At 46.0% G+C, this 144,179-nt stretch overlaps 1 protein-coding gene across 1 annotated transcript; it reads right to left on the bottom strand.

The window, feature by feature from the left end:
• Positions 1-11,445: 11,445 nt before the first annotated feature.
• On the bottom strand, positions 11,446-81,775 carry RAB11FIP1 (RAB11 family interacting protein 1). Its single transcript, XM_086944034.1, has 6 exons — positions 81,410-81,775; positions 40,128-40,567; positions 37,518-38,337; positions 24,623-26,461; positions 16,915-17,011; positions 11,446-15,821 (listed from the first exon to the last, which is right to left on the bottom strand). The coding sequence occupies exons 1-6, from the start codon at positions 81,766-81,768 to the stop codon at positions 15,606-15,608; spliced, it is 3,771 nt and encodes a 1,256-aa protein (XP_086800160.1). The 5' UTR covers positions 81,769-81,775; the 3' UTR covers positions 11,446-15,605.
• Positions 81,776-144,179: the final 62,404 nt, after the last annotated feature.

Raw genomic sequence — 144,179 nt, forward strand, 5'->3', positions numbered from 1 at the left:
AGATGCGGATGGGTTTTTCCAACGGTTGGTCCAGCTACGGGATGAGGCGTCAAGATTACGGGAAGCAAGAAAAGCATCAGAGGCGCCTCCGCCGGGATCGACTGAGCAATCCAAAGAGTGTTCTATCTTTGGAGCAGATAAGAGTTCTACGGTTCATGTTATGCCTATGCGTGAAGCTGCACCTTTGTATGTCCCTCCTAAAGGGCAAGGTACAAGTGACAAAAAATTGTCTTGGGATGCAAAGGGTTATTTTGTATATAATTGGGTTTATACACCTTGGAATAGAGCAGATGTTATGGCACTGAAAAATGCTTTGCCTGACCCCCGTAAGAATCCGGCAGCTTTCTATGAAGGAGTGGAAGGGGCTATTTCTTCGTGTGTTATGACGTTAGTTGATATTGACCTTTTCTTTGGGTTAATCTTGCCCCCTGATATGTGGAGGGCAATTCGTAAGTTCGATGATGGAGCGGTCCTGGGGGCGGATTGGAAAGCTTTATCACAAGCTGATTTAGACAGGGAGCCTGCATGTAAGCCATGTCAATTAATTCTAGATCTCCCGACGGCTATTTTGAACAAATTAAAAACGCTCGTCCCCCCTAAAAAGATTGATTGGACTATGCTAGCCTCTTGCAAACAGAAGGCGGATGAGTCGGTGTCTGACTTCTTCTCACGTTTTGAAGAAGCATTTCATGACTACAGTGGGCAATTGTTAACAGATGATACGGGTAGGCATTTGTTCGTTGACAAGTATGTAGCGAATCTCCTACCGGAGATTGCAAAGCGTTTAAAGACTAGTGAAAGTTCCTGGACCACGGCGGCCCCTGCTTCTTTATTGACTATGGCTCAGTATTATGAACGACAGGAATTAGAGGCCAAAGAAAGTACTGATAAGAAAGCGAAGGAATTGAAGACGAAAGTGATGTTGGCTCAGGTTTATGCTACACAGCCGAGAGGGAATGATAGAGGTAGGCGTGGATCGTATGGTGAGTCTTCTGGTCGTACCGACATTGCTGAGGATCAGTGTGCTTACTGACAAGAGTTTGGACATTGGGCCTCAGATTGTCCGGTGCTTCGTGAACAACGTATTCAGCGTAGTCGAGGAGGTGGAAGGACACGGAATAGTTATTCAGGAGCGAGGGGTGGAGCAAGTGATCGCGGTAGGTTTGAAGTGAGGGGTCGTGGTCAGGCTGATAATAATACTTTTGATCGACGGAATAAGTATCAGATATCGGAAGGTGAGAATGTGGAGTCTCAGGACTATGTACATGCATAGGATTGCGTAGGATGGGGTGTGGAATCGGTTGAAGTACCAGTAGATCAAAGAGGTCCATATGTATCAGCGGGCGTTTTGGGTTCTACTGATCAGTTCCTGGTTGATACAGGAGCTACTCGTAGTGCTCGGTCTAAAAACTTGGTTCCAAGGGCTCCCCTGTCTGGCGAAACGATTACATCCATAGGGTTCGATGGAACACCCTCTCTTAGCCCATTGTCACAACCCCTTACATTTTACATTGACAGATTCTTTGGTCCGTGCCCGTTTTTATTGTCACCGAATACTCCAGACAATATTATGGGAATAGATTTGCTCAAATACTTTCGAGCAACAATACGCTGCGCTCCTGAAGGAGTGCAGGTTATTTTGAATGATAATTACCCAGATGTAGAGAGATTGTGTACTATGCAAGAAATTGAAGCGCTGGCCTCTCCCACAAATGCTATGGGCTACTTCAGACACGGATGTGGGACAGATGCTTATTCCCCCAATTCGAATAACAGTCAAGGAGGGAGTGCCTCTGCCTCGTGTATCGCAGTACAAAATTTCCAGGGAAGGTGAAGTTGCCCTAACTCATATTGTACATGATTTGATTATTGCAGGCGTTGTGGAAGAAGTTCCCTATAATGTCTGTAATAGCCCTATTCTTCCGATCTTAAAGAAAGATACTGATGACAAAATCTATCGATTTCTTATTGATTTGAGGGAAATTAATAAGATTGTAGTGCCCCAGTACCCGGTGGTGTCCGATATTACCACCTTACTCTTATTCCGCCCACTGCCACCTCGTTCACCGTGATTGACCTAAAAAATGCCTTCTTTTCCATTCCCATCCATCCCGATAGCAGATATCTATTTGGCTTCACATTGAATAATAAATCGTATAGATTTTGTAGAGTTCCTCAAGGCTATACAGAAAGTCCTAGCATTTATAGCCAGGCTTTAAAAAGACAACTTGATTCTTTTGATTTACAGTCTGGAGTGGCTCTCATTCAGTATGTCGATGACATTCTACTTGCAGCAGATACGCAAGAGTACTCTTGCTTTGCTCTCCTTTCTTGCTCAGAATAATCACAAGGTATCTAGGAAAAAACTTCTATATTGTAGACCAAAGGTGACCTACCTCGGTCATCTTTTGTCTAAGGAGGGACGTGCATTAACATCTGTTCGAATTCAAGCGATTTTAGATACACCAGTCCCCCGCACTCAATGTACGCGCTTTTATAGGCTTACGTCTTTTTGTAGGCAGTGGATAATGGGCTTTTCACACATTATAAAACCTTTGTTAGCGTTATTGTCCAAAACTACACCAATGCCCCTTGAATGGACAGATGAATGCCAGAATGCGTTCGAACAATTGAGACAAGCCCTTTGTTCCGCACCAGTGTTAGGTACACCAGATTACACGAAGATTTTCACTTTGTATGTACACGAGAAGGATGGGTGTGCATTGTCAGTCCTAGTGCAGACGCACGGGGATAAACAGAGACCATGCGTGTATTTTTCAGCAATACTTGACCCCGTAGCACGAGGATTACCTGGGTGTTTGAGCAGTTGCAGCAACAGCAGTGGCTATACGGCAGAGTGAGGGAATAGTTTTGTCACATAAATTGCTGGTGTTAGTTCCCCATGCGGTAGATGCCCTGTTAAATCAAACAAAGACCCAGTACCTCACGAGTGCACGTTTAACAGGACATGAGCTCACACTGTTGGCGCCATACATCACACTAAAGAGATGTGCTACCCTGAACCCTGCTACTTTATTACCGTATCCAGTTGCTGAGGGCCAGGAGGAAGAACACCATGATTGTGTTTTCCTGACTGAAGAACAAACAAAGGGTCGTGTCGACTTACAGGATACGCCACTTCCAGATGTGGATGGGGAACTGTGGGTTGATGGATCGTGTTTAAGGCTGCCAGATGGTACAACTTCCGCAGCATATGCGATCACGACACTTAAGACAGTGGTAGAAGCAGCACGAATACCACAGAAATCGGCCCAAGCAGCAGAATTGATAGCCTTAACAAGAGCATGTGAATTGAGTGCTGGCTTGTGTGTGAACATCTACACTGATAGCCGGTATGCCTTTGGAGTAGCTCATGATTTTGGCCTACTCTGGAGAGAGCGAGGGTTTTTGACTTCACACGGAGTGCACATCATGCACGGAGAACTAGTGCGTAATCTTCTGAATGCGCTACTTTGTCCAAAGAAAGTGGCGATAAATGCAGTGCACACAAGAAAGTGAGAGACAAAGTAGGACAAGGAAACGCCTTTGCAGATTGCATAGCGAGGGAAACTGCTATGTTACGAAATGCTTCGCCAATGTATGCAGTGAAATCACAGGCGGAGCGATGGCACGATGCTAGAGAAGAAATATTAGACATTCAGAAATCAGCATCTGAAACAGAACTCGCAACCTGGGCAGCGGAGGGAGTGCTAGATGATGAGGGTTGTTGGAGAAGCAAAGATATGGAAAGATGGAAATTGCCTGCAGCTTACTTGCAGACAATGGTCCAATGACACATGGATTGGCACATGTTGGAGCTCTCGCAATTACTAGATTGCTTACGCGAGTCTGGGAGCATCCTGAGATTGCCAATACGGCCAAAAGAGTAGTGCAGACCTGTCTGATATGCTTGCAGCACAATCCTGCTAAAGGGACGTATACTCCGAAAGGAGGGTTTGTGCCACCTACTGCACCATTCGAAGTGCTACAAATGGATTACATCCAGCTTGAGCGTTGCAATAACCTTAAGTATGTCTTAGTGGTGGTGTGTGCTTTCAGTAAATGGATTGAGGCCTTCCCCACGAAGGATAATACAGCGCTGAAAACAGCTAAGGTTTTGCTCAAGGAGTACTTCCCACGCTATGGTGTTTGTAAATTTTTGTGGAGCGATAATGGTCCTCATTTTGTTGGGAAAATTGTGGAATACGTGATGAAGGGAGTGGGAATTCAGCAGAAATTTCATGCTGTATTCCATCCGCAGTCAGCAGGTCTTGTGGAAAGGTATAATGCTACTCTGAAATTGAAGCTAGCAAAGATCGTGGCATCCACGTCTTTGAAATGGCCGGATGCTCTGCCTCTGGCATTGCTATCTATCAGATCAGTGCCCCATTCCCGAACTGGCCTCACACCTTATGAAGTGGTGTTTGGAAGGCCTATGAATATATGGGGAGTTCCTAAGCCTCGATTGTTACATGATGTGCCTTGTATAATGAACGAACGATTATTTGGCACGATTAACAAATGATTTACTTTCCATTCATCAACAGGTTCGAGAAGCGTTCCCCGACAATTCCATTGGAGAGGCTCACAATCTTCGTCCTGGCGACTTTGTTATAGTCAGATCCTTCGAGAGAACAAGCAGCTTGGAGCCGAGGTGGCGTGGACCCGAGCAGGTGCTACTGGCAACTCGTACGGCTGTGCGAGTTACGAATAAGAAACGGTGGGTGCATTCCACTCATTGTCGCCGTGTCTCTCCGGATCTGGTGAATCCAACTGTGCTGTCTGATTATCGAGACATCTTGGACGAGGAGAAGAGCCCAGCTATTGAGTCTACTGAATCGGAGGGAGCCTTCCCGGACCACACCGTTCTTGGAAAAGAAAAATACAATCTACGACCAAGAAAAGCAGTTGTTTTGTGCGAGACTGGTTGAGTTACCGCTCCAGGTTTGTGAAACGGAAGCTGGGAATATCAAGGGGGGGGGGTCTGTTCTGCCAAGTGTAGCGACACCCGACCCGTCTTGAATCTCAGAGAAGAAACCAACGGCTACCTCGGAGCTCAGCACTCATATTTTTATTTTTTAGTTACTTTTTGAGACATTTTGAACTTTGAACTATGGCATCTTCTACGATGCGAAATAAGAGAATTTCTGGTGCAGTACTCTTTGTTATGACAATTGTGGTGATAGCTGTGATAGCTTGGGTAGTAGAACTCCTGGTGCCGGCAAGAGAACATTTATTGCCAACTACCCCAATTCCATCTGAACATTTTCATTTTACTCTGCCTTATCATGAAGAACGACACAGACAGACTTATCTGAATAATAGTTTCATCCAGATTCTGCATCACATCCATAATATGACGAACACTTCGAACTGTTGGGTATGTGGGATGTTGCCTGGACATCTAAAGAAAGGAGGCACTACGCTTATCCCACTCCCATTTTCTCAATGGTTCTTGCAATGCTTGGTATACTCTTTTATTCACTTTGCGATGGCCGACAAAAGGTGGACTGCTTTTCCGACTCAACAAGGTCTGTTTTAATGACCGAGATGGTTATCCACAAGCTGAAGGAACTAAATTTGAATGGGAAGAATATCGACCCGATAATGTATCCTCGCCTCGAATTTATAGTCACCAACGAAATATAAATATGTCTAGTCTGCATGTAATTACCGTCATTGATACGAAAGCCGACTTGTGTGTCCGAAATAAAGGTACAATCCCAGTAGGAAGAAGTGAATGTAACACCACTCTCACCTTTGACACTCCAAATGGTATTACCTTTGTGGCTTCACGAAACACATACTTTATTTGTGGAAATAAAGGTTATCACCGTCTCCCTATAGGATGGTTAGGAACAGGCTATATATCCTTTGTATTACCCCCTGTGTTTATTGCCCCACCTATGTACCATGACTTCATCTTGTACCATGATTTTATACTGAATAGAGTGAGGAGAGCATTAGCTCTTGATGAAATCGATCAAACTGACACTTCTCTGCAACAGTATGTTGATTTTAATTTAGGTCTTTTTTCATTTGTTGGGGCTGCCTTGAATAGCCGAAAAATAAGACGACTGACACGTGTTGTAGAAGCTGTTGCTAATGAGACAGTTTTTGCTTTAGGAAACTTGACTGAGGAACTTCAAATTCCCAGAATTGTAACGCTCCAGAACAGAATGGTTCTAGATGTAGTATTAGCTGACCGTGGGGGTGCATGTCGCATTATCAGAAGTAGTTGCTGTGTATACGTGCCAGATAATTCACCTTCTGTATATGATGCAATATCTAAGTTACACAAGATAGCTGCTGAGATACATCCTGATAATGGTACTTTGACACTTTCGGGGTGGTTTTGGACGTTACTTAGTACTTGGGGTTGGAAGTTGCTGACAATCTTATGTGTAATAATTGGGATATTATTCTTCCTATGTCTCTGTATTCAATGTGGCCCTCTGTTATGTTCCATGTGCCTTTATGCTTGTATCCCGTCCAAGCGAGCTATTGTCAAAAATGAACAAATGATTCATAGAGAAGTAGCGAAAATTATGACCATTGTTATTGAGGATGAATACCCTGATTATGTCCACTATGAGGTAGCTTCAGCTAAACGTTAAAAGGGTCGTCTGTCGTAATTTGACAGTGATCGGGTTAGCGTTAAGCTTTGCTACACGCATTTTCCCTTAACTTGACTATGGTGTTTGGAAGCCATTTCAAACACACTGGCGGCCATTTTATATGAATGCGTCGCCTCGTGGCCAGCATACCCTTTGTCCTTTCTTTGTACCACTGACCACTTGAATTTGCCCAGCAACAGGCTATTTTTAGTATTGGTCAAGCACGCACATGCGCAGTTAAACCCTCTGTACTAGTGGACAGTCATCACTTAGGAATGTCCCTCCAAACTGATCTGTGGTGTTGTAACTCCTCCCATGAGTTGGCTGTGTTCCAAAAATGACCATATATGTACCTAAACTGAGCAAATGTGTTCCGCCTACTCTTTTTATTACTGTAAAACTGTATAAAAGATGTCTTGCACCGATGTTCGGTGTGATACTTCTTGCATTGCCGAAGGGTGCTGTAGGAATGTACCACCACCCCATGGGGTCTTAATAAACTTGTCTTTTGCATTTTCCAGTTTCCGTGCCAACATCTATTTTATGGTGTAGCGGGTTTTGCAGAATATGTAGGCCTGGCGAACCCAATACCACATTATCTCTGCCCCTTTCCACGAGGGAGGGACCGCTGCTCCATGTGCAATAGCATTAGACAGGATAACAATATACTGGTGCCAAATTGTCTTTTCTTTAAAAGAAAACATCTGCTGGGATACAATCCATTCCTGGTGCTCTGCCCTCTGTAACGCCATCCAATGCTATCAACTTCCTCTGGAGTGAAAACCTCCCCACACCAGAATAAAATGTGAGGAAATATACTGTTTACCATTACGTCAGCACTACTAGCGTACTGTGGTTTGAAATAATCATCCCATTGATTCTGGGCTACGTTATTCTGTGGAGGATCAGGACATCCCCCCTATCCCATTTAAAGATGTCCCAAAATAATTTCGGATTTTTGGCCTCACATGCTTGTCTCAGTTCCTGCTATCTGCATTGATCCCATTGCTTTTTAGCCTCATTCTGTTTTCCTGTAACAATCCTGTGCCTCTCTTACTTTTTCAGGGTCCCTTTCACTTAATACTTCACTCAACTTAGCTCCGGCTTTTCGGCAGGTCCCATTGTACCACCCACAAGGTTTCTTATTTTTTACACTCTTATCTATTCCCGGTTTATAAAAATACGTTTTAACCTGGAGAACAGCTTAACGTGGGTTTCGGTCATAATCAAATGAAAATCCAATTGATCATGGCAATCACCTAACCCACCCTCCAAGGAGGATTGGATGGTCACAATGATCCAGATGACATCACATGAATGTTTAACATAAGTTACAGGTCCAAGAAGAAATATTTCAAAAAGTATGGACCCCCTTTCTCCGAGATTTTTGATTTTTTTTTTAACTTATTGTCTTCCTTTCCTTCTTTCTCCTTCCTCCTCTTTTCCCCTCTCTCCCTTGCCTTTTCTCTTCTTTACTTTTTCACACCCTATACCTTTTATTTCAGAGTAAGGAGATGGTTTGTTTTTCCTCTCTTCTCATTTCACTATTTATTCTTCCGTTTCTTGGCTCATCTTTTTGCTCATCAATCTCCCCAATTATTTATTTATTCATATATCTAACTATTCACCCATTTACTTATTAATTTATTTTCATTACCTTGCACAATTCTCAGACACATTATAACATAGTCATACATGCATTAATTTTCCGGTTCTAAATGCATATTTTTGTTAATAATTTATACTAATTCTTTTCATGAATATAATCAATCTGATTCTGAAGCTCCTAGTATATTATGCACAATTCTCTTATTTCCATTATTAGCTTTCTGTCATTCATTCAATGCCTAGTTTCCCCTTCCTCTCTTTTCTTATTTATATTTTCTTCCTTTATCCACTATTCTATTATGTTTAACGTTTATTTTGCTAGACCTATGTTGGTTTATAATGTTATATTATCCTTCTATGAAATTATATACCTTTTATTATCCAATAAAGAATTATGATCGACAAACACAACAACAAAAAAAACCCTACCACCAGTGTGGAGGGTACAACTGGGGGTTAATGATACCCCTTACGGAGGGTACCTGGGAACTTAAGACTTTGCAAGACGGATTAGGAAGCCAGACAAATTGGGACGCAAGACCCATACCCTTCTCCAGAAAGGAGACATAAGCATGGTTCCAACCATGCATCTAACGCCCAAAACTACTTCATAAACTGGGAAAAGCCTGGTAATAAAGCACCTCAAGAAGTTTTCGAACAGGAATAGTGTATGCTACTGTGATGGTTAACTGGTGGGAAGGTAACAGTGGTCCCCCTTATATATGATACTTCTGACACTTGTGTATAGTTTTATGTATAGTTTTATATCATGTGTGATTTGTAGTAAAGTTAGAAACTGAATTTCCAACCAATGTGGAGTCTTTTGAAAAAAAAGTAAATTACTTTAAAAGACTCAGTACTGGCTGGAAATTACGTCACCAACTCAGGATAGAGCTTTGTTGAGTTCTGAGACTAACTCCACACCACCTCCCAATGTTAACTCTGCTCAGCTTGCCTGTGGTACCCCGAGGCACATGCCAAAGAGTTGTACCTGGCTCTCAGTTTTGGCCCGACGATAAGGTTAAGCCCCGGGACACCAGTGGTTGACTGCTCTGATAAATACAACCATAGTCTAGTAACCCCAGGCAGCCCTAAAACCCCTGAAAAGTCTCACAACAGTGCTCATACTCTTCCAAAATCTGAGGCACCCCAAGTCCTGTAAACAGTGCCACTGGCATAAAGTGCTATTACCTGTGCTATAACTACATCACTGAAGCAATTTAAACCACATCCAAATTAAAATGTATTCTTGGGTTGCCTGCGCTTGGTGTAAACGCCGCCATTGGCATAAAGAGTAACCTACACTACAGCTAGGACTGAGGGTCTTCTGTCAGCCCACCCAAGCCATGCCCACTCCCTCTCGAGCACGGTTCATGGGTCACGCCAGCCACAACCCCCACTAACACGATTCGTACAGTGTCCGTTGCTACAGGGCAATCTGACACATGGGTGGATGTACCAAAGCCAACCTACAGAAATATTCCGGATATGCATAGGTTTACAGATACCCTATGGTGTAAAGTGTGATATCTCTATTCCTACATTTAATCCGTTAGAAATGTCAGAAATGAAGTGTTCATAAACACATTTCGTTCAAGCACACCCCCCTTCAGAGTGAAGCTTGGATGGTGCCATTACCATGTCCTCCTTGCGTGCCCTGGCCACGCTTCCTGAAGAAGTGCCAATTCCCTCCAGTTACATCTCAGAATTGTCCATCTTCTGTTCCAGGGCTACTCCTAATAGAGGTTTACTGCTCAGGATGTGCAGGCCAGCCTTCACTGCACCAAGGAATCAAATAGGCATGCTTGGGTTGAGCCATGGTGATGTGATGGGTCATTTCAAGACGGACATCAGCACATCTGATAGAGGTTCAGCTGATTCACATTTTACATTGTTACCTCTGCTCTAGAACCGGATTACTCCGGATCTTATCCGAAGGCTGATGACCCAAGGCCGTTAAATATAGTGTGAATATTTTTCAATAAGAAGCGTACTGGGAAGCATATCCTACAATGAATCTTTCCTGCATCTCAAAGGGTACAGTACCCAACTGAAACTAGATGCCAGGTATCTCCAGATATGATGGGTACCGATCATTGTCCAAGAATACTATGCTCCAGTGCTCCACTCTGTGTTGTGCGTAGATGTGGAGTTAAAAATACTAAATCTATACTTCCGTATTTGCACTTTCCTTCCTGATATTTTGGTCCTCACTATTTTTGACGCAATATTTTGACTGATGTTCTGTAAAACAACCACCCTGCTTATAATGAATGTCATTTTTTGGAATTAAATGAAGTTTCAAAGTTGTGTGCATTAGGACGAGAGACATGGATTAAAGAAGAACTTTATTTGCAATTAGCTACGTCATAGTTATCAACTAGAAATATCTTGTGTAAATAAGTCTGTTAGACTCAAATTCAGAAAATGGTCTTAACAGGAGATGGGCTTTTCTGGTTATTTTGTATTAAAGGTGGTGAGAAGCATATTTGTTCGTGCTGTCTCCGCTTGACCACTATGAGATATTGTTCTCTGTCTCATTCAGTAAGAGAACTTCTACTAGTCTTCACTATTTGAAATGTCACTAGTAAGGATTTGCCCAGTCATTATGCACCTTCCGCAGATACTGTCTGAAGCTGCAAGTCAGTCTACGGCAATACATTACGTTAAGAAAATGTTGTGCTAGCCGATTCACAAGATTGCACCCACTAACTGCGTAGTCTTCAAGTACGTCACTGGTACCAATGTAGACTCCCAGGTACTCCTTTAAAGGTGGAGGGTCTATGCTTTTCTGGAACTTTTTGCATCTCTTTCATAACCAAACCATGCAGATCTAGGAGCACCAAGGTTGTAAACCACCGACAGTACTCCCACTGCTGCCATCTATGGTTGGTGGCATTGCACAACTGTAGGACAAGGTCTCAATTATCAGAAGAAAGCAAAGCTCAGTGAATAGAAGACTAGATTGTCCCAGACTTTTCTAGAACTGTACATCTTCATTGGATGAGTTTGGAGGGAAAACAAATGCTCAAAAGAGCTGAAGTTTCCAATGTAGTTACTCTACACCAATGAGGTCTCAAAACATTATCACCAAGCCCACTGGTTGGGTAGCCCGAAACCACCAAACTAAATGACGAAAGTATGGCATTAACAGAGGCAGGGTTTTAGAAAGAACTGGCACATCATGCAAAGTGAAGTCCAATGACTAAAAAGCAACAGGTATTAAAATAGTTTCTTTATTTTGTTTGTTCAGTAAATGATACATCTTTTCGTACAAAAAAAACGTATTTCTAGCATCCTCAGTCAGTCCATGAAAACAGATTTCTGGCAAAATGTTGCTCGATAATTCTCTATATAAATATATTATCTGAATAGTTGAAAGATATACAGACATTTTAAAAGAACAAATAAAAAAACAAACAAGTATATTAACACAAAAGCAAAACAAATTTTGATTGTACATAACATTCAGACAAGGCCACAAAAAATGGTGCCGTGCTTCAGCAGGTACACCGGACAGTGTTCACACTATGTGCCGTGCCCGCCCACAGAGTCATTACTGAGAGAGGCATTATTGCTTAACTACAGACCAGTGTGTGGATTTTAAAGAAACATCCACTGGTAAATTGTGCATTTCGGGGAGGTAAAAAACAAAACACAAAAAAGGGGGGTGGGGGGAGATTAAAGAATTAAAATACATACACAACAAATCTTTTATCAAACCGAATACATTGTCTAGTTGATTAAATCTGGTTACAAATGTTAGCTAGAAATAGTTTACACTCATAGAAAATGATAAGAAGGTCCCCTTGTAAAAGTATGGCATTCGAGTTGAGCTTTACAAGTGTTATATGAATCCCTTGCCACTCAAAACCAAACACGAAATCACCAAAGGAGCAGTCTGGTCCCACAGTGTACTCAAGCAAGAGATGGTATATCGTTTATGTCCCATCCTACAGTTCCGGGACAGAAAACTCTGTGCAAAGGGATTGTTACTTTTGGAATGGACTAACCCTCATGAACAAACATCGCCCTTTAAAATCAAGACAACAGAAAAAAGTTCTAGAGGTACACTGATACACCTGATTTTCATGCACGTAAAAGACAATGGAATATTCCTAGGCATTGGATCTTATCTGTCCTGATCCAGCTTACGTTGACAAACGTGTCCACCATTTTGTTCATCAGCCACAGTTTGCAGAGTCACACAGAACAATATATCACCTATCCGCAGGCACCAGAGTCTCACCTCCCATCTGCTTCTAGCTGGTCAGTGCGAAATAGATTTACTCCTCCGGTCAGTAAAAAAGCCTTTCCTGCGTGTCCAAAACATCAAGGCAAACTTATGGATATATTGGAATAAAACAATCACCCTTAATCCAAAACTCTCAGACGTACAGTTACCAAATTCTTGACTTAGGAAACACTTTTTGGGGGTGAAGTGGTGTACCAATTTGTGAACATCCTCCATTGAGCTGCAACATTCACATACCGATAGAAGGAAACAGTGGTCCATTCGCCCTGTGAAAAACGCAGCAAAGACCGGAGAAATGACTATAAAGAGGATGAAAGACCAGATCCCTCCAATACTGCTCTCTTGCGCTCTATACAAAACAAATCACTTCTAGGTGCACACTCCTCTACATAAACTAATCAGTCATAACAGCAGAAAGACAGCATGACGGGTCTCTTGGGCTGACCAAAACATAAAGGGGGTAGTCCTTTAACAGTTTCATAAAGTAATAAAGTGCAATTTCATAGTAAATAACCCCCCTCTGCATCTCCCCAAACATCACAGAGATGCATGCTGACTGGATTCCTCTCCCAGATATCCAACATACATGCATTTAAATTACCATGGTCAAAACAAGAATCCCAGTGGAGGCCGGATGCCAAAGAACAGTATTAGTTTACCCTTGCGTAAAAACAGGCAGAAGAACCATTTTATGCATCAATAAAGTTATTGCTTTTCACACAAGTACTTACATCAAAAAGATGTTCTTGATGTGTTGTAAAACTGAACATCTCCTTCCTCAGGAGAATGCAAAGGTTGTTAATACCCTCACTCAACCTCAAACCCAAAAAGCACCTTTTCGAAAATGTAGGACTGAGCACAATCCCTCAAATGCCAACAGTCCTTCAAAAATGGCCAACTACAGGACAGAAACAGACACTAAGGGTCTACTTATGAAAGTTGCCTCTTCCAAGGAGACAAGCATTTAGCAAGCAGTTTCTGGTAGTTTAGGCTACATCTCAATGGTTGTCATTGCAAGGTGCGACTTCCACAGCGCAATAAAGGCACATGTTGGTATACGTGGAAAGGGAATACTTCCCGTCCACAATTTTATAGCAGGCAATGATGTACGATGGTTTTTAATTTAAAGTAAAACACATTTGCCCCGAAGAGGAGAAAAGCCACAGGGGAAAGGGCAGATGTTTGAGTTCTGGCACAGTGGAAGGACAGTGTCTGCTGACAACTAAGTCAAAAAAAAAAAGTTAGATATTCCTCATGTGTACCTAGACTGCGCAGTACCAGCATAAAGTGGCGGATTTAGAATCAATAGTTGCCCATCGGCAGGAAGTTACCCTGAGAAGTGTCTTTTCGTGCACCACTGTCTTCCAGCATTTACACGTGTTACTCTGTCAGTCACAAACGCACTGCACACATGGTGCTATTTGGTTACTAGAACTTGTTTCGACCTAGCAGCATACAGGGCATGTGCACTACAGGCTTAGAAGTTACACTCCAATTTTACACACTAATATATATATCTGCTGTAAAATGTAGATTTAATGTGACAAAAATAAAGGTTTTTCCTAAAGCAGTTTGTTTTTAAGTTAATACTTCTCTAACCTAGAGTCCTATTTTTGCAGCATAAAAACGTGCTCACCATTGTAGCAGTACTTACGTTTTCAGAGTGAAATAAAAAAAAATTGGTCAATGCTCAGCACGCTTGGGCGGCCCACCAGAGTCAGCCCAATTAGGTCAGTGTTTACAAGTCAGCACCCTGACAAAATACGTAAGACACTGGGACTAGAGCACGGGTAGGTTAACCCATACTCCGCCTTCATCTTCCGCAAGCAGCGAATTGCATTATGTAATAGAAAAAAAGTCCTCCTGCAAATACTACAATAACAGAACATTCTTTGGTGTGGGACTAGCTTTTTGTGTGAGTTTTAAGGCAATCTGATTGCATTATGCCTACTGTCGAGAGGCTGCAGCGGATGCACACCACATAACACGTATTGTAAAGTGCACGTTAGGATACAGTTTATAGACAGATGAGTGGACTGCTCACTGAAGCTCTGAAGGTAGTGTGGTGCTCTCCATACAGCAAGAGGCATATTTACAATGTAAGGTCACATTCTTGGTACTCCAGTGCCTACAAAGTCTTGAAAAATAAAACCCTTGGTGCATGATCATGGGAACCCACAGACATCAGGGATGGAAACATTGTGTCCCTTTGCTTATGAGGGAACTCATTTTGAACGGAACTCTACCCGCAGGTCAGAACAACCCCCTCCCCCCTACAGGATCTCCATTACATGCAGTGCCTGTTCCTCTGTAGTGTAGAACCATTTGCTTGTGAGAGGTGGTGGTGGGGAAAAGCAATCGGTGAGCGTAATGTTGGGGAGAGATATTAGGCAAGTGAGGTGTTTGTAATTAGAGATCATTCCTGGAGTGTCAGATTCCCATTTTAGCCTCTAGTCAAGGTGTCTCTGAAAATCACCAGCAGAAAGAATGTGGCCCACCTATCGAAAAGACCAGCATTTATGGACAAATAACTGATATTTTGCAGGTAAAAAGGCCACCTGCACTCACACTACCTCAACAAGCTCATAGTTAATGGTAGCATTTCAGGATGATGTGTAGAAAGACCAAAATCTAAATGGGAAATTAAACAGAACCTCCTTATGAAATAGAGATGAATTGCTAAATGCAAATTTCTTGCAAGACTTTTATAGACTGAATCGGTATCAGCTCAATCCTTTCTTGCAAAAACAAACCATGAGAAGCATCAGTAATGAATAAGTCAACCATTTTTCAGCAAGTGAACATGCTCAATCGCAAAGTCACTGTACAGAGGTGATAAAGATCTTGTCCCCATGCCTTCCAGCTCTTGAAATATTTAAAGTGTACACAGAGGCCTAGGGCACAAAACACTAATGCACGAAATGTCTACAAAGAAAGGTAATTATTAACCTGCTTCCAATGACCTGCAGAGTACACATAGCCTAAAGTGTTCCCACGCACACTGCAGAGGTCATGAGGACAATGTTGGTGCACACAGCTCCCGCATTTCCAGAGTCTAAAGGGACACTGCTGTTGGATCGACTTTGCCCACTGGGGGTGAAGGAGTGGGGTTGGGGCTAGGACTGCTACACTTTCCCTGCTTTGCCAAACAGCGTTAAATTGGCCAGGATGCTGGGGGTCTCCTCCATCACGCGCACCAACAGGTTGTCGATGTACTCCTCCAGCTCCTGCACTTGCGACTCTTTCTTGCTGATGGTGTCCTTCTGCTTTAAGACCAGCTGGATCAGTTCGTCGTGTGTGAGCTGCCCGTAGGGTGCCGCTGGGTCCGACGGATTATATTTCTGCAGGGAAGACAGGGCACAGATTAAAAGCCTAAAACGATCAAGGGTACATTTACTACAACGCAGCAGGCATCACACCTGGAGAAGCCACAACAGCAAGTTCGAAGGATATCAGTGGCCAGTCAACCATCCCAACTTGAATGTGTTCAGATCGTGGGCTAGCGAGGGCTCAGGTGTTCATAAATTGGAGTCTTACCCCACATAGCATTTGAGAACGAGTCTAGTATATCTAGCGTTTTTTTCATTCCTTTGTTTTAATGGTGATTCATAATTTTTTGTCCTAGAAGATTTGTCGAATGCAAAAAAATGTGCCCCCTCATAAAAAGGCTTGGACAGAGAAATTACCTTTTTTGGGGCATAGTACACTGAAAGACTAGAGCAGAGAGGGACACATGCCAAGCAAAGCGGTCATTTATTCTTATGACCAGAAGGAAAGTAATTCTGGGAGTGAATGTTTAAAGACTAACCCAAAGAAGCAGTCACTTGAAGAGGGTTTAAAGTCTCACAAGCTCAGAAAAAACTCTTTATCTCCAAGTGAGTTTAACCGGTGCAAAGTCTCCTTGATAGTGAAGGGATAGATAATATACATACACACTATATATATATATATATATATATATATATATATATATATATATATATATACACACACATATATACATATATATATACATATACATACATATACACACACACATTCAACACAAAGGGAAACAGAGTACAAGGTGGTATAGTAAGAATTAATCTACAATATGTACACAGTTGCAGACACTTTACAGCAACGTATGTGATGCCAATGTATTGCATGTCTTATGTGCTCACTCCCAGCAGTGCGGCAGAGAAACAGTTGGCAGAGATTTAGATCCCCTGCACCTTCCCGCCAATTCCTTCAGTGCCAGAAACTGGCTAGGGACGACAAAGTCCAGATTGTTTCCGAGTTGAGATGCTCCCAATGTTCCCATCTAGTTTTATTCAACAAACACCTACATTCAGGTGTGGTCCATGCTTTTGCTGACCCTCCCCCTTTCCACAGGAAAAGGGTCAGTTTGCTGACTAGCTCAGCTGCTGCTCTACAGACAGGCCACCAACTTACCTTGACTTCATGGAATATTGGATCTTGGTTTTTCATGGGCGTCCCAAAGTTCTGAGCTTTCACCTGGTTGGAGCTCATGGGTTTCACTGGATGCGTTCTGAAACGCAAGAGAAAACAATATAAGCCTCATAAAAATCAGACAACCATTGCTCCCACAAAAAAGTACAGTACACATGGCAGGGGGCCCATACTCTAGATCAGAGATGCGTAGCATCCGGTTGTAAAGGGAGGTAGCAGCAAAACATTTGACTCATTAGGGAAAATTAAGCATAGCCTTCCCATACTTTGCATGCCTTGGGGTAATCGGACAGCCGTTTGCAGGTGAAATCATATTTGACTTGTTCTACTATTGATTTGGAGTGCCGACACTGGGCATGGGAGTTTGGTTTGCACCAGAGCAGCAGCCTTCCAGAATTAAGACTCGGCTAACTTTTCATATTCGGGATATTCAACCTCCCAGTGACACGTCTGTGCAATACAATAAAAAGCATTATGTGCTATGGAAACGGTCTTGCAAAAAGTGAATCAATGAAGCAATCCAAGGCACAAGAATTACTCACTCTTAACCGTAATAGTGCAACCTGTGAATGTTTTTATTAAGAACTTCAAAAACGTTAAATTAACTGAAACAAAGCCAGTGTATATGGAACACTGAAAGGAAACGGACTAGTGGAAATTTTCGAAAAGGGGACGCAGCATCCTGGTCAGCCAAAAGAGATTAGAGCGCGGGTTTGAATTTTACAAAGAACAAGATCAGAATTAATACTGCCAACACCCCCCTCCCCCCCCCCCCCCCGGCTAATGCCCTCCTTCCTAACCTGCCCCCCTAAGGAGGATAGCAGGCAGTGGCGGAGGCTGGCAATCAGCAGCCTAACTGGGCAAGTGGTCTTGAAGGGAAAGACTGGCAGAATTATAAAGATCAGATCCTGCTAAGCCTAGTTGATGCGAGTCGATCTAGAGTATTCAAGTGTGGATTAGTTTAGTTAATGTATAAAGCAATTTAAGATAATGTGAAGAAGCAGAGTTTTTTTGTACTAAAGCATTTTTTTTAAAGCCTGCTGCAGTGAAGGGAAAATAGTGTAATGTGAGAATATTCAGTGTACATTTGGGATGTAAAATATTCCCTCCTGCATTGTTATGCAGTCAAGTCAAGTCAAGAGATTTATATAGCGCGCTACATACCCATAGGGTCTCAAGGCGCTAGAGGAAGGGTGGGGAACTACTTGTCGAATATCCAAGTTTTAAGTTGCTTTCTGAATGCTAAGTGGTTCTGAGTAAGGCGAAGGTGAGTGGGAAGTGAGTTCCAGGTTTTAGCTGCCAGGTAGGAGAAGGATCTACCTCCCAAGGTGGTTTTGTTGATGCGAGGTACAGTGGCAAGGGCTTGGTTGGAGGATCGTAGCTGACGGGAGGGGGTGTAGAAGGACAATCGTGTGTTGAAGCATTCGGGTCCGAGTTCGTAAAGTGCTTTGTGTGCGTGGGTTAGGAGGCGGAAAGTAATCCTCTTATTTACGGGGAGCCAGTGGAGGTTTTTCAGGTGACCAGAGATGTGTTCTTTACGCGGGATGTCTAGTATGAGCCTGGCTGAAGCGTTCTGGATTCGTTGGAGTTTTTTCTGGAGTTTTGCGGTGGTACCGGCGTATAGTGTGTTTCCGTAGTCCAGGCGGCTCGTGACCAGTGCGTGGGTGACCGTTTTTCTAGTTTCGGTGGGGAACCAGCGAAATGTTTTTTTGAGCATGCGAAGAATGTTGAAGCACGCCGATGAAACGGCGTTGACTTGTCTGGTCATCGAGAGTGAGGAGTCCAGGATGACGCCCAGGTTCCGTGCGTGGTCCGTCGGGATGGGTGCTTTTCCAAGGGCTTCTGGCCACCAAGAGTCATCCCAGGCGGAGGGGGAGGTGCCTAAGATGAGGACTTCTGTTTTGTCTGAGTTCAGTTTCAGACGGCTGTGCTTCATCCACTCGGCTACTTCTTTCATTCCTTCGTGTAAGTTGGTTTTGGCGGTGTTAGGGTCTTTGGTGAGTGATAGGATCAGTTGTGTGTCATCCGCGTAGGAGATGATGTTGAGATTGTGTTGGCGAGCGATGGCCGCAAGGGGGCTCATGTATACGTTGAAGAGGGTGGGGCTGAGTGACGATCCTTGTGGCACGCCGCAGATGACTTCAGAGGCCTCTGACTTGAATGGTGGGAGGCGGACTCTGTGTTCTTCCGGTGAGGAACGAGGTGATCCATTCCAGTGCTTTTCCTTGGATTCCTACGTCCCCGAGGCGCTGTAGAAGGGTGCTATGACAGACTGTGTCGAAGGCAGCGGAGAGGTCGAGGAGGATGAGGGCGACTGTGTCTCCATTGTCCAGTAGAGTTCGAATGTCGTCTGTTGCTGCAATAAGTGCGGTCTCAGTGCTGTGTTTGGCTCGGAAGCCGGACTGTGAGGGGTCGAGGGATTTGTTGGTTTCGAGGAAGGTGGCGAGCTGGTTGTTGACAGCTTTCTCGATGACTTTGGCCGGGCATAACCAGAGTCGGAGACTCCTCTGCGGTAAGCCAAGGCCTGCTCTCTGTAAATTTTAAATAATTGGAAGCAAAAGATCAGCAAACTGGACCTTAAAACCGGACCAAACCACCCACATAAAACCATTAGAATGTCAAGAAATCAAAGATCGCATGTACTCCAAGTATGAAAATGACAGAAAAAAAATCAAAATGGAAAAACGAGGGTACAGAGGAAATTTAAAAAAAAATAAAAAAAATTTTAAAAAAAATATATAGATGAGATGCGCCTGCACTATTTTCCAGGACCACCTTTTACTCCTGACCACCTAAGGCGGTTAAAGTTTGTGAAATTAGTACTTTCTACCAACAGTTGCAGTAACAAAAGCCAGTTCTATTGGAGAGGCTCCATACATCTCGCGTTCATGGACCTCTCCTCTGCATTTGATTTGGTCAATAGAGAAAATTGTGGGACTGTATGACCAGGATGCAGATTGAACCAGGTTTCATTGGGCTCCTACAAAGAACGCAATGGGACACCAACATCCAAGTCAGATTTGGTAGTAATGGGCAACATACAGAAGCAGGTAACCCTTGGGGGTGAGACAAGGGTGTGTCTTGGTCCCTATCTTCTGTTCCTTATCTATATCAAGGACGTAGAATCCCACCCGACTAGGATAGGGAAGGATCTACCCAGAACTAAGGCAAGAGCCCTGCCCGGGCTGCTGTGAGCTGACAACGTTGTATTAAAGGAAGGGACCGCTAATGGTCTCCAGATTCTTTTACATGCATTTTATAATTTTATGGGAGGCCTCAATCTTAAAACAAACGTACAAAAATATTTTGTAATTAGCTTAGCTTCTAGAAATTTGAAAACGACTCTTCTTGGGGGTATCTGGGGCTTTCTTTTGATCAAAACCTAACCTGACAGAGCTTACATCAATCCAGGGCTGATCATACTCCAAGAGCTATGAAGGAGATGTTCTCATTTGCGAAAAGGCTGGGCCAAAAACTGATCAAAAGAACTGATGGAGATTTATTGGAGTAAATGTATTTCTGCCGCGACTGATGGGAGAGGGGTCTGGGGATATAAAGGTCCTGGACCAATTCAGCAGTAAGAAACTAAGATTGTTTGTAGGCTACTGGCCGTCCCCCCAATCATGCCCAGTCTTTATGTGCCTAGTTGAGTTGGGCTTAACACCCGTAGGTGGCCGGAGAAGGCTGGCACCACTACTCTTGAGGCTGAGGATATGGGGGGAACCCTGATGCCCAAGTACTGAAGGATGGTCTTTCTCTGGACAATGCTCTCAATATACCCTGAATCGGATTTATTTAAATAAGAATTCTTAGAGTTGGGCCTGCAGGAGTATACCGAAAACCCAGCAAGCCTGGACTACTGGGCTATCTCCAGGGTAAAGAAGGCATTTTGGTATAAGCAAGGCAGAGCCCACTAGGAGGCCTTTGATAATCTGCTTGCAAGCCGCACTTTTTTTTTTTTTGATTTATAAATTTTTTTTTATTGAAAAATAAAAGTGGCATATACATTGGTAATTGTACACAGTACATTTGTGTTATCTATATTTCTTGGCTTGTTGCAGAAGAGAAGAAAGGAGAAAAAAGGGGGGGGGGGGGGAGTGTTCACTGTGCCTTCTTTAAGTGTTCGTCTAGTGGCAAAAGAATTGACACAGGGGTGTGAGCCTCATCTCTCTTGGTTTCTGAATGGGAACCTCAGGTTTTATTTAACAACAATACGATTTAGTCTTTTGCACCCGATAGTTGATCCAACTAATATAGTCTTGGGAGAACCACTGCCTAGATGTCAGTGCAATAACACCGCACATTGCACTTTATTGTATTTTCCACTCAGTATGCTCATGCTAGGAAGCGATTTCTGTGCTATTTTTCTCCTTTAATATGAACTCCCATAAGGAGGCTTTTGAGTGATCACAAAGGCTGGAGAATGAAAATAATTGCAGGGCAGTGGGAAATTTTATCCGCTTTTCACTGGAGGTTAGAAACAAATATGGCTCAACATAACTACCCCACCCTCATCATATTTGCATGCTAGGATCGGATCTCATTTTTTACTTTTCAATCTGTAGTCTGAAACCCATCGCCCCTTTTAATATGTTTTATGCATCTCATCATTGGTATGTACCCTATGTAGTGTCTTCCTTGAAACTAACTGTATTATTCCCGGATGTGTCCTGAACCTTGATACGCTACTCTATTTATGATTTTTTATCATCTGTACTTTTATGGCTGCAATTGGCCGAATAAAGTTTTTGTGACCGTTCTATTGAATGAAGGAGACCTCAAGTTGCACGAGAGTACAGGCTCAAATTGAGTTGCCAAAAACTAAACGTCAAGGTAGAGTACCACAACGAACAGAAGTACATTCCATCCTAAGCCTAAATAGAGATTCTGAATTAGTGGTTCTAAGACAAGAAAAGCCAAAATTGGTCTAAAGTAACTGGATTCAAGAGCCACAAATGAAAAATTCGGTGGACTGTTCCAAGTAGATGATTCTAAAAGACAGAGCAAAGGCAACTAATTTGCACCAAAATATATGCACAAACTTTTTAGAATCAAATAAATGCGCTAGAGGGCACATTACTGGTTATGATTATTATTATGATAATTGCCTGGAAAGGGGGCAGGTCTGAGAAAGGGACAGTTCAGAAAGACCAAATGAGTCAGAAGAATGGTTAAAATACTTGACGGCAAAGAAAAAACGGTTCTTGAATGAAACAATTAGCTTCACCTTTAGCAGATAAATGTGCAACGGGCCAGAGGGGAAAAAGTCATGAAACTTAAATGAGCACTGATACCTTACATAAATAATGATAAAATGAACAAAAAAGTGAAAATGAGGCCTAACAAAAAGCAGAAGAAAATAAATATATAAAAAAAACTCTGCAGAACTTCCTTGTGAAAACTACGTGCTCTGTGAGGTGCCTTTTAGAGCCTTCAAGGACAATATACATAGAAGGTACAAAGGCTCAGGAAAAGTTATTATCAAAACTGGAGAACAAAGGAATAAAAGCACAGAACTCTTTCTGTTGGGATTACTTAAAATCCAACCACTATCCACATAACCTCCATAATTTCGGCCCTCAAGAACTCGGTTGAATATATATATATATTTTAAATTTCAACATGTTTTATTAACAACATTTTTTAAAACAAACATAGTACAGTGATAGCGCCGATAGTGCCTCGCGGGCGCCCCTAGGGTTACAACAGGCTTGGCGGGCTTCATATATATCACATATCCGATAGTAAGGGCTCTTTGTTGAATCTTGTTGCACCCTTGTCCAAGAAAAAGGAGAGTGAAAGGTGAAGAGAAGAGGGTGAAAAGAAAAGAGGAAGATAGAGACTAGATAGCACACCTCCCATTTATACAAACTATTAAGTCCAACAAAGTCAAAACTCAACACTAAAACACTGGGGTTCTGGGAGGAGCTGCTAGGCAGACAACTGAGTGAGAAAGAAAAAGGCCGCCTGTGGATATCTGCCTCCCATAATAAAGTTTCCCCGCAAGTGGCACAGACAAAATACTGGCTGCGGTTGGTATATTTCAACCACCAACAGGCCCTTACATTCCTTTTCCAGCTTTCTATAGAACTACCTCATCCCATAAAGCCAACCTTCTATAGACCCTTCAACATAACACATTTACAGGATACCATTTGTTTTAATAACATTTTAATTAGCAGTGCTGTTGGTAGTAGAGCTGTTTGGTGTGAGCAGTTGTGAGGCACTTTCTTGGGACCATCGGGAGAGCAGTTTCCATGATGGGAGTTTGCCACTGACGTCCAAGAAAGGTTGGTACTATTTTGCGCGGACTAGACAACAATGGCCCATATAGGACTCTCTACAGGTGGCAAGGCTGAGCAGCCCAGGTTTACTCCAGCACCCATTGGTTGAGAAACAGGTGGCTGGGAGCCGGCCAAAATTTGCAGAAACCCACTTTCCACAGCACCCACGACCGCTCCCTCCAGAAAATACACCCAAGAGTGACCTGAAATTAGTAGGCCACTGGGAAACGGTCTCTGTTTGGTAAACGAGAACCTAGTTGAAAGTCCTACAAAAATCAAGGTTTTAAATTTCCAATGGTCTAGGTGTTAATTATGAGGAAGACCCCAATTAAGTCATGGCGGAAAACAGTTACTTATGCAACTGGTTAATATAGCAACTGTTCTTTATAATGGTTGGGGTTAAGCTATGGTCATATCTCACACTCAGTGGAGCAGTGTTCTCTGATGCTAGGACAATTAATAAACGGGGAACCCAGATTGGTTTACAGTGCATGTAGCAGGCCGCAGAAAGTCGAATAGGCACAGAATGGCATAGCTTGTTGTGCCGATTTGTATCCTTAACCAAGTTAACGGTCTCGAATCTTGTATCATTGCTCTCACAAACCTCAACAAGTCAGAGACATTGAACAAATCATTAATGGTTTACAGCGGCCCAGCCTCTTCCAGGATGGCAAACGGAGAATCCTCCCCTCCTTTCTCCATAGTTTTGTATGCCAGAATATCAATAACAAAGATTTGACAAATACTGTGACCCAAATATGGTTTGCGATAATTTTGCAACACTGTTTCGATTTTCTATTATTAACTCCACAAGGATGATTTATTTATAAAATGTATTTAGGGAACGATATTTTTGCTAGATAATACTTAGGACACGATATTCTGGGCCCATACTGTTGCTTTATTCGGACAGAACTAGGCAAAAAAGGAAAGGGAAAACTAAATTAATTCTGCACAAGTTCTTGTTGCAATGGGGGTCAGGAAGCACATTAATCATCACACCATTAAAGATGCTTTAATGTGGAACTATGTTTTCATGCAAGGACACTGAATTGCAAATATGACAAGGCACAGGGACTTTCTATTGTGGAATGACATACCCATAGTCTTTCACACAGTAAGTTTCCCCAAGACAGATGGTATTGCTAGTCGCCAGCATGCCTCACTTAAGTCTCCAACATCCACACTACTACCATATGTAAATCAAACTTGTACTGGAGAGCACAACTTTTTCAAATGCAGGGAAGTCTTGATTACTATAGCGCCAAGAAACTGCTCAGTGAATGTGCGCTTTATAAATAACTAAAAATTCAAATTCAAATTAAAAAGGTGCTCTTCTGCCGTATGCAATCATGCTGGAAAAGAAGGCAAGATCCGTAGTGACAGTAGCTTGCAAGATCTCTCACCTGAGCTTGGCTGGCACACTTGCACTCGGAGGAGTCTGAATTGGAGGTGTCTCAGAGGGTGAAACCCAGGCCCGTAGAAGCTTCTTCTTGCCAGTGCTTTCGGCTCTATCAAAGCCATCTGTTGGTGGACGTGTCGGAGAGTCTGTCTCCTTAGCACTGGAGGGATTAAATGGCAGGGAGATGGAAGAGTGAGATGCAAGAATAGGAGGAGACAGGGAGCCATTAGGATTAGAGAAGTCTGCAATCTGGGGAGAATTCTTAATTTCTCTATCACGTACACCATGGCGCCTGCTACCTTCCTGCATGGGATCATACCCATGTTCTTCCTTGTTTGGAAAATCTACCTCTTTACTACTTTCCACATATAAATCTGAACTCTGGGGTTTATAGGCATTTACAGAATCTTTATGCATTTCCAGTTCATGTTCAAGAGTATCCTCTTGCAGCTGTGGAGTCAGTCTCTCTTCAATAGCTGGTTGAGCAGAAAAAAAATCCTTTTGGTCTCCACTTTCATAAGTTCTGGCCCTGTGTTTAACTTTGGTAGGATCTGGGACAGAGGACTTGACCTGCCTATGTGGAGATTCCTCATCAGACATAATTTCTGGATTCTCAGGGATAACAGGCAACTCATCAAGCCTGAACTTCAAATCCCCTAACACTGGAGAAGCCATTTTAATTTCTGAACTAGACAAATCCTCTACGAAGCTCAACACCTCTGTAACTGTGTTTTCATGATTTTTTTGCGATGACTGGGTAGTACTTGGGTTGGGCACCCAATATGTTGAAGTAGACTCCAGATTATTTTTGTTCTGTTTCGCAGCGCTTCTTGGTGCAGGCTTTGGTGGGGCACTTGCGGGAGGTAGGTCAACATTAAAGCTTTCCCGATGAGCTACTTTTGGTAGCATGGTTTGTGCTCTTGGCTTTGGCCTTGGGACAATGTCACCTAGGTCTTCGTTTCTCACTGACTGTTCATGCGTTAGTGTTACAGACAGCCCATTCTTTGTATCCTTCAAGGTCATGTCTTCTGCAAGAGGGATCGGTTTCAGGATTTCTCTCAGTGGAGCTTGATGCGAATCCATGTAACTTTGAACATGTGTGGGAACGTCAGTCTTTGATTCATTTGTGGCCATGCCGTTACCAACATTTCTAGCCTTTAAATGCATCTCCCTTTCCCTGTCAAACACATTCTCTCTGACTTCACCACCTACCAGTGCTTCCTCTAAATTGTCCTGTTGTACACTTTCCTTTAATGAAGCAGTATGCGGGCTGTTTGTCCTATCACTAACAAAGATAAATTCCTGCCTTTCTTCTTGCAGTGCATTTGTTTTTGAGGCAGATACCTCAATTTCAAGGCGCCCTGTACTCTCCAACTGATCAGCCATGCTTCCTGTCTTTTTGCCTTTAAGTTGATCGAGAAGGGACTTGACAGAGTTCTTATTGCTAGCTGTTTTATCGTTTAGAGGAGCAACTCCCTGTATCTCCTTTGCCTCAAAGACCCTTCTTGGTGAAGTTATGAACTGCTCAGAATTCGGTATGAATTCACCATCAGATGCTGGTCTGGGTAAATGAGATCTAGTCTCTGGTGTCATCAAGGACTCTGGTGGGGAAGGCGAGCTTGAGGCAGAAGGAAGTGAAAGCAAAGCGTTTGGAACAGTGAGAGGAGAATTCAGATTATGTGTCTCAGTATTAGGTGAACTATGTCGTGCCGACACCACAGGGACAGAAGCAAAAGGATGCTCTTGGTCAATCGAAAGTAGTGCAGAAGGAGAGCGAGAGGGAACAGTCACAAAGGAAGAATTAAGGATGGCTTTGGTTTCAGCCCCCAAAGACACGTCCAGTCTGTGGAAAAAGGACAAAATAAAAGATCTGCAGATCAGTCACCTGGCAGACGTGATAAAATGCCTTCACATACAGAACGCAGTCGGTGGCAGGGCGTGTCCAAAGTTCACTGTATTCATGTACATATGAGCAGCGAGTCACAAGGCTACAACCCAAGAATGATAATGAGACTAGCTACTTCCCACAGAAAAAACAGGAACATAAACTACGTCATAGTGCTTTATTCTCTTCCTGGTGTCCACTGCCAAGATAGACACATCACAAGCTAATCACACTACAGGAGAAGGCAAACACTGCAACAATACCGTCTAAAAATACACATGCCTGCAGCCTTTTTTTCCTATTAGACACAACAGGACAGACATATTAATCAAGTAACCTCTCGAAACACAAATAAATGACTTATTATGGTCATACTAACTAAGGTGGCTTCTATAGAAGGTAGAAAAATACAATAAATTGGAGCTGGAGAAGTTGATTTTGTCGAGAAGCCCGTGGAACAGCCTTTTCTGAATTGTGGAGAACACAAGACGATTGAGGATAATGTCTAATGAGAAAATGCATATGTATATTATAAACATATGCCATCAAATTGCCAAAAGGAAGGGTATTTCAATACACTTGCACATTTAGGTGGCCCAATTTTAATAACCACCAGTGCCTCTGATCCCAACCGATGAAACTAAAGAAAAAGTGTACCAGTACAATAAAGCAGTAAATGGATGGCACAGTTAATATAAAGCTGCATTATTCAGTATAGTATAACGCTACAATGGCACCACAGCCCATTGGAGCACCAAAAATAAAAAATAAAAATATATCTATTGCTTCAAAAAGGACTTCAGGATTCCGTGAAAAGAGAAAATAACCACAACAGACTAGTTTAATATACTGAGACTCTATATAGTCACCGGATGGTTGTAAGGAAAAAGTACATTATTCAAGGAAGAGAAACCAAGATTTATAATAAATTCTATGCGTCTGGGGGCTTTTATTGCACAAGTTACCTAGTCTAAAGGAGTAAAAACCTATATTTCGCAGGGATCCATGAAATACCGAAAATATTTCACAATTCCCTGTTATTTATCGGTTTCATCTTAAAGACTGGTCCCAAACCACTCTTCAGAGCTTTACTATGGTTTTTGCTTCTGGGGTTGTGCGGCAAGGTTATCTAAATTATGCATCAAAAACCTCAAATAATTCGGCATATTCTCTGCAAGTATTATTTTTCTTTCGAGCTAGATTAAAAACAATATTTACTGAAATCTTCAACTATCCCTAATTGTGCAGTAAACACTACGACCACAGTTCCAATCCATTGGCCCCTTACCGTTTTCCATTAATTTATCAAGAATGTATTCCTAAAAAAGGTTATTAGAAGAAAAAAAAAACTGAAACATTCTAGTTTTGCTCCGGGCCCACTGTTCGTGGCACTTCAAATAAAAATGGTTTATTCACAGTAAAACCCCAATGTAAACAAGTAATATAAAAATACGTAATATGGTCTTCTATTGCCATCCTGGCACTCTGGTGACATTCACCAAATAGTCTGTCGGCTTCAAGGTTAAGAAATTCACCTGATCTTCTCTCTGACAATATTATACCATATGGAGGTGCGGTGGTGAATCATATTTTATCAATTTAATTTATATCAACATATAGCAAAAACATATAAATAAAACTGCAGATCCTGAGAATGCTGTGGCTCATTTACTGCTAGGGATTCCCAAGCATCAATGAGCCTCACAGGTCCTTAAGGATTTACATCGATTGCCTTTTAGGAGATTCATTGAATTCAAGCCCCTTTTGCATTTTTTTTTTTAAAGTATTTCACGACTCTGAATATCTTAAACACAACTCTTCCTCGTATATCCCGTTCAGGTCGCAGGTTGACAGCCAAAAACAGAATTGTTCCCAAGTTTACAAAAACCCATTGGGGTCAGCAGCTTTGTAATCTGCACTGCCAAACTCTGGAACACTGTTCCTCTCAGTCGGATGGAAATGACAGGTCTCTCATTTAGGAAAGCATTAATCACATGGCTGTTTAGTCAATAAACTGTGCTTTCTCCACCTCCCCCCATAACTCTTGCTTGCTCCCCTTCGCAATAACGGCTCTCTCATTCTTATGTAGTAGCAGGGCCAAGACAACTCTGGACATTCGAGCGCTTTATAAATATGATATGAATTTCATAAGGAAGTTTTTGGGTTGTAGATCCCGGATAGACCCATGTAGCTCATGGCGATAAACACATTTACCAAAAACAAAGCAAGGCCAAAACCATATCCGCATTTCAATTTATTTTGTTGGACAAAGACCTAAATTTTGAGTGGTAATTGAATAAAGCAATCCCTCACTGAAACCAGTTTTAGCTTCTGGCTTTGGTGCTCCACTTCTTTTCTCCGATCATTCTCAAAAATATTTCTTACGTTCCATTTAGATCTAAGTAAGAAACTATTTCATAAAAACACTAAATTACTGTCGTTCGCACTGAACAAGTACTGGCTAAAAAGACATGCGGATCAACTTTTTCTTCTTCAAAAACCCTCCAGCCTGAGAAAGCTCATTAATTGGTGTGGGGAGGGTAGAAAGCTGCGAGGTGGGGGACATTGTAGGATGCTGTAGAATAAATAGTGCCTTTAAAGTACCTGTAACCTTGAGATATGGCAAGGCGCAGGTGCAAGACTGTGGTGCTTTAAATGCATTAAACAAACCAGGAGCAAGTAACTGGATGGTTTGCAACACCTGTACCATCCTTCTCCACAAATGAGAGCCTTTTGTAAAGGTTTGGAGAACACTGTGCTGGTTTCAAGTGCCCTGGGAGAAAGGGAACCTTTTCCGCTTGGTGTGTGGAGGATGTATCCCTTGATTAGAAAGATAAAGAGCAATGACCTCCTCACTGAAGCCTGGACGAGGTCACCTCGAGTCAGTGAGCCACCCAGGACAAACCTTATAACACAAGAGATGGTACCAACCTATAGAGATCCGCTTTGCAAGACAGAAGAAAAGCCGCAGAGGATATTCCAGGGCTGCATGCATGGTGAGCCTGCATTATGCTGATCCGCCTTGTACCATACACTTTTGTGGGAGCAACAATCCCTTCATTTCCATCAAAGTGTCTTTCCTCCTTTCATCTCAGGTCTTTCATCTCGACCCATGGTCGAGCTTGGGTCCAAACTTTCCAAAAACAGTTTGTAAACTTTACACTTTCAGACACTATAATTCTCTATGTCTCCACCACCTGGAAATGTGCCATCAGATGCTCAAGCTATGGCCCAAGTGACCTCCAGAAGGCTCTGGCCCATTTCCAGCATCAGCAGCTCCAGTCTATTACTTTAGAAACCAGTTGGAGCATGATCGAGCATTGTTACCATTCCCAGAGCGCTTCTATCCACTGACCATAATGGCCCTAATCACCTTCTGTGGGTGGGAATCCCAATTCTCTAAGAGTTGGTGTGCCTATAAAGGGTTTTTGTGACATGTCCAGCTAGCTAGACTAATAATCTACTCTGTTGTCTCCTGCACCTAGGACCACTCAGACAAAAGGTCCGAACTTACCAATTGCTCATTGATCAAACAGACCACAGTAACAGTCCAGACCTTCCAAGGACAAAGAACAGACCAACTTGTCCCCAGAGCATAAACATTTCCATCAACACCCACGTTATGCAAAGAGTAGTGCTACAAAACTGGCCCAATCAAGGCTCCAGAATATGCCAAGACTTCTGGGTGTTTGTGGTGTCCTTTACTGTAATGACCTACACTTCCGAAACACAAAATACCCATTCTTGTTCAAATATACAGCTCAGACTAAAAAAATGTATGTGTGTTATTGTGTCATATTGTATTCAGGTTTCGACCCTATTGCACTTTCCTAGGAGTCTCGACTGCTCAACTTAGCTCTAATGAAGTGAGCAAATGGAGGAAGATTGTAATCCATGAGAGTGCACTCCAAGTACAGTGCCCAATAACCATCGACCCTCCAAATCTATCTGATGGACTTGGCCCGTCTGGCAGGTACGCCCGTGAAGTTTTTATGGTATATGTAACCTGGGGATGGTGATTCCCCCTCTGAGTGCGTGTGAAGAGAGAGAGAGAGAGAGAGAGAGAGACCTACCCTTCCATAGGAATGCATGGGGAATGTATGTGTCCTCTGTAGTTCCCGATGCGTAGGGTGTGCAGGGTCAAGTCTGGTATGTATGAACTCGTGAGATGGAATGCTGCGTAACGGTATATGTGGTATGGGTGTGTCTAGTATAGAAGTCCCCCTTTTAGAAGTTGGCATATTTGTGGAATGTGTGCCTGACGTATGATTGGCCGAGGCTGGCTGGTGAGCCTAGCTCACAGGATCTGGGAGGGTCTGCCCCGGTGGTGAATGGAGTGTTTAGCATGCTGATGTGAGGGGAGGAGTGAGCCTGGGTCTGCTTGTGGATTGACTGTCTGGTTTGAGTGTCATGAATGAGGCTGGGTTTTCCCCAGACAATGCTGGCTCCACCCCCTGGGGTGCGGCTGATGTTCCTAGCCTGGCCATTGTAAAGAATCCCCCCATAACCAGTTCCAGCTGGTTCTCTCCCTGCCTGCCCCTTTAGACCAAGAATGTGTGTATAAAAAGGGTGCTGGGACACTCTGGACTTGTTCTTGTTCTCAACTTGAATCTACCAGGGGCTGCTGCTGCTTGGGCTCAGGGTTGGCTTGCCTCCCTGGGCCCTGCCCTACTCCTGGACTGCTGATGGCCTTTTCCCTGCCAGGAGCTGCTGTGCTCCCCCTGAGTTCCTGAACTCTTTGCTGGACTTTGCTGTTTCTCTGACCTGTAGCGCTTGAGAGCGCTGTATTCCTGCTACCTGCGCTGGGAGCACTGGTTCTGACCTGCTAGCGCGTGTGAGTGCGTCATCTTTGACCTAGCGCTTGGGTAGCGCTTCATTCTTCCTTCCGCGACGGCCCAAGCCGCTGCTTGCCGATCGTACACCCCCTGACAGGTGCCTACCCTGCATGGGGACTCTGCGCTGTTCCCATCGAGTGCCCACCTCGATTTCTGTCTCTTCTACCCAACCGGTGCCCACCCGGCATTGCCCTGAGATCGTCACCGCCGCTGCCTGATTCCGCCTGTGAGGTGCGGCGCCCGCCTCCCTATCCAGGGCCGCGCTGTCATTGGCGGCCCTGGAGAAAGCAGGACGCATGCTCATTGGCCCCGGCCGCCGGGACTCCGGCGACGTCATTGCTGGGCCGCGCAGGGATTGGCCCGACCCTGAGGGCTTCCCCACGCGCACCCGGAAGTCCTGTGATTTCCCCGAGGAGGGAGCGCCGCCATCGCCGCGCCGAGGAGCCCAGAAGAGAGGAGCTGAGGCCCTGTGGAGCCGCCGCCTCTAACAGCCGGTGAGTGCGGGCGGGCTACGGGTCGCTCCTCTGCCCTGGGGAGTGCTGTGGATCTGCGAGGCCCCCTCCCTTGGTCCTAGAGTCCGGGAAGGACTCCAACGATGCTCCACATTTGGCTCCTTCGTTCCTTGAGCCCTGAGAGGCTCCACCTTGGGCCCCTTCGTTTCTCGAGCCCGGCGAGGCTCCACCTTTGGCCCCTCAATTTCCTGAGCCCCGAGAGGCCCCACCATTGTCTCTTGCCCTTGCGAACCTGCGAGGCTCAGCCCCAGCACCTCTGTCCCCGAGCCCGTGAGGCTCCCCCCTGCTGCCTAAATTATTCCGAGCCTGCGAGGCTCCAACGTGATGCCCCCATCATCTACAGCTGCCCAGCACTTCGTGGGCAGCTGCCACGTTTAGGTTTATGGTAGGCTACCTGCAGCCTACCCTGACATTGAGACCTTGGGCGTCCTAGCCCCCGAAGGCCAGTGGCCTGTTGAGTACTAGCTAAATGTTAACTGTGCTCCTTGAGAGTTATTCTAGGTTTCCTTCCTACAGGTACCTCTGTTGTGTTATGTACTTTGTCCCTTCCCTCCTGAATACCCGATGTCCCCTGTATGTGATTCCTGGTCAGAGTGAGTTCTACTGCTAGTTCTAGGAAGCTCCCAGTTGATGTGTTCTAATGCCAGATCCAACATGTGCATACCCCTAGCAGGAGGCCCCTTGGCCCTGCCCTGTACCTTTTTCCTTGTAACCCCTGCCCGTGCCTCTGGCACCCTGTAAAGTGTAAGTTCCTATGTGTCCTTCCTAATACAAAGACTATTTTCATATATACTTGGTGTGGAGTTCCTTTTGTGGGAGACCCGGGATGTTGTTGTTGGTGGGTGCGTGCGCAAATGCTTCACACATGTCCTCCGAGATAGGCCTGACTGCCCACGCCGCGTTACCTAGAGGGTGAGCAGGGGTCGACTTTACATAGGAGTGGCGGTCTCTGACTGGCTGTGGCGCAAGCCCTGGCCGGCGGGGGGTCCCATTTCCTACACTGGTGGCTAGCGGTGGGATCCGGACTTGTGTTTGCGCAGTACCACAACGATAACTGGCCTCCCTACAAAACTCTGTATTGTAAATGGTCGCAAAGAAAGGAGATTATTGTTTTTAAGAGGTTACTTAAATGTCCGTTCTGTGAAAGATGTGTTCTGGTTAGGTGGCCCTAGCTAGGGAGGGTAGATCAACTCCCTAGTACAATGTGTTTTCTGGATTCACCATAAGGGTGGGATCCAGTGGTGGCAGCGTAATAGTGTTCAATGTGTATGGTCCCTGTCCCTTCCCTGGAGTAATGGTACCTGTGCCACATGGGGTCAGGTCAGGTTGCTAAAAATGTCTGTTCTGTGGAAATGTTTTAGATTAATAGAAATACCCGTTCTGTGGAAAGTTTTAAAGGTTACTTAAATGTCCGTTCTGTGGAAAAATGTGTGGATATACACTGAGTTAGGTGTCCCTAGCTTGGGAGGGTAAATAATCTCCCTAGTACAATATGGTTTCCTGGATTCACCAGAAGGGTGGGATCCAGTAGTGGTTGCGTAATTTTGTTCAAATGTGTATGGTCCTTGTCCCTTCCCTAGAGTAATGGTGCCTGTGCCACAAGGGTCAGGTTGAGGAATCAGGGGCGGTGAAAAACTGTCTTACCAGTCATGGGGACGGTGTGTGGATGAATGTTGAGGTGTGCTGAGTAATGGAGTGTAAGTTCTCTGGGATGGGGAGCTTGCTGAATCAACGATAATCCTGTCCTTCCTTACCCCGCTGAATGTGTTGGATGCATCATGTGTTCCGTACACCGCTGAATGTGTTTGATGCGTCAGGTGGCCCCCCCTTTTCCCCGCTAAATGTGTTTGACGCATCCTGTATTCCGTACCCCGCTGAATGTGTTTTAGGCATCAGGTGTCGCCCTGGCTGAATTTATGTTAAGTTGTATCCCGGACAAGGAAGACCTGCTGGCGCTGCCGCGGCCTGCCTTGGGGAGAGCTGAACCTTGAGACCTGCTGGCGCTGCCGCGGCTCATCTTGTTGAATTTAGGTTAGGTTGTATCCCGGACAAGGAAGACCTGCTGGCGCTGCCGCGGCTTGCCTTGGGGAGAGCTGAACCTTGAGACCTGCTGGCGCTGCCGCGGCTCATCTTGTTGAATTTATGTTAAGTTGTATCCCGGACAAGGAAGACCTGCTGGCTCGGCCGCGGCTTGCCTTGGGGAGAGCTGAACGTTTAGTTCCCAGGTGGAAGACCAGTGGAGGGAGGAAGTTCCAAGACTGGTAGGAAGGTGTGTTCTGAAGGTGTTTCTCCTGGGAGAACGCGGAACCTCAGAAGTAGAGGTAGGGTGGGGCATTCTTGCCCGTGACCACTGGCAAGCCTGAGGGTGCGGACCCTAGGTGGAAGGAACAGTGGTAGTCGTGGCTACACTGAGAAAGGGAGTGGAGAATGGCTATTGTGGGCCAGGGGTACCGCCCCCCAATTCGGATTAGCAGGGACCAGTGGTATCTGGATGGCTTAGGGCCTGGTCCTAGTCATGGACAACCAAGGAGTACCAGGTGGGTAGCCTGGTTGGGCCTATGTCTTCATTTTTTTTATTTTTTTTGTTGTTTTTTTATTTTTATTATTTTTAGTCTGTGTATGTCTATCGGTCCATGTGGCGTAGAACTGGAGGGTGTCCGGCAGTGCGGGCCGCGTCCATCTTTTATCGCCCTGCAGCAGGGAAGTCCATCACGGTAGTGATTGGTCTGCCCTGCGTTTGGGCTGGGAGGGGCATGTGTTGGACTTGGCCCGTCTGGCAGGTCCGCCCCTGAAGTTTTTATGGTATATGTAACCTGGGGATGGTGATTCCCCCTCTGAGTGCATGTGAAGAGAGAGACCTACCCTTCCATAGGAATGCATGGGGAATGTATGTGTCCTCGGTAGTTCCCGATGCGTAGGGTGTGCAGGGTCAAGTCTGGTATGTATGAACTTGTGAGATGGAATGCTGCGCAACGGTATATGTGGTATGGGTGTGTCTAGTATAGAAGTCCCCCTTTTAGAAGTTGGCATATTTGTGGAATGTGTGCCTGGCGTATGATTGGCCGAGGCTGGCTGGTGAGCCTGGCTCACAGGATCTGGGAGGGTCTGCCCCGGTGGTGAATGGAGTGTTTAGCATGCTGATGTGAGGGGAGGAGTGAGCCTGGGTCTGCTTGTGGATTGACTGTCTGGTTTGAGTGTCATGAATGAGGCTGGGTTTTCCCCAGACAATGCTGGCTCCACCCCCTGGGGTGCGGCTGATGTTCCTAGCCTGGCCATTGTAAAGAATCCCCCCATAACCAGTTCCAGCTGGTTCTCTCCCTGCCTGCCCCTTTAGACCAAGAATGTGTGTATAGAAAGGGTGCTGGGACACTCTGGACTTGTTCTTGTTCTCAACTTGAATCTACCAGGGGCTGCTGCTGCTTGGGCTCAGGGTTGGCTTGCCTCCCTGGGCCCTGCCCTACTCCTGGACTGCTGATGGCCTTTTCCCTGCCAGGAGCTGCTGTGCTCCCCCTGAGTTCCTGGACTCTTTGCTGGACTTTGCTGTTTCTCTGACCTGTAGCGCTTGAGAGCGCTGTATTCCTGCTACCTGATCTGGGAGCACTGGTTCTGACCTGCTAGCGCGTGGGAGTGAGTCATCTTTGACCTAGCGCTTGGGTAGCGCTTCATTCTTCCTTCCGCGACGGCCCAAGCCGCTGCTTGCCGATCGTACACCCCCTGACAGGTGCCTACCCTGCATGGGGACTCTGCGCTGTTCCCATCGAGTGCCCACCTCGATTTCTGTCTCTTCTACCCAACCGGTGCCCACCCGGCATTGCCCTGAGATCGTCACCGCCGCTGCCTGATTCCGCCTGTGAGGTGCGGCGCCCGCCTCCCTATCCAGGGCCGCGCTGTCATTGGCGGCCCCGGAGAAAGCAGGCCGCATGCTCATTGGCCCCGGCCGCCGGGACTCCGGCGACGTCATTGCAGGGATTGGCCCGACCCTGAGGGCTTCCCCACGCGCACCCGGAAGTCCTGTGATTTCCCCGAGGAGGGAGCGCCGCCATCGCCGCGCCGAGGAGCCCAGAAGAGAGGAGCTGAGGCCCCGTGGAGCCGCCGCCTCTAACAGCCGGTGAGTGCGGGCGGGCTACGGGTCGCTCCTCTGCCCTGGGGAGTGCTGTGGATCTGCGAGGCCCCCTCCCTTGGTCCTAGAGTCCGGGAAGGACTCCAACGATGCTCCACATTTGGCTCCTTCGTTCCTTGAGCCCTGAGAGGCTCCACCTTGGGCCCCTTCGTTTCTCGAGCCCGGCGAGGCTCCACCTTTGGCCCCTCAATTTCCTGAGCCCCGAGAGGCCCCACCATTGTCTCTTGCCCCTGCGAGCCTGCGAGGCTCAGCCCCAGCACCTCTGTCCTCGAGCGTGTGAGGCTCACCCCTGCTGCCTAAATTATTCCGAGCCTGCGAGGCTCCAACGTGATGCCCCCATCATCTACAGCTAGCCAGCACTTCGTGGGCAGCTGCCACGTTTAGGTTTATGGTAGGCTACCTGCAGCCTACCCTGACATTGAGACCTTGGGCGTCCTAGCCCCCGAAGGCCAGTGGCCTGTTGAGAGTACTAGCTAAATGTTAACTGTGCTCCTTGAGAGTTATTCTATGTTTCCTTCCTACAGGTACCTCTGTTGTGTTATGTACTTTGTCCCTTCCCTCCTGAATACCCGATGTCCCCTGTATGTGATTCCTGGTCAGAGTGAGTTCTACTGCTAGTTCTAGGAAGCTCCCAGTTGATATGTGCTCTAATGCCAGATCCAACATGTGCATACCCCTGGCAGGAGGCCCCTTGGCCCTGCCCTGTACCTTTTTCCTTGTAACCCCTGCCCGTGCCTCTGGCACCCTGTAAAGTTTATGTTCCTATGTGTCCTTCCTAATACAAAGACTATTTTCATATATACTTGGTGTGGAGTTCCTTTTGTGGGAGACCCGGGATGTTGTTGTTGGTGGGTGCGTGCGCAAATGCTTCACACATGTCCTCCGAGATAGGCCTGACTGCCCACGCCGCGTTACCTAGAGGGTGAGCAGGGGTCGACTTTACATAGGAGTGGCGGTCTCTGACTGGCTGTGGCGCAAGCCCTGGCCGGCCGGGGGTCCCATTTCCTACACTATCGAAACTAACTATTCTGTGAAGTATAGACCAACAAAGACAACCAGGCCTTTGAACAGTAAAAAAAAAAAAAGACTGCAGTTCCAACCAAATATTTATTCAGGCATATCAGATTTTCAGGCTACGTCATTGAGAAATTCCAAAAATAACTGGCTTGTGTGATAACAGGATATTAAACAAAACGTCAGCGGTAGCTAGTAAATAGTTTGACAACCTCAGATTCCAATAAGTAGTTCCATAAAACATTACCCATATCATCAAGTGAATATACGAGATCCTTGTTTAACTTTGCAAAAATCTAAATAATAGACCAATAAGGCTGATAGGAGTGCTACAAAAGGTTAACTTTATGAACACTGAACTCCAGTGTTCACACTTCAATCCCAACAAACTGTAATTGTCTAACAGGGGTTTTGCTAAAGACTAAACCAAACAGACATTAATTACAATGAAGTCGTTTAAGCAGAATCTAGCAGCAAAAAAGCCAAAATTTGAGCAGAGGATTTAAGCACATCCTAAAACCCAACACACTTACCTGGGTTTAACAGCGGTCGTTTTTGGTGTCCTTGTGTATGGTGGAAAAGGCTCCAGCTTCTTCTCCTCCTCTTTCAATTCTTCTTCAAAGGGATTAAGGGACTCTTTCGTGCTAGGGACCTCAGATGATGGCATGACTGGGGAGTGCTGCAGAGGAATCTCTGCAGGTTTTGCCTGATCTTCCTTCGCATGGACTTTCGTTATAGATTCCACCTCACCACCTTTAGAGCTCTCCTTTTTCCCAGTGACAAGGGAAAGCAGCGAGGACTTGAGGCTGTCTGGCTTTTTAGTCTCTTTGATTTCTTTGGATGGGTCTGAGCTACCTGCAAGGCTAGCCTCCCGAGATTCCTCACCAGCAGATGGCTTGTAGGATGGAAGGGTCATAGACTTCAGGGAATCTTTTGATTGAGACCAAGACGAACGCTTGTCAGGAAGCACATGCACAGGTTCAGCTGGCTCTTTACTAGTTTTGGAAGACAGGCTTTCTGAAGAAGAGGATTTGATGGACAAGTTCTCGATCGAAGAATACAAGGGGGTTTTCCGAATGACTTTCGGCGTAAAGGTTAAAGTGCTATCCTTTGTTGTGGCTTCTGGCTTTGGCTCTTTTTCTTCATCATAAACGTGATTACCATTAATACACAGATTGGATCTCGTAACTGGATCATTCTTCGGCCTCAGGCCGCTGAAGAATGAAAGTCCTTCTTTCTTGGAGTTACCAGGAACAATTTGGTTGATCTGTGTTGGGTCAGCACTCACTGTTCTCTTGTGAGTCATTACTGGAAAATGAGGTGGTTTTCCTTCGATTTTGGTAGATTCTGGATCTGTGGTCAAAAACAAAAATGAGGGATTTTGTTTACAAAAAACATTACACAAATAAAAAGAGACAACAAAAGTAACAGACATGTCCGAAGGGAAAGCAAATACATATTATATGCGATCAAAATGAAAGGCATAAGAAATAATAGAAACATACAGCATTGATCTCATCAGTTGCTATTGTACAAGGCTTGTTCAGAAGCTACCATCTGGAAGCTTCTAGTGGGAGAACTTGAACGATCGAACCAGAAGACATTTGTAAGCAAGCAGGAATGAGGAAGAGATGTTTTGTGAATAGATTATTTCCCCAAAAATACTAGTGCATCACTAGCAATAAGAGCCAGTGCATTACAGGCATCCCTCCTTAGTTGTCTGGAAGGCGTGAGCAGAAGAGGCATGTCGGGACACAATGAGCGATGGGATTGAGAGATGGTATACAATGGATTCCTGCGAGAGGAATGGAGCCCGTTTGTGAGATTTGGAAATGGTGGGAAGAGTGTGAACAACAGTGAAGTAGAGAACCTGTGTGGGGGAAGCGTAAGAGTGTGTGTCTGTGGGGAGTGGGTGGTTGTGTGTGGGTTTGGGAACAGTGGATGAGAAAGTGTGCACGTGTGTGGGAGAGTCGGCAAGTGTGAGAAATCTGGCTTGTAAGAAGGGTGGAAATAGTCTGTACAGAAATATTTAGCTTCATGGAGAAGTAGCCTCCCAGCTTCCTCAAACACACTTTCTCCTGACTCTCTCTAGGCACTCTTAGCACTACTTTTACTTGCTGGCTAACAAAGCGAAGGGGTTGGAGTGAATTAGAACTGCCATTTAATCTGCTCACGGTTTCCCCATTTCCCTGTGTGCTTTAAATTCAGGGCAGCAGGGGTCCCAGGGTTCAAGAAGGCTATGTATACAGGGTGCTCAGCATGGACACTTACCTAGTCTAAGTGAGTATGAACTTGGTTTCCAGCACCTGAGACCTCACGCTTCGTTGGATTATTTAACCAACTTCGACTTTGTCTGTATCCTAAAACAGCATTGCTTTCTAGACCTTCAACCGCCACCCAAAGATGATTTTGAATTTTGTGCTAAATATAGACTTTGCAATAGGAGACTAAATAAAAAAAATGTATGACAACATTAATTCGTTTTTGCCCCACCCAAATGCTCGGACTCTTCCAACCAGGGCATAAAGCGCTATAGGCATCTTTAACAGGTATGCCTCAATATCATTACACCAGGTTTTCAGTTGGTGAATTCCATATCGAAGTCCAGAGTATGGTCGGTTTCTACAACTAAAATTCATGCCTGGAAATTGTGACCAGGTGAGATGCACTCACGTGGATCACTCTAAACTGAAGTGACAAATATATTTCCATTTCAGCAAGCCAAATACGCAAATAGCTTCAATCTAAATACTAAAAGCAACTACAATCCTCTTCGCTCAGCACTTTATGGACTAGTTAGTTGGCATGCTCATAGTGAAACTAGGTTGCTAAACACTATCTACAGCAAGGCTTTACCCTGATGCCCAAGAGAACTGTCACCCCCTCCCCTTCAAATTACTGATGTCAAAAGACATTTTGCTCAAATTCGCTCAACTATCTCCCCCTTTATCATTTGTTGTTGGGACACGCCTACAAAGAAAGCACAATGTCAAATTGCACACTTCTGAGCACTTACCTCTTGCAGCAGGCAAGCAAAGGTGGTACTTAAGACGAACTAAACTTTACAAGTAGCAAGCCCACTGATGGTTCACATTATGCAAACACCCAAAAGATCTCCACATTTCCTGACTGGTTTGACTCACCATCAGAAGACAAAGGCACATCATTAAAATCAGAAGAGAAGTCCCTGGGCTTGAGGACAGTTCTCTCAGATGGCGGTGCTGGCTGGAAGGAAGGCAAAACAGACATGGATTGTGACAGTGGGGACTTTTGCAGCCCAGGCTTGGAGAACAAATTCTTCAGTTTGGATTTCTTCTTGGTCACTTTCTCAGGAGCCTCCTCATCACTGTCTGCCCCAGGCTGAGTGAAGCTTGGCACTATGGCAGAGGCTGTATCGGGGAAGCCATCGTGGCGCTTGCCTTTAATTTTGTCCTTCAGTTTCCCAAATGGTGAGCGGGACTTTTCCTTCATGGACAGGTCGAACATGCTGGCAGTCATATTGTTTCTCATGAACTGGACATCAATTTCAAGCTCACCGCGTTCCTTCTCTTTCTTGCCAGGTTTGGATTGCAGCTTATACCACCTACAAGCAGAAAGAAATAATGGATTAGGGAAAACAAAAAACCTTACCAATCTCTAAAAGATCCATGTTGAAAGAAAAGCTATTAACCAGATCTCCTAATCCAAACAATGTTATGTGTGGTCAAACTGGTGTTTAATGGCTTTAAAATCTCCTGAAACCAAGGACCCTGTATGTGCAACCCTCCGTCCCATGTATCTCTTTACCATGTCTCACCGCATGTGCCAGTACAACAATAGTTTGGAATAATGTAGAGAAAACCACCTGCTGCACTAATACCCTGAATTTGGTGTATGTGCCAAGAAACTTATTAGCACCAGCTTTATTTATTTCTAAGTAAGCGAGAAATCAGGACTACACCATCTTAATGGAGCACCAACGCTGCAAGCGACAAAACAGGACAAGGAGACCGCCTTCAAGTGGTTACTGCAGAGCCAGAGCTCTTCCTGCACCCAGATTTCGAAGAATTCCTTCATTAAAGCCTTACACTGTGCAGCAAAGGGGGGGGGTCATTATTTCCTAGCTAAAGTTACCTCAGAGAGGAAGGGCGGGTGCGAGAAAGATACTTTCTAAAATAAAAGGTGCACAAAGTTTCAGTTCAATTTTCAGAATGTAATTTGCAAGGATGGCATTGATATATTGGTGTTCCCATCATCCATCATATTGGCGAGTCGAGCACTACATGGACGTCACCTTGACTTCAGTTAATCACATATTTTTCTGGCACCTACACTACTGCCACCATTACCCCCTCTGGAGCTAACCCTATTGGATATGCATATATGGAACTAGGAGATATTTTCTTCAAGGACTTTGCAATCTGGTGATCATGTCCTTCTGAATATTCCCTCATCCGATCCACAGGACTCAGATGCCCAGGCCCTTATATCCACAATAAGTCTGGCTGGAGACAGCACTGATATATGGTATCCATGAAGAAAGTCACCCAGGAAAATCTGCAAATGGACTGTATCAGACTTACTGGACGACCAGCACCAGTAGGACTTTAACCAATTGGTTGATAACAGCTGTGTATTGTTTATTCTAGCTGTTTATAGCAAACTAGCCATACCCCTTTCTTTTGTGTGATGTAATAAGGGTTTTGCAGATCAAACCAACAAGTTCAGTCTATGTTGCTGAACACCAAGATGTGGGTCTTAGCACCAGTGAAGGCTTCCTTCATTAGATTATTTGCTGGAGCACCCTGTAGCGAAGGACGTCAAAACGAGTCTTTGGTAATCATACAGCTACAGAGGAAAGGTTGGGTTTAAAACACTATCAAGCCAAGTTTGTAGGCTGTGGGATGCCAGATACTATGGGAAGTAATGTGGGCAGTTCATCAAATCTTAGTCGAGGCAATGGAAGAATCTTTGGTGTATAAAAGTTACATTGTTGGCTCCGAAACAAGTACACCAACACTGGTTCATTATCAGATGAATCTAGTGCCCTCACTTGGCTACCGAGATCGGCATAGTGAACTTCTGGAAGGAATAGGCCAAGCTAGACACTTTTCATGATGTGGGGAGCTCAGTTATAGGTTTGCTGTAGACCAGAGCGTGCTTACAAGGCCTCAAACTATATTGTGTTTGAGATTTTTGCAATCTTGCTCACTCAAGATGTAAAAGCCTTTGAGGCGGGCAAGGAAAATGTCTAATAAAGCAAAAGATTGAATCTACCACTCAGCAAGCCCTATGTAGCAAAGCAGTCACCAAACTCAAAAGAACCAGCCACTGCAACAAGCCAGTGTAAAGCTGGAAACCTTTTAGAATGCACGAAAAGATCAGTGTCCCTAATCAGCTGCATTTACCCAAGTTTGTGCCAATGTAACAATCTCTACAGATCATTCTATGTATCAAGAGACAAACTGGAGGAGACCGGATGATCCAGTATTGTAGATTACAGGATCCAGTAATACAGGTACTCACTGATCTTTTACACGTGTGACACAGCAGCATTATTGCTACCGGTCAAACTCGTGCCATTTTTAGATGCAGACTTTGACTTTTACAGACCTGGGTTTGTAAATGTTACACGTAACAGAACTTCAGGGGCTGGGACAATTACAATGATGGCACAAACTGAAAACGTGCACTTCAAAACATAATGGGTATGCAGCCAAACTGCCTTCAGCTCAGAGGATGTAGTGAAAGCACTTAAGCCCCCATTACTGGAATATCACCATTATGACTCGAAGAACTGAGTTACAGACTACAAATGCAGAACACAGTCACATCACATTATCCCCAGCGAAACTCTGTAATGACGCTGCAATAGGGGTATGTATACAGCTTACAGATCACAAATTTTAAGTAGGCGAGGCTGTAGGGGACTCGGATTTTTCTTTAAATAAAGGTCGATTAACTAAAGAACCATCGAATCGGATGGTGGATTAAGATCGTGACATTTATGCAGGTCTTCATACACAAAACGCAGCATCTGTATTCAGAAACGCTATCAAAAAGTGCAATATTGTGGCGGAAAGCGCTATTGGAAGGTCTGGCAGGCACATGAAAGGACACCCAGCATGAGCATGAAGGCTGCCATACCCTACTGCAGCCTTTGAGTTTGTCAAGTGAGCGGGGCTTCCACAAAACTACAACTTCCTCGCACTGTTACTCCAGTGCGCGCACACTGCACGTGGGCCCCCACAGGCACTCCTAGGAATAAGCCACAGGGCAGCTACGTGGCACTGCATACCTACCAACAGCTAAGAGGCGCTCGCAATCTTCAGTGATAGACCGGATGCTTTCAAGGCCTAACTCGAGTGCAAAGAGTGTTCTTGAAAACTGCTCACTTGCTAACATTTACCCAAATTGCGTGTCAAACATTAGGAGGCATTTGGTTTTAAACGATAAGCGCATTAATCTAATCATTTTTAATTTTGAGAGTTATGTGTAACACGAGCTCAAGCCGAAGGTATTGGGAGCGCTTTGCACAAGCGCCAGCTCCATTATACTGGGTCACGTTTAGTTTTCTTTTTAGGTACAGTGAGATTATGTGACGTGCCTAGAATCACATGATGTGGAGCTGAAGCCGAGACTCTACCGTAGTGCCCCAGTTCCGAAACCGGCATCTCTGTCCTAAAGTGACATCTTCTCCCCCGACTTATTTATCTCTTCCTAGCCAATGAACGTTAAACTCCCCAGGTTGGAGTTCATATTGGACTAACCCGTATGGAGGAATTGTTGCATCGCTCTCCCACGGCCCTGATAGTTTCGGCCGGGGCAGGAGGGGCGGGGTGAACATCTGACCCCGGTCACGGTGCTGTTCTAGGGCCAGGGCTCAGGGAATGTCAGACTTTATCTTAACGATAACAGCCGTTTAGTGAAGGCAAACATTGGCGCTGGCCCAACCCTGCCACAGGAACCAAGTGACCAGATCTTAGCATTCAGGGGCGTTCACCGAAACCCAAGGAGGAAGTGGAACCGTGAGCCCCCAGCCCTCCCCCGGTCTCCCCATGACTACAAAGCACATGGTGACTGCAGTGGATCACCAGGTTAGGTAACTCCATGACATCCGCACGTGGCCAGGTACACGGAAGAAGGACCCACATGAAATGGAAGGAAGCCGTGTGTGGTAACCAGGCTCTGCAGCTTAGGCCCTTCAAGAACATTACAATAGAACGTATGTCGGAGGAATAATGTTATAGGAAGATTTGTCCAGCACATTCCCACAATCAATCTGTATGGTCCCAAAGCGCTTTTTTGTATCCGCACGCATTTTACGCAGTATTTGTACCCCATGGTTTTATATGAGGCTGCAGACAGTAATAAACACTTTGTGCAGAAGCAACGTCAATAACAGATGAATAACTTTTTCTTCTGGTAAATATTTGTCACGTTTATTACACAAGTTGGCTTAAGTTATTCAGGGTGATGTGGGTGTCAGAGGAGAGGTATGTAACGCAGCTCACACCCTTCTTGAGAAAGCAGGAGCTGTCCACGCCACTATGGATCTGGGTGAACATTATCCGCATGAAAGGGTGGAACGAAGGACACAGTGCCCATTTTGTTCTTTTAATTGCGGTAGTCGATTGGTTATGCTGTACTTACAGTGAGGAATGTCAGTGCCTCTCAGGCCTGCTCCTCTCCATGGTGGAAACCAGTGACCTCTCCAACAGGCCTAGAGACGCATCTACTGACCTATAAAGTCCAGGCCTTTCCAGCCTAAACACAGTACCTACCGATCAGGCCTGCGTAGGGTACGATCCTAAGAGGATGGATGATTAGCGATATAGCGCCCAACAGCTCTGACCATATTATGGAGGAGCCCAGCGACTGTGGGCCTCGGTCTCAATCCCTCAATACGGAGGAGCACAATTAAAAATACAGAAAACAACAACCTCCAGCAAAGAGAGGGTCCATTGTAAAGAACACAATCCCAAAGGACAAGATGTCCTTCTGGAGTGCAAACAAAGAGTTTGCTTCAACTAGATCTGTCGGAGCTTGGAGGAGAAAAGTGAATGTATGAAACCAACAGCGCTGTTTCTGAATAATGATATTTAATTTGATAAAAATACCGAAACATATTATTCTCAAGCTCACCAAAACACTGCTTCTTGTCGCAGTCAACGAGAACACAGACGCCTAACTCAGTAAGGGACACAATATTGCTCCGACGTGTACCACAGGACAGAAACAGTACGGCCCAGGGCTTTCGGGTCCCATGCATCAGAGACTGTACATGGGGTCAAACTACCTAAAGCAATGCGAAAGACATCCTGGAATCCTAAATTCTCACCGGAGATGTGATCCCAGAGGAGTGCACAACTTTCCAATGGTAATGTATTCTTAAGCCAACTGGACATGGTCAGTTAGTGTCAGAGGAACATCGGACAGTAATCCTTTAAGGATAGTCATTACCCACTCTGGGGTGCAAAGTCCCCTCCATCATACCTCTAGTGTGGCGCTTTCCTTGTGAACGCTGATATATAGCCTGCCTGGCCCACTATACTTGGGGTAAAAAAAAAAAAAGCAGAGTTTCACGTTACCTAAATAACTCCTCAAAATTTAGGTTGGGAAATGCATAGCTGCGCCAGGCAAGAACTTAAGGTTTTAGTTTGAAGTAAACAAGTGAGCCAGGTGACATTGGTATGCACTGAAAGAAAACGGTGTGGAATAAAAAAAAAAAAAAAACCACACACACACACACACACACACAGGATGCTGGAAAAAGTCACAATGGAATGTGGTTAAGGTGTAAAGCCAACGAGCAGGTCCCTCATGGAAAGATGTGCAGAGGCATCCACGAGCTGCCCGGGCACTCTAGAGAACAGCACATAATGTGGCACATGTTTGCCATCAGAGTTGTTTCCAGAACAGACCTTATAGCCTTAACACAACCTTTGTGTTCTACATACAGACACTGACAAAACACTTCAGAGCCATTTCATCTGAGCACGTCCACACTGGTGTGATACTGCATCCACGCACGTAGATGAAACCTCCACCCAGCAGTTTATAGGACAATGAAATATCAGGTGACTGCAGCTAGCACAGGGAAAACAATCGGGTCCACTCCCTACAGATTCACCCTAGCCTTAATGAACTCAGAACATCTTGAAACTGGTGTCCCGTTGCCTAATTTACCAGAGGATTAGGGCAATACTATCTATGCTGTAAATAATGGGATCCCACCATGTTCCGTAATGCTTGCGGCTGGCGGGCAACTAGGCAAGTAAAGTGTGATCTGGTGATGGGACCGTCACAACTCCACAATGTCACAATTAGCTGGATAATCTTTTGTCATCTACTGGGGAACTAGGAGAAGTCCTACCTTCATACACCATCTGAGGTGTCCCCACTTCCATACAGAGTTAAGCTCGGGTTAGTGGCCCTATAGCAGTAATCCTTTATGTGAATACCCACTTATTGTCTCAAGTAGTCCGAAGAGTCTTGAGGTTCCTCAGCAAGGGACCCACAACTAGGCATGCCCTTATACACTTAGGGTGAATATAGCAACTTCACAAAATACCATGAAAGACAGAAAGTTGAAACTATTCAAACACACACCTCCAGTCAAAGATCGGAGTTTAATCCATCTTTATTTTGCTTGCTGTCACCCGAATTCTGGACCCAGCCATATGTAAATCAGTCTTGACCCTGCTCCCCATGGGAACATTCAAGTCTAGGGCCTCCATGGACCAGAAACGAGTATTCTGGGCCTGGTTTAAGGGGTATCACCCCTCATAAGCCAAGTTAGCTTGAATCCAGTGGTACAGCGAGCAAGGGACCCACAACTAGGCATACCCTTCTCCACTTAGGGTGCACACAGCAACTTCACAAAATAACATGGAGTGTTGAAACTTTTCAAACACTTACCTCCAGTCAAAGATCTGGGTTTAATCCATCTTTATTTTGCTCGCCACGTCACCCCAGTTCTGGTGCCAGCCATGTGTGAAACAGTCTTGACCCATTTTCCCCTGGGAACAGCCAAGCTAGGTCCTCCCTGGACTGGAAACAAGTACTCTGGTATTATTGGCACTTCTAGCCCTGGACGACTGTCCTGCCAGCATAGGTAACCCCCTTCCATCATCAAGGCCCTCCGGTGCAAAAGCAGTGCCTGCCGACACCAATTGAGGGTCCGGGGGCGGTGGAGAGAGGGTGATGCTGAAGGACCTGCACCCCACTCAGAACTAAGAACACAGGCCCTGTGAGTCCAGGCACACAACTCTGGCACTCCCCTGAAGGACTAACAGACGTACCTCATACACAGACCACACAGGCACAACACCCAGGTTTTACCTACAAAATACAGCAGACATCAGGTGCCTCCATACACCCTCACTTAAGCACGTTTTATGAATTCAAAGTATTTTTAGCTCTCTTGATCTACCATCAAAGAACTGCACGTAGAGCGTAGAATGGAAAGACCGCAAGCACTCATGAAAACAAACACCTCTTGGCAGTGCACAGGCGAGCATGCTTTGCACAAGACCACTAATCCTCCGCCAGGGCCAAGAATCTCCCCCAGGGAGCATCGTGTGATTTCTGTGCGCAGTGATGGCTTCCACCTGACGTAGGTGCTCCATCCAACACGTGCGTCAGACACGGCTCGGAAGAAGAATGCCTCCTACCTGGACGCCCCACTCTACCAGCAGACACACCCAACCTTTAGTGCGCACTGTCCTAATTAACTTTAGAATGTCACAGCGGAGGGACTTCTGCCGACAGTCACCGTCAACAGAAACCCGAGCTCTCTGCAACTGCACGCACGTTCTTATTGTTGGGAAGGTTGAATAACAAAACAGATCTGCTACTGCTCTATTCGGTAGCTAGAACAGGTATACAAGGTAGAAGTGTGAGGGGAGGGGAGAGGTTCTGGGGACCTAAAAGCCAGAGATTGGAACCGTCCCAGTCCATTTTCCTGTAATAGAGGTCTCCCTTGAGGCAACTATAACTCGTTAAAAAAAGGTAAAATATATATTATACATATAAAACAATTTTTTAAAGCGGGTCTACCCTTGAGGCGATCCACATATATTGGAAAAGATGCCACAACTAAGGTACCTTTGGCCATTTTTCAACAGCACGAGATACCTCGTTTTCACTATCTGCTTGGCACTATATATATATATATATATATATACACACACACATATATACACACATACAAGTATATATAAACACCTACACTCTTTACAGGAGCCAAAACTAAGCATGCAAGCCACGATTTCAGGGAGAATATAAGTGTAACATCAAGATAATCTCACATGCCAGCTGTACAGGCCAGTATTAAGGGAGCAGAGTCCTCGTGTCTGAGGCAGCGAAAACTAGGAGCAGAAATTACAGGGATAAGCTGTCAAGCAGGGGCAGGAGGGAGAGAGGAGATGGAGGGGGGGGGGAAATGAGGGAGACACAGAGACAGAGGGCCAGAGAGAGAGACAGAGGGCCAGAGAGAGAGACAGAGGGCCAGAGAGAGAGACAGAGGGCCAGAGAGAGAGACAGAGGGCCAGAGAGAGAGAGAGAGAGAGAGAGAGAGAGAGAGAGAGGGGGCGAGAGGGCGAGAGAGAGAGAGACAGAGGGCCAGAGAGAGAGAGAGAGAGAGCGAGACAGAGGGCCAGAGAGAGAGAGAGAGACAGAGGGCCAGAGAGCGAGACAGAGGGCCAGAGAGAGAGAGAGACAGAAGGCCAGAGAGAGACACAGACAGAGGGCCAGAGAGAGAGAGACAGAGGGCCAGAGAGAGAGAGACAGAGGGCCAGAGAGAGAGAGAGACAGAGGGCCAGAGAGAGAGAGGGCCAGAGAGAGAGAGACAGAGGGCCAGAGAGAGAGAGAGAGACCTTGCATTAGGATAAATAGGTGCCCTAGTACGACAAGCAGTGTGTTGGAGGGCCGAACATACATCCAAAAAGATTGACTGGAGGAGCAGTCAGGATTGGCCTTAAAGAGAAATGGTGGGCAGTAATACTGAATGCTCTGGAAAGACAGACAAATAAAACGTTTGTCCATCCAATCTGAGCTTGACTTTGCCGCCCAGAAAGAAGAGAGCTGTTAAAAGACATCAGGAAATGTGTCCAGTTGCAAACTAATCCTAGCACAAATCATAACCTAGTAGTGAGGTAGTACATTAGAGCAAGGTGAGGGCCACAGTGCAGTCGTAGGGTTCATGATTTGGCATCATGCTTACATGTTTTTTTTCTAAATGATCTGCACAGAAAATACCAAAACGTAATCTCATTTTGATTGAGTTTTCAAGATGAATGGTTAAGATCCAGCGCCACGTTGCGATCCTATTAAGAGCTTGCAGACTTGTTGCACAGGGCCAGGAGCCCTTTGTGTTGTTTTTCCGCTTGGCCCACAGTGAAGGATTTACATCTGCAAGGTTCTGCCTGACTCGTTTTAAAACCAGGGGCCAATGGACGTCCTGTACTCTCCAACAATACAGCGCTGACTGCTAGGTGCCAAGGGCACACCTGTAAAACAATGTGTGCCGAATGAGGGCCGAGGGAGTGACGAGGTGAAACTGCAAGGACACCAGCCGTGTATGCGAACACACCCCAGATTATACAACATGGGGGCGGCCATGAGAGAAAGGGACGCAATTTCTCTACAGCACGGTCAAAAAAATAAAAAGGTAAAACAAACTGCGCACAGAGTGGAAAGATTCGTCAGCTTTGTGCCCACATAGGAAGTACGTCATTTGTTAGAGACTAGCCCAGTCTGTTTAACTCGAGGGCTAGCACTCCAGGATACAGGCTGGAGGAAGGATTCTACTTCAGACGACTAAACACCAACCAAGCACAAGATGATGGCTGTGAGGTCGACAGCGAAAACGCAAACCTAGCTGTATTGCTGCAGAATTTAGGACGAACCACGTGCACCATGGAATTACTAGAGGCTACAGTCTGCTCTTACAAATATAGAATGATAATACCCAAACCCAACATGCATAACCATGATGTAGATCCTAAAGCCAACATACCTAACAAAGGAGGCCCTACATAAGTCTCAAAACCGCACACTCATTGAAAAACAGTTCTTAGAACCAACCAACTAGTGCATACTGGACTAGGGTTAGAACCAGGGGGGGGGTCACATAATTGACGCAAGAAATGAACAACAAGACAAGGGTTGTCACCCTAAACATGAGGTGGTCCACAGTGTTGGAGAAACCGAATACATTAAAAAACTTTGACAACCAACCTCTTTTTACAAGGTGTGTGAGAGAGCACCGCTTTAGGTCAAGCTACAAATTAGCAGCCCAACTACGCACAGCATGTTCTGGATGAATAGAGTACTTCAACTGAACCATAGTCGAGTGGCTGAAAGTGGCGGTCCATTGAATATTCTGTTCATTAGATGAACCCCTTACTTTCATAGATACATTTCTGATGTCAACGCTTCAGGTTTTTTTTTCCGCTGGCAATCCATACCATTTAGAAGAACCTCCTCTCCCTCTAGTCCACCCCAAGTTTGAGATTAAAGTTACAGAATAAGTGGTGGATGGCAGCATTGTTAAAACTGGGGTCTCTAGTTGGCAGTGGTTTTTACCCTCTTCAAGTAGGGACACTCGCTCTAGTCAGGGTAAGTAAGGTACACACTTAGAATAACCCCTGCTCACCCACTTTGGTAGCTTAGCAAGAGCAGTCAGGCTTCTCCCCAGAGGCAATGTGTAAAGTATGTGTACACGCACACATTAACACAGTAAAAACACCACAAAGGTCCTCTATATCAGTTTAGAAAAATAGCAACATTTATCTGAATAAACCAGACCAAAACACCAAAAATAAAGTTTAAAATTAAGCAAAGTTCTAGCTCTTCAGAGACTATAGCTCCGACTGGGGCTATCAGGTCACGAATAACCAGGACAAAGCCACAAGTTAAATCCGACCACAAGGTAATGACCCGGATACAGGAGTTGGGCAGACCCCAGCACAGTACCTTGGATATGTCAAAATACGATGATGAGGTGCAGGGGAGGAGAAGTGTAGCAAAAGTAGGTGATGCATCAGTTCCTTAATGCTGTGCAGGGTCCTAGGCACGTTGGCACTCGGGGATGGTGCGCTGCACAAAGGAGGTGAGACGTACTGTAGCAAGTGAGGTGCTGATTCCTGGAGACAGTGAAAGGTAGTGGAGTTGCTAACTCACAGGAATGATGAGGCGCAGGGGAGGGGATGCATTTGTTGCAGATGCAATACTTTGTTTTCTTACTGCTGTGTGGTATCGAGGATTACGCTGGGGGGGGGGGGTCAAGCCGCAAGGACTCTATTTCATGGTGTTGAGGTCAAACCACTGGACTGCAGCTCCAGCGTCCGAGTCGGAGCGGTGCATTACAGACGTTGGTGTCATGGTGCTCGGGACTCCTGCTGAGCCAGTTCTTCTGGGGCGCAGCAGCGTCGTCAGAGCCTGCGTTGTAATTTTAGGTCATGGTTTTTGCGTCGAGTAGGGACCACAGCTTCGGTGCAGGCAGCAGCTTGGCATCAGAATTGCCAACAGGCGCTGGTTCCGAAGTTGCTTGGCATCGGTTTCTTCTTGTACCATGAAAGCTCACTTCCAAGGGCCCAGGAACTTGAATTAACACCACTGGTCAAGCAGGGTTCTCAGCAGATGAGCCCAGGTACTACAGGTGAAGTCTTTGATGGCCCTAAGACTTCTGACAGGAGGCAAGCTCAACTCAAGACCCTGGAGAAACTTTAGAAAGCAGGATGTAGAAAGCCAAGTCCGGTCCTCTCACTCACGGGACAGAAGCAGCAGGCCAACACAGCAAAGTAAAAAGCAAAGTGGCAGTCCCTCCTGACAGCACAACAGCTCTTTTTCCTGGTAGAATGTCCTCAGTGTAGAAGTGTTCAGAGTATATGGTGTAAGAGTTCCATGTACTTATTCTAACCTTTGAAGTAGGAAGAAAGGTGGTTGTAGTGCCCAAGACCCTGCCCTTCCTGGCACTTGCTCGAGACACTAGAAGGGATGGAGACTTCTTGGTTTCGGACAGGCACAGCCCTATTCAGGTGCAAGTGTCCGCTCCTCCTACCAATCTAGCTCAGGAAGGCTCATCAGCCGGGTGATGGGCCATCAGGACATGCAGGCACACCCCAGCTCCCTTTGTGTGGGACTGTCTAGAATGAATTCACAAAGCCCAACTGTCACCCAACCCAGATGTGAATTCTAGAAACAGAAGAGGCACAGAAGGGTTAAGTGAGAAAATGCAGATTTTCTAAAGTTGCATTTTCATACCTGCGATCCTGAAAACCACCTTCATTAAAAGATATGTTTTTAAAAAGGTGAGTCCGGTGACACCAAACTCCAATTTTCTATCTATTTCCAATTGAAGATACACTGGTAGGAAGTTACCAGGCAGCTCCAATGCCAACATAGGGGACAGACCGACCTTGCTGTAGTGAAAACGGAGTTTAGCAGTTTGTCACTCCCGGGACATGTGAAACTCATAAGTATATGTCCTAGCTCTTCAATAAGTTGAAAGGTTCCCTGGACAATTTTCTAACTTGACCTGTGTTTATAGTATAACACACCTAATTTATGTATCACAATCAAATATTTATTAAAAAGTTTTTTACACCATAAATTAAAAGCACATGAAATCCTAACAAGTAGAGTAGCTGTGCTGTACAGTACATTTACAAACAATTCCACATTTAAAATACAATTAATAAACAATGACCAGCATAATTGGCATGACAGACTGAAAAGTATGATTACAAATGATCACTACAGTTTGTACATCCTAGATTACATGTAATCACAACACCTGTAAACACTTCAAATCAATTAATGTTTTACAAAGGTGTTATTGCTAGGATTATAGGAAGTTGAGCGTCGACGCGTTTCGATGGGTTACATTATTTTCACCATCTTTTTCAAGATCATGTCATTTGTCTGTCACAGAAGGGAATTCTTGCCTCATGTATAAAGCCCCTGCAGCGTGGAGTTCCGGAGGTTTGATAAAATCAAGTAAAATCTTTTGATTTGACTATCCACTTCCTTTCTTATTCAGAATGTTCCGTTAATCTTCGGAATACTTTTGTAGTGAATGTCAGAAGGCTCGTGGCGTCAGATAACTGCCAAATGCCCAGCTTTCTCGCCTAATTCTGTTGTGCAACCGGACTACATGAGGCAAGAATTTGACATAGCGGAGAAAATAGAATAATACCCCGTTAAAGAAAACCTGGGTCCCCCATTGAAATTAAAAGAAGAGAAATACAAGGGGCTCCTTACACCACAAGCTCACTCTGCAGACATAAGGGGAGAAGGAAAATCCCTTCTGTGACAGACAAATGACATGGTCTTGAAAAAGATGGTGATAATAATGTAACCCATCGAAGCACATCAACGCTCAACTTCGAATAATCCTAGCAATAACACCTTTGTAAAACATTAATTGATTTGAAGTGTTTACAAGTGTTGTGGTTACATGTAATCTAGGATGTACAAACTGTAGTGATCATTTGTAATCATACTTTTCAGTCTGTCGTGCCAATTATGCTGGTCATAATTGTTTATTAATTATATTTTAAATGTGGAATGGTTTGTAAATGTACTGTACAGCACAGCTACTCTACTTGTTAGGATTTAGTGTGCTTTTTAATTTATGGTGTAAAAATATTTTAAATAAATATTTGATTGTGATACATAAATTAGGTGTGTTATACTTTAAACACAGGTCAAGTTAGAAAATTGTCCAGGGAACCTTTCAACTTATTTGGTCTATCGCCCTAATTCCCTTGACTCTACACAAAGGGTACCTCTCCTTTATTACTGAAACTACCTCTTCAATAAACTGTACCCGGTGTATGGGGCTACCAAGGGACTCCCTTAGGAATGCCGCCTTACATATATTAAAAGGAAGGTTTGGGCTTAGCAAGTGGGTGCACTTGCCAGATCACAATGGCAGTTTAAAACTGTCCCCACAGGTGCTACGATGACATGTCGGAGACAGGTTTGAGAGTTTACTCATGTGGGTGGCACAATCAGTGCTACAGGCTCAGGGCTCGAAAAATCCACTTGACCACTCGCATTTCGAGCTAAATTTAATGAGGGCGAGCTGTTTTTAGGTCCTACTCGCCCTTTCTGGCGTGCAGTTAGACAAACTAGCTTTTGTCCTCGGTCTCTGAAAATGGATCAAATGTGACAAGATAAGATTTAAAGGCATTTTTATTGCTCACAAAGTGAATGAGCAATAAAGATGCCTTTTAATATTGTTATCTTGTCACATTTGCTCCGCTTTCAGAGACTGAGGTCAAGTAGGTTACAGTTAGGTCGAGGAGATTTTTCAAGGTACTAAACCTGCAGGACTACTACAATTTTGGGGATTTTACGAGCCCTGAGGCTCACTAGTAGCATTTGAGTTACCAGCTCAGGGCACACTATGCTAGATTCTTACCTGTAAATCAAATCTGCCAATCATGGAGAAGCCAATTACCATCAAGTTTTAGACACTGAGCACTGGTCAGCAATGGTCAAGTGCTCAGAATCCCAAAGCCAGCAAAAACAAAAGTCAGCACACAGTCAAAAACAGGACAGGTCTAATAATAAGTTATAGTTGATAGTAGCAATCCACCCACCATATTCACACTATTAACCACACGTGTTGAGTGATCAACAGCTTTACCATTGCCCTCCCAGGCCTCTTCCTGGAAGTGTCTGACCAACCCCCCGATTCATCAAGAACACATTTTGTGATTCCTTAATAGTGAAAAATACCGATTCGCTATTAAGGAATAGCAAAATGCTATTCATCAAGAAATCACTTAAAATAGCGATTTCTAATAATTCCTTAATTGCGACTCGCAAATTGCGAGTCGCACTTAAGGAATATCTCCTCATTCATTCCTATGGGCCTCGAGGCCCATAGGAATGAATGGGAAGACCATCTCAATTTGCTAATCGCAATTAGCGATTCGCAAATTGAGATTGCAATTTCAAGGGTGCAGGGGTGTCCAGAGGACACCCTGTTGCACCCCTGAAATTGATGTGTGGACATATGTTGCGCACACACATGTCCTTAGGGCATGTGCATGCGCAACATGAAACTTTGAAAAATGCACTTTAGTGCATTTTTCAAAGTTTTTGCTATTTGCCACGTACTTAGACTTCGCGGTAAATAGCGGCCCCAGATTGCGAATTCGCAATTTTAAAATGGTTCATGAATTGCATTTAAGGAATCTCAAATTGAGATTCCTTAAATGCAATTAATCGCAATTTAACGATTTCTAGAATTGCGATTTTTGCATTTGGGATGTTGAATCCAAATGCAAAAATAGCGCTCGCAAAAGGGCCAGATTCTCAGAATCTGGCCCTTTGCGAGCCGATTTTAGTTTGATGAATCTGGCTGCAAGTGCTTCCTGGAGCTAGTCACAAACATTATTGCAAGAGAAGACTTCATACTGTCATTACGTCTGGGGTTTGGCTAGCTGCTAAACTCCTTAGCTATGTTTGCTGGCAAGGGCAACATTTCCAATACAAAGAGCTTTTGTGATTCATCAACAACTCCCATCATTAAGCTTCCCAAAATAAATTTAAAAAACTTTACAGAGTTTCGCATCAATTAAAACATCAGAAACATAGGTGTGTCATTCCACTGCCACATACCAAAGAGTACCACGCGCTGTGAAAGCAGAGGAGGATTATCTGAAAAAATTATGTAAAACTGCTACACTTCCACAACCTGAATACCAGAGGAATGTGCCAGCAAGTGTACTAACATGTGCTCTCTAAAGCCACTGGTACAAAACAGACGACCTAGCCAGCCAGGCTCACTCACGTGTTGACTGCATCTGAGAAATACAATAGCAATTTACGACCAGGCAAAATTGATAACTGAAAAAATGCGACAAACAGGCTACTGCAGACTTATTTCTTTTCTCCAAGCCTGGTTGTCTTCAGTCGCAAATTTCAACACATATTGTGATTCTGTGGACGTTTAGACAAGGATTCTGTAGATAAGGAGCACAATTCTTGCAAACTGAAAAGTAGGTTGAATTTTACCTCATATGGCCTCGTTTTTTATGGAATTATAAATCGGACACCCTTCAAGGAACTTTAATAAGCTATGAATAAATAGCAATAGGAAAAGTAATTACTAGTATTAAAGTTATCCACTTATATTTGTTATCCTTAAAGCAGGGAATTGACGTTAATCTACACCGAGTAGAATGCAAGGAGTTTCTGGAAATAGATCCAGCTATCTCTGGAAACTTCACCTACTGCACCTCAAAAGGTTTACTTGGATCATTGACGATGAAAAAATTACAACTGACATAAGCAAATGTTTGTACAAGACAGCTACAATATAATCTCCCCAGTAAGTTAAGAGGATAGTGTCACCAATGACGTTACGAAGATGCCCAAGAACATACCTTTCTGCCAGGACATCTACTAAAGCTTAGCTCAGCCGATCAGACTTAAGTGCACCTATCTGTACCTGTGCACTCCACTACCTTGTGGCAAAGTATTACACACAAAAAAATGTAACCCAAATGCTGTTCCCTGAAGAAACCTTGAATGACACTGCCTCAGTTTAAGGATGGAAGTAATTTTCCAAGGCACATGGCAGCCTTTAGTAAGCATAAAGTGGACAGAAAAGAGTCGACCTTGACGGTGGTCATCCTCAAGCCTTTCCTTCGAGTCCTGGTCCTTTACCCTTAACACCTCTCCCCTGCAGTAGCTCACTTCTGCAGACTAGTGAAGATATGCATGAAGTCCTGCACCTGTATGAGGCACAAGGGGAATTCTGCACAGAGAAGCCACATCCAATAACAACCCACTTGGACTTATTTAAACAGCAAGCAGGAGGAACAACAAACATTTGAAACACAATCGATCTACTGAAACCTCTGAAACATAAAAGCTGAAGAGAATACTAAAAGAAAAAAAATATGAAGTAACATCAGCTCCAGCTTATGCGTAATGGGATTTTCCCCAGATAAAAACTTGTTCCTCAAATATCTACCTATTTTATCGCTATTGGTTAAAGCAACCGTGGGAGCGGTGCGATTTTTACTGGAGTACATTATTCTGACTTTAGAATACAAAGCACAGGCACACTGTGACAAGAGTACAGCAACAGCAGACTACAGAAAGAGTCTGCAGCCAGCAACAGGGTAAAGTTTTCACGAATTACAGCATCCTCTTCCCTTTAACCCACAAAGACTAGCATCTCCTAGTTTTGAGCTACTGTGCTTGCAGCTCTATAAATAGGGGTCAAGTAACGAGACAAGCTAGTGAGGGAGCTGAAGAGAATTGTTCTATAAAGGAAGGTTGGTACAAGTACCCCATCATCCTTCAGTGGGAGTAACAAATGAGTGGGGGAGCATTATGACGTGTAGGCATCACACATGCCCACATGTGTCACAATGCTATGGCAGCTTAGACTCATGGTGTATGGACACTAGGGGGGGGGTGAAAGAAAAAACAAATAGTAGTTCCCTAAATGGGCGCAGTGGCAGACATCCAGTCAAACGTATAGCAATGAAGAGAGACAAACAAGAAGGAAATCCATTGAATAAGAAAGCAAATGAGACCGACAAAGACAACCAATGGTAAGCAGAGGACTGGCTTAAAGCCCACTAAGCATTGGTACTGTCCACAATAGGTCTTTTGACACACAGCTAAAAATGCCCATAGGCTACACCTCAATGAAATAAATGATCTTCAGCAGAGACAGAAGAGTAATAATAGAGTTTAAATATGGCAGAGTGGGTGGTGGGTGTAGAGTGCTACAGCAGGCAGCACAAGATTTAAAACAGAACAGCTCACGGTTATCCTTCATGGTCTACCCTTTTGGCATCACTTCAAATGCACCCTCAAAGTTCTCGCCAATAGCCGGTCTTCTTTTGAGGATTGTACATCAAGTGTAGAAAACTAAATAAGATGAATGAAAACGGAGGCAAACATAAGGAATGTGCTGTGCAAGGATGGGAATGGAGGTGAAACAGGCGCATGGCTAACCGACCGGAAGACGGGCAACACATATTCATAATATGCAGAGCACATATTAATGCGGTATAGGGTATATCAAACTTATGAGAGGGATATGAATGGAAACATTTTAGAGGACTGGATATTTTGGGGAAAATCAAAAATTGTGTGAAATGGAGCCTCATGAAGCTCCTTAAAGCCATTTTAGATTTATAGTGTACAGAATAATAAAAAAAAACACAAACACCCCCCCCCCCCCCAGTACAATATTTGTATTTTTTTTTTTTTTTAACAGTACCTATAAACACCTAACTTGAATAATAATCTCGAAAGCATGGTGGAGGCATGAATGTGCAAGATTTTCATAAAACAAGCCACAGTGTCCCATTCGGGAGTCTTACATTGATTCGTGCAGACTCCAACACAAGTGAGAGACCTCCTTTAATAGAGAAATCCCATTCAATTGAATAAAAGGGAGTTCATGTGAGATAGTAATATTTTTTAATTGTACCTAAAAAGAAGAAAAGTGACACACAACGTCAGTCTATAAAGACTTCTACCCTGGAGAATATAAGCACTTGTTTACCAACCTATTTCCTCATCGAAGCCGAATGGGTAAAACCCTTTGAGAACGCTTTACTCCGGCAGCCCCGGGTTTACCTCTACAATAGCGTATCAGATGTATTAGCGATGTTGGAGGAGGTTGGTCAATGGCTGCAGAGAAGGAGGGAGGCTTCTTTTAACCACCACCCCCCAGACACCCATTTGTGTTTAGATGAGCAGGCCATCATTTTCTTCAAATATCTGACAGGAGTTAGGTTAAAACAAAAATAGCCTCGTCAAACTAAATCCATACATTTGAGCAAAGAGAGGGAGGGGGCTGGCTGTGCTTTAGGGAGACCAGAAAAGCCTGGTTTCTGATCAGAAAAAAAAGCCACAACACTCACGATGTAATGGAAATTAAAACTGTTTGCCACAATACTTTTCCTAGTTTCACTAAGCAGTTTCGAAAGGAAAAAAAAATAGATCAGTAAGCCGATGGAATAGGCAAGTCAAGGCAAAAGTTGATTAGGTCCAGAGGGAGGAGAGGACGGCAATTAACAGGAGCAGCAGGCAAGAGAAAAACACGATGGAACGCAAGCGCCTCTGCAATAACACAGAACACTAGCCAGGGATACAATACAGCACCCACCAGCAACAGATTCGCCCTCTGGTGCCACAATAAAAGGCTTTTGCCCAGTGCTTGAAATGGAAACATAAAAGTGAAGGTACTCAGTTCCTGAGTACCTGCTTGTTTCTGAAAAGTGCCGGTACGCTACAATTAAAGGCATTGCATTTCTTTTGAGAAGTGCCGGTACTCTCCTCAAAATAAAAAAGTGCTGGTACTCCGTACCGGAAAGTACCGGCCCATTTAAAGCACTGCTTTTGCCACCGAACATGAAGGATCGTACAACACTGCTGGACGAACTGCACTGCCTCAGGACGCTTCTATGTGGAGCAAGTGTGACCAATGATCAAAAAAAAGGATAGCTCTGGGATTTTTCTCTGATGGCTAAAGGGGTTGTGACATTGAAGGTCATAGGGTTTGCTTCCGTACGAGGGGGTCACTGAATTGCAAAGCACCAGCTTGTTTTTTGAGACGAAGCAATTTTGTAGTCCTGGAAGGCTTTCGCTAGAGGTGCGTAAAGGATACAACAGTGCAGGTTGTGGAGATTACTTAATACCGTTCCTCATATTTATTTCTGGTCGAGGTAGGAAACCTTAAGGTGATCGGAGTATGGAGAGGAATATAGTGGTTATGGTGGACTCTGAATAGGATTTCTGCTTTATTACCAGCTATGCTGCAGCATTGTGGAAGAGGGAGATCACTTTGTGCGAGACGAATAAGCGTAGAGTCTGGAGTTCGTGGTTCCTTGGTGGGCCAGCATATGGGCATCTACTTTTTTCAGGGGATGGTGGAAGCAGATACTTAAGACAACTGTCGGAGTGACTGAGATGTAAATTACACATGACTGGACTCGAATTGAAGAGGCCCATCTGTAATTAAGAGAACTAAAGAAAAAAATGTAAAGCATGGGAAGTAAGGGAAGTAAGGAGTCAGACTCCTTGCGTCTCAGTGGGACAAGGCCATCTGTAGTGCTGAAGGGCCCGGTGGAGATCTAAAAATACTAACAGACTCTTCCCTTGATTCCTTCAAAGGTGCTGTGCCTGGCTTGTAGAATTCAGGGTCTGTGTCAAGTCTAGTGGTGAATAGGCTGCGAATTCTCAGCCCTCTGGGGGCCCGGCAAAGTTTTAGAAGTTCGCTTTCAATTCCAGCTAAAAATAATACATTAATGGTTATATTTCTATCCCACTAACCATATCAAATTAGCTCTAGGAGCTTGTATAGTCATTACCCGGGACAATGGCCCTCACTTAAATCCACCTGGGAAGAATGATCCACTGAGCGAGCCCTGGTGTGGACTCCCAACTTCCAGGAGTCTTGGTGAGTGCTCAGCCCACAAACCTACTGGGTGGGTGGGGCAGCCATCTTTCTGGTCAAAGACTTAAGAAGTTATCTTAGGCCTATCATCTCTGAAATGTGTACGATGAACAAAACTTTGTGTTACCACACGGAAACAAGCATTGCAAAACTATAAAGACGCCTGGCTTAATCCTCAAGTTTAATGTTTGTTTGATTAATTAAGACCACCACAATACTCCCCCCTTCTACATAAAATAAGTGAACTTAATCTACACAAACAGCTGGGAGTGTCATTATGCAAGCGATCATAATTGCATCTGTACTCTGATTCCCGTACATTTCGAGTGTATAAAAATGTATTATAAAAATCAATCATTCTAAAACTATGTTTTAAATCAGGTTACAGCAGGAAAGTTAAAATTATGTACCATCAAATTAAAAGTATAGGGATATGTTACATGCAAAAACGATTAAAGATCATCCGCTTGCAACAGGCAGCTGTACACTAATCTCATGAATTTGACTCCTCGGCAAGACAGGATACAGGACGAGCCCTCCAGCCAGCTTATCGCTGCTTGAGCGAATGTTCTGGTTGATAAAAATCGCCTTTAGATATGGTCTCCTTTGGGTTATGGCTGGACAGGCGCACAGCAAATGGGCTTAATCCTCAATTCTTGCACTGCCAGATTTAAGTGGGCATGAGCGCCTCCCAAATTTACCAGCGCTTACTCACAAGAGTTCAGTCGGTGCATCAGAGCAGAAAAATGCCCAGTAATGTTAATTTCCCAACATCTGCTTGGAGTTCACTCCCACAGGACATCAGAGGACCACTGGAGACAGAACTGCCCTTACTTGAGCTGGATTTTTGTTCTCTCAATAGACAAAAAATAATTAAATTGCACCACAGGCCAGCAGGTCAACCTCCTCCAAACTTTATCTTTCAAAGATAGGCGTTGACTGGAATTCCCAGCAGAGCAAGCTGCAATGAATCACAGTGCCCAAGCGGGAATGTGCTAATGTCAGGGTTGCTTGAATTGGATGCCGTTTCCTGGTACTCACAATGAACCAGCATATATGTATTCGAAGCCTAGTCACAAGTCATCTTTACTGGGCCATAGCCACATAGGAGCTTGAGCCATGTATACCCTCCACAAGAATTCTTTATAAGCTGTAATGAATCCGCCTTCACTAAAGGGTCCCATTTATGTAAATACCCCAGAATCTGATCCATTTGAATAAAATAAGCCAATTGTCTGCCTTATGCTTGCAAATGGAAGAAGCCATAGAATCTACAGACTCGTAGGGAGTGACAACAATGGCCAAGTAATAGCTCAAACTATTGTTCCAAACACATGACCGACGCCCCTCCCAGGTGCTGCACCAGAAGCCTCGCCTGATGGACCCAGGAGCAGCGGTGTGGCCCAGTGGCTAACTTGCCAACTAGAGCCAAGAGCACTGCGGTTCTATCAACACTTTCCCATTAAGTTGAGTGTCCCTCACAATCACATGCCTTGTGCCAGAGATCGCTCATATGGCAATAGTTTGAGCACCTAAAAACTATAATAGTAATCATAAGTCTGGGTGGCGACTCGGTGAGTGGATCTACTCCAGGAGCCAGTGTTGAACAGTGCGAGTACAGGTACACTTCCCAACAAGTCCACTCAGCCTGCAGAAGTTGATCAAATGAGTACCACTGAGCCAGATCCAAGAAACCGCTTAGGAGGAGAATCTAATAGAACATTATATTCAGCATACTCAAACTCCCAGTAACAAGAAGAAACCAAACAAGGACTGACAGAGCCAATAGGTCGGGCGTCGGCTGTAGACACAAAGCCAATTTTCCTTTTCTCTCACTTTCAGTAAAGTATTTAAATGTGTTCTTTGCTGATTGCATAACATTGTCATGGCAGGTGGGTGGCACTTTAGTAGCACAGACTGTGACGCACTGGCACATGGTACATAATGTTCAGTTTTGTTTGTGAATGTATCCCTTTATACAACAAAATACTGTTTGAAACAGGCAGTCTAAAATACTCTCTATATACCATAGAGTAGCAAGGCAACGCAAATTGGGAAGACTACGGACCAGAAACCGTACGTGCTCCTCACACAGCTTAATAGACTACCTTGCACCTGGTCCACCAACTCCAGTCATAAAAATAAATAAGACAAAACAAACTACAAACTGGCCAACGTACATAAAATGCCGCTAGACTCGCCAGACCCAAGTCTGTGCTACTAAAGTGCCACCCACCTGCCATGACAATGTTATGCAATCAGCAAAGAACACATTTAAATACTTTACTGAAAGTGAGAGAAAAGGAAAACTGAACATTATGTACCATGTGCCAGTGCGTCACGAAACAAATTCTGGGCAAAATTTGGCACTGTGGCAAGATGCAACACTGCCCGAACCACCTTTGTCTGCCAACTGAACCTGTATATTACAGCTCTGTGGGTGGCGTTACCTCTCCCCAAACTCAACTGCACTCCTTTTATCAACCTTGGAAGGATAGAAGGTTAGTCAGACTCCGCACGCAAAAATATGACCAGAAACCTCCATGGCGGCAGTACGGCTGCATTAATGTTAATTTACTCTTCAAAGCTTAGCCGTTTCCGACCTTGTATTGTATTCCTAGGAAAATCTCACCTGTTAAGAAAAGGAGGGCAATTCAAACACTTATTTAGCGTACTCGATAACAACCGAGGGCACCTTTAAAAGGGTCCGGTGAAGGGCGCGCCACGCCTGTGCTCATAAAATAAACATTGGGACCAGGGCACCGGCCAGTATTGGTTTTCCTCACTAAGTAATCAGATACCAGGTCGAGGAATGTAAATGGCCGATCTCCAGCTAACAGAAACTTGGAAGGTGCTCAGGTATCGCCTGAAAAACGAGTTCAGTGAGGCAACAGGCACTGGAGCAGGTCTATTCACCGCCAAAACAATGAACAGGCAGGCCTCAAAAGGAATGTGGGCTGGCCGGTGGAAAAGGCGGTCGCTGCTTCTGCAACAGGTGATGTTATCTTTATTGTCCGAGAAAACGAGCCAGTCACTGCGGTCACGAACAGGCCGCGGCTCACGTCGTCACCGGCTGCGCAGCACGAACACCTGCCCCGCGGAGAGCACCACCCCTCCCCCCAGGGACGCGTGACCTGCAGCAATCCCGTCTATTTACTACTCCCGTAATCACCTATGCAAACAGGCGCGATTCAGGCGTCAGACTTCCGATTTTGAAGCTTTAAAATGGAATTATTTAGCTGCCCCCCGCCTAGAATTAACCCATCAGCAATTCTTAGTCAATGGGCAAAATAAATTCCCCCGATTTGTATTTCAACATATAGATGTGTAGCCGACAGATCTTAGGCTAGGTCAGCAAAGTTAAAATCCAAGTATTCTAACTCGACAACGTGCACGATCTAGGCAGTGGCATAATGAAACTTGAAAAGGGGGGGGGGGGGAGGGCTGTAAACATGTAGGGTGTCTCTCTCACCCCCCCCCCCCCCCCCGCGCACACACACACACACACACACACACACACACACACACAAGCTCCGGGTCTTGCACGGAGGCTCAGGACAGGGGCCACTTCACTTCACTTCCCAGTGCCGCAGGCCCTACCTAGCCCACAGGCTGTATTGGGGATTTAAACCAGCTAACCCTGGCTGGCACAGATAGTTTTTCACTACCCTGAACTAGTGCTTGAATTAAACGGGTGGCTCTTCCATAAAGTATTCAGAAGAAAAAGACACTCTGGGGAAAAGGGTTTCCAGAAGGGAATTTAAAAGAAAAAAAAAATGTAGCAAACTCACTTCTACCACATGATTTGCCTACTATCTTACCGTATTGATGAGGATGCATCAGAGGCAACCTTAGTTCCTGCATGCCCAGTGCCTATCCAAACACCCCACACAACCAAAAATCCAAGCACCTGAGCCACAAAATTACCGTTGGGCGAGTTTGTGTCGAAAAAGAGAACTTCAGTCGACGCTTACATAAGTGAATCGTTATAACTGACCTTTCAAGTAGGATTCGCTCCAACTAAAAGTTGGACTAACTAAAACTAAAAGTTTCAATGATGTCGGAGCCTAAAATTCCATGTAAGTGATTCAAATTCGGGCCTAGAAGCTCAGTGGACTAATGCATCCACACCGGGGACCTCTCTTTGACTCATGGCTACAGGTTCGAATCCCAGCATGTCCATTCACCCTTCAGAGACCAATATAAAATATAAATATAAAATGAGCACCACTAAGTTGGGTTAACAATATTTCTTATTCAGTCCTAAAGAGCGAATATGTACTAAACTGATTATAAAAAAAAAAAACTGTAAGAAGGCACTGCCCAACGAAAGTTATTAGTCTCAGTGTGGAACGGTTCGGGGGAGTGTACAGGAATGCAGCGTCAATAAGGGAAAGAAATATCCCTGCAATGTAGCACAGCTTGGCACCGCCGTCTCGCTCTGCTTCCTAGATGAGGTAAAACAGTCACATTGGTTGGAAACTAAATTTGCCAGTGTAAGCAATCCTCACAAAAACACACATTCCAAGGGATGATGAAAAAAAAAAGATAAGGCTTTGCTGGAACAGAAGAAAAGCTTGCCCGGGATTAGACCAAGCAGTCTAGCAAATAGGAGGATAAAATCGGATGAAGCAGCTGCTTACTTTCTACCATTGCCACAAAGTCAATAAGGGGTCTGTCTCACAGAACAGCAGGCTCTCTGCATACCTTATCCCAAACGAGTACACATAGGAGTCCCTTACCCAACTTACACAAATACTAGAAGCGTACCCAACAGGGCTGGGCCGGTTATGTTATGACTAGAGTGCCACTCATGGCTCCACCACTCAACAATCTTTCAGGGAATTAATTTCAATTCCGAGCTTTGGCGCCTGTGCAACAAAATGGAAGCTCCTGGAAATGGGTAAAACATCAGTATAAGGTGCTATGTGAAACAAGCACTTGCAAATCCAATAGTGCTAGGTTTTGCTGACAGCCTTTTTTGGCGTTGTCAATGCTCGTTTTGTCATGGTGTTTACTAAATTATATTATTCTGGGGACCTACCTGGCCATCATCAATATTGATATGTGGATAAAAGTGTAAACCTTTTTTTTTTAAGATATCAGAAAGCACACACTGTCATATTAGTCCCAGGCACTGTAAGGAACTCATTTTTGTATGGCGGTTTTCATAGTGAAGAAAAACAGTGTCACTCAGTGAAGCTAGCCAATGGCTAAAGTAGTCTGATCAACTGTCCCATACTGCACAGTTTTAAATAACGTGTAAATGGTACATTTATTAGACCAATGAATGTAGCGGGTTGGTTGAAGGCCCCTATAAATCAGTTGAACTTAAGATTTTAGTCAAATCGAAAAAGGTCATGGCTAACACCATACCTAAACAAAAATGAGATGCCAGAACGAACAAGTAATTGAGTTGGTTCTGAATATGCTGATCTGTGAATCTTAAGTGGTTATAGTCATTCACCACACAATCCTATGTAGAAAACTTGGAGGGGTGACCAGCTACGGCGGTTCCTACTGTGTTGGGCACACCATCCCCAATGTGGAAATGACAGCACCAACAACAAAGTGCCAGCCAATCACATCTGTCGGGCCAGAAAAAGGGCACTCCTTCAGCAGTCATTGAGAGAAAGAGGCATAGCACTGGCATGCATGCATTAAATCACCTTCCGTTATGATTTAATATTAGTTTGGGCACAAATCTACAGCACACACAAGGCTTGGGAGGAACGTGACCTAGATTGGAGCAGAGTGTGCATCACTAGAGCAAGGAATGCGGTCGTCATGTAAACTATCTACCAGAAGATATTAATGACCTCTGTCATCAGATATGGAAACACAACCTGCTGGTAAATGCCCCAACTAGGTAAGCAGGTCAAGGAGTTTATATAAAACGTTTAATTAGCGGCTTGTTTGACGTCATAGTAAGAGGATGAGCGGGGGTTTGTAGGTCAGTGACTAGGCGCAGTAAGAACCCTTCTCTGGGCTGGACCACCAGCATTGGGGTTCAATATGGAGGGACCTGCCATCCCTTTCTCAATTCAGCCTGTGGAAATCAAAGATTAATTTTTTTCGCTGGCAGCTGCAAAAAGTGGTGGGGAAGAAGACTAATTTCTAGTCACTAGACTGACTCGGGGCAAGTGAAAGAAAGCTAGAGAAGGGAGGAAGGAGGCAAAAGATAGAAAAACAAGTGATAAAGGTGAAAGTAGCTGCCCTCTTCAGGGTTGAGGAGCAGAGAGCCCTGGAGGTTTGATCTCTGCCACTGATGGCGATGACGGCAGGGATCAGCACTCAAAGTGCAGAAGTAGGTCTACTACTTTGTTAATATAGAAATTGCCTGCTGCATACAAAAGATGAAATTGCACAAAAAACCCTGCACCATTTGTGGCCAAAATCTCAGCCGAATGCAGCATTCGGCTACCTGTGCCTTATTTTTTCTGTGTAAAATGGAGATGCTGGCAGGACAATGTGTATATAGCTGGGTACGGATGATCCGTGAACAGCAATGTGTACCCACTGGGCTGGGCCGCTGTGTACCATCTCTGGTTACTGTAAGCCTCTGATTGAAAGAGCTGCAATTAGGACTCGTTATACTTGTACCCAACATGGCACATAGAATACCAATGTTTTCTAAGTCTGGGCACTAAGAGAATGCCAAAGCAAAGTGCACCCAACTAGTGTTCTGTAAAGCATCACAATGTGTGCATACCAGTTTCACAAATGCTCTAGTTAGGAAGCGTGCACCCAACTGGAACATTCTGTACTGGTCTGCATAAACTCGCCTACTAGGGGCACTGAAATACTAGGACTGAAATTTGTATAACTGGGGTAACGAGAGACTGGCCCATGCGAACCAGACAACTGGCAATAAAGGTACCATCCAGTGTACAGATCGGGAGCAAAAAAGGCTCTTTTTGCCCAGTCTTTCTTCGCTATCGAGCTTCAACAATTAGTGTTCTGTACGTTGCTTTGTTGAAGAGGTCTGTGGTTCGGACATACATTGTGACATAATTCACTGGATGGTCCATTAAAACAGAACCCTGGGATATTTCGGCACAGCCCCTGGCAGACCAGCCAGCAGGCATCATATACCATTTGAGCCACAGCCCCATATTACTGGGAACGTTCTAGAATATATTTGCTCATCATTTAGATATATAATGCAAGTACCATGCCTCTCCATGACCGGCACACCCTCAGTATAAACAAACATTTGAGATTTTTTATTTTTGTCATGATTTCGAGAGTCTATTATTACCAACGGTCAGAGGACAGCGTTAATCCATTATATCACAATACAGCATTTAACACCGGGCGGTGCAAACTTTACTAACAGTCTAGACGTGTCCTTTATGCAGTGTGGTAGTACATGTTTTCAGGCCCTGCTTCAAGGGTCTTGCTGGAATATTTTTCAGCTATGCTCCATCCAATGCTTAGTTTTCAGATGAGCTTATAAATATTTTGCTGTGGCAAGAAAAAAGGTATTCCGTATACTTTGACACTCAAGATTAATTAAGCTCTCCCAGGACAGGCTATAAACGTAATTGCTTGTCGCAAAAGTCCCGGAACACCGTGCTTCAAAATTCATCGGACGGTCCCATTTTGCAATCATTTTCTTTTTGGTTGAGCTTGACTGAAAAGCTCGCCATCTTGGTGCGAGGAGGTTCTGCTATTTGAGTGTTTATCCCCGTGGTTACCAGCCACGAATGGCTGCGAGGTAAGAGTGTGTCTAATAAGGTTATTAAAAACAAACACATCGAAAGCAGTAAGAAGTAACGCACGCCCACAGCAAATAATATGGCATTAATGCTTCCATTTCTAACGATAATGGCATTACTCCTAGTCCTACTCCCTCGCCTTCCTTCAGTACAAATGAGGCCCCGCCTCCCACCCAGACCCACCCCCAGCATAAAAACTCTGCCCGCCCCCACCTCCACCTGTACACAAACAAGCCGAGCTACCACTCAGTTGAACCGCACCGGGAGGGAGGGAGGGTCCTTGAAGGAAGGCGAGGGAGTAGGACTAGGAGTAATGCCATTATCGTTAGAAATGGAAGCATTACCTCCCGTCCCTCCCTCGCCTTCCTTCAGTACAAATGAGGACATAGCAAGCAGAAGAAAACAGGGACGGACAACTGAGTGACAAAGAACACAAAACAGTGCCCAAAACACAGCAGATCAACATCCCTGGCCTCGCAAAGAGGACAAGACTCTGAGGCCGGAACCCCCACCAGAGGAAAAGCCACCAAGACTGCGGACCAAAACCAACAACCCCACGGAGCGGGGGAAGGCAAACACCGGAGTTGGACCAAAGTGAACAAACAGAGTCCACCACCCGGAAGGACACCACAACCAGCAGGCACCACAGCAAAAGAGGCCGGACAGCCAAACAGAGCAAACGAGACTCCACAGCCAAGGAAGGAGCAGGACAGAACACAGGCAAAACCACCCCATGACAGAGCGAAAACGCCGAGCCACCGGAGGGACAAGGGACGGAACCGGACCCAAAACCAGCAGAACCATACAGACCAGACAGAAGGGAACGCACAAGACAGGGCCCAAACACCCCCAAGAGCCCCGCAGGGGCGACAGCAACCAAAAAACAAGGCCCAAAAGCCGAGAGTCGCAACCCAAGTCCCAAAGGAGCCCAAAGGGCGGACCGGACAGGACTTCCAACACAAGCAGCAAAGACCCCGAAGGGAAGGACACGACAGGGCAGGGAACCAAACACACCAGACCCGGCAAAGAAAACCAGGCAACAGACCCCAGGCAACATGCAAGGAAGCCAGTAGCACCAAGAAGCAGGAAAGCCGCCCCCCTGCACCCGCAGAGGAGCCACCGACAATCCTAGAAGAGCCCCAGAAGGAGCGAACCGCTACACAAAAAGGAGGTCAGCACCAAGGGAACAACACTAGAGCAGAACCCCGGGCCGAAAGGGCCAGCAAACACCAAGCACAGGACAGCCGAGAGGAGGACCGACGGGAAGCCCGCAAGCCACCGCCAGCCGGCCGAGGACCCCCAACCCAGCCAAGGCCAGCCGCACAACCGCCAGGCAGCAGGGGCAAGCCCCGCACAGAACCCAGGGGAAGGGCACGGAACATCAAAGGGCACGGAACCACAGGAATGAACCCTCACTGAGCGCAACACAACCCGGACAGGAGAGGAAAACAAGGAGGTCAAGGCCAACAGGGAGCAACCAACCCCCGAGAACAGACCCACAGGGCCCGCACCAGAAACGCCCAGAGCAGCAGAAAAGCAGCGAGGGGGAAGGGGAAGGCACACAGAAAAACCCAGAGGCCAAGTAGAGGGCCAGCCGCCGACCACGCCAAGACCCGGGCCCCTGGCCCAGAGACCAGAACCGGGCCACCCAGGCGCCGCAACAGGACCACCACAGGGAGGCCCCAACGAACCACCAACAGGCCGGACACAGGGAAGGAGTGAGAAACCCCAGGAGGAAGGAGGGACCCAGCACAACAGAACAGCCAGCACACAGGCCACCTGCCAAAGGCAGAGAGCAGACAGCCCCAGCACCCAGACCAGAGTCCACAGACACAGGACACAGGAAACCAAGGATCAAGGACCAGAACCTGGACCAACCCGACCACGGCACAGGACTAAGCCACCGGACGACAGACTGAGCCAACGCCCACGGACCCCGCAGAGAGCCCCGAAAGGGCACCAGGGCAAGCCCGAACGCCACAAATCCGTCAGCAAGAGGACCCCCGGGAGACCAGCAGGAACCGGAACCCAAACAGAACCCAGCAAAGCCAAGGATAGGCTGGCGACCGAAGCCACCAAAAGCGGAGCCGGAGGAGCCAGTGAACAACCGGCCAGAAGGCAACAGCGGCCGAGCCACCAGGAGAGCACCCCCGGGGACGGACCGACAAGGGCAGCAGGGACAACAGACCCCGGAGACCAACCCAACAGGAGCCAGACGGACAGGCCGAGAAGAAGAAAACGAGCCCAGGCAACCAGAAACACCACAGAAGCCAGGCGCCCCAGCACCCGCAGCCACAGGACCGCCCAAGGAGCCCTGGGACAAAAAGGCCCAAACCCACGAAGGAAGAGAGACCAGGCACCCGGACAAGGGAACGGGGCCGAGCACAGCCCGAAGACGGCACCCCGACAAACCCCAGGCCCAGAGAGGGGATCAGCGAAGACACACCCCGGGCCACCAAAAGCCCGAACACCAGAAGAACCACAAAGGACCCCCTGAATGACACTCCAGCCGTAAGTCGCAAGAGGCCGACCAGAGAAGGAAGAGGGAACACCCCTGCCGCAAGAGGGAGAGCCACGAGAGCAACCGGACATGCCGGAAGACCCAGGCTGAAGGCCCGAGGCCGAAGGGGAAGGACGCAACCCAGAAAACGTGCGCACCACATGCAGAGCCCGCGGAAAAGCCGCCGAAAGGCCAACACACGGAAGGGAACTGGCCGAAGCCAGGAGCAGACCCCCAGGAGAACCGGAACAGGCACAAAGCCGCCGGACACCACAGCCCCAGCAACAAAACGGAGCGGGCCCCAAACCCGAGCCCCACCGACATGAACCCAGCAGAGGGAACAAAAGGCAAGCAAACAGGACACCCAGTCCAGGAGAGCCACCCAGCAGGAACCGGAGACGGGCACCGGCAGAGGAACCCCAATGAACCGGAGGAACCGGCACCAAGCTGACCCAGCACCCATGAACCACTGCACATAGGACCCCGTCAACAGAAATGTCCCGCAGACACAGAGGAGGAAAACCAAAGACGACCCCCCACCAACAGGGAATCGACCAGACAGCAGTGACAGGAACCCAACAGGGCACGGCACCCAGAAAAGGAGGCAGCAAGCCAGGGTGAACAAAAGGCCAAAACCATGAGCACCCGAAAGCCAGAGGAGACACCCACAGCGGGGAGAACGGAAAGGCCCCAGTGCAAGGCACGCGGGAAAGGCAGAACGCCCCATCCCAGGCAAGGCAAACAGAGGGCCAAGGTGGCGACACCCAGCCACCACGAGCCGCCGACGCCAACTCCATGAAACCCAACATCAAGGAGGGCACAGAAGAAAAAGAGAATAGGCCAACCAGCGCAACAGCAGCAGCCAAGCAGAACAGCAGACCCCCCAAGCAGCACGGCCAGGACAGAGCCCGGCAGCACAACGGAGGAAAAGGGGCGACCACCACCAAGAAGCAAAGCCACTGGAGGAAGAGAGGGACGAGTAGCACAAAAGCTAAACCCCAGACACCACCCGAGCGCGCAAAGAAACCCGAAAACTTTCCAGGATCAACACAGCGCAGAAGGAACACAGAGGGCAGAGGAGAGACCGCCCCACGTCACGACACACAGGCAATCGCCAGCCGGGCAGGCCACAGTGGACAGAGCAGCGCACAACAGTGGGAACAGCACGGAAAAACACCACGCACGGGCAACGCATGCCACACCCATAGCACCACACACCACACCGGGCACGAAGGTCAAGCCCTAATCAGAAGGACCGGGAACAGCAAAGAAAGAACCCCACAGTTCCAGCCCGGCAGGAAAAGAGCAAAGCCCCCCCAACCCCCGACCAGCGCAGGAGTTCAGCGAAAAAGGCATGACAAGAACCCAGCGCCCTACGCAACGCCAAAGGCGGCAGAAGGACCCCCCAAATCCCAGGAAACAGCCCCGAACAGGAGCCTCAGGATGAAGATGGGAGGGCACAGAAGCCACACGCCGAACCCCAGAACACTGGACAGAGCAGCCTCATCCAAGTCAAGCAACAGAAGCAGACACGAGAGGCAGAACACCCCCATACGGAGCCCATGCGGCCAGGGCACCCCAGGGGGACCGGAGAACCAGCAGCAGGGAAGAGGCAGCAAGCCCCAACAACCCCCAGCGACCCAGGGGCAGACAAGCGCCAAGAGCACCACCCTGTATGAGCGCAAGCCTCGCATGTATGAGGCCCCGGGTTCAATCCCCGGCATCTCCAGGAGTCACTGTCCCGTATCTTGGCAATTTCCAGAAGGCAAAACCGCCATCCTAAGGAAACATGGAGCAGCGGCCGGAGACGCACCCCAGGCAGCCAGAGCTCGAGCCACCAAAGACAAAACAGGAAAAACGGGCCGAAACCCGCCCTACCTGCTCCGAGAAGACAGCATACCGGGAGGAGGCAGCCACACAGCCCGACCCGGAAACGCAGCCCCAGCCACAGGAGGACCGCCGGACACCGCCGAGGATTCCTGAGCCACCGCTCCGCCCCCACACCACGAGGGAGACGAGGAGAGGAGGCACCGCCAGGAGAACGCTGCAGAGGGCACCGCCGTAGCAGAGAACCAGACCGAAGACTCCCCGGCACCGCCACAGGGAGGAGCTGAAAGGTAAGTCCCACTAGGGAGACAGAAAAAAAAACAGGTGGAGGTGGGGGCGGGCAGAGTTTTTATGCTGGGGGTGGGTCTGGGTGGGAGGCGGGGCCTCATTTGTACTGAAGGAAGGCGAGGGAGGGACGGGAGGTAATGTACCAATCGTTTCTGGAATCTATTTTAAACTGTCATCCCCCAAGATCAAGGGGAAAAGGAGAAACACTGCTGCCCTTGAAAAGTCAGTATGCCACTTTAGTTTAGTCAGCCAAATAAGTCCACCTGAAGAGAAACGCGTGAGCGCATATTTACTTGTTCTACACTTCTAAGAACTTACCAAGAAATGTTCAGTGCAAAGCCCTTGAACAAGGTCAATGCCACAATTTGGCGAGTCACCGCGCGCATAGTTTTAAACCTCACAAGCCTCAGAATGAAGGACAAGTACAGTACGCAAGCAGAAGGCATTAAATAAACGAAAAATCACAATGTGCTGAAGTTTGTGAGCAGGTTTCTAGCAACTTTCCACTTGTGGAAAAGGCGAGCAGATGCCTGGGCTTCACACGAGAACAGGAACCAGTAAATGGTCATCAAAATTACAGAGTGAAGGGTCTGGTCAGTAACCCATCAACAGACTCCTGTCCCTACACCAATTTTAGGAAGCCAAAGCACCACCCATTTTTATCTAAAGTCTGTTTAAAGTAACACCGCAAACAAGCTTTGGCAAGGCCAATAGGCCTCGCAGTTTGGACTTATTGGCTTTGCCAGTTCAGTTTTCTGATGCTGTATAGCATGGATACTCCAAACATTGTCACAGGAGCCAAAAAGTTTGGTCTGTGATGTGACAGAGGGCCGTATGATCCAAGTAGGGTGGCAGTTGGGGGTGGAGGGGCATTTGGCAGTAAGGTGGGTGTAGAGGAAACGAAGCGTATACATCTAGTGACTGACTTGCATGCTATGAAACCAGAAAACCTGGGATTAATCCGGATTACCCCCACTTAACCGAAGGGTGTGATCCTAGGCAATTATTTTATTTCACTTTCCCGCCTTTTTTTTTCTTTACTATCACACATAAAAGGACCTCGAACTAGAGGACTTCAGGGTGTGCGCTGTGTAAAATCTTCTCCTTTGTTTGTTTTTCAATAAACTGTAATGCCGTTTAGGTCGAATAGGAACCCAGGCCACCAACAGAGTGCACATAACTGACTTGCCTCTTAGTTCACTATTGGTATGGTTGTCGGGGGGGGGGGGGGGGGGGGGGGGAGTGCAGTGGCATAAGACAGGCCCCCGTGGTGCGGGGGCCCAAGCTGCAAGGATCCCTCTCAGCACTGTGCTCAGGCTGAGAGCCCCCTCAACTTCGCTATGACACTGAAGGAGAGTGAATTAATGTTTCTTAATTCATGTTTGATAACCATCTCTTTCACAAAAATACTTCTCAATGCACTGCTATAACCCGATATACAAAGGTGAAACTGTTCTGCATGCTAATGAAAGACAGACACTCTTTGAATGTTGGAGACTATAATTTTTTTTTTTTTTGCTGCAGGTAGTCATTAAAAATTGTGTTCCTAAAATTAAGCAGTGCAGGACACCCTAATTACTCCTCTTCTTTAAACTTTGATTATCCTTTAAATAAATGCATGCCTATTAATTTAACATCTTTTATTTTTGCCTGGAGTCGAGTAAACAGAAGGCCAGAGCTAATGTTGACCAGGGGGCTCCATGTAAGGGTCAGTAATGCCACAGTTGGCCTCTGGGCTATACTTATCACAGCTGTATAGTGTGAAAAAAAGAAAAGGGAAAAAAAAGCGCCATGACTTGGCTGCATTTGCCAGGCACCCCATTCTATTGAAATGCACACAGAAGGACGCCAGCACCATTTTTCTTTTGTAAATGCACTAATCCAAGATGGTAGACGCTACTTGAATCAGTGAATATATTTTTTTGCGTAAAAGTACAACATTTAAAAAAAGGACCGGTGGAGGGTAACTGAAGCAGTTGAACATAAGCAGCACATGGCGGAGAGAACAAGGGGTAGCGGAGAAACTCAAAGTATTGGCTGTAATACTTCTTTGCTACCCCTAAAAACGCCAAGACTTGGGCTAAACCAAAAGGGATGTATTTTGAGAAAAAGGAAAAGTTAGGCCTGAAAATTAAATTGCTTTTGGCTTAGCAACATGTTACAAGTGAGTAGGTTCAATACAATATACATATAGCGCATATGCACGTATGAAAACTGTAACATGCCATTTATTACCCATCTAGAGATTGGGTATGGGCTTCTCGAAATTTTGATCCTTGATATTTTTGACATGATATTCTGTCCACACAATATTTTTAACCTCAAAATCAGGTCAGTGATCCAAACACAAGTGTGCTACAAATGGCTGAAGTTGTTCAGTGAAGTAAAATCACATTGAAGATTTTATGTGCCTATGAGGAGAGTTCATTTCATGTGCCAAACTCAATGTAAAATATGATATCTGTGAGGCAGTGAATAAGGTTTTTCTAATGTCAATTTTTAAGCACTGTGGTAATAAACTTGAATTTAAACTTTGCACTATAGCTGTAAATGTGTGAAATTAGTGTTTGTTACTTCAGTTGCTCCATGTAAATTTACTTTCACAGTCATGAGAAGTCAGATTTAGGAATTAAATTGGTGTCCAGCAAACATTCCACCAAAAAATATTTAATTATCCTTTTGGCTGAGGATAATGAATTATAATACACTTGGGGAAAAGAAACCAGTGTTCCTACTTGGCAAATACATAAGTCAGTAGGAGGAGTCCAAGGCCCTTCAGAACTTGGACAGGCCACTACTGTTACTAGAGACCACTGATATGGGAGGAGCTGGGTGAACTAATCGTGAAACAATTATTATTGGTTACTGATTTAAAGAGGTCACTGGTTTCATAACAACTCAGTCTGAACTGCTGTAACTGCCCTCCACAATGCCAAGCAAAACCAGATTGTAGCGATCATAGGACGAGGCAAGAATTGTTAGGCAAATAATAGATGTTGTAAATTAGGAAAGCTATGTTTTGGAAGAGAAAGGTGTGCATACTTATGCATCTGTCAACAGACAGGCACTTCAAAGAAAAATAACACTGCCATCTTCAGTTGTTCGAGCCTGCCTGCTAGACCACTTTAAAATGCTTCTTGTGGCCCATACTAAAAACTTAGAGCCCACCCATTGCTTACCACTGGTCAGCATTATTGTCCCTTCCATTTGCTTGTTTTGTATTCAATGGTTTGCCATTATATTCTTGTGTTTTGCCTTCCATAGATAATTTATTTATTTGAGAGTTTATATATAGCACTGGCCAGAACCGAAGGTATCTGAGCGCTTTACAACATTTGTCATGTAGCAATTGAATAAAAGGTAAAACAATAGTAAACACATAGATTAGGGACAAATCCTGTTCAGGGAGGGGGGACAACAGAGCGAGTCATGAGTAGGTGATGAAAAAGTCTTCTTGTCAAAGTGATTATATCAAAGTGATTATATACTCCAATGGGCAAGATTGTATGTTAGGGGGCAGCTATCCCTTCGGAAGAGTTTGGTTGAGGAAAAGTTCTTTGAGCTGGCTTTTGAATTTAATGAAAGAGGGTTTAGTCCTAAAATGGACTGGGATGGCATTTCAAATTTGGGCAGATTTCCAGAGAAGGAGCGGGATAAGGTTTTTGGTTTGAGAGTTTTTGGAGGGATGGGAAGTAGAGTGTTAGTGCTCCTGAGATTCCTTGTCTGACCAGCCTTGTTGAGTTTGGAGGCCAGGTAGGCAGGTTTGCCAGTGTGCAGAGCTTTGTGTGCCAGACAAGCAGTTGTGAAGTTGGCTAGCATTTCGATTGGGAGCCATTTTTGCTCTCAGAGCTGGAGAGATGTGTTCATATTTCTTTACTCCGGTGACCTACTTGGCTGCTGCATTTTGGGTTGATCTGAGGGGAGCGAAGTAAGAATTTGCTGTGCCTGTGAGGGTTGTGTTCCCGTAATTTAATCTGGACATAACCAGGGATTGTGTAGCCTGTTTAAGGTCGCTGGGAGGGATGAAGGGTTTTATTCTGTTGAGTAGTTTTAGGTTGAGGAAAGCGCTCTTTGTGGCGTTCTTGATATGTTTGACCATGTCTAAGTTTGGGTCAAAAGTGATTACCAGTGATTTTATGGAGTCAGCCGGGATGAGATTGCAGTTGAGAGGATCAATGGTTCTTAGACAATCTGTGATTTGGGAGGGGGGTCTGCTCCTTGTTAGATGAGAAGGATTTCTGTCTCATCTTGGTTGAGTTTCAGGTGGTTGAGGGATACCCAGTGTTGGACTGCTCTTAGCGTGTTGTTTAGTCGCTGAAAGTCACCAATGGAGGAAGTTTGGTGGTGGCTCCATGTAGATGTTGAACAGTGATGGGGAGAGAATTGATCCTTGGGGGATCGCCCCTGCTTACGGGGAGTAGGTCAGACTTGAAGTTTTTAATTTTTTATTCTTTGGGAGCGGTTCCACTCCCTCCATGCCACTCAACACCACTCCTCAGCTCTACACCACTCCATTCAACTCTCCTGTACCCACTAACTTTTAGCCATGCTCAACAGCAGCCACGCTGGTGTACAACATGGCTAAAACATATTGGCAAAGCCGATAGCGCTTGCCTAGGGAAGACCTATTGCCTTTACCAGTGCTCATTTTTTGTTTTAAAACCTTTGACTAACATTCACATTACTTCCTGTCACAGGAAGTGACTCCATAGCACTATAAATACACAGGTCACTATACTCCAATGCACTAACCAAGATTCATACCAACTGCACTTATTTAAACCTACACCTTACGTGATTGCATCAATGAGCTAAGTTTTCCTACCAGATCATAGCATTTCCTGCAGATTAATTTAATTTGCAATTATTTGACATTTAAGGTGCATTATGCTTTATATTTAGTCACCTGTACGTGACATGTATTTTGTATATTTTGCCTACGTTTCCAACCCAGCCACCAGTGTAATCAAAAACAGTTCTTTTTAATGCACTTAGACCGCTGCTCACACTCATGGAATTACCCTATATGTATGTAGATGATTTCAGATTTGAGAGGCTAGATCTTTGGGATTATTGTTATCCACCAATTTGGCAAAATATTATTTTATGGTAAATGTCAATAATAGGTGAGCACACATTAGTGTGGTCCTCCCAAGACAAGGTAAAAACACAAGCCATGTCCTATTGGTTAATCAATATAACAATACACACAGATGTGGCTGTAACTCTATTAAAACACATTAACTAGATTCATACCAGAATTGCGCACGTCACATTTAAATATCCTGAGGTAATTTGAGCAGGGCTTATGACTTCAATAGGACTGTGCCTCCATGCGAGGAGATGAAGCTTTGAGTGATTTGTTTGAGGTTTACAAAATACCAACAGCAAAATGTCCCGTCATAAATGTGCTAAAGAAGCTAGGGATATATGCAGTTGGTTAGCTGATAGTAGTTTGACCTCTTTGTATGGGTGTTTAAATGGTAAGCAACTTAGCCCAATAGAATATCTATTTACATACATCCAGCACTTTATATAGTTTGATGACTTTAGATAACTTAATTGTAAGGGTAGCCACCATTGGGATTTAAAGGTATGCCTCAATTTAAACACTGATACAGCGGCTGATAGATATACTATTTTGAGACATGGACTACCATAGAAGACTTTATACTAGGCTGGACCCTTTGCATTTTGAGACATGGACTACCATAGAAGACTTTATACTAAGCTGGACCCTTTGCATTTGCTTCTCCTGCAGGACTTACAGACTGGCTTTTCCCACGCAGTATTACATATACAGGAAATCTGCTTGAATAGGACTCAACTATAGATAAAGTAATGGCTTGTCTCCAGTATGTCAATTGTCTTAAGCATTTGTAGCCAATAGGAAAGCTGGTGTTAATAAATGGTTTGACTTCAAAAATGAAATGCAAAATCCGTAAGCGGCAAATTCTCTATAGACACACCCAAATCAATACTTTCACAATTAATTAAAAGAGCTAAAAACAAATTATAAAAAGGCATAAAAACACATGATTACGCTTAACATTAAAGAGTGGGGAAAAAATGCACTACAAGTTAGACAAATGGAATCAAAATTAATCCTGGGATTTAATCAACTTTATTTTTAAACCAATCCTACATCTCCACTTTCTGCACTCACGGAAGACCTTTGGAAATACCAGTTTAACAAACATTATGGGTTTCTGAAAACTGTTGTATTGTCAACTATATATAAAGTAGACCTTGAAATCCTCAAGCTGTTCTCAGAACTCTGTTAGGAAAATTAACAGATTCCTCAAACTGAGTAAAGCGGCTGGCGCAGACAACCTATCAGCAATTATAATTCGAAATATTAAGTGGTGAGCTGGGTTCTTGACACCTTTTTTCTAAAGGATTGTAGAGACTGGGGTGATCCACCTATCTTGGAGACATGATGTAGTTTAATGCATCTTCAAAAAACGAAAAGGGGAATTTCCCCAGTAATTATAGGTTGGTAAGTCTAGCAGATGGCTCCAAAATATTTGCAAACTGACTTGTTACACCAATAGACAAATTGTTATGAACAACTTAATGCCATTAGATCAGGGAGCATTTCGAGAATGGCATTCTACAGTCGACCACTGTTTTGCTCTTTGGGTCATTGGTCGAAAGTGTATTGAAATAAACCAAAAATAATGTTGTTGCTTTGTGGACTTTCACACAGCATTTAATACGATGGCCAGGGGCCTTCAGTGGAAAAATATGTTTAATTGGGGGAACAACATCTGGCCCAATTAGCACTTAGTCAATTACACACCTCAAATTGGGCAAGGTAGAATTAGATTTGTCTAGGCATTTGTCCAATAGAATATAGATACCAAATGGATTACAGCAAGGATGTGTTCATGCACCCTCTTTTGGTCTTTATATTTCTAACCTATCTGTGGTTTTGAGAAATATATACTTGTTCGCCCCTAAGATGTGCGATGTCCGTATACTGTGCCACTTGTATACAGACTACCTGACCATATTGGATTAAAAATAAATAGGTGTACAAGGAATTTTGGAGGCTTTGGGGCAATGTTCTAAGCTTTCTCAACATAAACACGGAAAAAGTAATGGTGTTTGGTAGGAAAAAAAGTGAAGTACAAATGTTTTTTAAATAACGAAAGGTGGAGGAAGTTACAACATACAGCTATCTAGGGCTACTGTTTTCTAAGAGTTAAGCTGGAATTATTTTAAAACCTTAAGAATTAGGACATCCAGCAGTTTCTGTTGTGGTCCCATTAAAAGTTAATATTTATAGAGTGTATTCATTGCTACACCTACCTGCTCATTGCCTTTGCTCCTAAGATCCCTCCCATGGATCTGAGATCTCGAGCTTAAAGCCTGTTGGGAACTGGATTGAGAGCAACGCTCTAAAAAGGATATCACAATTACCAAAGGCGGCTATGAACCACGTTATTCGATGTGAATTAAAACAAATTGATTGGTTGTCAGTGTCAACCAGTGTTCGTATTTTAAAAGTACTTTAAGAAGCTGCCAGTAGAGGCATTACAAATACATTATTGTACATCTGGTGGAAGTAGGCAGTGAAAGTAGTTGAGCACGGTGGCTAAAGAAAATGATACATATAGACAGATGGGTAATACTGTCACGTGGAAACCTTTTCCTCCCAAATTTAGTACGTATTATTAGTTATTTTAAAAAAACAGCCAATACTCAATATCATTAAAAGTCGACAGACTATGGATCTCATTATAAACCTATATGGTGCTACGATCTAGTGGTGCAAATCTTAAAGCCATGCAATGAAATCACAAGTGCCATTTTGGAGAGGCAAAGTTCCACAGGGGTTATCAAACCTGTCCCTTGTCACCGACAACTTACTAATGGCTGGGACTCACAAAACGTGTATAGTATAATCCACCCCATCTGCAATTCGAACCCATGTAGCCCTGTCTATTATCACTAAACACTGGTGATTTTTACCAAGATTTACTGTATCACTAGAGAAAAGCCTGGTGCAGGTCCTGCCAAAACAGTTATGATCCCGTCGCAAAGGCCGATCCTGGCATTAAAAAGATGCGTAGGTTTCCTACCCTCTTCTGCGCGGAACACCTGGCGTCACGCTGGGCTTCACACCCCATCCCAAGGGCGAATCCGTGTTTACTCCTCATCCCTGCAGCAACTATTAGGCACCGGTCAGTGGTTTAAAGAATCGCTGCCCATCATGACACCTTAGGCGAGTGTTACCCCATTAACTGGAATACATACTGTTGCTGACAAACGGAATGTATCCTTTGTGATGTCAGAGCTGATTTGCTATCTCTAACAATGCGCGAAAACGTGCAGCTCCGGCTAAACTTAAAAGCACAGCTCAGTCATGCCAATTCCTCCACGGTCAATACCTGAAAAGAATCAGGAGGGCTAATTTAAGGCATAAAGAGAGAAATATGTATTACCTGAACCAGAAGGAGGGGTGCAATAATATGGTTAACTAAATTTTTTTTTTTATAAATAAATAAATAAATAAATAAATAAAAGTACGCTTGGTAAACACTAACACTATTTCACTGGAGTGGGGGAAGTTTGCATTCATGTACCCTATGTGACTTAAAAATGAAAACGCTAACAGCGCCCACCCGTCATGTGATCTTGCCCCGCACTTACTGAGTCTTCCTGCGATTCCGGTCCTGGTGCAGCTGGTACAGATCCAGACCCACCTCGCCCAGGTGCTTGTCGAGGCCCACTAAGGCGCGGTGCATGATGACGAGTCGCAGGGTACCACGGCCTCGGTGGTCCTGATGCAACAGCGGCAGCTCAAAAGTTGCCTCCTCTTTCCAGATGGGTGCATGGCTTTTCTCGGCAACCGTTGTGCTGTAGCGCTCCTTGCCCAGCTGGATAATGGCGTAGGCATCGTTGGTGCCCGATTTGCCCTTGCTGCGAAGCCCGCGCGCCTGCAGCACAGTCACCTGTACGTGGGTGGGGAGCCAGGAGGACTGTGATTGATACTGTTGAGCTAGCGACATGACTGCAATGAATGAAGCTTCCTACGGAGAGTCCAGACTATATACAGACATGACGGCGCCTTTAAAAGGCGGAACTACACTGGGCCTACGTACACCAATCACAATGGAGGCCGGGACAACGCAACATCACCTGTCCTCTTGATTCGAAGGATATTCACCGCAGTGCTCTAATTGCTTCACGTTAGACGGCACAGGATCTCCGCCATATTGGGTTAGGTAGCCACGGAAAGACTGTGTTTTTCTTACGAGCACCCAACGTAGACATCGCCCGAAAACCACTTCCGTTTCTTTCTGAAAACTGCAACGAAATGAGCATTTTATGTATTTTTAAAACGGCGCACACTTGATAACTGATCATTGTAATAAGATACTGAACTTTTTTTTAAGTGTCTGTGACCGATATAACGCCCAATCCAAAATGACACCCAAACATGTAAAGTACTCTGGACACAGGTGATTGAAGAATAAGTACTTTATTGTAAGAATATACCACTCACAGGAAACACCTCCAGCTCCATGTGGATCCTAACACCAACTGTGAAGAAGCGGAGCTTGCATTCCAAACTGGAATTCAGAATGCAGACTTGACAGCTTGGTGTCGGCCCTATGATGTCAACAGGAGGCTGTTTTATTGGTGGCACTGGTCCGGGGGGCGGGTTCATGTAAACCCTGAGACCTGGTGAAGTAATGGTACCGTGGTAGGTCACATGACCGTGTAAATAAAGATTAGTTTGCGCGGATGTGACGCCAGAGGAGCGCATAGGCGGGAGCTCAGCATGAACCATACGCTGATTTGGAGTGTTCTGCTTTGGCCTGCACCCTGCGCGTCACCCGCATGCACCGCGAGCATGAGGTCCTGAAGTGCCCGCCGCCTGCAGAGCGGCAGAGACACAATATTGGCGACGGAGGTGGGCGGCTGAGTCCCATGTCTGCTCTGTGGTAGCCGGGAATGCCGAGAGAATGCATGCACTTGAGACTGCCAGCAACACAGTGGAGGGTGGCCTTAGCACAAAACCAGTGGCGCAGCGCGGCTCCAGCAATTCTTCATAAACCATCCCCTTAGCTCAAGGAGCTATTCACGAATTTCTCACCAGTGGGCCCATAACACTACAATTCATTCATTCACACATTTACTCTGCTCCGAGGATTCAGTGAAGACCAAAGGAGAGCGGTGGGGCTATAGCGGAGTGTCTAAACTTAAGATTTTATACATTATTTACATCTGCATTTTTAATTCTAATACCATGGTTTTCTTCTAAAGGAAAGACTTAAAACACCCCACCATTTATTTTCGATGGATCACCTTGTAAAAGTTAACTAAAGGACAAGACCTGCTTAATTCTCCATTTATTTAATTTTTATTTATATATTTAATCTCCTAGCATGATCTCTCCGTTTTACTTGAAAGAAAAAAAAATCAGTTATGCATTAATAATCCTGAAAGGAAAATTAAATTAAAAACATTAATTTATTAGCATGACAGTTTAGGAAAATAATTCAAAACATATTACCAAGATGTAGAGACGCAGACATCAGCATAGAACATTATAGTTCCCAAAGAAACACCTCTCTATCTCTCTCGATGTTCCCCTCTCATAGGACTTCGCAAGCATTTAAAAATTAAAGTTCAGAAAATGTCAAAGTCCCTGCGCCATAGGAAAAATTGCTCAGACCAACAGTATCTCGGGGTGCAAAGATTAAGTCGAAAAGCAAGCTTTTTTAATTGTCCCAAATGCCCTCTTTTATACCCTTTTTCACTAACATATCTATCTAAATTCGTAACTCCTATGTCCTAGAGCACGGGTACTCATAGTACGGCCCGTGGGCCGGTGGCGGCCCACAAGCCTTCCGTGGCGGCCCGCGGACCATGAGTCATCGTACCCGTGTTTTCAAAGAGTGTCTGCAAACACTCTGCTGCTCTGTGGGGGCCGGGCGATTCATTCCAGCGAGGCCAGAGTGGAGCTGCAGGGGCTCTAAGAGGAGGTGAATGCATATGCAAATTGTTGGACCCGGCCCGTTGGGCAGGTTCACCCCTAGACTTTTTGCTTTTTCCTAGCCTGTTTATGGAACCTGGTGTTGGTGATTTTAGACCTCTGCGCACTTTTTCACTGTGGTACAGTGTAAAGTGCTTGAGCTCTCTGTGAATGAGTGGTGAGTGACCTGCCCTCCCATAGGAATGAATGGGGAATATGTATGCCCATGGTAGTTCCTGATGGGTGGAGAGTGCAGGGGCGAGTTTGGTATGTATGAACTCGTGAGAATGAATGCTGCAAAATGATATATGCGGCATGACTGAAGCCGCTCCCACTTATCTCCAAGCACTCGTCAAACCTTATATACCCGCACGCTCTCTTCGCTCTTCTTCCCAACACCTGTTCTGCGTGCCTAAGTTCAGGCTTTCAAGAGTAGGTGGCCGTTCCTTTGCTGTACTGGGACCCAAACTCTGGAATTCTCTTCCCCTGGACCTACGAATGGAGCAGTGCCATCTCCGCTTCCAAAAAGCCTTAAAGACCTGTCTCTTTGCCCAATAAATTCTTCTCCAGGATCAATTATGCTGTTCACTGTCAATCAGCGCCGGGAAACCCTCACGGGTAGCTGTCGCGCTCTATAAGATTAATAATAAATAAATAAAATAAATGACTGTGTCTAGTCTAGAAGTACTACTTTTGGAAGTTGGCATATTTGTGTAAGTTGGTGCTGGCGTGTGATTGGCTGGTGAGCCTGGCCCAGAGTGCCTGGGCCTGCTTGTGGATTGACTGTCTGGTTTGAGGATGACAGGGGCTAGAGAGCCCAGGAGGTTGTCTGAAGTCAGCCCATGGATGAAAGGCAGCATCTGCTGCCAGGGAAGTGGGAGGAGATGGCACCTGATAGTGAAGGACTGTGCCTGCCTAACTACAAAGCTGGCTCCACCTCTCGCTGGGCGACTGTCACCTCTGCCCCTGATACTGAAGGGACTTCCCTGTAACCAGTTCTGGCTGGTTCTCACACTGCCTGCTTCAAAGGACTTCAAAGACTTTTCTGTGTATAAGAAGGGGCTGTGTCCCCTTCCAAAAGCTTCTTGTTTCTGACTTGAATCTACCAGGGGCGGGCGCTGCCCAGCCCCTGGATGGCTGGAGGACTTCTGGGGGACCCCTTTGCCTGTCCTGGGAGGATAGGGGGCTTTGCTTTGCCCTGGAAGCCCTGTCCTGTGTGCTGGGACCTTGCTGCTGGAGACTTTGCTTTTGCCAAGGCTTATTATAGCCTAAAGAACACCTGGAGGACTTGGTTGCTGGACTTTCTGTGCCTCTGGCGCAGGGAGCGCTTCGTGGTGACCTCTGGACCTTTCATGGGTCCCTAGCGCTGGAGAGCACTGTTTGCGAGCATTTTACCGCCACGCATTTTGCGTGGGGATTGGCAGGTGCCCACCCTGCAATCTTGCCTGCATTGTACTTATTATTTTGATCGCGAGTGCCCACCTCGCTCATGGCCGTAATTTTATTTTCCTCGAGGGAGCCCACTCCTCGGGAAACTTTGCCTGCCTGCCTGCCTGTCTAGAGAGGGCCGCCGCGCTGCCCGCGGCGACCCGGAAGTGACTGGCCGGCCGGCCAATCCGAGCGCGGCCGGCCGGATGTGCCCGCCCCTGGAGCCCGGAGAAGAGGAAGCATGGCGGCCGGTGAGCAGGGCTCCCGTGTGCCGAGGGAGCCCTGCAGCGGGAGAAAAGAAGAGGCAGTGCGGCGATGTCCCAGCGAGGCTCCTGGGAAGGAAGAGGAGCCCCGCCTGCTGCCCCCGAGGAGTCCCGCGATGTGGAGAAGCCCTGCCCGAGGCCCGGTAAGTTAGGGCTGGGCCGGGTGAGACGGGGGCAGTGCTGTTGCTGCTCCGTGAGGATTCAGAAAAGGGGGTGGTGATGAACAGAGTGTCTGAATTAAGCAGACCACTCTTACCCAGTCCAAAGATCAGGGCTTGATCCATCACCGTTTTTTAGCTCACTGCACCATCCCAGCTCAGAACTTGGCTATATGCAAATTAGTCTGACCCTGGCCCAGTGCATGATGGGAACAGGGCAGACCAAACTACCAAGCCAATTCTTCTACTGGGAAGGAAACAAGCTTCCGGGGACCGGTTTCTGGCATTTCAGCCGTCTTCGGCCCGGCTTGCTTGAATCCTGATGGTGCAATGAGCAAGGGACTCACATCTGAGTATACCCTTCCACGCTTATGGTGGACAAAAACGATTCCGAAAAGGGGGTGGTGATGAACAGAGTGTCTGAATTAAGCAGACCACTCTTACCCAGTCCCAAGATCAGGGCTTGACCCATCACCGTTTTTTAGCTCACTGCACCATCCCAGCTCAGAACTTGGCTATATGCAAATTAGTCTGACCCTGGCCCAGTGCATCATGGGAACAGGGCAGACCAAACTACCAAGCCAATTCTTCTACTGGGAAGGAAACAAGCTTCCGGGGACCGGTTTCTGGCATTTCAGCCGTCTTCGGCCCGGCTTGCTTGAATCCTGATGGTGCAATGAGCAAGGGACTCACATCTGAGTATACCCTTCCACGCTTATGGTGGACAAAAACGATTCAGAAAAGGGGGTGGTGATGAACAGAGTGTCTGAATTAAGCAGACCACTCTTACCCAGTCCAAAGATCAGGGCTTGATCTATCACCGTTTTTTAGCTCACTGCACCATCCCAGCTCAGAACTTGGCTATATGCAAATTAGTCTGACCCTGGCCCAGTGCATCATGGGAACCGGGCAGACCAAACTACCAAGCCAATTCTTCTACTAGGAAGGAAACAAGCTTCCGGGGACCGGTTTCTGGCATTTCAGCCGTCTTCGACCTGGCTTGCTTGAATCCTGATGGTGCAATGAGCAAGGGACTCACATCTGAGTATACCCTTCCACGCTTATGGTGGACAAAAACGATTCAGAAAAGGGGGTGGTGATGAACAGAGTATCTGAATTAAGCAGACCACTCTTACCCAGTCCAAAGATCAGAGCTTGATCCATCACCGTTTTTTAGCTCACTGCACCATCCCAGCTCAGAACTTGGCTATATGCAAATTAGTCTGACCCTGGCCCAGTGCATCATGGGAACAGGGCAGACCAAACTACCAAGCCAATTCTTCTACTGGGAAGGAAACAAGCTTCCGGGGACCGGTTTCTGGCATTTCAGCCGTCTTCGGCCCGGCTTGCTTGAATCCTGATGGTGCAATGAGCAAGGGACTCACATCTGAGTATACCCTTCCACGCTTATGGTGGACAAAAACGATTCAGAAAAGGGGGTGGTGATGAACAATGTCTGAATTAAGCAGACCACTCTTACCCAGTCCAAAGATCAGGGCTTGATCCATCACCGTTTTTTAGCTCACTGCACCATCCCAGCTCAGAACTTGGCTATATGCTAATTAGTCTGACCCTGGCCCAGTGCATCATGGGAACAGGGCAGACCAAACTACCAAGCCAATTCTTCTACTGGGAAGGAAACAAGCTTACGGGGACCGGTTTCTGGCATTTCAGCCGTCTTCGGCCCGGCTTGCTTGAATACTGATGGTGCAATGAGCAAGGGACTCACATGCATCTGAGTATACCCTTCCACGCTTATGGTGGACAAAAACGATTCAGAAAAGGGGGTGGTGATGAACAGAGTGTCTGAATTAAGCAGACCACTCTTACCCAGTCCAAAGATCAGGGCTTGATCCATCACCGTTTTTTAGCTCACTGCACCATCCCAGCTCAGAACTTGGCTATATGCAAATTAGTCTGACCCTGGTCCAGTGCATCATGGGAACAGGGCAGACCAAACTACCAAGCCAATTCTTCTACTGGAAAGGAAACAAGCTTCCGGGGACCGGTTTCTGGCATTTCAGCCGTCTTCGGCCCGGCTTGCTTGAATCCTGATGGTGCAATGAGCAAGGGACTCACATCTGAGTATACCCTCCCGTGAGGGAGCAGATGGAGTTTTGTGGTGCCGGTGGAGGAACGGTGTTAAGAGCGGCCCCGTGTGGCAGTGGGCCGCTCCAACGAGGCGGATGGGTGCACGGGCCTGGAGGGGCCCACGCTTTGCCCTTTAAGGGGAGGGTGGTGCCGGGGCACGTTGTCGGTGCCCGCCCCCCCCTGCGCCCGTCTTTAGAGCGTCCCCGATGGCAGAGGGCCGCTCCAACGTGGGGGCAGACTCGTCTAGAGAGCCTGTGTGGCTCAGAGGGCCATTTTTGTGTTTAGAGCCACGAAGGATCTAGGGGACATACATAATTTACGAGCCCAGCGAGGCTCGAGGGCCATAGTAGATAGAGGGGGCATCGGGGCACATTGCCGGTGCTCGCCCCCTCCTGCCTGCGAAAGGCTTTGTTTAGAGCCTGAGAGCTCCACCGTTTGGGGACATGTGGTGTCCAGAGCCTGTGTGCCTCCAGCGTGGCGCAGTTTGCGCCTGAGGGCTAGTAAGGGCCCTACCACAGTTTTTGATCTCCAGCTGCCCAGCAATTAGTGGGCAGCTGCACCGCTTAGGCGCAATTTAAGGAGAGTGAGTCCCTGAGAGGGACAGAGAGGGCACAGTGGTGCCAGGCCTTCACAGCTGCGCAGCACTCAGTGCCAGCTGCTACGTTTAGGCTTTCTTTTCTTGGACTGGCGCTGCATGGCAGCGCACCCTGACATTGAGACTCAGGGCGTCTGAGCCCCAACAAGGCCAGGTGGCCTAGGGACTGCCACAGGTGGTGGCTTATGTAAGTTATGCGCAATGTGATTCCTATGTTTTTAATAGTAATTGCCTACTGTGTGTTTTTGCGCTATTGACTTATGTTCTGGCACCTCTGAATGTGTAGGTTTATGCATCATGTGTCTTCCTTTTCACTGCGCTGCACCTCTGAATGTTTTAGTCATCATGTGTCTTCTTGCGCTGCACCTCTGAATGTATTTTTATTGCATCATGTGCTCTGTTCTTAACACCGCTGAATGTGTAGGTCTATGCATCATGTGTTTTTCTTTATTACTCCTCTGAATGTGTTTCCTGCATCATGGGTAAAGTGTTCTGCTATACCCCTAAATGTATTTTATTCTTAGGTGGTTGTCCTTTTTAGTACAGGTGGTCCTAGTAAGGTCCTGGTTCCTGTTACCAGTGGATACTGGTTGTGATCTTTTTGATTACCATTTTTATGTTTATTATTCCTTATTCTAAAAGTGCTATATCTGATTAAGACAGTGGCCCATGTGGCCCTGTCTTGTAAATAATCCCATGTGAATATTACCCGTGCCAGTTGGAACCATGTATATGTGTGATTCTATCTGATGTGTTTTTACAATACAAAAGTTATTTTTATAATAACCTTGTGTGGAGTCTCTTTTGTGGTGTGCCTAGTATGTTGTTGCTGTTGTGCGCTGGCGCAAATGCTTTACACATTGCCTCCGAGTTTAGCCTTACTGCTTGTGCCAAGCTACCAAGGGGGTGAGCAGGGGTTATCTTGGCGTGTGACTTCCTTGCCCTGTCTAGAATGGTGGTTTCTGCCTGGCTTTGGCGTCAGCCTTAGCCTACCAGAAATAGCCAGTTCTAACATTGTTGGTCAGCGGTGCGGATTTGGACTTGTGTTTGCGCAGTGCCATAGCGACAACTGGCTACATTACAAAACTCTGCAATTGTTTTTTTCAGATAGTCACATGTTTGGGATAATTGTTTTTGATGTTTTTCCTCAAAGTGTAATTTTTCAAATGTGTTTCTGCACTTTATGTTTAGTGGCAGATGAGAGAAAGTGACAGGGCGGGACGCCAGTAGAGGAGGAGGTTCCCATAGCTTAGGAATCCCTTGCTGGGTCCAGTGCCAATCCCTGTTCCTGTCCCCATGTGTGTGTGTGGGTAGATAGGAGAGAGAAGGGGTGTGGAGGAGAAATGGCTAGCTCAGGAGGGTGGTTGTTCCCTGAGTGTAGTGTGTGTGTCTGGATTCCCCAGTGTGGTAGGATCCAGTGGTGGCAGCTTAATAGTGTCCAGTACATTTGTTCCCCGCCCCGCTCCCAGAGTTTGGTACCTGTGTCACGTGTGGTCAGATTGAGGAATCAGGGGTGGTAGAAACTGCCTTACCAGTCCGAGTGGGGGGGTTGTGTGTGAATGAGTGATGTGTTGAACTGGAGGAGTTGGTGTGAGTTTTTTTTTTAAGGAGCTTGCACGTGAGGCGTACCTCTGGTGGTGTGCAGGAGGTCCTGCAGAGGCACTGGACAAGAAGGTGGATGTCTGGCGTTGTGCTAGATGTCTTGCAGAGGCATTAGGAGCCGATTCTAAAAGGAGTGGCTTGTGTATCTGATGATCCTGTGAAGGGGAAGAGGTCATGTGTAACCCAGCTAGGTCTCAGTAGTATGGTAGGGGTGTAGGGGCTCACGCCCTGTCTCAGTGGAGGCGGAGTGAGTGTGGGACGGTGTGTCCCACGTTGGCCCGAAACCCTATCTCAGGGCCTGGAGGGTTCCCTAAGGGAGCGCCAGGTCAGGGGCCTAAGCTGTACATAGGTCATTTGAGGAGGATCTTCCTGTGTCTAGAGGACGGGGAGTGTCTGTAACCAGAACTCCGGCGGTCCTAGTGTTGGGCAGTACCGCTTCTAAGTGGAGGGTGCAGAAGTCCTGGCTCGCTGAGCATTTGACCGTCTAGAGTGCTTGACCATTTGTGGGGCCTCTGGAGGTCGTCCCCCGAGGAGGGGGGAAAGCCAGGTTGGGGTTGTGGCCTGACCTGGAAGGAGTACTGAAGGAAAGTGTGTCACTGATACGCCGCTGGCGTGTGCTCTGTCTAGTCTGGGACATACTGAGAATTACCCTGTGATAGGGAGTACTGGAGGAGAGTGTGTCGCTGATACGCCGCTGGCTTGTGCTCTGTCTAGCCTGAGACATACTGGGCCTATAGTCATGGAACTGGAAGAGGGTGCAGAGGGACGGTGTCCTTACTTCTGACCCTGGTGCAACCTGAGGGTTTAGATCTCAGGTTGGGAGATTAGGAAACTTCTAGGTCAAGAGGAATCTCCGCCAAAGTGGATCAGCTGAAGAGACTGAGGGGGCTGCCCTTGCTGTGTGTTCTGGGGCTCACCTGCAGTTTGTTGTTTTCACTAAGGTAGAGGAAAGGGGGCTTTGCTGTGTGCTGTGTCCCCCCACCTGCTTGAAGAGGAACTGTGCTGTGTGCTTTGTACCTCAGAAGTGAAATAGTTTCCAGGTGGTAGACCAGTGATGGAGTGAGGTCCTGATCTGGTAGGAGAATTGTGTTCTGGTGAAGTGCTTTTCTGTGAGGGTACGAAAACCCAGAAGTAGAGGTAGGGTGGGGCATTCTTGCTCGTGACCTCTGGTCAGCCTGAGGGTATGGGCCCTAGGTTGTTGGATCAGTGGTAGTTGTAGCTACACTGAGAGAGAGAGTGGAGAATGGCTATTGTGTGCCAGGGGTTACTACCCCCCGCTCTGTGGATTAGTTAGGACCTGTGATTTGGATGGCCTATGGCCTGGTCCTGGCTGTGGATGACTAGGGAGTACCAGTGTGGTATCCTAGTTGTGTCAGAGAGTTATTGTTTGGAGGTAACCAGGTGGGTTCAGAGTGGCGTAAAACCGGAAGGTGTCCCTGATGTGCGGGTCCGTGTCCGTGTCCGTGTTTTGTCGCCCAAAGCAAGGAAGCCCATCAGTGGAGTGATTGGTCTACCCTGCGTTTTGGCTGGAAGGGGGTTGTGTTGGACCCGGCCCGTTGGGCAGGTTCACCCCTAGACTTTTTGCTTTTTCCTAGCCTGTTTATGGAACCTGGTGTTGGTGATTTTAGACCTCTGTGCACTTTTTCACTGTGGTACAGTGTAAAGTGCTTGAGCTCTCTGTGAATGAGTGGTGAGTGACCTGCCCTCCCATAGGAATGAATGGGGAATATGTATGCCCATGGTAGTTCCTGATGGGTGGGGAGTGCAGGGGCGAGTTTGGTATGTATGAACTCGTGAGAATGACTGCTGCAAAATGATATATGCGGCATGACTGTGTCTAGTCTAGAAGTACTACTTTTGGAAGTTGGCATATTTGTGTAAGTTGGTGCTGGCGTGTGATTGGCTGGTGAGCCTGGCCCAGAGTGCCTGGGCCTGCTTGTGGATTGACTGTCTGGTTTGAGGATGACAGGGGCTAGAGAGCCCAGGAGGTTGTCTGAAGTCAGCCCATGGATGAAAGGCAGCATCTGCTGCCAGGGAAGTGGGAGGAGATGGCACCTGATAGTGAAGGACTGTGCCTGCCTAACTACAAAGCTGGCTCCACCTCTCGCTGGGCGACTGTCACCTCTGCCCCTGATACTGAAGGGACTTCCCTGTAACCAGTTCTGGCTGGTTCTCACACTGCCTGCTTCAAAGGACTTCAAAGACTTTTCTGTGTATAAGAAGGGGCTGTGTCCCCTTCCAAAAGCTTCTTGTTTCTGACTTGAATCTACCAGGGGCGGGCGCTGCCCAGCCCCTGGATGGCTGGAGGACTTCTGGGGGAACCCTTTGCCTGTCCTGGGAGGATAGGGGGCTTTGCTTTGCCCTGGAAGCCCTGTCCTGTGTGCTGGGACCTTGCTGCTGGAGACTTTGCTTTTGCCAAGGCTTATTATAGCCTAAAGAGCGCCTGGAGGACTTGGTTGCTGGACTTTCTGTGCCTCTGGCGCAGGGAGCGCTTCGTGGTGACCTCTGGACCTTTCATGGGTCCCTAGCGCTGGAGAGCACTGTTTGCGAGCATTTTACCGCCACGCATTTTGCGTGGGGATTGGCAGGTGCCCACCCTGCAATCTTGCCTGCATTGTACTTATTATTTTGATCGCGAGTGCCCACCTCGCTCATGGCCGTAATTTTATTTTCCTCGAGGGAGCCCACTCCTCTGGAAACTTTGCCTGCCCGCCTGCCTGTCTAGAGAGGGCCGCCGCTCTGCCCGCGGCGACCCGGAAGTGACTGGCCGGCCGGCCAATCCGAGCGTGGCCGGCCGGAAGTGCCCGCCCCTGGAGCCCGGAGAAGAGGAAGCATGGCGGCGGGTGAGCAGGGCTCCCGTGTGCCGAGGGAGCCCTGCAGCGGAAGAAAAGAAGAGGCAGTGCGGCGATGACCCAGCGAGGCTCCTGGGAAGGAAGAGGAGCCCCGCCTGCTGCCCCCGAGGAGTCCCGCGATGTGGAGAAGCCCCGCCCGAGGCCCGGTAAGTTAGGGCTGGGCCGGGTGAGACGGGGGCAGTGCTGTTGCTGCTCCGTGAGGATTCAGAAAAGGGGGTGGTGATGAACAGAGTGTCTGAATTAAGCAGACCACTCTTACCCAGTCCAAAGATCAGGGCTTGATCCATCACCGTTTTTTAGCTCACTGCACCATCCCAGCTCAGAACTTGGCTATATGCAAATTAGTCTGACCCTGGCCCAGTGCATCATGGGAACAGGGCAGACCAAACTAACAAGCCAATTCTTCTACTGGGAAGGAAACAAGCTTCCGGGGACCGGTTTCTGGCATTTCAGCCGTCTTCGGCCCGACTTGCTTGAATCCTGATGGTGCAATGAGCAAGGGACTCACATCTGAGTATACCCTTCCACGCTTATGGTGGACAAAAACGATTCAGAAAAGGGGGTGGTGATGAACAGAGTGTCTGAATTAAGCAGACCACTCTTACCCAGTCCAAAGATCAGGGCTTGATCCATCACCGTTTTTTAGCTCACTGCACCATCCCAGCTCAGAACTTGGCTATATGCAAATTAGTCTGACCCTGGCCCAGTGCATCATGGGAACAGGGCAGACCAAACTACCAAGCCAATTCTTCTACTGGGAAGGAAACAAGCTTCCGGGGACCGGTTTCTGGCATTTCAGCCGTCTTCGGCCCGGCTTACTTGAATCCTGATGGTGCAATGAGCAAGGGACTCACATCTGAGTATACCCTTCCACGCTTATGGTGGACAAAAACGATTCAGAAAAGGGGGTGGTGATGAACAGAGTGTCTGAATTAGGCAGACCACTCTTACCCAGTCCAAAGATCAGGGCTTGATCCATCACCGTTTTTTAGCTCACTGCACCATCCCAGCTCAGAACTTGGCTATATGCAAATTAGTCTGACCCTGGCCCAGTGCATCATGGGAACCGGGCAGACCAAACTACCAAGCCAATTCTTCTACTGGGAAGGAAACAAGCTTCCGGGGACCGGTTTCTGGCATTTCAGCCGTCTTCGGCCCGGCTTGCTTGAATCCTGATGGTGCAATGAGCAAGGGACTCACATCTGAGTATACCCTTCCACGCTTATGGTGGACAAAAACGATTCAGAAAAGGGGGTGGTGATGAACAGAGTGTCTGAATTAAGCAGACCACTCTTACCCAGTCCAAAGATCAGGGCTTGATCCATCACCGTTTTTTAGCTCACTGCACCATCCCAGCTCAGAACTTGGCTATATGCAAATTAGTCTGACCCTGGCCCAGTGCATCATGGGAACAGGGCAGACCAAACTACCAAGCCAATTCTTCTACTGGGAAGGAAACAAGCTTCCGGGCACCGGTTTCTGGCATTTCAGCCGTCTTCGGCCCGGCTTGCTTGAATCCTGATGGTGCAATGAGCAAGGGACTCACATCTGAGTATACCCTTCCACGCTTATGGTGGACAAAAACGATTCAGAAAAGGGGGTGGTGATGAACAGAGTGTCTGAATTAAGCAGACCACTCTTACCCAGTCCAAAGATCAGGGCTTGATCCATCACCGTTGTTTAGCTCACTGCACCATCCCAGCTCAGAACTTGGCTATATGCAAATTAGTCTGACCCTGGCCCAGTGCATCATGGGAACAGGGCAGACCAAACTACCAAGCCAATTCTTCTACTGGGAAGGAAACAAGCTTCCGGGGACCGGTTTCTGGCATTTCAGCCGTCTTCGGCCCGGCTTGCTTGAATCCTGATGGTGCAATGAGCAAGGGACTCACATCTGAGTATACCCTTCCACGCTTATGGTGGACAAAAACGATTCAGAAAAGGGGTGGTGATGAACAGAGTGTCTGAATTAAGCAGACCACTCTTACCCAGTCCAAAGATCAGGGCTTGATCCATCACCGTTTTTTAGCTCACTGCACCATCCCAGCTCAGAACTTGGCTATATGCAAATTAGTCTGACCCTGGCCCAGTGCATCATGGGAACAGGGCAGACCAAACTACCAAGCCAATTCTTCTACTGGGAAGGAAACAAGCTTCCGGGGACCGGTTTCTGGCATTTCAGCCGTCTTCGGCCCGGCTTGCTTGAATCCTGATGGTGCAATGAGCAAGGGACTCACATCTGAGTATACCCTTCCACGCTTATGGTGGACAAAAACGATTCAGAAAAGGGGGTGGTGATGAACAGAGTGTCTGAATTAAGCAGACCACTCTTACCCAGTCCAAAGATCAGGGCTTGATCCATCACCGTTTTTTAGCTCACTGCACCATCCCAGCTCAGAACTTGGCTATATGCAAATTAGTCTGACCCTGGCCCAGTGCATCATGGGAACAGGGCAGACCAAACTACCAAGCCAATTCTTCTACTGGGAAGGAAACAAGCTTCCGGGGACCGGTTTCTGGCATTTCAGCCGTCTTCGGCCCGGCTTGCTTGAATCCTGATGGTGCAATGAGCAAGGGACTCACATCTGAGTATACCCTCCCGTGAGGGAGCAGATGGAGTTTTGTGGTGCCGGTGGAGGAACGGTGTTAAGAGCGGCCCCGTGTGGCAGTGGGCCGCTCCAAGGAGGCGGATGGGTGCACGGGCCTGGAGGGGCCCACGCTTTGCCCTTTAAGGGGAGGGTGGTGCCGGGGCACGTTGTCGGTGCCCGCCCCCCCCCTGCGCCCGTCTTCAGAGCGTCCCCGATGGCAGAGGGCCGCTCCAACGTGGGGGCAGACTCGTCTAGAGAGCCTGTGTGGCTCAGAGGGCCATTTTTGTGTTTAGAGCCACGGAGGATCTAGGGGACATACATAATTTACAAGCTCAGCGAGGCTCGAGGGCCATAGTAGATAGAGGGGGCATCGGGGCACATTGCCGGTGCTCGCCCCCTCCTGCCTGCGAAAGGCTTTGTTTAGAGCCTGAGAGCTCCACCGTTTGGGGACATGTGGTGTCCAGAGCCTGTGTGCCTCCAGCGTGGCGCAGTTTGCGCCTGAGGGCTAGTAAGGGCCCTACCACAGTTTTTGATCTCCAGCTGCCCAGCAATTAGTGGGCAGCTGCACCGCTTAGGCGCAATTTAAGGAGAGTGAGTCCCTGAGAGGGACAGAGAGGGCACAGTGGTGCCAGGCCTTCACAGCTGCGCAGCACTTAGTGCCAGCTTCTACGTTTAGGCTTTCTTTTCTTGGACTGGCGCTGCATGGCAGCGCACCCTGACATTGAGACTCAGGGCGTCTGAGCCCCAACAAGGCCAGGTGGCCTAGGGACTGCCACAGGTGGTGGCTTATGTAAGTTATGCGCAATGTGATTCCTATGCTTTTAATAGTAATTGCCTACTGTGTGTTTTTGCGCTATTGACTTATGTTCTGGCACCTCTGAATGTGTAGGTTTATGCATCATGTGTCTTCCTTTTCACTGAGCTGCACCTCTGAATGTTTTAGTCATCATGTGTCTTCTTGCACTGCACCTCTGAATGTATTTTTATTGCATCATGTGCTCTGTTCTTAACACCGCTGAATGTGTAGGTCTATGCATCATGTGTTTTTCTTTATTACTCCTCTGAATGTGTTTCCTGCATCATGGGTAAAGTGTTCTGGTATACCCCTAAATGTATTTTATTCTTAGGTGGTTGTCCTTTTTAGTACAGGTGGTCCTAGTAAGGTCCTGGTTCCTGTTACCAGTGGATACTGGTTGTGATCTTTTTGATTACCATTTTTATGTTTATTATTCCTTATTCTAAAAGTGCTATATCTGATTATGACAGTGGCCCATGTGGCCCTGTCTTGTAAATAATCCCATGTGAATATTACCCGTGCCAGTTGGCACCATGTATATGTGTGATTCTATCTGATGTGTTTTTACAATACAAAAGTTATTTTTATAATACCCTTGTGTGGAGTCTCTTTTGTGGTGTGCCTAGTATGTTGTTGCTGTTGTGCGCTGGCGCAAATGCTTTACACATTGCCTCCGAGTTTAGCCTTACTGCTTGTGCCAAGCTACCAAGGGGGTGAGCAGGGGTTATCTTGGCATGTGACTTCCTTGCCCTGTCTAGAATGGTGGTTTCTGCATGGCTTTGGCGTCAGCCTTAGCCTACCAGAAATAGCCAGTTCTAACATTGTTGGTCAGCGGTGCGGATTTGGACTTGTGTTTGCGCAGTGCCATAGCGACAACTGGCTACATTACAAAACTCTGCAATTGTTTTTTTCAGATAGTCACATGTTTGGGATTATTGTTTTTGATGTTTTTCCTCAAAGTGTAATTTTTCAAATGTGTTTCTGCACTTTATGTTTAGTGGCAGATGAGAGAAAGTGACAGGGCGGGACTCCAGTAGAGGAGGAGGTTCCCATAGCTTAGGAATCCCTTGCTGGGTCAAGTGCCCAATCCCTGTTCCTGTCCCCATGTTTGTGTGTGGGTAGATAGGAGAGAGAAGGGGCGTGGAGGAGAAATGGCTAGCTCAGGAGGGTGGTTGTTCCCTGAGTGTAGTGTGTGTGTCTGGATTCCCCAGTGTGGTAGGATCCAGTGGTGGCAGCTTAATAGTGTCCAGTACATTTGTTCCCCACCCCGCTCCCAGAGTTTGGTACCTGTGTCACGTGTGGTCAGATTGAGGAATCAGGGGTGGTAGAAACTGCCTTACCAGTCCGAGTGGGGGGGTTGTGTGTGAATGAGTGATGTGTTGAACTGGAGGAGTTGGTGTGAGTTTTTTTTTAAGGAGCTTGCACGTGAGGTGTACCTCTGGTGGTGTGCAGGAGGTCCTGCAGAGGCACTGGACAAGAAGGTGGATGTCTGGCGGTGTGCTAGATGTCTTGCAGAGGCATTAGGAGCCGATTCTAAAAGGAGTGGCTTGTGTATCTGATGATCCTGTGAAGGGGAAGAGGTCATGTGTAACCCAGCTAGGTCTCAGTAGTATGGTAGGGGTGTAGGGGCTCACGCCCTGTCTCAGTGGAGGCGGAGTGAGTGTGGGACGGTGTGTCCCACGTTGGCCCGAAACCCTATCTCAGGGCCTGGAGGGTTCCCTAAGGGAGCGCCAGGTCAGGGGCCTAAGCTGTACATAGGTCATTTGAGGAGGATCTTCCTGTGTCTAGAGGACGGGGAGTGTCTGTAACCAGAACTCCGGCGGTCCTAGTGTTGGGCAGTACCGCTCCTAAGTGGAGGGTGCAGAAGTCCTGGCTCGCTGAGCATTTGACCGTCTAGAGTGCTTGACCATTTGTGGGGCCTCTGGAGGTCGTCCCCCGAGGAGGGGGGAAAGCCAGGTTGGGGTTGTGGCCTGACCTGGAAGGAGTACTGAAGGAAAGTGTGTCACTGATACGCCGCTGGCGTGTGCTCTGTCTAGCCTGGGACATACTGAGAATTACCCTGTGATAGGGAGTACTGGAGGAGAGTGTGTCGCTGATACGCCGCTGGCGTGTGCTCTGTCTAGCCTGAGACATACTGGGCCTATAGTCATGGAACTGGAAGAGGGTGCAGAGGGACGGTGTCCTTACTTCTGACCCTGGTGCAACCTGAGGGTTTAGATCTCAGGTTGGGAGATTAGGAAACTTCTAGGTCAAGAGGAATCTCCGCCAAAGTGGATCAGCTGAAGAGACTGAGGGGGCTGCCCTTGTTGTGTGTTCTGGGGCTCACCTGCAGTTTGTTGTTTTCACTAAGGTAGAGGAAAGGGGGCTTTGCTGTGTGCTGTGTCCCCCCACCTGCTTGAAGAGGAACTGTGCTGTGTGCTTTGTACCTCAGAAGTGAAATAGTTTCCAGGTGGTAGACCAGTGATGGAGTGAGGTCCTGATCTGGTAGGAGAATTGTGTTCTGGTGAAGTGCTTTTCTGTGAGGGTACGAAAACCCAGAAGTAGAGGTAGGGTGGGGCATTCTTGCCCGTGACCTCTGGTCAGCCTGAGGGTATGGTCCCTAGGTTGTTGGATCAGTGGTAGTTGTAGCTACACTGAGAGAGAGAGTGGAGAATGGCTATTGTGTGCCAGGGGTTACTACCCCCCGCTCTGTGGATTAGTTAGGACCTGTGATTTGGATGGCCTATGGCCTGGTCCTGGCTGTGGATGACTAGGGAGTACCAGTGTGGTATCCTAGTTGTGTCAGAGAGTTATTGTTTGGAGGTAACCAGGTGGGTTCAGAGTGGCGTAAAACCGGAAGGTGTCCCTGCTGTGCGGGTCCGTGTCCGTGTCCGTGTTTTGTCGCCCAAAGCAAGGAAGCCCATCAGTGGAGTGATTGGTCTACCCTGCGTTTTGGCTGGAAGGGGGTTGTGTTGGACCCGGCCCGTTGGGCAGGTTCACCCCTAGACTTTTTCCTTTTTCCTAGCCTGTTTATGGAACCTGGTGTTGGTGATTTTAGACCTCTGCGCACTTTTTCACTGTGGTACAGTGTAAAGTGCTTGAGCTCTCTGTGTATGAGTGGTGAGTGACCTGCCCTCCCATAGGAATGAATGGGGAATATGTATGCCCATGGTAGTTCCTGATGGGTGGGGAGTGCAGGTGCGAGTTTGGTATGTATGAACTCGTGAGAATGACTGCTGCAAAATGATATATGCGGCATGACTGTGTCTAGTCTAGAAGTACTACTTTTGGAAGTTGGCATATTTTTGTAAGTTGGTGCTGGCGTGTGATTGGCTGGTGAGCCTGGCCCAGAGTGCCTGGGCCTGCTTGTGGATTGACTGTCTGGTTTGAGGATTACAGGGGCTAGAGAGCCCAGGAGGTTGTCTGAAGTCAGCCCATGGATGAAAGGCAGCATCTGCTGCCAGGGAAGTGGGAGGAGATGGCACCTGATAGTGAAGGACTGTGCCTGCCTAACTACAAAGCTGGCTCCACCTCCCGCTGGGCGACTGTCACCTCTGTCCCTGATACTGAAGGGACTTCCCTGTAACCAGTTCTGGCTGGTTCTCACACTGCCTGCTTCAAAGGACTTCAAAGGACTTCAAAGACTTTTCTGTGTATAAGAAGGGGCTGTGTCCCCTTCCAAAAGCTTCTTGTTTCTGACTTGAATCTACCAGGGGTGGGCGCTGCCCAGCCCCTGGGTGGCTGGAGGACTTCTGGGGGACCCCTTTGCCTGTCCTGGGAGGATAGGGGGCTTTGCTTTGCCCTGGAAGCCCGGTCCTGTGTGCTGGGACCTTGCTGCTGGAGACTTTGCTTTTGCCAAGGCTTATTATAGCCTAAAGAGCGCCTGGAGGACTTGGTTGCTGGACTTTCTGTGCCTCTGGCGCAGGGAGGGCTTTGTGGTGACCTCTGGACCTTTCATGGGTCCCTAGCGCTGGAGAACACTGTTTGCGAGCATTTTACTGCCACGCATTTTGCGTGGGGATTGGCAGGTGCCCACCCTGCAATCTTGCCTGCATTGTACTTATTATTTTGATCGCGAGTGCCCACCTCGCTTTTGGCCGTAATTTTATTTTCCTCGAGGGAGCCCACTCCTCGGGAAACTTTGCCTGCCCGCCTGCCAGTCTAGAGAGGGCCGCCGCGCTGCCCGCGGCGACCCGGAAGTGACTGGCCGGCCGGCCAATCCGAGCGCGGCCGGCTGGAAGTGCCTGCCCCTGGAGCCCGGAGAAGAGGAAGCATGGCGGCCGGTGAGCAGGGCTCCCGTGTGCCGAGGGAGCCCTGCAGCGGGAGAGAAGAAGAGGCAGTGCGGCGATGTCCCAGCGAGGCTCCTGGGAAGGAAGAGGAGCCCCGCCTGCTGCCCCCGAGGAGTCCCGCGATGTGGAGAAGCCCCGCCCGAGGCCCGGTAAGTTAGGGCTGGGCCGGGTGAGATGGGGGCAGTGCTGTTGCTGCTCCGTGAGGGAGCAGATGGAGTTTTGTGGTGCCGGTGGAGGCACGGTGTCAAGAGCGGCCCCGTGTGGCAGTGGGCCGCTCCAACGAGGCGGATGGGTGCACGGGCCTGGAGGGGCACACGCTTTGCCCTTTAAGGGGAGGGTGGTGCCGGGGCACGTTGTCGGTGCCCGCCCCCCCCTGCGCCCGTCTTCAGAGCGTCCCCGATGGCAGAGGGCCGCTCCAACGTGGGGGCAGACTCGTCTAGAGAGCCTGTGTGGCTCAGAGGGCCATTTTTGTGTTTAGAGCCACGGAGGCTCTAGGGGACATACATAATTTACGAGCCCAGCAAGGCTCGAGGGCCATAGTAGATAAAGGGGGCATCGGGGCACATTGCCGGTGCTCGCCCCCTCCTGCCTGCGAAAGGCTTTGTTTAGAGCCTGAGAGCTCCACCGTTTGGGGACATGTGGTGTCCAGAGCCTGTGTGGCTCCAGCGTGGCGCAGTTTGCGCCTGAGGGCTAGTAAGGGCCCTACCACAGTATTTGATCTCCAGCTGCCCAGCAATTAGTGGGCAGCTGCACCGCTTAGGCGCAATTTAAGGAGAGTTAGTCCCTGAGAGGGACAGAGAGGGCACAGTGGTGCCAGGCCTTCACAGCTGCGCAGCACTTAGTGCCAGCTGCTACGTTTAGGCTTTCTTTTCTTGGACTGGCGCTGCAAGGCAGTGCACCCCGACATTGAGACTCAGGGCGTCTGAGCCCCAACAAGGCCAGTTGGCCTAGGGACTGCCACAGGTGGTGGCTTATGTAAGTTATGCGCAATGTGATTCCTATGTTTTTAATAGTAATTGCCTACTGTGTGTTTTTGCGCTATTGACTTATGTTCTGGCACCTCTGAATGTGTAGGTTTATGCATCATGTGTCTTCCTTTTCACTGCGCTGCACCTCTGAATGTTTTAGTCATCATGTGTCTTCTTGCGCTGCACCTCTGAATGTATTTTTATTGCATCATGTGCTCTGTTCTTAACACCGCTGAATGTGTAGGTCCATGCATCATGTGTTTTTCTTTATTACTCCTCTGAATGTGTTTCCTGCATCATGGGTAAAGTGTTCTGGTATACCCCTAAATGTATTTTATTCTTAGGTGGTTGTCCTTTTTAGTACTGGTGGTCCTAGTAAGGTCCTGGTTCCTGTTACCAGTGGATACTGGTTGTGATATTTTTGATTACCATTTTTATGTTTATTATTCCTTATTCTAAAAGTGCTATATCTGATTATGACAGTGGCCCATGTGGCCCTGTCTTGTAAATAATCCCATGTGAATATTACCCGTGCCAGTTGGCACCATGTATATGTGTGATTCTATCTGATGTGTTTTTACAATACAAAAGTTATTTTTATAATAACCTTGTGTGGAGTCTCTTTTGTGGTGTGCCTAGTATGTTGTTGCTGTTGTGCGCTGGCGCAAATGCTTTACACATTGCCTCCGTGTTTAGCCTTACTGCTTGTGCCAAGCTATCAAGGGGGTGAGCAGGGGTTATCTTGGCGTGTGACTTCCTTGCCCTGTCTAGAATGGTGGTTTCTGCCTGGCTTTGGCGTCAGCCTTAGCCTACCAGAAATAGCCAGTTCTAACACAAATGGTCTTTTTAAAGACCTGTGAAGTGCTGTGAAGTTCTGGGTGGGGGCTGTGTGTCTGTGCCCGCTGGAGAAGTTGGCTGGGGAAGCTGTCTCAGCCCGTGACACACAGGCAGGGTGACATGACAGAGGGTGACAGAGGGAGGCAGAGGGACAGAGACAGAGGGAGGGAGGGAAAGGGAGGGAAGACAGAGATAGAGGGAGAGGGAGGGAAAGGGAGACCAAGAAATGGAGACAGAGAAAGGGAGACAGATAGAAGGAGGAGGGCGACCTAGGAAGATAGAGGGAGGGATACAGAGTGAGGGAGATGGAGTGAGGGAAAAGAATAAGGGAAGGGAGTGAGGGAAGGGGAATGAGGGAGTGAGGGAAGGGAGTGAGGGAGGGGGTGAGGAAAGGGGAATAAGGGAGGGAATGAGGGAAGGGGAGTGAGGGAGGGGGGTGAGGGAAGGGGAGTGAGGCAAGGGAGTGAGGGAGTGAGGAAAGGTGAGTGAGGAAAGGTGAGTGAGGGAAGGGGAGTTAGGGAAGGGAGTGAGGGAAGGGAGCGAGGGAAGGGGAGGGAGTGAGGGAGGGGGTGAGGGAAGGGGAGGGAGTGAGGGAAGGGGAGTGAGGGAAGGGTAGCAAGGAAGGGAAGGAGGGAGAGTGAGGGGAGGGGAGTGAGGGAGGGGGTAAGGGAGGGGGTGAGGGAAGGGGAATGAGGGAGGGAGTGAGGGAAGGGGAGTGAGGGAAGGGTAGCGAGGAAGGGAAGGAAGGAGAGTGAGGGGAGGGGAGGGGAGTGAGGGAAGGTGAGTGAGGGAGAGGGAGGGAGTGAGGGAAGGGGAGTGAGGGAAAGGGAGTGAGGGAAGGGGAGTGAGGGAAGGGAGGGAGGGAAGGGGAGTGAGGGAAGGGGAATGACGGAAGGGAGTGAGGCAAGGGGAGTGAGGGAAGGGAGTGAGTGAAGGGGATTGAGGGAAGGGGAGTGAGGGAAGGGAGTGAGGGAGTGAGTGAAGGGGAGGGAGTGAGGGAAGGGGAGTGAGGGAGGGAGAGGGGGAATAGGGGGAAGGGGAGTGAGGGTGAGAGAGGGAAGGAGAGGAAAGGAGAGGGAAGGGAGGAAGAGGGAGGGAGTGGGAGGGAGAGGCAAGGGGAGGGAGGGAGAGGGAAGGAGAGAGGGAGAAGGAGTGATACAGTCAGAGTGAGTGAGACAGAGGGAGACCGGGGAGGGAGAGAGGGAGATAGAGGGATGGAGGGAGGGAGGCAGAGAGAGAGAGAGAGAGAGAGAGTGATAGAGGGAGGAGAGAGAGAGGTGCGTATGCCGGGTCTGGTAGCTCAGTGGACGAAGGCGTCTGCTGCAGTGACCTGTGTTCAACCTCATGGTCACAGTTTTTTGTTGTTTCTCTAGCCCCGCCCCCACTCCCACTGACCCCGCCCCCACCGGTGAGGCCCCTGACACAAACCACACTGTAAATTTGGCCCCGAGAGAAAGTTTGTGAGTACCCATTGTCCTAGAGTGTCTGTGATTGGCCAATTTAGAGGTGGATGAGCATCACCTCATCGCCTCACTGTTCCATTTATGTTGAGTCATCATTATAATTGAAAAAAATAGTGGTGCCATTGTTCATGTTCTACTTCCTTCGAAGTGTCCTTTAAAATGTTATTCAATGCCCCATTCCCACGGCTCATCTGCTGACTTTCATAAAACTTGGCATCTGCTCCATGCGGCAGGCCACGCTGTCCTTGACCCATACTGCACAGGGACAGGCAGCTTGCGCTTCCATTCGGTGCATGCGTTCTTAGACCGCCACCTCAGAGTCACAGTCAGCTTCCATTTTCTTTTGGTCACATAGGCCTCAATTTAGGAACTATTATAGAAACAAACACAAATTTATGAAATAAAGCCCTTCTGTTTACCTCCCCCCTTTTAATAATATCCCAGTTAGTATTTACCTAGCTTTAAGCAACACATATGCATGAATTTACTTACCAATCTTCATGATTTATGCCACAAATAAACAGACAAAAAGCACATTCATGCAAATTCCAATTAGATTACGACAAATGCGTACCTTTTATGACGTGATACATGACAAATTAGTAAATTATGCTTGGCAATTACATGCAAATTAATATCCCACGTGTATTTGTGTGTGTGCATTCTATTCTATGTTGGTTAATTTCAAAACCACACGTTTAGTACATATTACTGTTATGGAAAGTTATCTTCACAAGGGGTATACAAAGATTTTTTGTTTCCACCTTGCTCCATCACCAGCAGTGAGGAAGAAATACACATCTTTTGGCCCATGAGCCGGTTTAGGGTTGCTAGGGGAATCTCTCCTCCCTCTCAAGAAAAGACAGCACAATGGCCACGTCCCCCCTATTGAACCATTCCTGGTGGAGGGCCCACCTTCTGCCCAGGCGCCCAAATGGAAGCAATGGGTAGAGAGGCTGCTCCTGTTCTTCGAAGCCACACAGGTGCACAATGACCAAAAGCGAGCCATGCTCCTGCATTTAGAGGGGATAGACATCTACAGGATTGGCAAGTTGTTAAATGAGCCGGCTCCCAAAGTAAACCTCACACTAATAGGGGCCCTGTTAGCACACTTTGAACCCATGGCTAATCAAGATTTGAACGTTTTGTATTCCGTCAGGCGTACCAACAGGCAGATGAGTCCATTGACACATTTCACGCTCGCCTCAAGGACTTAGTGAGCACCTGTGGGTTCAATGATGAGGTGGAAGAGATAAGGGGTCAAATCATACAGGGTTGCGCCTCTGCAAAATTCAGAGAGAGAATACTGGAGGAATCTGGGAAGCCCCTAGCCGACATCCTAACCCTAGGGAGGACTAAAGAACTGTTGCGGGCGAGAGCAGCCCACATGCAATCGGCCCTACATACAGCAGTGAAGGTAGAATCAGTCAACGCAGTAGCAGCACCCCCAGTAGCCACATCAAGCCGGAAGAAACCGGGGAAGGCCATGAGGTGCGGGTACTGCGGAGGAAGCCCACACAGTGCAACAGAATGTCCAGAACATGGAAAAAGGTGTGCTGGGTGTGGAAAAATCAACCATTTTGAACGATTGTGCCGCTCGCGGATGAGCCGAAGACCTAGGCTAGCAGTCAACCTCATCCCAGAAGCGCGCAGCGGGAACAGTGATATGGATGATGATGATGGAGAAGAACACATGTTCCACACAGCATACACGATAGGCACAGCAGCTCAAACGTCCCACCGGCTTCCGCAATGTCAGATGCGAGTTGGAGAGCAGGATGTCACAGCTGTTGTAGACACGGGGGCCACCATTAATATCATGTCCGCAGAACTCTGCAAGGCAATGAAGCCAACTCCAGTGCTGGGTGCCACGGCTATGAAAGTCTTTGCATATGGACAAGACCCACCCCTGCTGATACAAGGAAACTTCAAGGTGACAATCTCGTATGGCTCTAACTCCATAAGATCACAGATCTACTTGGCGGAAGATGGACAGGGCATACTGCTAGGATGCCGTGCTGCAGAGGGTCTGGGAGTTGTGATATTCGCTTTTGGGATTCACCAAAAGACAATACGACACATCTTAGCTGAATTTCCAGCCATCTATGACAGGATTGGGAGACTATGAGGGAAAGACGTACATCTACATATCGATCCCACTGTTCAGCCAATAGCATTACACCACAGATGCAAAGCTTTCCACCAAAGGCTGTTAGTTGAGAAAGAACTAGCCAAACTGGAATCCGTGGGAATTATTGAGCAGGTGACAATACCCACCCCGTGGGTGTCACCCATCATTGTCACTCGAAAGCCAAAGCAACCGGGGGAGGTGCAGATCTGTGTTGGCATGAGATTACCCAATGCTGCAATAAAAAAGGGAAAGACACCTCATCTCCATGCTTGATGATCTCATCAGTGAATTGAGTGGAGTGTGCTGGTTCTCAAAGCTTGACCTTCGATCGGCACATCATCAGCTGGTGCTGGACAAAGAGACACATTACATCACAACTTTTCCCACCCACATAGGCCTGAGGAGGTACATTTGCCTGAGCTTCGGAGTGTCGAGCGCAGCTGAGGTATTTCAGAATGTGATTCATGAGTTGCTGATGGATCTTCCAGGGGTGGTGAACGTCAGTGATGACATTCTCATTTACGCAAAAACAATTGCAGAACACAATGCCAGGCTGACACAAGTGCTTCAGAGTATCCAAGAATCTGGTCTCACCCTTCATCGTGATAAGTGTGAATTCCTCAAATAGCAGCTCCAATTCTTTGGCTATATAGTCTTGGCCTCAGGTGTATCCCCAGACCCGGATAAGGTCCGCAACATAAAAATGGCCCCTGCTCCCACCAGTGTTACCGTAGTAAGAAGTTTCCTCGGCATGGTCAACTACTGTGGCCGATTTAGCCGGGATATTACCACCCTCACCCAGCCTCTCAGGGAACTCACAAAAGGCTCAGTTCCCTGGACATGGGGTCAGGAACACGACACTGCCTTTCAAGTGGTCAAGGATGCTCTGTCTGCCAACACGACCCTGGCTTTCTTCAACCCATGGAAATAGACCATGGTTGCTGTTGATGCTGGTCCAAAGGGACTTGGAGCTGTCCTACTGCAGCGGAGTCCCGTGGAAGAAGAATGGGCACTTGTGGCCTTCGCCAGTCAGTCGTTGACAGACACAGAGCAGTGATATTCCCAAATAGAAAAGTAAGCCATAGCCATCCAATTGGGAGGGTCGCCACTTTTGTTTGTATGTTTATGGACATACGTTTGTCGTGACAACAGACCACAAGCTGCTTCTCTCCCTGTTTGCTAGGACTGCCTCGAAACCGCCCCCACAAATAGAAAAATGGATGATACAGCTGCAGGAATACAATTTCCGTGTGGAGTACCATCCCGGAGCTCAGAACCCAGCTAACTACCTCTCCCGTCACACCAGGGTGGCTACCCCTGAAGAGGAGGATGATGCGGAAGACACAGAAGAATATCTCCGATATATCACCACCAGGTCATGCCCTATTTCATTGTCCATGGAGGTGTTGGGGAAAGAAACCCAACGAGATGAGTGTCTCCAGCGAGCCATATTAATCATGAAGCATGGTCGGTGGCAAAGTGCGAGGAATGAGTGGAAGGTACTCACCACAGAGGCCAAACGAATTATGGAGAGTCTGTATCACGTCATGCAAGAGCTAAATGAAGATTCCACACGGTGTCTACTTCGAGGTCATCGCCTTATGAGCCTTTCTGCCCTGACCCCCCAGGTAATCCAACTGGCGCATGCCGGGCACCAGGAGATGGTGAAAACAAAATCCTGCCTGAGGACTAAAGTGTGGTTTCCTCTGATGGACGAAAAGTAGACAAGGCGGTGAGATTCTGCCAATGGTGACAGGCCACAGGAGAAAGCTGTCCAGCAACTCCAATAATCACTGAACCTCGACCAGATGCCACCATGGCCTCTGTCAGTTTGGATTTTGGGAGTCTCCCCGACGCGAGGCACACCTTCGTACTGATTGGTGACCACTCAAAATATCCCGAAGTCGAAATATTCCAGTCGGTGAGTTTGAGTGAGATCGTCTAATAATTGGAGAAAGTGATGGCCACCCATGGGCTCATCCAAGCGCTACGGAGTGACAATGGCCCTCCGTTTCAGGGACAAGAAGTAGCCAACTATCTGTCCTCTTTTGGCATTACCCACAAGAAGATAACCCCAAGGTGGCCCCGAGCAAATGGCGAGGCGGAGAGGTTAATGTGCACCCTAAACAAAGTTTTCCGCATCGCTCATGATTGCCAACACTCCTTGGAGCTAGCCATCTTCTTGTTCTTCCAGGTATACCGACAAACACCACATTCTACGACTGGAGTGGCTCCGGGGCACCTTTCCATGGGGCATGTGGTTGCTGACTCTATTCCCCACCATTCGCTGTGGCGTCCGGAGTCCCTGAAGGAACAGCATATTAAAGCATGACGCCAAAATGATCATGCCTGCCAGCGACGGAGATCTCAGCAGCCTGACTTAAAAGTGGGTGACCTAGTTCTCCTGCAGAATGCACTCTACCAACAGCAAGTTCTGTTTGCCATATGAAAAGGAGCCATGGATCATCACACATTTGACAAGCACCCGAATCACTGCTCAGAGGGGTGCTTAAACTGTCACGAGGAATGTGTCCTTCTTCAAGACTTTTCATCCTGCCCAGGATGTACCTCGAGATGTGAGAGGGACGGCACCTGGTCGAGAAACATCTCCTGATCATGACGAGTGGGGAGGGTCTGAAGTGGCCGGTCCGGTGGCTGAGAGGGCAGATCCTGAAGTACCTCTGACCAGCGTGAATCTCACAGAGAACTCCATGGCAGTTCCTCCTGTCAGTGCATCTGGAGGCCATGGGAGCTCCCAGTATTGTCTGAGGAGAAACCCTGAGCCCTCCTGTAGACTGAAGGACCATTTCATGTTAGACTATTCTTTTATTATATGTTTCCAATGAGTGAACCATCTACAGTGTTGTTGTGTTTTAAGATTCTGTTTGGGGAGGAATGTGGTGTCGGCTCTTTGATGCAATAGGTGTGACAGGAGACTGTTTTATTGGTGGCATAGGTCCGGGGGAGAGTTCATGTAAACTCCCGAGACCTGGTGAAGTAATGGCACAGTCGTGGGCCACATGACCATGTTAATAAAGATGAGCCCGCGAGGATGTGACACCACAGGCGCACTTACCCGGGAGCTCAGCACGAACCATATGCTGACTCTGTGTGTTCTGTTTTGGCCTGCACCCTGTGCGTCACCCATGTGCCCCGCGAATATGAGGCCCTGAAGTGCCCGCTGCTTGTAGAGCGACAGAGACACAACACCACATACAAGCAACCCATAAACACAACACATCTTCCCCTCCATATATATTTTTTAAACAGAAATCAAGCAAATGCAAAAGAGAAAGAACAATATTATGAAAATAAACCTAAAAGGAAATAAAAGGCATGTAACGTTGGGAAGAAGACTTAATATGCATAATCCGACAACCATGCAGGATTCTTCATGATTCTTTTACCCATCCCATTTGAGTAATTCCTGACTCCCTCAGTTGTGCAGTTGCTGGTAACCACAGGCTCAACTAGAGCGGTATTTACAGTTGTGTCCTTTACCTCCTTATCCTCAAAGAGAAAATCAATGTCATCCCAAATGTTATTCATAACACATGGGGAAGTTTTAACATAAATACTTTTATCTCCCCTGAGGATAGCAATACATTTAAGGTTCCAAACCATACCATCACTTAATTTGACAGCTTTTTTTTGAACATTTAATACTTCAAAAGCTCCTAAGAATTGGCTAACATCTTTTTTGACTCTCCATGGTTTCTTGACCTTGACAAGCATGCCAATCTCAACATTGGTGTTTACTTTAGAGCCTCTCCTACGATCATACATAGACTTATACATCTCATGAGTGTCCTGGTCTTGCGTCTCACACGATCCAGATCTATGTTAGAAGAAGAACCCTCCACCAACCAATGCTGGATTTCTTTTTGTTCTAGCAACTCTACCCCTCATAATTTCAAAAGGAATGCACCCATTCTTATCATTAATAGTGGTGCGATACATCCAAACTGTTTTATGAACACGTAATTCCCAGATATCATCTTTCATACCGGCAGATTGGACAGCACCCTTGAGTACCCTGTTAAAGCGCTCAGTCATGCAGTTCTCGCTGGGATTATATAAAGATGTTGTGCGATGTTTCAAACCTAATCTATTGAAGTAGCTCTTCGCTTCAAGGGATAAAAACTGTACTCTGTTGTCCATGATAATTTAAGTGGGAATCCCTTCTTCTGTGAAAATAGTGTCTAAAAAAAACAATACAGCATTTGTATCCACCTTGTCCACAATATTGACAATAGGCCATCTTGAAAACACATCTATGGAAGAAATAACATACTTGGATTTGTTACCTACAGGGCCCATGATATCTACAGCAATGGTTTCCCATGAGCCATTGGGAATACGCTCATGTTGGGTCTCAAAGTCTTGAGAGATTTGTCTCCATTGGCACAAACTACACAATTCATAACTGTACGTTCTACTAGTATGTCCAACCAGGCCACCCAAAACCATTTTTAACCGATTGCTTAGTCCTAGCGATTCCACCATGGCCATCATGACAAAGTTTGATAATTAAATTTCTTAACTCAAAAGGAGGAACTGGTTCATCACTTCTCCAAAAAATGCCATTAGCCGAAGATAACTCATTATGCACCTCCCCAAAACACCTTAATTCAGGACTTACATTTTGTTTACTGGTCCATCCATTTTTGATAAATGACAGGGCTTTTTGTACAGTCACATCTTTGGTGTATTCATTTAAACAAACCTGTTTTTCAATTGAAGTAATGCCCTCATCGTGCACTAAGGCAAAATGAATCATCTCAAACATTACCTTTATTCTCTTTTATCTTTAAAGGCATTCTTGATAGGAAATCTGCCGAGACGTTACCCTTACCCGGTACATAAAAGATTTCATATATAGAATCTTGAAGTCTCATCGACATTCTTGCAAAACACTCTGAGTCTTTAATCATACCATAAGTGGTGAGGATATTAACTAAGGGTTTGTGGTCGCTTCTAAGATCACACTGTTTACCCCAAATAAAATCCCTGAAATGCTCTAGTGCCCACACGCAAGTTAATGTTTCCCTTTCTATTACTGAGAATTTTTCCTCAGCAGCAGTAAGTGCTCTGGGAGCACAACAATGATAGTCTCCCTACCATCCTCTTGCTTCTGGGATAGAACAGCTCCTAAGCCTTTGGAACTGGCATCAGTGGTGATCACACTATGTAGATTGGGATCAAAACCAGATACAGTTGTGGCTTCAGCAATGGCACACTTAACATCCTTGAACTCTCTCTCACATTCACCACACCAGTTGAATTTAGATTTATTCTTCAAGAGTTGCCTAATTTGAAACACTCTGCAAGAGAAATTCTTAATGTACTTGTCGTAAAATTCTCTGAGCCCAAGAAATGATTGTAAATCATCCTTACTTTTAGGGGCAGGAGCAGAAAGTTTCACCACAACCAGTTCGGGTTTAGGTTTCACACCATCCATGCATAACACTTGACCTAAAATGTTACAGGATTTCTTTCAAACCTGCACTTTGAAAATTTCACTGCAAGATCCCTCGCATCCAGAATTTCTAATGCATTTCCGAGAATCAAGTCATGTTCTTCTTTATCCTTCCCATACAAAAGAATGTCATTCAAAAAACATTGGACGTTATTACGTTGTCCAAATAATGAGTGCATTAATCTGTGAAAGACAGCAGCAGCTGACTGTGGGAGGGCAGGTTTGATAAACAGACGTGGAGGCTGAAGTAGGGGTTTAACAAAAAGTGGTTTATTGATAATAGGAAGAGTTGCAAATTGGAGAGATGAGTATCCTTGGTGTTCTTCTTCTGACGACTCCTGTGAGCTGGAGGTGGTTGATATGGACAAAGGTGTTGTCTTGCTCTCTGGATCCTCTTGACCGAGATGGTCTTCCCGGAGGCTCATAGGAGGATAAAATAAGAAAAAATAGTGGAGCCGTAAGAATGAGGTTCTAATTTTAGGGGTTTTAATCTCCCTTCACCACACCTTTATGCTCTATCTATTCCGTTTGTGCCATGTCTGGAAAGGTTTGTGAACAGGGCCCAAAACAAGTTCCGGTCGAGAGGAAAAGGAGGGGATTTGTAGGATTTTTAAGTGCCTAACGGAAAGAATAAAAGAGTGCACAATGCTATAGCCGATGTTGCTTACTCGTAGGGTTCAAAGCAGAGACTGTCGTGTATCTCCAAAACCAAAGGTCACAACAACAGCTAAAACCCTCCGGTTCCCAAGCACTTCCCCGTACTCCCTTCCACTTCTCCCCCCCCCCTCACAGTGACCCCGAGCCGTTAGTACTCACCGGCTCCGCCGTAACTCTCCTGAGTTACGGCCGCTCCCCAGCATCCTTCGGACACCACCAGTCCTCGTACCAGCTTTCCTCTCCTTCCTCTGGATTCCCTGGTGTTCTGACGTCCGGTAAGTCGGGTCCCGCGTCTTCCTCCTCGGGTCTTGCGTCTTCTCTGTTTCTCTCGGGTCCGGCGTCTTCTCCGCTTCTCTGTGGTCCCCCGTCTTCTCCTCTTTGGCGTTCTCCTCCTTCTTTCGCGCCAACGCTCTCCGACCCTCCTCCTTGAACATGTCCGAATTTCATTGGCTCATGGCTTCCTCTTCCGGTTCGCAGGGGCGGTACTTCCGGGTTATGCCTGTTGATGCGGTCCTCTGGAAACATAGCAGAGGAGTATGGATTCCGTAGTCCAGTGGAGCGTTGCTGAGATGTCACCCGTGATTGTCGGTTCCCCCTTGGGGTTAGTCCGGTAAGTGGCTCTCCCCTCACCGGATCCTCCTCACACTGACACTAGTCTCAAAGGCATTCTTTTGTATTGATAGCAAACCACGGGGTGATGATGCAGTACATTTTTTACAATCCTCATGCAGATCAATTTGGTGGTCAGCTGCAGATAGCTCTATTGTTGAAAAATATTTGACCCCCTTCACAGGAGCCAGCATTTCTGAAATACACGGTAAAGGAAACTGATCAACGAGAATATTGTTATTCAAATATCTTAACTGCTTCCATGCTCATGACGGAGCCGCTCCGTCATGATCCTCGGTTGAGCTGTGCTCATGACGGAGCGGTTCCGTCATGGCCCGCTCGGCGCGCCTGCGCGGCGCGAATACCGCGCCTGCGCTGGACGTTCCATTGAGCTGGCGGGGCCATGACGGAACCGCTCCGTCATGAGCCCAGCTCAACCGAGGCTCGTGACGGAGCGGCTCCGTCACGAGCATGCGAGCGCCGCTCGGCCCCCCCCCCCCAGCGCTGCGGCGGAATTGCCGCCGCAGCGAAGGGGTTAAATCTATGCATAAACAAATATACCCATTAGAACGTCTGGCAATAACAATAGGAGATACCCATTCAGAGGATTCAATTTTTTCTATAATATCCTCAGCCACCAAAAAATCCAGTTCTTTTTCCACCTCCCTCCTAACTGTAACTGGTATGTTTTTAGCTTTAACATTTTTAGGACAAGCATCTTGTTTAAGAACAATGTTATGTTCAAAAACAGATAATTCTCTGATTTTGACACTAAATACTCTGGGAAATTTGCTAAGCATATCCTTCCCAGTAACCTCGCCTTCTTCTAATACCATAACTGGCTCAGGGCTTTTGGGATCAAGCAAAATACCAAGTTCACCCAGATCAAACCAACCAAAAACTGAGGGTTCTGTTTTTTTTTTAGAAATGTACAATTTGCCTAAACGTTCACGGTTCTTGAATCTAAAAACCAAACTGCGAAAACTTAATAAATCAATCCTTTCCCCAGAATACCCTTTAGGAGAAATATTGGGTTCTTCCACTGCATAACGTAATTTCTCGGAGAACTTTGTTTGCCAAGCATTCTCATTGATGATGATGTAGGGAGAACCAGAATCAGTATACATTTGTAAATCCACTCCACCAATGGTCATATCACTAAGTGTTTTTTGTTTTACAGAAATATTGTTCACATTAAGAATATTGTCCCCTTCACTATACTTTATATTGAGAACACATTTTTGTTGCTAAATGAAGAAGAAAGGTCTGCTTCCTCTTCACTAAAACCACCACATTCAGCACATTTTACTTTTTGTTTCAATTTCTTTCTGTATACCTTTCCAAAATGTCTCACCATGCAGCAAAGTGAACATTTTTGTTTCAAAGCAGGGCAGACGTACTATTGGCAAGATGTGATTGGCTATCGCATCTAAAACATTTCAAAACTTCTTTAGCGCGGACTCTAGATTTTTCTTTACCTTTATCCACCTGGTTGTTCTCTGTTTTATTAGGAGTGCTCTTAGCAGAGCGTGTGCCAGCATTAACTTTGTTGACACATTCATTATGTTTCGCTTCTGACTCAGCTTGTATCACTTTGGCACTTCTGATGGACATTTCTGCCTTCCAAAGGCCACGACATGTTGTAAATTGGAGTTCCCATTAACCCATAACCTCTCTTGGATAGATGCATCCTTGACGTGCATAACTAATTGATCTCTGATGAGATCTTCTTGCAACGTTCCAAATTGACAGTCTACAGATAAGGTTCTGAGCACAGCTACATATTCATCAACACTTTTATTAAGCTCTTGTTTTCTGTTAAAAAAATTGTATCTTACAATGCCAATACAAACCTTGGGAGAGAAATGTCTAACAAAATCCGCTATAGCACAATCAAACACATTAGTGTCCCTTTCCCCACCAAATACTTTACACATTTGTTAAATGCTTTTAGACCTTCTGGACAATACAATGAAATAAAATGTGCTTTTTTTGTTGTTCCGGAGACATCTTTCCTTGGTCATCTAATGTGTCAAAATAATTTTTAGTTCAAAATAGTTTACATTCAACACACTTCCTGCATGGTACTCCTCCAGCTGGCCAAAATTATTGGGGCAGGTTTAATGAAAAGTTTTGCGCACACATATTGGGCTGGCTAGCTGAACATGTAAAGGAAAAAAATGCGGAGGAGTATAACGTTCAGTAGAGAATGAGAAGCAAAATAGAGGAACTAGTTCACTGAAAGTAAACAAAGCTGCTACATGCGAGTAATAGTTGGTGGAAATGTCCTGAGCACTTTGCCAGTGTCCCTTCTTCACCCTCTGAATGCTCAAAGAGAAATATGAAGAAAACTGAGAATTAAAAAAAGAATGTAGAACTTCTGGCCACTTCAACATATAGTAGGCTCTTACCACAAGTTACTTCAGGGATGAGGAAAGAATGGAAGCGGAAGCTTGTGGGCGAGGAGCGGCACACAGAAATCCAGGGAACTGGAGGCAATGGTATGAAACTGATAGAGAACTGGACATGATGAAAAGGCAAATTCCAAGATGGTGTCACGTAGCGTGCATACGCTAGAGGCTGACCCCAAAAGAAAATGGAGTCATGTAGTGTAGGTCATGCATGAGAGTACGTCACAAAGTCAATGAAAACAGAGCAGGCCCGTGATGGTGACCCGGTGCGCTTTGGAAGACACGCGCCGTTCAACTGCCAATCGTAACTGAATGAGGCAAAATGGACAACATTGTACAACTCACGTCTGGAAAAAAACCGCTGGGCCGACAAACAGCAAAGGTCCTCTCCAGGAGAGCTGCAAAGAACTGTAGCCTGCGGTGCTGCAGAAAGCGCAAGGCAGCCAAAGAGGTAAACGAGATGACGATGCTCAAATCGCGGGGTTCGTAGGGGTGGTGTAGCAGGTCATCGCCACAGTGGTAAAGTACTCTGGACACAGGTGAATAAAGAAAGTACTTTATTGCAAGAATACTCAACCCACAGGAAACACCTTCAGATCGATACCAATCATCCATAACAGCAACTGCCAAGAAGCAGAGCTTGCATTCCAAACTGGAAAGCAGAATGCAGACTTGACAGCCTGCAAACTACCAACCCATAAATATAACAAAACATAATTCCATAAAGTAGGGATTCTGGTATATATATATATATATTCAAGATAAGATTAGCATTTCCTTTACATGAAATCATCCGGCACTCGTACGGGGGTATCATTAGTTCAGGCTTTTTATTGTTCTTATTACATCCCATATATATATATATATATATATATATATATATATATATATATATATATATATATATATATATATATATATATATATATATATATATATATATATAAAAATGGCTTTTAGAGTAATCTTTGATAACAAAATGTGTTTTTAAAGTATTCATAATATTACTTTTTAACACATGCCGTTTTTATTATGCATTTTATCTATTTATCTATTTATGTTATACTAATGCGACATTTTGCACATCAAATCATGCTGCTTTGTTACAATGTATTTATAATATCTTGTACTGTTGTTATTGGGTCAAAAATATTCGAGGGTGGTATTCACATCATTGCATTCATGCAGATAGAACAATACCAATGAATTTATTCGTATTTATGCGAAGATACGAATGACAAACATGGAATTATTGTATCAAGAATTCACACTACAAAGGACCTTTGTCTTGTTCATAGTGGGAATGACTTCGACTTTGAAGTATGTTGTCTATTTTCATTAATCACATGGTGTTATTCACAGCATTTAAGAATAAGGCGTTCACCATTGCATTTCACTGTGATCAAGGGCATCCGCCCGAAACGCGTCAGTCCGCTGCGCACTTCCTGAGACTAGTGCAATAAAAAACATCTTTGCCTTATTTTGGGACTCGCTGGTCTTTGTTCGCCACTGGTTGGAGGTTCGAGATCGTGCTATTGGATTTATATATATATATATATATATATATATATATATATATATATATAAACGCTCCTTCTTCTCCCGTTTGGGTGAATAAAGCACTCGCAGGGGTATCGGCGTTTCAGCAAAATTTATTTCTCAGATGCTAGCAGCCACAACAATGCTGAATTTTGTTTCACGCTGTCTCCAAAGTTTTTCCCGATTTTCCCCTCTGCGTGGGAATCGGATTGCATCAATAACAAAATACGTTAGCCATTTAACATCGTTATCGTGGGCCTCTTTAAAGTGTCAGGCGACTGGATAAGCCGAATCACTATTAATGATTGTTCGTAGGTTTTGGAGTATTCTCACGTGCACCTTTAGCTTAGTACTTCCCACTTATCTAAGCCCACAAGTGCACGTGAGGACACATACTGCGTGATCGGTCCGGCAGTTGTAATTGCCTTTAACGACTGCCTCATTCTCTCTACATGGAGTCATATAGTTTGTAGTATTGACTCCAAATTTACAGGCTCAGCAGGATGAGCATTTAAAGAAGCCTTGTCTTGGTTTTAACCAGGTTTCACTGGTACCTAGTTCTGGGCTGTTTCTTGATAGTCTAGATCCCATAGATTGTGTTTTTCTAAATGTGATCACTGGATTATTTGGGAGTCTAGTACTGAGAACATTGTCAGTTAGGATAATAGGCCAGTTCTTATTAATTATCGACCTTATTTTCCTCTCTTGGTGACTTTATGATGTAATTAGTCTAGGTGTGCTTTCTGTTGTGTCCGCAGGAATTTCATCCCTCTCATCTTTTTTTGGAAGCAGTGATATTCTTGTTCGATTGTCAGCTTTGCTCACGGCCAATATCTTATCACTGTATCGCTTCTTTTTCAGGGCCGGACTGGGAACCAAAACCGTCCCTGGCAAAGTGCGCGGCTGCCCCCCCCCCCCCCCCCCCCCCCCACCCCAAGGAAAAGGGTCGGGGGGACATGTGCCGCGGAGCTCTTTGCCATGGCCGGTTTTCGGCCGATTATGTTACAGGGCCGATTTTACAGCTATGCTGCAAAAATGGCCGTGTAACAAAAATGTACTCCAGGGGCCCCAAACCGGCCCCCCCACCCGTGCGGCGCACCGGGGGATTGCCCGGTGCCTGCTACGGCCAGTCTGGCCCTGCTCTTTTTCAATCTCACGAGGGCTTCCTGTTTGCAGCTGCGAAAATCATTTGATGTGCTGCAAATGCGTTTTAATCTCAGGATTTCACCACACGGGATACTACTGATCAGGTGCTTGGGGTGTGCACTAGTTGCTAGTTGCATGTAATGTTGCATTTCCTGCTGTTGGTATCCTATATACAGTAGTGGCCAATCTTCCTTCATTGATATAAACAATAACATCTAAAAATTCAATCCTGGAATGACTGATATGTGGTGTGAAATGCAGGTTCATGCAGTTGATGTTAATTGTTTCCACAAAGTGTCTACCACTTTCAATATCGTCATTCCATATAATAAAAACATCATCGATGTAGCTTAACCAATGAACAATTTTGTGTGTAAAGATCTCAAGGTGTTACCTCTTGAGGACCTGCTCCTCCCAATAGCCCACGTGCAAACACGCGTAGCTAGGGGAGAAGCAGGCCCCCATAGCAACACCCTGTATCTGTTTGTAGACATCTTTACCAAACAGAAGGTAATTGTTATTCAAACACCATGTAATAAGGGCTATTAACATCTTATTATGTTGATGGTATTCACATGGCCTAGACTCTAGGAAATGCTTAATGGAAGTCATACCCGTCGTGTGTTCAATTCTGGTATACAGTGACTCAATGTCCAATGCAATTAAAATCAAATTGTCTGTCCATACAATGTCATTGAGTTTGTTTAAAAAGTCACCTGTGTCTTTCACATATGAGGGTAGCGACTTAACCAGATCTTGCAAGAAGTAGTCCACATATTCTCCCACGTGTTCAGCCATACTATTGATAGCCGAAATTATGGGGCGGCCCAGGATTGGAACAGTATTTTTGTGGACCTTCGGTAAAAGATATAAAAACGGAAGAACAGGGTATTCATTGAACATATATTGGTACCCCCCTGTAGTAATCAATTCTTCACGTTTCCAATGTTGCAGCTCGTTTTTTATGGTATCCTTCGCTTTGTTGTATTCCCTCATTGTAGTTTTTTCATAACATTGCTCAATATTAGGTTGCCGCATGGCTTCCTGTAAATAATCTCTTTTAGGCCACAGTACTATGTTCCCGCCTTTGTCCGATTTTTTTATGACAATTTCTAGATCTTTGCCCAATTTATCCTCAGATTCTGGTATTGTATTCTGTTATACTTCCTCTTTCATTTTTTATAATTGACTTGGCGCTTTACATACTAAAATCAATCAGGCCATAATATACATCTTGAAAAATGAACCAAATCCTCCTCTCCCCTCCCCATAGCAACATTTCACAAACCAAACCAACCAAAAATCCAATCTCAACTCTTCTCACTCAAACTCCCCTTAGCCAACCCTCATGCATACATCTCCCCGGTAATAGCATTTTACATCCCCACTGGCAAATGCAACATCTCCTCCAACACGTTCTGCAACTTCATCAAATACAGTTCTACCCCACAGATGAGCAGGTGTACACCATCTTCCCGAAAAAAATACACCATCTCATGTTTTATATCACTGTGTTTCAGGAAAAACAAATCTTCTGCCTTGCAGAACTTCTGCAATACTCTGTTTACCTTTCTTCTTACCCTGTCAATAGCCCCTGGTTTTGTAGCCCTTTCAAAACTCTTCTGGGCATTAACTTGTTCAACACAATAGTGATACCAGACCATGATGCTTAGCTCTCCATCAAGTCATTATTTTCACTCTTTACCAGCGCCAGTCCTTTCAACTGCACCAAGTAATTTTCTCCTATGTGCAAAATCAGAATGTCGGGCAAGGGATGCCCCCTGTTAGGGAACTTAATTTGGGCAATAACTTGCACTACAGCATGCCCCATTTTCCAAACCATTTTAACTGCACAACAGTATCAGGCAGTCCCAACTGTCATCCCCTCTCCTGTTTTCTGCATGCCTCACTACCCATTTCAAGAATGAGTACCCACAAATCCAAACATCAATGTGTCATCTCTCGGGGTCTGCAATGCAATCATGGAGAAAAAAGACTTGTGCTAATGCGAAAGTGGGTAACCCATCCCAATCTCAAATAACGCTGACAAAAATTACATCGCCACCTCCTCAAATGCCAAATCTCCACCACCGTCAACCCCGTGGATTCTGCCTCCATCTCCATTCCAATCTGAAATTAATGGGTTCCAAAATCCTGTGCCCCATACCCCAAAGCACTGAACACCTGCAAATCTCCCAAAACTTGCAACACCGAAAACCATGTCCCATCCGCATACCAAAATATCTCCCCAAATCCCTCTTTGCTGGCGCAGTGCCATCCACCATTCTCATGGGCAAACCTGCGCATCTCAATATGATCTCATCATCACACAGTGGCCCCTACCGGACTGATTCGATTTCGCCTTCAAGTCAAGACCCACGGGAGCACCGGAGTACTCGAGTTACCTCACCCACGGAAGCCGGGTGCATAGGTGTCTTTTGGTGTCGGGTTTCATCGTTGATTCCAATGGAGAGCAGCGAAGAAATACTGCAGGCGACCAGAGGAGAAGTGTCCGGGTGGATCCAAGGGTGGATCGGAGATGTGAAGAACCTGAAAGCAGAAGGGACAGAGTCTGGGTCACTAGCCAGTGACCAGGCTGGTGATGGGAAAATGCCAGCCGATGTCGGGTGATTTCAGGTGAAAGAGGTGAAGCTTGACTCTTCAGCCACGAGGTCCAGGAAGTGTTGATGACAACCAGGAGCTGGATTACAGCTGTCCCACAAAGATCTAGTTGACTGCGGTATCGGAATCTGGATTGGACCCAACAAGCCTTGGCAACAGCAATCCACGCAAGATGATAAGATTGGCTTCGGTTCAGACCAGCAATGTCTGAGGGACTCCTCCTTTGGAGAGGTGTGGGAGAAAGCTTGGAGCAACCAGGAAAGCTTAAGGAATCAAAGATTGGCCTTCGAGGGGGCTCACTAGCCAATGGAGTAGGAGCCGCAAAGGCACCTTGAGCTGAAATGCACAAAGCGGGCCCATGGGACACTCGTGGAGTGAAGGCCTCTGAGCTTCAGTGCAAAAGGTGCTCGGGCAGGGGCTTCAAATACCCCAGTACACAACTTCGGAATACCTCGGGAAGTAAGTGCAGTTGCAAAGATGCAGGATGTCCAGGAGTTCCGGTCCCACGTCTCTTGTGTCTGCTACAGGTCTCAGCTTTGCGGGGAATGCAGGTCTGCGTCAAAGATGTCTGAAAGTCTGTGTCCTGTGTTGCAGATTCTTTGGGATCCAGTGGGAGCCTCAAAAAAGCAGACCAGCAAAGATGCTATTGTTGCCTGTTTGAACAGGGTGGTCACTCCTTGACCACAAGGGAGATTTCTTTCGTCTTCCAGTCGATGTGGAATGTCGAAGGTCCAATATATATGTTGTAGAGTTTTGTCCAGGGTAATATAAAGTCCTAGGGACTGAGATCCTATTCTTATAGCAAGATTAGGGGTTGGGCTAACTCTAAGGTCCCACCTATAGGAGGAGCTGGGGAGGGGGTGGTTACACCCCTTCTCCTTTGTCCAGTTTCGCGCCAGAGCTGGGGCTGAGTGCCCCAGCAACCGGTTTGAACTGGGAAATGCATGGAGCACCTAGTGTACCCCAGGCAGTGTCTGAAAAGCATTAACTGAATGCAACGCACCCTGCCCCAATACACTAAAGCCTGTCTGGGGAGGTGCCAGCACCTCCCTGGACAGGAAACCTATTGTCCAGGCCTCTCCTGCCGGAGTTTCGTCCAGCAGCAGGAGGGCAGACTCGTGTCTGTGGCAGCAGCATCCATTTTGTGATGCTGGGGCTCTGTTTAACTTTAACCGGGTTTACCAGTAACTACATGTCTTCTCCCTCTAGACGGGTGGAATGCTGTAGTATGCCAAAGTGTTTGAAACCTTACACAACATGTTTTGATAAAGCCAAACCAAAGTTAGCATTAACCGCGAGGATTATAATGCATTTAAGAGTATATGGTATGGCGATATCATAGAACAGCTATAAGGAGATGGTAAGGAGATGGTTCCGAAAGCTGCAGAGGGGCTCAGCTCATGCTAGGGCACCCTCTCACACAAAACCAAGCACTCTGCCTCCAGGATTGTCAAGGCCTGCCATAGGAGTGACTTATAGGTTAATATGTGTCTATATATATATATATATATATATATATATATATATCAGTTAAACACGTCTCCGAAGAAACAATTAAGCCGCAACTACAGCAAGGTCGTCCTGTGAGAGTGTTTATAAATGGATTTAAGAAGCTTTGCTGTAGTTGCGGCTTAATTGTTTCTTCGGAGACGTGTTTGGCTGATTGACAGCGGTGTGGTTCAACCGCGTAGGCAAAGCACCTTCCAGGCAGCGCCGTGAAAGTCGGGGAAATATATATATATATATATAGGTATACTATATCTAAGAAAGGGGTGATTACACCACCTTACCCAGGCTGCAATTGCAGACCTGTGGTGTTAGTTTGGAATGCTAACCAGGTGTGGCACAATACATGCTGCAGCCCCTGATAGACCTCTGGGTCCCTATGCCCTGGGTACCTAGGGTACCATATACAGGGGCTCACAAGGGTGCCTCAGTAACCTATCTGGTATGTACCTAAAGTACATGGTATCAATTTAGAGAGAGAACAGCTAGACTGGGTCCTCTGGTATCTACTAGACACCATCTCTCCGGACGTCGCCTTCCTAACTGAAGCCCCAGACATCACCATTGCCATCCCGGAAGGCTACAAGATCATTCGAAAAGACCGCAACAAGCAAACAGGAGGAGGCATCGCTATTGTCCACAAGAATTCCATCCGCATCTCAACCAGCTCAGACGTCAACATCGCTAGCGCCGAGCACCTTCACTTCCAGATCCACACCGACCCCAAGACCACACTCAGAGGCACCCTCCTCTACCGACCTCCAGGACCCCGTGCACAATTCAGTGAAGACATCACTGACTTTATCACCCCACACGCCCTCCACTCCAAGGACTATATTCTACTGGGAGACCTCAATTTTCATCTGGAAAAAAGTAACGACAGCAACACCACCGTCCTTCTGGACAATCTCGCCAACCTCGGACTCAAACAACTTGTTAATACCCCCACTCACCTCGCAGGCCACACACTCGACCCTATCTTCACCTCCAGCAAACATATCTCCTTCAGTCACACCACAGCTCTCCATTGGACGGACCACAGCTGCGTTCACTTCATCTACAAAAAGACCACAACCCACAACCATCCTCAACCTACTATGCGAAGAAACTGGAACAAAATCACCATCGACCAGATCTCATCATCGCTTCTTCAAAACCCCCCTGCCCACTCATCGAACGCCAACCAAGCAGCCATTAACCTCACACAATGGCTCACCAACAGCGCCGACAACCTAGCACCCCTGAAAAAACGTCAAATCAAACAAGGCAACAAAACGCCCCCTGGTTCAACGATGATCTCAAGAAATCCAAGAAACTCTGTCGCTCCCTCGAGAAGGCCTGGAAAAAAGACCCAAACACCAGCACCAGAAACGCCTTCAAAAACGCCACCCGCATACACCACCAACTGATCCGAACTGCCAAGAAAGCCGCTTTCAAAGACCGACTTGACAACAACGCCCACAACAGCAAGGAACTATTCAACATCGTCAAAGAATTCCCCAACCCCACTGCCAACACCAACGACATCACTCCCTCTCAAGACCTCTGCGACTCCCTAGCTTCGTTCTTCCACAACAAAATCGCAGACATCCACAACAGCTTCGACAACCAACCCGGAGACCAACCCACCCAACCTTCTGCCACACCTTCACCCCCCTTGAACATCCTTAATGACTGGAACCCAATCTCCACGGATGATACCATCCGCCTGATGAACTCCATCCACTCAGGATCCCCCACAGACCCATGCCCTCACCACATCTTCAACAAAGCAGATTCCATCATCGCACCCCACCTCCGAGATGTCATCAACTGCTCCCTCACCTCCGCCACCTTCCCTGATAGCTGGAAACACGCCGAACTCAGCGCCCTTCTGAAAAAACCCACAGCTGACCCCACCGAACTCAAAAACTACCGCCCCATATCACTTCTTCCATTCCCGGCCAAAGTCATCGAGAAAGCTGTCAACAACCAGCTCGCCGCCTTCCTCGAAACCAACAAATCCCTCGACTCCTCACAGTCCTGCTTCCGAGCCAAACACAGCACTGAGACCGCACTCATCGCAGCAACAGACGACATTCGAACTCTACTGGACAATGGTGACACCGTCGCCCTCATCCTCCTCGACCTCTCCGCAGCCTTCGACACAGTCTGTCATAGCACCCTGTTACAACGCCTCAGAAACATCGGAATTCAAGGAAAAGCACTGGAATGGATCACCTCGTTCCTTGCCGGAAGAACTCAGAGAGTTCGCCTCCCACCATTCAAATCAGAAGCCACTGAAGTCATCTGCGGCGTGCCACAAGGATCTTCACTCAGCCCCACCCTCTTCAACGTATACATGAGCCCCCTCGCGACCATCGCACGTCAACACAACCTTAACATCATCTTCTACGCTGATGACACTCAACTGATCCTCTCACTCACCAAAGACCCTAACACCGCCAAAACCAACCTACACAAAGGAATGAGAGAAGTAACCGAGTGGAGGAAGCACAGCCGCCTGAAACTGAATTCCGACAAAACAGAAGTCCTTATCTTAGGTACCTCCCCATCCGCCTGGGACGACTCGTGGTGGCCAGAATCCCTTGGAAAAGCACCCATCCCAACAGACCACGCACGAAACCTGGGTGTCATTCTGGACTCCTCACTCTCGATGACTAGGCAAGTCAACGCAGTTTCATCATCCTGCTTCAACATTCTTCGCATGCTTAAAAAAAACATTTCGCTGGATCCCCACTGAAACTAGAAAGACGGTCACCCACGCACTGGTTACAAGCCGCCTGGACTACGGAAACACCCTATACGCCGGTACCACCGCAAAACTTCAGAAAAAACTCCAACGCATCCAGAACGCATCAGCCAGACTCATTCTAGACATTCCGCGTAAAGATCACATTTCTGGTCACCTGAAAAACCTCCACTGGCTCCCCATCAAGAAGAGGATAACATTCCGCCTTCTAACCCAAGCACACAAAGCACTTTACGAACTTGGACCCGAATGCCTCAACTAACGACTTTCCTTCTACACCCCCTCCCGCCAGCTACGCTCCTCCCACCAAGCCCTTGCTGCTGTACCTCGCATTAACAAAACCACCATGGGAGGAAGATCCTTCTCCTACCTGGCGGCTAAATCCTGGAACTCACCTCCCACTCACCTTCGCCTCACTCAGAACCACCAAGCATTCAGAAAGCAACTTAAAACCTGGGGGCATATTACCAAGCAATAGCGATAATTATCACTATTGCTTAGTTAGAGACAAAAATTTACCGCAGCGCTGCGGTGATTTTTACCGCAAATAAACCTTGGTATTACCAAGGTTTAACGCAAATGCGGTAAAAATCGCCGCAAAGCATGAATATCGCTGAAAAGTCAGCGATATTCATGCATTAGCGAGCTAATGCTCTTAGCCATGTTATCCACCTCCCATTGGATAACATGGCTAAGAACTGCTCAGGGCAGGTGTTAGCTTTTGGAGATATTCCCGCTTAGCGCGAATATCTCCAAAAGTTGGTAATAGGAGATAGCGATGTTAGCGACTGTTTTCAGTCTCTAACATCTTGGCACGCCCACTTTGCATCTCATTAGTGATAAATATCACTGACATGCAAAGTGGGGCCCAAGATGGTCGCTATCTCCTACTAGCTGTCACTAACTGGTGTTAAAGGCAGCTAGGTAATAGGGAGATCATTTTATCTCCGCTTTCTTGGCTTTTAAAGCCAAAAAAGCGGAGATAAACCCCCTTGATAATATGCCCCCTGGTTATTCGACAAGTAACTCCCCACCCTTCTCCAAGCGCCTTGAGACCCTCTGGGTATGTAGCGCGCTATATAAATCACAGAATTGAATTGAATTGAATTTAATAGCAGGGTCCCAGTCCAACTAAGTCGAAAACCAGCAAAACACCAGGCAAAAAATTGGGGGTAACCATATATTCAGATTCCACCTTCCTACAGATCCCGCCTGTGCCTTAGAGTCAACTACCTCCTTAGCCAGGAACACACCAAAAAATAACCAAACCATAAGTACTGCAGCACCTCCCCATCATCCCTGCAGACACTCAGTATTATGGAAATAACCTATTTCAAAATGTTCAATGTTATAGTGCTGCGCTCTCACCCCACAATCCACTTCCCCATCTACCCTGCCGAAAGCTTATACCCCCACAACAGCTTCCTGTAGAATGCCATCCCTACCAACTTACCTGCTGTAGTGACAGCCGACAAACCCTTTTCAATCAGAAACATAATGAACTGTACCACATCATTCCGCCGTGCTTGACCTCTATCCTCGCTGATAGGCCAAACCACCCCTGACTTCTCCAACTCCTTCTACGCGAGCCCATATGCTTTTGGGTAGACTCCGACAATGAACCAAGGATAAGCTGCATCACTCCCTCTCGCAGACGGACCACAAATGAGCCAGCTTCGCAGTCTTCACCTCGTCAGCCCATTGTGCAAGCTCACGGAACCTCAGCCACTGGGAACGAGAAAGAGGATCTGTAACTTCATTGTTTACTCCTGTTCAGCCGATATCAAAGTCATGGTCAAATGGTATTTGCCCTCCCCAAGAAATATCCGCTCAGCATACCATAACAAAATAACAGTTCCCAGAGTCCAGAAGTAGACATTGGGAGGTAGAGCCTTCTTAGTTGCAACAGCAAGGCTCTGAAACATCCTTCCCCATCATCTTATATCCCAGAACATGCATCTCCCTTTTAGGAAAGCTTTAAAAACATGGATGTTTACTTTATAAAGGGGCACAGTATTATATGCATGTTAACAGTTCACTCCTTTGTTCTGCAGTACTACAGCACCTAGACACCTATGGACCTTTGTGCGCTCTATAGATATTTTAAAATTACAATTTTACAATTACAATATGTTATTCCCTGTCAGTGACATTTGCATGCAAATACACTAACACAAAAATACGCTACAATTGCCAACTTCTTGGTCTGCGCCGACTGCAGATTGACAATGCTCACCACCGATATGTTGTCCATGCCGAACAGTACCATTCTGTTGCCAAACTGGCGCCTCCACAAACTGCCACCGCTAATGGAAAGAACTCAAGGAAGGCAATGCTCTGCCCCATCCCTGTTTCCACACCTCCAGCCACTCTTCTACACACTGCCAAAAGATTCTGAAACCATGGCCGTTTGCTAATTTGGAAAACAACTTGAGCCAGCCGTCTAACTGCTCCCCCACTCCGGCCATGGGAATACCATTGCATTCATTCAAGAAAACTCACCATAGCAGCAAATCCTTCCTGCACGCCGGTCTTGAATCGCACTCGGTGGTATGGAACAGACGTCCCTGAAAGAACCCAACCCAACCTCATACAGAATGTCCTGCCTGCCCTTACTGCCATGCATGCAAGGTTCAAATGGCCTAGCAGAACCTGTATGTCCTTCCCTGCACCTTGCCCGTCACCAACATCCTGTGCAAAAGCTCCAAAACAATGCTCCTTCTTCTCCTCTGGCTATCTGATTTCCATCCTGTGGGAATCCTACTAAATCCCCAAAAAGGTAAGCACCTGCACCGGCCCCACTGTCTTTTCCAGTGTCAACAGGACACCCACATCATGCATCAAATCCTGAAACAGCACACCTTCCTGACATTCCTGTGACTGTGGTGCACCCACCAAGAAAAAAAACATCCAGGTAGTGTGTCATGACATCTTTTCCTGCCATATGCGTAAAAATCTTTTGCAAAAAAGAACTGAACACTTCAAACAATGAACATAAAACCAAACATCCCATAGGCAATGCCTTATCTGCAAAAAATGTTCAACTGAAATGAATGCCCAACAGCTCATATTCTTCATGGTGAACTTTAGCTATCAAAGCGCCCCGGCCACATTCATTCACCAACTGAACAGCAGTGTCCACGGATGTATAGTGCACCTAGCTACACACCTCAGGAATTAAATTGTTGATGGACGGGCCCTCCAGGTCCGACAGTGAATCAAGCTGAGCTCCCCTGGCTCCTTTTAAGAACCACCACAATCAGGGAAATCTGCAAATTCTCCAGAGGCCATTCATGGAACAGCCCTTCCATCCTCCCTTCACACACTTCTTTCAACAATTTGCTCCATACCAATTCCTCCTGTCCCTTGACCGACTGAAGATTGTCTGCCCATTGGTCACCATCGGAACGTCATAGCACAAATGAGAACCAAACTGAAAACCAGTCAGCAACAAATCCTCTCCCCTTTCCATCCTTAACAACTTGAGCCAATGCTGCAACCGCTCCACCTTAACTGGTGTACGTGCTCTTGCCCATGGGGTTCTGTCCCCCTCTGCCTCTATCACGCTTGCTGTAACCTGTCTACTGACACCTCTGCTGTCCAAACCCACCCTCCTGAGGTCCACACTGGGTGAGCATGTGCTTAGGGCCTCACTTTGAGCATTTGTGTCCATACTTGCAGTGCTCCCACAAACATTGCCCTCTGTTCTATGACCAAAACGCTCCCCTGCTCCCTGCCTGTACCCTGCATGCCACCCCGACCCAGCCTGGGTGAGACATCCTCGAAAGAACATATAGATATCCGACCAGCCACTCGCCTAATAAATAAGTAGGGCGGACCATTCTGGCACCATTGTTTGGAGTAATAGCTCATTGTCCAGCTGCCCCCAGATACCATCTGCATCATTCGTAAGGCATGCATGAAATTCCTCATCATACCACACCTCGGCTCAACACCTGAATATAATCTGACCCTGGCCTACCTGCCCAGAAATTCTGAAAGGGCTGTCGTGACACCACACCTATCTCCCAGGCCCCCGTTCTGAAAAGCCTCCCTCCCCACCCAAACCATAGAATGTGCCATGTGCGTGAAGCCCCCTCCCTGCTGCCCCCTTCCCTCCCCCGGCCTCCACCAAGACCGGAAAATCTTCACACCACCCTTTTCCAGTGGCCAAATTGATCATCCACTGTGCCACAATACCCCCACTGCTCAATTGAGACCACACCTGTTGACCAGCCCATTGCACAAGTTGTCCGACTCCTGTCCCTCCACAGCCTTCCTCACCTCTAAGAGACGATGTTCCCCTGCTCTCCCTTGGTCACTAAACAGGGCCTGCCTGCGCAGACTCGAGTGATCCAGCGGCAGGTCCTGCGGCTTGTAAGCCCCGTCACCATGCCAACCTCCACCGTGCAGCTGAGATGCGCCATGGCACTTTCAGGCTGCACGTGGGCTGGCTCATTATTGTCAAGGCTTTGTGTCTGCACCGAAGCAGGCCCAACCACTGCAGACCCAACCGCCACATCCCCTGTAGCCACAGGTAACATGGCATGGTTCGGTGTGCGCATTACCTTTCAAAGAGTGCCCTCTGCCACAATGAACGACGCCCCGGCCAGCCCCTACACGGGCAACCACGCCGGGTCCAGAAGTCACTCCTGTGGCCCAAGTGCGCTTGGAGGGCGGGGACCGCCTCTCACGATTCCTCGCCCCCTCCCACTGCGAGGAACGGCACCTTGGCCCGAGTCGGTTGGCCTGCCGCACTGTCCGCTGCCGCTGCAACCTTCATTGTACTTACCCCTTTCTGCTTGCAGGATGGGAACACGCAGGCCATAACAGCCGCCACCACACCCCCAGCTGACCTCCGTCTCAGTTGGGCCACGAAAGGGACATTGGCCTGGTGCGGAGCCCCAACCGACAACAGATCTGCCCTGTCCACCTCCTGCAAGTTCATCAGGGCTCAGCACACATCCGTGCTCAACTCCATTTCCATAAAACTGAAAATGCTTCCTCAAGAGAACGACACATAGCTGCACCAAAACCAACTAAAGTAAGGGGAATAAAAACCTCACTACTTTCCCTATCAGCCAGGGTGTACCATATACAAAATGGCACCCACTGCATATCTACATGATCCTAAAAACCTTATGGCCCAGCCCGCGCCATGTCAATCAGGGCCGCCTCTCAATCGTGAACCCTACCACCCAACTGAAGGTCCCAGGAGTGTAGGGCATTGTGCCTACCCTCGCCAAAACCCCCAAATGTGACCTTGGAGTAACTTTTACTCTGCCACAGATTCATTTTCAACACTTGCTGTACAACTTGTGTCCCCCAAGCATTTGTCCCTTGCATGTATTTTTTTTAAATTAGAATTGGCATCAGAAATATAATTAACTACTTTTGCAAAACCATCATTGCACCCCTCGCCAACATCTTCACTTTGTTCAGGGTATGACAAACATCACTGTTGCAAGGTTGAGTACATTTGTTCTCAATTTTATTCATGCCTTTGAACAGTCTCCTGAAGCTCCAACATTTGCCATCTTGGGTGATGATACTACCTTTGTTAATTTTCACAACCTTGACAGACTTAGAAAACTTGCTTTCTCCCTGCCCCCACCTTTTTCTGACCCAGTCACCCACAGAAATGGTACAAGGAGAAACCATGTGTGACATATCGTATATATATATATATATATATATATATATTTTTTTTTTTATTACACTGCTTATTATGGACCTTCATCTTAAAAACATTTAAATCTTGATCTTGTACAACATTGTTCTGTGAAAATTTGGATTTAAACTACCAAGAACAAATTAAAGAAGTAGGTTGTTTCCTTTTCCTTAACACAAAAGGTGAAACCTCTGTCACAGAGTGCGGTGTGATACTATATGACCTCAACCTTTCAGGAACGGCTAGCACAAAAGGAATACTTCCAACCCTGGCTAAATTAATACCTTCCTTCAAATATCGATTCGAACATTCCACCAATCCTTTACATTGAGGATCGTATAGTGCTGTCTTAAAATGCTTCATATTATGTGCACACAAGGACTGCATCATGTCACTTGAAGCGAACTACACACCGTTGTCTGTAACCAATGCTTTGGAGAAGCCTTCCCTGCTAAACAAACACATCTGTGAGAAACTCAAGTACCATACCAGTAATTACACTCTCAACAAACCTTACCTCAGGCCATTTGGAATGGCAATCACCAAGTACAATGGCAAACCTATGAAGGGACCTGTTATATCTAGATTCACCTTTTGCCAAGCAAACTTAGTCCATGGCATCATTTGCATGGGTGGATACCTGGGTTTTTAAATTTTTGTCAGCAGGCATACACACATCACACTGTTAAACCATATGGTCGGCCTCAGCATCCATTCCAGGCCACCACTTATAGCTACATATTTGATTCTTCAACACAGACATTCCCATATGCCCTTCGTGGCACAATTCAAAAGGTGATATGCAGAACACACTTGTCATTACGGAATAAGAAGTCTCCATTTGTCGACCATTCACTTGCCACTTGTGCAAAAGAGTGAAGGGAACCAACAAGAGCTTTATATTTGGGCCATCCATCAAGTAAATATTTCTGGACCAGATTTAATTCCTAATCTTTACCATAATCAGTGGTCCATAAAGTTTCATCATTCACATCTTCATCCACTCCACACACATCATCAAAACTCGCTACTACATCATAATCCTCATCATTCATCCTTTCCTTTTGACAAGGCAATATGGATAAAGATTCTGCCACTTGATTTCTATGGCCAGGGACAGATCAAGCATCAAAACTGTATTTCTATAGCTTTGAGCATAATCTTGCTATGCGTGCCATAGAATTCCTTCCCCCACTTGGCAATAAAATGGGTATTAGGGGCTTATGATTAGTTTGATTTGTAAAACAATTACCCTACACAAAATGCCTAAAGTGGTTTGTGGCCCACACACATGCCAAAGGTTCCTGTTCAATAACAGAATATTTGTGCTCAGATTCATTTAGTATTTTAGAAGCATAAGCCACCACCAATTCCGAACCACCAGACCTTTGTGATAGCACGGCACCCAAACCATATGCACTTGCATTTTCAGAGATAATACATTTTTTCACATTTGTGAATGGTAGAAGTGCAGGTGCATTCAGAAATTGTGATTTAACCTATTAAAATGCATTCTTCTGTTCTGCTTCCCCCTTAAACTCACAACCTTTACGTCACAATTTTCTTAAAGGTTCCATGCCAATAGCAACATTCTTCACAAATCTTCCATAGTATTCACATAAACCAAGGAATGACATTTGTTTTTCTTTGTCATTAGGTTCAGCTTGCTTTCGTTATAGCGTCCACCAGATTTTCCTTGGGAACTACTCCATTGCCTGATATTGCATGTCCCAGGTAGTCCACTTGGGACTCAAATAGTTTACACTTCTCAGCACATCATAAAAAGTCACTCATCAGATAGTCTTTTGCAGAACTCCTTAAGAGCCTCATGATGTTCTTCCTTTGACTTGGCAAAAACCAGGATATGATCCTGAAAACCCCTCACTTGACTGTCCGTGTCCCTGAACATGTGGAACATGGCTCTTTGAAAAACAGAAGATGCTGACACGAGTTCGAAAGGCATCCCTTTGAAATGGAACACACCACATGGTGTGATAAAAGCTGTTAAAGGTCTTGACTTACTTGACAAGTCTATCTGATGGTAAGCACTACGAAAGTCCAGTGAGGAAAAGACTGTGTCTCCATTGAACATTGAAAGAAGATAATTAATCTTTGGTAGAGGATGCCATTGAAAGCTTTCAGATCGATGCAGAGTCTGAGATTACCATTGCTTTTCTTTGCAAGAATCACAGGGTATATCAGTTCTGATGTTTCTATTTCCCCAATAATGTAATCTCTCAACATTTGATCCAAAGTTTCCTGTAATTCCTTTCTCACACTCAATGGTATCTATCTCATTTTCTATCTTATAGGTTCAGCACCATGCTCAAGTTCGATCTTATGTTCATATCCTTGCAGTTTCCCCAATTTCTGATTGAAAACTTCAGGGAAAGCCGTTGTTATCATTCCCTTACATTTGTTTCCTTTACTACCAACACAGAATCGTCAGCATTTGGATCAAGTTTGATGTTTAATCTTCTTTGATCCTTCCAACCTAACACATTTGCTCCTTTATTTCTACATACATTTTCAATTGAGCAGATCTACCTTTGAACTGGATGTTGGCTACAAAGGGACCCACAAAATCAATTTGTCGTCCATCAAATGTAACTGCACAGATATAAGGAGGTAATAGTAAAGGGCAAGCCTGAATCTGCCATTACAGACAACTCCCTATCGTGCAATTGTATTTTACACATCAGTGGATTGACAGGTTCCTCTGTTGCCTCATTTTCATCCACTCGTACCATTAAGTCCAGGCTATTTCCCATTACAGTATCATCACCATTGCAAACTTAATTGTAAGATAAGCCGTCGGTCACTTGTGCAATGCAATGCCTAATTTGCTTCTTGCCTCTCTACACATTTAAAAAAAAATACCTTTGTTTTTACAATGATTACACTTTTTATTAATAGCTGAACAGTTTCTTGAACACGCAAAGGGAGTTGGACCTCCACATCGGAACAATATGTCTTATTTTCCTTGTGTTCATTTTTATACACCTCATTCTTGACATGCCCACCATTGATAGAACATACTTCTCCATCTTTGTTACCTAAGTGAGTTTCATTCACATCTTATACCCAATTGATGGATTGCTCAATAGCTTTAGCTGATGCATCTATCTTATCCATGGTAGGGTTTTCCATTATCCACAACTTTTCTTGTATTCTCGTATTATTTGTGTTGACCATATGATGATCACGCATCACTTCATTAGTTGTGATACCAAAATTACACGTATTGTATAAATATCTCAAAGCAGTTAGAAATTCATCAAAAGATTCTCCATCTTTTTGTCATCTTCTATAAAAATTATATCTTTCAAGGGTAATATTAATGGTGGGCATGAAACGAGCATCTAGTCTTTACACTTACCTCATCAAACACATTCAAATTATCATCGCCTTCCACCGCTTCAACTTTTGGTATAGATCTAAAAATGTCCTGTCCCTCTGAAGCAAGAGCAAGTAACAAAATACTTTTTCTTCTTTTTGACAGCATTCTATTTCCATCAATTGCCATCAGATAGGTTTGAAATTCCTCTTTCCACTTCTTCGTGCTATGGGTGGTTTTCCTTTTATCTGTAAAAATTGCAGTGGAGTATCTAACTGCATTTTCACTAACAATAATTGTACTGCATTTTAATACAATTATATTTTTGTATATATATATAAATATTTGTGGGGAAAGGTATGGGACTTCTAAGCAAACAGGAGTTCGAATTCTTGAAAACAGACTACCCGGTGTCCCCCCAGTTGTACCTTATCCCCAAGATACACAAGAACGACAAAGAGCCACCAGGAAGACCCATCATTGCAGCAAAAGGTGGCCTGTTTGAAAGCACAAGTATTTTTATTGACCATTTCCTGAAACCATGTGTATCACGACTTCCAGCATACATAAAAGACACTGGAGACTTTTTACGCAAAATCTTCGATGTCAAATGGAAAACTGATTATGTATTTATGACTTTGGATGTGCAGTCTCTGTACACTAGTATCAGACACCACGACGGACTACGTGCCGTCAACCATTTTCTGGGGCAGAGACCTATAACATTGTTCAACCACACTAAAATGTTATTGGAAATGACAGAATAGTGCCTAACCAACAACACCTTCCTTTTCAACAGACTCCACTATAAACAACTACAAGGATCAGCTATAGGTACCTGTTTCTCTCCCAGCTATGCGAATTTACACATGGGCTGGTGGGAGGAACAGGTACTAGGAGTCAAACACGCAGCCACATTAACCAAGAATGTAGTCATGTATAAACGCTACATTGATGATATTTTTATACTGTGGCAAGGACCAAAAGAGGAGGCTGAATCATTTGCTGCACAGCTAAATGACAATGCACTGAACTTAAAATTCACATGCACCACCAATACCACCTCCATACAATTCCTTGACCTAGAACTCTACACTGAACATAATAAAATCCAAACACGAACCTACCGTAAGCCTACTGCGGGAAACTCTGTGCTACACGTACAAAGCTTCCACTCGCACAATCTGAAAGAATCCATGCCTTATGCAGAATGCTTACGCATGACTAGAAATTGCAGCACTAAAACAGGGCTCACTGAGGCAAAGGAAAATCTTTTTTTCTAGATTGGAAAAAAGAGGGTACAGCAAAGAAACATGCAAGAAAGCAGATACCAAATGCAGAATATTAAACAGAAAAGATATTCTGTTTACACAAAAACAGGTCCCTGCCACACAAACACTAACCAAAGAGCCTCCTAGACTAATCACAGGCTTTAATGCCTACCACACCCAGGTCAGAAAAATACTTACTAAACACTGGCCGTTGGTCAAAAATGACCCTGCCATCAGGGAAATGTGTGGAAAAAGACCCTCTATTGCTTTCAGAAAAGCCAAATCGATGAGAAATCATCTGGTCTGCAACGCCCCAATCCTCAAAAAACCTGTAGATTGGCTTACCAACCAAGAGGGTTTCAAAAAATGTGTAAAATGTAAGGCATGCAAGCATGGTATAAACACAAGTAAAGTGGATGTGCCTTTCACACAAAAACCATATTCCATCACAGAAAAATACACCTGTAAAAGGAATACGCGGTATACGTTTTGGTTTGTGTTTGTGGGAAGCGGTACGTGGGGAGTACAATTCACCCTGTACATGTGAGAGTTCTCCAGCACCTTCGAGCAGTGACAAATGATGATCCGGCCTATCCTGTGGCCAGACACATCAATACGGTCCACGCAGGTGACATTGAGGTATTGTCGTACTTTGTCATCCATAGTGTCCCTAAAAACATCAGGGGGGAAACCGTCTCCAAACACTTAGGAGATTGGAGTCTAGATATATGATCCTCTTAAACTCCAAGATACCTAACGGCCTCAATGCAGATGAGGCTCTTAGCGTACATCTGTAAGTCGCAGTAGGAGCATTAATTATAGTTCCTATCCTCTTCCCAGTTCCCGTTCTCCATTCCAGTAAACATCTGCTGTTCGCATTTTAACCTCACATCACTTTGTACATATGAGCACAACCACCACCCCTAGACTCTGGAGATTTTCAAATGGTAGTTTAAGCTATTATGGACAGGCATGTCGTCTCATCATTTAAATATCATTGCATTTGTACGTGTATATTCAATTTTTAACATTGTTCTCGATGTTTGACATTGGGAAACCTATATGGAGTTAAAAAAATATGTATATTTGTATGCATTTAATCTAAATGGTGGAGTATAAGAAAGATTCCGTGTGACAAACACAGGTGGAGTAAAACATCATAGTTACATTCATAGCGCACATCCACTAGGGTACTATACCACAACTATCAGAGTTTCCCAGTTTAGTCCACTTGGAGAAGAGGGATAAGCGCCAGCGGTACTTTTAAATAGCCAAGCACTATAAGCGTGCGATACACATAGTTAGGCTATTACACTATACACGGGTATAAACCTGGGGCCTCCGCATTGTATGGGCCCAATTAATGACACACCGGAATCACCCTAGACATGAGTCCACCAAACCCACTCGACAGTTCAATAATTTAACCACACCACAAGATATTGTTCCACACATAGAGAATACTCACAATACATGACGGGACAAAGGCGCGAATTAACGGCGCATAACTATAGAACCCCGTATAATTGTGAAACACACACGGCAATACTCACTGTTAGAATACCTCCGCATACAGGGACCGCCGAACCACACCAGCCAAGCGCTTTGGAAGGAATGAAGGAATCACTAGGCTGTCATTGCGGGGAGGTTTCTATAGTAACTGCAAAATGTGCAAGAAATGATGACGTTATGTAGGAATGTGCATGCCTCAAGAACTCTTCTATGTCTGTCAAAACCAAGCGTTGCTAGCACAGTCATGGCAACAGGGCAGTCAAAATGTAAAACAAGCTGCAATATACCGTGAAAAAAGAGTCAAACATTCATGATGTACTGTAATGTCACAGGGGTATAAATTGAGTCACAGAATGCAGAGATGTAGTGAACAAGGCGGGAGCTAACCGTCGAAACGCGTCAAAGCAGCCGAAAAGTGGAATAAAACTTATTTGGAATTCGAAATTTCACGGAGTCAGTGCCTTTCTTATATTGTGAAGATTGGAGTGTTCCTGATATATATAAATATATGCACACACACACATATATGAATATATATATATATATATATATATATATATATATATATATATATATATATATATATATATATATTACCTACTGGCGGTCGCCAGTAGGTAGTTATAGTTAGGATTTTTTTCAATGTTAAATCTCAAAATTCTATTTGGAATAACTTTGGCACCGGTTGACGAATCTGCCTGAAAATTTCATGAAAATGGCCTCGTCGAGCTCCGGTCCTTCCCTGAAAGTTTGGGGGGGATACGTCAAGCGGGGGCCGAGATAAAAGGGGGGTCCCAAAACGTGTTTTCCCCATGTTAATTTCCATAGGGCGGTCGATTTCACTTTTAGCCCGAACGGCTGAATGGATTTGTACGAAACTTGGCAAAATTGTAGGGACTGTTAGCCCGATGTGCCTTTGCTATGTCTCAAGATATGTGCTCCAGTGGATTTTGAGTAATTTAGGTGCAAAAAAATATATATATCTATAGCAGCGCACCGGTGCGCGCACCGGGGAGCGCTCCGGGCGCGTGACGCGAGGTGCGCATGGAAAGCTGATTGGCTCTCGGGTGTCTGTAAACATTCGAAACAGTCCAGAGCGGCCGCCATCTTGTGTCTCGGTAAAATCGAGACATAAGAGGTGGCTAAAACAAAGGGGGAACTGACCATAAGGCGTCAGGGATAGACCCCTTTGACCCCCTAGGTTTGATGTGGGGGCTATAAAAGGGCCCCGCGGGGCATTTAAAATATTTTTTTTTTTTCGTTTTGCGCGGGGGAAGCGCCCGGTGCGCGCACCGGGGAGCGGCCCGGGGAGCGTACTATGATGAAAAAAGGTGACAGAGTTTTTAAAAAATGAAGTTTTGATTTAGAAATTGGAGGTAGTTCTAAAAAGAACTTTTTTTTTTCTTCTTTTTGTTGTTTTATATTTTTTTTGTGTTTTTTGAACTTTTTGAACTTTTTTTGGCTTTTCAAAACAGTTTTATATTTTTTTTTGTATTTTTTTAGGGGGAGAAACAAAAAAAGGGAATTGAAACTGGCTCAACTGGAGCAAAAAAACAAAAAACCCAAAAAATTACTTCTTTTTGGGGCACTTGTGATTATCACCTGCAAGGACGATGAGCTTAACACTTTGTTCCCCATAGGAGATAAGCTTGCCACAAGCAGTACAAGTAATTTTAAAATCAGCAAATCTCGGCTGAATGCAAGGCATCACCTCGGATGTTTCTGGTTCCGAGGAAGTGGGTTGGTTTCTTTGGGAGGGGGTCCTTGATGACTGGGGGAGGTTACTGGCCAGTTCCCGGAACTCTGCACGAGAGTAGTTGTTTGGATGCTTTCTTGTCATGTGCCGAATCATGGTATAGTTACCAAATGAGTATTTCTTGTTTGGGTTGCCCCGTGAAAGTTCATCATTGCAGATGAGGCAAGTCACCTTGGCCGCATTCACCTTTTTTTTCCCCTCTGGAAGTGAAAAAAACTCCCATACAATGTGTGGTTTGGGTTTGTATGGGGTATTTTCTTCTGGCAGCCATCTTCTTCTCCCCTCCTCCTCTTCCTCTTCCTCCTCCTCCTGTTCTTGACCACCAATATAATTTGGAGCTGGTCCTCTTGGTGGTTGTGGTGGTGGTGGTGGGGCAGATGCACCAGCTGATGCTACTAATGAAGCCATTATTTAGAGCAAAAAAGTAGACAGAGCAACAAACAGGTCTTCCTCAGTCAAAGGACAAAGTCAGAATAAGGAAAAAAGGTGGGGTCTTTCATCATTTAGAAAAAAAAACTGTCCTGAACCAATGAGAAGTGTTATTTTCAGGTCACAAGACCAGGGGCTTCATCATTATGAAACCAAAACTGTTATGAACCAATGAAAAGTGTTATTTTCTGCTCACATGACCCGACGCGCTTACGATACGCGCCCGGGGCGCGCCCGGGGGCGTGCCCCGGGTCGCGCAGCGTAAGCGCGTCGGAAGTTTACGTTGTGCGATCGTATTCGCTCGAGTACTTCCGGGTGCGCTTACGCCGTGCGTATCACGCGGTCGCGGCTACGCGATACGTCACGATCATGTTTACGTTTGCGATATTGGCGCTCACGGGACGCTCCCCGGAGCGCGCCCCGGGGCGCTTTTCAGAAATACGCTTTTCGGGGCGCTCCCCGGGGCGCGCTCCGGGAGCGCTCCCCCCAAAAATTAAAAAAAAAAAAAATGGGATAATTGTAGGGACAGGTAGCCCTATTCTAAAGTGGTTTGTAAAAAAATTAACTTTAGAAAAATATGTATTGTGCTACATTGGGCTTAATATATGTTAGAGCCAAAATGAAGCCCAAATGTAGCCCAAAGTAGCCCAATGTAGCCCAAAGATGGCCACCAGAGACTAAAAATTGTAAATGTAGCCCAAATTTCAACTAGATGTAGCCCAACTGTAGCCCAATGACAGAATGTACCAGAGTGTTAAAAAGAACAACTAGAGTGCTAACAGTCTTATTTATAAAGTGAAACTTATAGTTAGGAATTAGCATTAAAAAAACCTATGAAATTCACTGAAAAAACCATAGGTTTCACACCGGTTATAGTTAGGAATTAGCATTTAAAAAACCTATTAAATTCACTGAAAAAACCATAGGTTTCACACCAGTTATAGTTAGCTGGAAATTTTACTGATATAAAACCATTGAAATTCCCACGTTATAGTTAGTCGGACTCACTATAACTTGCGCGTGCAATGCACTGCTGATGACATCACATATTACATCACTCATGACATGGTCAGTGACATCACTCATGACATCACTGATGACACCATCCTTGTGACACAGTGACAGACCTCCTCTCAGTGTAAAATAACCCTTCAGACACATATTCAAAAATAGAAACTGAAATTTTTAAAAAATGGAGATACCTATATCAGTTACAACAAGCAATTCTGTAATTCCACTATCTATATACACATCCACTCATTCACCAACAGTTCTATATAGTCACTCATACATATACTCACTCATCATATGAAGAGATACACCTATACATCCTGTTACACACCGACATTCATCCAAAAGTTACTCACACACATATTCACACGTGCAAATAAACTATTGAACAACCATTTATTTGAATATAGAGTTATACACACACTTCCACCTTACTTCTATTGAAAATTACACATATTTATTCTCTTAAACAATCACTTATAGAAACACGTACTTATTTAAACAGGAAATCTTACAATCTCTTACTCTCACATATACTGACTTATATACATCAATATTCATATATACTAGATTAAAACATATGTAGTTACTGATAAAGACACTAGTGAGACAGTCATTCACTCACTAACAAACACATATAGACACTCATCCACCCATACAGTCCTGTACATATGCTGTCTTCAAAACACATACAAACAAAGAGTCAGCCACTCATGCATCTATGTGCTAAGTAATACCTCCACCAAACCATATAGACACTCATACTGATACTAATAAAAATATCAAATAACCCATATACATACGCATGTAGCTACTTACCAACACATGTAGCCACTTATACACAAAGTGAAACACTAATATATGTATTTAAATATTTAAACATAACTCACTAATATTTATTTTTCAGAAAGACACATATTCACTGGATGGTGTCATCAGTGATGTCATGAGTGATGTCACTGACCATGTCATGAGTGATGTAATATGTGATGTCATCAGCAGTGCATTGCACGCGCAAGTTATAGTGAGTCCGACTAACTATAACGTGGGAATTTCAATGGTTTTATATCAGTAAAATTTCCAGCTAACTATAACTGGTGTGAAACCTATGGTTTTTTCAGTGAATTTAATAGGTTTTTTAAATGCTAATTCCTAACTATAACCGGTGTGAAACCTATGGTTTTTTCAGTGAATATATATATATATATATATATATATATATATATATATATATATATATATATATATATATATATATATATATTTTTTTTATAAATTCACTTAAAAAACCATAGGTTTCAGGCCTTATATAGTTAGGAATTAGCATTTAAAAAAACCATTGAAATTGAAATTATATAGTTAGTTGTACTAACTATATTTCGCGCACCCGCAATCCACTGCTGATGATGTCACATATTACATCATTCATGACATGGTCAGTGACATCACTGATGACATCACTGATGACATCTCAAATGACATCACTGATGACATCTCATTTGACATCACTGATGACATCACTGATGACATCATCCAGTGACTGTGTGTTTCTGTAAAGTTTAAATATGTTTTACATATTGAAGAATGAGTGGATGTATAAGTGTCTGGATGAAGGATTTAGTAGGTGCGTGACTGACTGTATGAGTGAGTGATTAAATGTGTCTTACTAAATGCATGGGTTAGTGACTAAACTGTCTGAATGTGTGCATAAGTATGTCTGTTGTTGTGTAAGCTGCTGCATGTGTTGATCAGTAGCTATATGAGTGGCTATATGGGTTATTGATGGGTTGCCCAAGTATTTGAATGGGAGACTGAGTGTGTGTGTGGGTGGCTGGAAGGTGTGTGACTCTGTGCATAGATGTGTGAGCAGTTGATTCACTAGGTGTATGAGTTCAAGAGTGCATGTTGAAACAGCTATATGGGCGGTTGACTGTGTGCATGGGTGTGTTGGTGAGTGAATGGATATCTCAGTGCTACATGTCCAAGTAAGTACATATGTAAAACACAGTGCATGTGAGAGTTGGCATATATAAATGACTATACATGAGAGCCAGTGAATGTGCGAGTGGCTGTATGGATCATTGTGTACTTGTATCAGTGATTGTATAATTGAGTAAGTATGTGTTATTATATGTTTGAATAAGTAAGGTGTTGTGTTTATAACTGTATAGTTGAGGAAATGGAAGTGTGATTCATTCTTTGCATGACTGACTAGGTGTGTGAGTAACTCCATGGATGAGTGGCAGTGTGTGAGTGTCTGTATAGGTGTATGAGTGCATATGATAGTGTTGTATTGATGAGTGACTGTATGTATGAGTGATTCTATGGGTGAATGAGCGAATGTATGTGTAGACCTAGGAATCAGTGAGTGCGTATGTAGTAACTGGTATTGGTGTGTCAATGGTTTCAAGAATGGTAGTCTGTATTTAACAGTGGGTGTATCAAAGGTTATATTAGAGTATGAGGAGGTGCATCGTATTATCACATGAATGATATCATCAGTGATGTGATTAGTGATGTCAAATGAAATGTCATCAGTGATGTCATTTGAGATGTCATCAGTGATGTCATCAGTGATGTCACTGACCATGTCATGAATGATGTAATATGTGACATCATCAGCAGTGGATTGCGGGTGCGCGAAATATAGTTAGTACAACTAACTATTTAGGAGCAATTTCAATGGTTTTTTAAATGCTAATTCCTGACTATATAAGGCCTGAAACCTATGGTTTTTTAAGTGAATTTGCAAGGTTTTTAAAATGCTAATTCCTAACTATATAAGGCCTGAAACCTATGGTGTTTTAAGAGAGTTTGCAAGGTTTTTTAAATGTTAATTCCTAACTATATAAGGCCTGAAACCTATGGTTTTTTAAGTGAATTTGCAAGGTTTTTTAAATGCGAATTCCTAACTATATAAGGCTTGAAACCTATGGTTGTTTCAGTGAATTTGCAAGGTTTTTTAAATGCTAATTCCTAACTATATCAGGCGTGAAACCTATATTTTTTTTCAATAAATTTCAAAGGTTTTGTAAATGCTAATTCTATTAGCGGATAACGTTTATATATGTTATTATCCTTCTGGGACCACCTGAGCAGCCATCTTGTTTCTCAGGAGAAGTGAGGCACAAGAGAGCACAAAACAAGAGCGGAAAACACGAAAAGGGGGCAGGGGGAGACCCCTGACCCCCTAGCCCTTCTCAGGGGGTCCCAGCAGGACCACCAAGTGCAAACATTTTTTACATTTTTTTTTAAATCGCGGGGTACACACACGTTTTTTTTTTTGCCCTTGGGGGTCCTTTTGGGACCCCCTGAGAAGGGCTAGAGGGTTGGGGGGTCTCTACCCTGCCCCCTTTTTGTGTTTTTCCCTCTTGTTTTGTGCTCTCTTGTGCCTCAGTTCTCCTGAAAAACAAGATGGTGGCCAACACTTCCTGGTTTGGACAGTTTGGAATGTTGACAGTCAACTGCCAGCCAATCAAAAACTCACTCGCGCACGTAAGGGTACGCGCACGTACGCGTACGGTACGCGTACGGTACGCGTACGGTGCGCGCACGGTGAGTGCATATAGATATATAATTTGCTCAAATTCAATTTTCTCAACAACTACTGTAGGGATTTTCACCAAATATAGAAAAGGCACTACTGCATACCTGTCCCTACCATTTTGCCAAGTTTGGTGTAATTCCGTTCAGCCGTTCAGGCTGTAGCCGTATCTGAAGGCCCCATAGAAAATGCCATTTGAAAATTTTCAAATTACATTTTCTCAAGAACTACTGGAGGGATTTTCACCAAACGTAGCAAAGGCACATCTGCATACCAGGCCCTACCATTTTGCCAAGTTTGGTGTAATTCCATTCAGCCGTTCGGGCTGTAGCCGTGTCTAAAAGTCCCTATGGAAAATAACATGGAGAAAACACGTTTTGGGACCCCTCTTTTGGCCCCCGCTTGACGAATCCCCCCGAAACTTTCAGGGAAGGAGCGGAGCGGAGCTGGCCAAAATTCTGAAAAATTACACACAGATTCCTCAATCGGCGCCAAAATTATTCCCAATAGAATGTTGAGCGCATATAGATATATAATTTGCTCAAATTCAATTTTTCAACAACTACTGGAGAGATTTTCACCAAACATACAAAAGGCACTGCTGCATACCAGTCCCTACCATTTTGCCAAATGTGGTGTAATTCCGTTCAGCCGTTCGAGCTGTAGCCTTGTCAGAATGTCCCTATGGAAATTAACATGGGGAAAACACGTTTTGGGACCCCCCTTTTTTCTCGGCCCCCCCTTGACGAATCCCCCTGAAACCTTCAGAGAAAGAGCGGAGCGCAGCGAGGAACATTTAAGGAAAATTACAGGCACATCCCTCAATCGGAGACAAAGTTATTCCCAATAGAATGTTCAGAATTTCCTATGGTAACTAGGTCCTAACTACGAGCTCGTGAAGGGAAATGCAGAGCTCTGATTGGCTGGCAACCCTTCAACCAGGAAGTGTTGGCAGCTAGCTTGGGACTCTGCTTCAGCCAAGTCGTCCCACAAAAATTTTTTAAAGAAAAGCAAAGGGGGCAGGGTTGGAATACCCTGCCCTCAAACCTTGGTCATGGGGTCCCTCAGGAACCCTGCCATGGCAATAAAAGCATTTTTTTAAAAACATATGCAGCAAATGTGTGAATATAGTGAATTTGCCGCAAA

This window comes from Lissotriton vulgaris, chromosome 11 (genome assembly GCF_964263255.1).
Source record: "Lissotriton vulgaris chromosome 11, aLisVul1.2, whole genome shotgun sequence".
Lineage (NCBI taxonomy): Eukaryota > Metazoa > Chordata > Amphibia > Caudata > Salamandridae > Lissotriton > Lissotriton vulgaris.

Excerpts from the sequence above, each read along its gene's own strand:
- RAB11FIP1 (XM_086944034.1), bottom strand. The coding sequence starts at position 81,768 with ATGTCGCTAGCTCAACAGTATCAATCACAGTCCTCCTGGCTCCCCACC. Across the intron at positions 38,338-40,127 it reads TGTGCCTTTGTCTTCTGATG|ATCCAGAATCTACCAAAATC; the intron begins GTGAGTCAAACC and ends TTTTGACCACAG. Across the intron at positions 15,822-16,914 it reads CAATATTCCATGAAGTCAAG|AAATATAATCCGTCGGACCC; the intron begins GTAAGTTGGTGG and ends TCTTCCCTGCAG.